Source organism: Lissotriton helveticus, chromosome 5_1 (assembly GCF_964261635.1).
Source record: "Lissotriton helveticus chromosome 5_1, aLisHel1.1, whole genome shotgun sequence".
NCBI classification, from domain to species: domain Eukaryota; kingdom Metazoa; phylum Chordata; class Amphibia; order Caudata; family Salamandridae; genus Lissotriton; species Lissotriton helveticus.
In genome coordinates this window covers 1958738938-1958883116 of record NC_136065.1, presented here as the reverse complement: position 1 = coordinate 1958883116, position 144179 = coordinate 1958738938, and the positions used below count along the sequence as shown (strand labels likewise).

At 45.7% G+C, this 144179-nt stretch overlaps 1 pseudogene; it reads left to right on the top strand.

Moving 5' to 3' along the window:
- The first annotated feature begins 108783 nt into the window (after window positions 1–108783).
- LOC144753909 (ras-related protein Rab-11A pseudogene) lies at window positions 108784–109495 on the top strand (annotated as a pseudogene).
- Window positions 109496–144179: the final 34684 nt, after the last annotated feature.

Here is a 144179-nt window from a genome sequence, read left to right as displayed (position 1 = left end):
AGGCGGTCCACATATCCAACATGAACACAGACGCCAATATGCCTAGATTCCACCGTGAGGGATAGCTCGCTGTAATGTGCACCTGGCTTGCTCTGAGAATACTTGAAACGGATTGCTCCATATTTTTTGTAGTTGCCGTAGCTAAATTTCTTGCCTGGGCATGGTCAATACGCACACGCACTTTAAAGACTAATGTTAATGTATCATGAAATGGTGTTGTTTTAAATTTTCCTATTGCATTGCATGAACTGTCTCTTTTTATAGAAATGATCTGAATTTTAATTGTGTTGTATTTATTGTGTATTATTCGACTGTCATAATGTTTAATATGTGTTTTAGAATTATTTTTAATTATAGTATTTATTGTATTAGGGATAGGAAGGATGCTTTTATGACAAATGTCGAATAAAGCTTTATAAATTGAAAATTGAATTGCTCTCCATCACTATATATGCAAAAGCACTTATGTGCCCCATACTTATCCATTACCGTCACCCTCCATTAAGAAAACATTCAACTGTTTAGACGCCGCATCTCAAAACCATTGACGACCATTGTCGACTTTGGTCCGGCCCAATTTGACCGCTATGCACTCTGCAATGGCCGGTACTGAGGGATGATACCTCTGTTACACCAGGGGCTCACTCCTATTGGCTCAAGTGCACCCCTCCTCTCATCATTGGCCATTCAGTCATCACTTCTTCGCACGGCTGCATGGACTGCACCGGAGAACAATCACTCAATTACCCACACCTTAAAAGACAGGTCTTTTTCTCTGCTCAGTCTTAATCCAGGTGACCAGAGGAGGGTAGATATTTTGCTCTCTCCATGCAGAAACTACGAGAGTATGATTGCTTCTCTTGAAAATTCAGTTTTTCTTTTCACCCTATGGCCATTTGGGTTCTCATGATTTACTGTTTCTTTATGCTGAAAACCATTGCTCTTTCCACAGTTTGCAGCTCAGAGCTACCCTCTGGTTCTGACCTATGGGCATAATTGATTGATCCACAGGGTAAGACCCTTCACTCACACCTGAGGACAACCAATCACTTATTATACGCAGTGTAACACCAACACACTTGACCGTTATTGGGGCTTACTCATTTATGTTCTGTCACTAGGACATATATGCAAGCTCATCTCTTACCTTTTAGTGACTGCTGTTCAGGAAATTGCAAGGTCGCTCTTCTAAACTGGTAGGTCCAATCTCTGTGAATTAATGCATATCCAAGTAATTTACTCTAGTCTTACCTAACTGCCCAGCTCCAAATTGCATATTTCTTTCTCTGAGACCGTATAATGTATCCCCCTTGGTAGTAACAAATAGCCATTCAAATTGTATACAGTGATTAAGTCTGTTCACAATTCCTACTTAACCTGTTCCCCCACACAGCTAAGGCTAAAGTCACTGATAAGTTTCAGGACCTCGTCTTCATACTGGCGAAGCGGTAAATTGCTAGCAAATGGAAGGTGCCGAATGGCACCAGCATACATAGATGGAAGGGAGAGTTGGAGAAATGGGCGGGGTGTGAGGGCAGAATCTTGCTCACTAATGCAAGGAGAGGCCTGGGTAGGTTGGATAGGGCTCAGGCATGGGAGGTACTAGTGGAAGAAGTGAAGGAGCAATGATCAGGCATTTGAATCATCTACCCTATAGGACCATCACGAGAGGGGAGCCCCCTGAGGCAGGGCCAGGAAGGGGGAATAGAGCAGGCACCAGGGAGAGATGGCCTTTAGAGGCCCAAGAACCAAGGATCGGAAGGGAATGCCCAAGCAAAACAAAATTCCATAACACAGGACAGCAGTGCGAGGGAGGGCGGGGGGTAGTTGAGTATACATTTTTTAGGGGGAGGGTATGGGGGGTTGAATATATGAACAAATTTCAACCAGCATTTCAGCACTAGAGATGTCAACTGTACCGACATACATTGTATTTGTATTTGTATCTGGGTTTTATATCGCGACAACTCACCGACAGGTCTCAAAGCGCTTCTGACCGAGTACAGCAACAAGAAACAAGAGGGAGGATGTGAAATATCGGTCAATCTTACGGGGATGTGAATGCGTCCTTGAAGAGTAAGGTCTTCAGGGATTTCCTAAAACGGAGAAGATTGGATTCTCTACGGAGCACCTCCGGCAGCTTGTTCCAGATGGAGGGAGCTTGGACTGAAAAGGATCTGCCACCTTTAGTTGCCAGTTTAAAGCGTGGGCAGGATAGCAGAAAGGAGTCGGAGGATCGCAGGGCGCGTCTAGGTTGCACATGCTCTTAAATTCGACTCTCTGCTTCATAGGGAGCCAATGTAATCTATAAAGCAGGGGGGAGGCATGGGACCGCCTGGGAACTCCGAATATTAGGCGGGCTGCGTCATTTAGGATAACTTGAAGACGATTTATGGAATTTTTTGGGAGACCCAGGTATAACGCGTTTCCATAGTCGATTCTGGACACTATTGTGGCTGAAACAATAGTTCGGAGCATATTCATTGAGAGAAGGGGGACGAGCTTACGTAGCTGCCTGATCAGGTTGGTACAGGAGCCAACCACAGCGGACACTTGGTTGGTCATTGAAAGTTCCTGATCGATTTTCATACCGAGGCTCTTTACACTAGGGCACGGTTTTGGGGTAGGTCCAAGTTCCTGTGGCCAAAACAGATCGTTCCAGGGGGAAGTAGAGGTTGAGACTACGAGGACTTCCGTTTTATCTGGATTGATTTTTAATAAGTTGGACGACATCCAATTTACTGTGAACCGTAGTATATTTTGGGCTATGGACTGAGCCGATGTTGTGTTGTCGATACTCAGCAGCAGCGGAGTATCATCGGCATAGTTAAAAACTTTACAGCCCATGCTTGCCAAGGATTCTATCAATGGCTGTAAGTACAGATTAAATAAAAGTGGAGAGAGCGCGGACCCCTGTGGGACTCCACAAACTAAGGCGCCCACGTCGGAGACCTGATCTGCTAGCTGGATCCTCTGCGTCCTCCCCGATAGAAAGGCCGTTAGCCATTGGAGAGCTAGTTCTCTTATCCCGGACCTGGCTAGTCTGTCCAGAAGCTGTGCATGGCTGACAGTATCAAACGCCGCTGAAAGGTCTAATAATATCAGGGCGCTTGGTTTTTTGCTGTCAGCCATGCATCTGAGCTCATCCAGTACTGATAGCATTACTAGTTCCGTGCTATGGTGGGCACGAAAACCAGCTTGCCGCTCCTGGAGAAGATGGTGAGATTCCAGGAGGGATGACAGTGATTTTAACACATGCTGTTCTAGTACTTTCGATAGAAATGGCAGCTGGGAAATTGGCCTGTAGTTCTTCAGGTTAGTTGGATCTGCCCCAGGTTTTTTTATCAAGGGGTCTGACGCGTGCCTCTTTAAAGGTAGTTGGTAATGATCCAGTAGCTAATTAATTATTTAGGAGGTCTAAGATCTGGTCCTCTAAAATCGGAATTGCTAATCGAAAAATATCAGGAGGGCAGGGATCGGCGGGGGAACCTGATTTGGTAGATGTTACTAGTTGTCTAAGGGTAGTGGAATCAATTTCGGGGAATCTAGTGATGATAGGGGTTGAGGAGTTTAAAGGGAGCAATGGCATAGTGTGTATAGTTGAACTGTCATTCTTAATATCTGACAGTATGGTCGCTACTTTTTCAAGAAAATATCCTTGGAAAGTGTCGCAGTCAATCGATGTACCTGCCTTTTCCTCTTTTTTGCTTAGTTCTTTCAATATTTGGAAGGTTTCTTTCTGGATATTTGTGGCATTATTCATACGTGTTTCATAGTAGTCCTTCTTGGCTGATACGATGAGCTTTTTATACAGTTGAAAAGATAATCTGTATAATTCCCTGTCAGTGTCCTTTTTGGATTTCCTCCAGCATCTTTCAAGATAACGGAGCTTTCTTTTTTGATCTCGCAGGCTTTGGGTGAACCAGGGGGCCCCTTTTTCTACACCCTTTATTTTTTGTGTTTTTTCAGGGGCTATCACATCAATTGTTTGTCTAAGGGTGGTTGTAATAATGTCATAGTTTAGATCTAGTAAAGGAAGAAGTCTTACCAAAGAGTAAGAAGCTGTCCTGAGCACTCTTTAAAGCACGGTCGTGCGTAGTATAAAGTTAATTGTTAGGAAACTGATGAGTTTTTAAAGAAAGGTTTATTCCTTATTGTAAATCCAAATGCAAGTTCATGGTAACCAAAAGACTTATATTTTCATGTTTCATAAATCCATTTTAAAGCAGATCCATTGTAAATTCATGGGATGAAATTAACACATGGTACCATGTGTTAATTTCATCCCATGAATTTACAATGGATCTGCTTTAAAATGGATTTATGAAACATGAAAATATAAGTCTTTTGGTTACCATGAACTTGCATTTGGATTTACAATAAGGAATAAACCTTTCTTTAAATTCATGGGATGAAATTAACACATGGTACCATGTGTTAATTTCATCCCATGAATTTACAATGGATCTGCTTTAAAATGGATTTATGAAACATGAAAATATAAGTCTTTTGGTTACCATGAACTTGCATTTGGATTTACAATAAGGAATAAACCTTTCTTTAAAAACTCATCAGTTTCCTAACAATTAACTTTATACTACGCACGACCGTGCTTTAAAGAGTGCTCAGGACAGCTTCTTACTCTTTGGTAAGACTTCTTCCTTTACTGTTTGTGCAACACCTTATGGAACCGGAAGGTGTTATCCTGAGCACCTAAAAATTATTTTCACCTGGTTTTACCATTGGATAATTGATTCACCTATTGGAGTGCAGCGGTTTGCTCTTCTGTTAATAGTTTAGATCTAGGTCAGTGCCGTCTGATGGAATTATGGCTTTCTGCTTGTATTTAGACAGGACTTTAGTCAAGGTTGACTTTTTTTTCCATTGGCGCACTTTTTTGGTTTTTAGTGGGAGTTTAGCCTGGGAATTGCTTTGTGGTATATTACACAAGATTAGATAGTGGTCCGACCAGATACAAGGTGTGATATTTGTGAGAACCACCTTTGGTATAGAGGACCAGATGAGGTCGAGAATATGCCCTTTTATGTGGGTTGGGGTCTCCACTACTTGTGCCAATCCAAGAGCGGTCATGGAAATCTGCAGTTTCTGGGCTAATAGATCTTTATCTCTTTTATCCCAATGGACATTAAAATCACCGGTCACCACAATATTTTTATAACGTGAGCATAGATCCGATATTATAGGGAAAAAGAGATCATTGAATATTGGAGTACTTTGGGGTGGGCAGTCAACTGTTAAGAGGATAAGACAGGAATTATTCATGGTGATTTTGATGCCCAATAAGTCGACGGCATTTGTAGTCTCGGTTAGGATTTTGGTCACCGTAAATTGTTTTTTAAAAATCGTTGCTACACCGCCGCCTCGGGCCCCATCTGGGCGGTTGTGCCAGATCATATCATACCCGCTAGGGAGGGCGGCTATGATATCCGGGGAGGAGGTGTCACTCAACCAAGTTTCGGTGAGTGTCAGAATGTCGATAGTCTCATCCTGTAAAAGGGTGAAGATTTCCAGCTGATGTTTCTGTAGTGACCTAGTATTGAGGGTAGCTAATTTTAAGGGGAGTAGAAGGCTGCAATTCTTAGGGCTGGGGATACAGAGGATATTATTTTCCTTGAGAGTGGCGCATATGGTGGGAGACAGACTGTGCCTGTCGGAGTTCAGTGCTAGAAGATCATTACTAGTGTAAGTGATGTGTGTGCCAGAGTTCCTGAGCCCTGAGCGCGATCGTGCGCGGACGGGCGCAGACGGGCAGGACTCTGGCACGACTCCGGCGCAGGTCCGGCGCGTCCGCTGTTCGCGTCCGCTGCGCGGGGCCATCACTGTCTGTTTTTATAGCGCTGTCAATCGCGTCACCAGCCCAGCCCGACCCAAGATGGCCGCCAAAACCGGCGCTCTGCAAGCGATATAAGACAAAAAGAGGTACTCCAAAATGGAAAAATGTAATGATGGTTCAAAGCCAATGGTGCTATATCCAAAAGAAAAGAAAATTTGTTTAAAAAAAAAGTGTGTTCATAATTCCAATCCTATCTAAGGTGCCATCACCAGTGTCTCGTGTAGGACATTCTACCTCTCTAAAATCCAGTGTAATTTGTTGGGATCTACGTAAAGTTTGATCGACCATGATTATCCATTCATGGTCCAAACAATGCATGACTGTGTCAAGCCTAAATAGATAGTGTGTTTAAAAGTGAGTCTCAGACCCTACACCCACCACCTATAAATGGTGAGTGGAACTGCATGATGGTCATGTAGTATAGTATTCTTACCAAGTATTTCTTAAAGTAAGGGCCATTGTGTTTTGCACCAAAGGTACTCAAACCATATCAGCTGTAAAAGTATTCACAAAACTGAATCCCAGCTTTCAGATAGTCCGGTGATGACTACATCATTCACCCAAAACCAAGTTATCTCGTGCATCCAATACCTTTTAAAATGAATACATCCACATGTTGCACCAAAATTATTCAAACTAGGACAGCTGTGGAAATGTATACACGGTTAGGTGTCTGTATTATAAAAGTGTGGTGGTGACTGCGTCGCTCACCTAAAACCACTTTCCACTGGTGCCTATGTGCAGTATCTCCATTATGTGACCCGTCAGCTAGCTAGCAACAATCCCGCCACTGTGTAAATCATACAGCCACAACCTTGGTACATTACATGTAGTAACCTACTACAGGTGTTTACAAGGCCAAGCTGTTAACCAAGTGGCCATAAAATATACTTTATGCTCCAGTTTTTTAAATTCCTATGGGAGTGCTCCCTTCTCCTCGCACTGTAATACAGGGTTGATTCTGACGTGCTGAATATAGACGCCATCTTGGTGCATCTATTTATAATCAGACGGTAGGCAGTAAGGCATCCATAATAAGACAACGTATTCATTGGTTGCGAGTCTCAACATGCACCACTTTGGAGTGGTGCTCACAACTTTGTATATATACACTCAAATGAGTAACATTATATACATGACTGAGCCTGAATAACAGCGATCTCATGTATTTTCAGAAACAACAGTGATGCACACATGATGACATGAAGAATATGTTTAATGTCAGAGGAACACTAGACTAGGTTAGCCCTGTTCCTTTCATGACATCTGGACTCGGGTAACAGATTTACACTACTATTCGCATACTGCCAATACTTTGCAAAACTGGGTGGCTAGAAAACTGATATATACTTTGGGCATCCGCATGCAGTTTATACACCGACGACTATCCTACTATAACTGATATTTAACATTATCGACTATGATAGATCACTTCTAACTTTCTTTTGCACTGGGTGACTCAGGTGATGGTTGTCTTACAACACCCTACCTAGGGACTCCTCCCTAAAATTATGCACATTTATAATTGTAGCCCTGAGCAAGTCTTCTGCGACATCTGCAGCGCTTGAAGAAACACGTGTGGGCGAAATTCAATCAATCAAAGGGTGGTAAAGCGCAACTACTCACCCGAAAGGGTCTCAAGGCGCTGAGGGTGGGGGGCACAGCTCCTGGAAGTTCACGGTGATTCATCGAAGAGCTAGGTCTTGAGGTCCTTCATGAACTTGGAGCGTGTTGGTGTCAGCCAGAGGTGGAGAGGGAGGGTAGTCCATGCCTTGGCCACGAGGAAGGAGAAGGAGCGACATCCTGTTCTGGTCTTCTTGATGCGCGGCAGCATTGCAAGGGAGAGCTGGGCTGAGAGGAGGGATCTTTGGGGTATGTTGAACGAGAGGCGGTGGTTCAGGTAGGTCGGTCTGGTGTTGTGGAGGGCTTTGTGGGTCTGGGTGACAAGCTTGATCTGGAGAGATACTGTGAAATTAAAGACTGTTGGTACCACAAACTCAACGTTGACTCATTTTGGAGTGCTCAGGGACTTCATTCTATTTCATTGGAAAATGTGCATTCTGTAAATGATACTATAAATTAAAAAAATTGCCTGACTTGCGTTCCTTAAAGCTAGGCAGATCGCAAAAGTTTGTCATTCTGAAAAGTGGGTTGTGGTTCTAAAAAGTTTAGGAAGCGTTGGCTAAAGTAATATCGAAGAAGTAATATCGAAGATTGTACAATGGCATTTCTGAAAAGGGCCTCGGAGAAGGTGGCTATTGACATAAGTGGTCCTTTCACCTGTCTTGATCACGATTGCAAGAATACCATTATGCTGATGGATTATTCTTATAAATGGTCGGAGGTAGCTTCTTTAAAGGAGATAAAGGATTCTAATGTTGTTTCTTTTGTGAAATGATTTATAGAGGAGAAGAATATCCTGAGGTGATTATTTCTGACCATGGGGCACCATTTGTGCCTGAGAAACTTAAATCCTTCATCAGGAAGAAAATAATTAGACATCACGGACTGCTGTTTAACACATTGATGAGAAATCTTAGTTGAGCAATTCAATTGAGTATTAGGAGAGTGTATCTGATTGGCTATGAGTGGAGGTTCGAGTTGGAAGCAAGAGGTGACAAATATGTTATATAGCTACAGAACCATACCGCTCTTGTTCACAGGTGAGACTGCATTCATTTTATTTAAGACAATGATGGTGCGTACCTCTGTTGACCCTCCTAGGACGGAAAGAACAAAACGAGTTCTTGTGGACAGACATGCCCTGGATGACAGGGTAATGAAATATCAAGGTCAGTCTGCACAAAGGCAAAACGCTTAATTAAAAAGAGATTAAATAAGAAGTGAAAAAGGTGATTGACCTGAAACCACGCATAGGTCCCGACTAACCACAAACAGTTGACTTCTGAATTTCGCAATGCTTTTTTTTGTCCTTTGTGCCATAAATCTTTAAAAAATCATATCTCCATTTCCCCTTATTGGATTTTGTTGTTTGGTGTTATTTTGGTTAATAAATTTGTTTCTAGTGTTATAAAATTGGAGTGGGATTTTTATTGTGTTGTGTATTTGCCTTTTATATGCCATTGGTACTTCTAAATGCTTTACACATTTTCTCTACATTAAGCCTGTCTGCTCTATGCCATATCTACTAGGGGTTGAACTCAAGGTTGAATTACTGAAACCTTTTCTTAGACCAACAGGAAAGTGACTTCATTACTCGTGGTGGACTACCATCTACCCCAGTTATTAAAACACTTTCTTATACTCTGTTTAAATGCTACCAGTTCTCAAATCAATGACTCTGAATGGCTTGTTTGTCTCTCTACAGCCCATATTTATTGAGCCTTTGCTTCACATTTATATCGGGCAAACCGACACAGGGCAACACAAAGGCTTATTTGGATTTGTAAAGCCGCACAAGGCCTAGTGGCCTAGTGTGGCTTTGTACAGTAATGTAACACAACACAGCTGCTTCAGCTCCATTGAATTACATTTCTTAGTTGTAGGCCTTCCCCTACATCTTCCCATGGATTTGAAGCAATTCCAGATTAACTAAGGTTTGTAATCTGGAACTGTGTTAAATTGGTACACCACTCTCAACGAGGCGTACAGAAATAAACTTATTTATCCTCATTACGTCCTCTTTCAATGCGTGATTTATTCTGCATCACGCATAGAAAGAGAAATATGTCTCTTTGGATTGTTTTGTGCAGCAAGGTATCTATTCCTGCACAAAACAATCCTGGTGCACCCTTGCACCACAGTGCAAGAGTGCTTGTGTTAGCACTAGGCAGCTGCAAGTGTACCAGTATAGGGAGAGAGCTAAAGAGTGCCATATGTTAGGAGATATGGTGATTTTCAGCTCTCTCAAACTCTCTCCTGTTCTTGCAACACAGCACAGCAACTTTGCTTGCTGCCCTGTATAAACATTCGAAAAAATTGCTCCCCCAATCTCAAACTGATTTTGCAACTGCTACCGAGATTTCCACCACTACCAACTTTCCCTCCAATTTTTACCGTTTTTAACCTCCACATTAGCTATGTTTTAACCCCACACAGGCATTATATTATTTAACTCCTGCATATCTCTTGGGAAGCTACATCTTAAATTCCCAAATCGTGGGGTCCTTTTTGTTTGCTTGTTTGGCTGAAGTTCAAAGAAATTGTGTTCTCTGTCTTGGATCACTTGTCTACCACGTCTCCACCAACTTTAACCTGTCCTAATTCAGCAGATACACCTCCCGAAGATGACACAGCAGTAGTAGTAGTAGTAAAATACTTTATTGCATTTAATCATTTGATTACAATAATAGAGAATAAGCAAGAATTAAAATAGAATATAAAAATCACATAAGTTCTATCCATGGTATCCTATTAAAAAAGACATACATAGTTTGTGATACCTGTTTTTGCATATATATACATATTCAATAGTAAAAGCCATCTAGTTGTTTAATGTTTTATAGGCATGTTCTAAAAACGGAACGATCCTTCTATTTGCACTTTCCCCTGCGAGCTTAAAACAATAACACATAGCCTCCATAGTTGTTCTTATTTTAGCATTATTATACATGGGGCGTAGATATGTCCTCCGTGTAGGCAACAGCCTCGGGCAAATGCACATTAAATGTTCAGGAGTTTCCTTGCCGATTCCACAGAGCCAACATACCTTTGTATCTTTGAGAGCCTGATTCCAAGTCCCTTCAAACTCCCCTATCGGAATATAAAATTGTCTGAACCTTAGGTATTTCCATTTAATATAACTTACCAGATTCCATCCCAAGTATTCTTGAGCCTGCAAGGTATATGTGTCAATTATTAAGCCTTCATGTTTATATTTCCCGGCGTGTAGAAGATCAAAATTCCACTGTATTAACTTGAATGTTTTACATATTAATTTGTTCCGCACATCCCTGGTCATTCGCCCCATGTCCTGTATATCAGGCAGATCATAGGAGTCTATTTCCATCATTATACTAGATAGTTGGAGATCTCTTACTTTTTTACTCCGGAGTTCCACCATTATTAGATGTTTCAATGTGAATGAATCAGCCTTAGCACAGTCAATAATATAGTTAACACAGCTGTTCTTATGCAGCATTTCCAGAGATTTTAGGCCAAATTCCAACCGTAGCATACAATGTGGAGTAGCCTGTCGTAGATGGAGTAGGTGCGTACACATTTCATAAAACATTTTTCGAGCTCAAAGATGACTTTCCTGTTCATAGCAGTAGATGTATAAAATAAAAACGGAATCATTTACATTTGTAAACCTTTAAGTGATGGAATAATTGCATTCCCTCCAAACATCTTCATAAATCTTGCAATTGATTTTGTAATAGTTGTAGAGTTTACACTTTTACTGACCATATGGTTTAACCATGTTAACTTTTTGTCAAATGTTACGCCAAGGTAGTTATATTGATCCACTACTTCGATTGGATTTTTTCCTAAAGTCCACATTTTTAATTGTGTAGACTGTCCAACCGTCAAAATTTTTGTTTTAGACAAATTAGCTATCAAACCATTCACTTTGTTATATGTATGAAGTTGGTTCAGTTGATGCTGTAATCCATTAGGAGTTAAAGATAAAATTACTAAATGCTCAGCATATGCTAGGTATGGTATTTTTTTTATCACATAATTGGGGTGCCACACCCATATCTGAACTTAACACCAAATCTATATCTGCAATGTACAAAGAGAAAAGCAGTGGAGCGAGGACACAGCCTTGCTTAAGACTGTTTGTGGAGTCAACTTCACCCTGACCCATGTATCCGAATGCAGGCCGATAATAAAATTTAGAAGGTTCAGATCAACCTCCCATGCTGTTAATTTACTCCATAGCCTTTGCTGGTTGACCTTGTCAAATGCAGTGGAATAATCCACAAAGCAGGCGTATAGTGTTATCTTCCGCAGGCTTGCCTTTTTTCCTATCAGGGCCAATGAAGTAATTTTATCATGGGTCGAACACCCTAAGCGAAATCCAGTTTGAGTTTTTGATATTATTGATTTTTCCTCCGCCCATGCCCTTAATTTATTTTGGAGGTGCTTTGCAAACAATTTCCCTTCAAAATCCAGCAATGCTAATAATCTGTAGCTGGACGGATCATCTTTTGGGCCTCGCTTGTAAATCGGATGAACAATCGCTCCTTTCCAGGAAGATGGTATCATTCCACATTTAATTACCTGTGAAAAGAACTATTTTAACATCGCACTCCAAAATGTTATGTTCAACTTTATCAAGCGGATAGGGATACCATTGGGTCCAGCTGCCTTGGATGAGCTGGAACTCTTTATTAATTTGACAATCTCATCTTCCGTTATTTCTGCAAATGCAGCATCCTCATTAGTTGTTATATATTCACATATAACAGCTTTGATATGATTTTCCCACTTATAGCTTGAGGCACAAAAGTCATCTGGCTGTGTATGCGAATTTGTGCCGTGTCCCACCAGGGACCAAAAAGCTCGCTCATTCCTAGCCGATATATGAAATGAAATGAAATGAAATGAAATGAAAAAGAATTTCTAAAGCGCATGGCTGCCCTTGAGCGTCCCAGCGCTACATGTACACACAGACAGACCGCCTCTGAACCGCATACAGAGATGTTAGTCATTCTGGGGGAAAAGGAACGTTTTCAGGGATTTTCGGAATCTGGTCAAGCTAGGTTCTTTCCTCATTGATGTTGGGAGGGAGTTCCATAGCTGACCCGCATTTATTGAAAAGCGGCGACCTCCGGTCCTTGCTCTTTTTGCTCTCGGGATGGCTACCAGGTTTTCCTCGCCAGAGCGGAGCGTTCGTGATGATTTGTAAGGGCGGATCAGATCTCTGAGGATCGGAGGGCCTGTGCCTTGGAGGACTCTGAACACTGTACAGAGCGCTTTGAATTTCACTCTCGCTCTAATGGGCAGCCAATGGAGCGCTTTCAAGGCTGGTTTCGCTGACGTTCTTCTAGATGTATTCGTCAGCAGTCTTGCAGCTGCATTCTGTGCCCTCTGGAGCACGTTCAGGGTGTATTCTGGTGCAGCCAAGAAAAGGGCGTTGTTATAATCAAGTCTTGACAAAACAAGGCCCTGTACCAGCAATTTCCTAGAGTCTAGTGGGAGTAAGGGCATAACTTTCCGTATTGAGCGGAGCAGCCCATAGCAGCACCCTGCAGTTTTTTTCGCCTGAGTGTGCATCGACAGCTCCGGTTCAAGCCAGACGCCGAGACTTTTTATGGATCCCTTCGGGGTCGGAGGATCTCCTAAACAAGCCGGCCACATACAATCATGATATATTTTAGCATAAGCAGTGTCCACACTATCCCGTTTTATCTGTAAATTCCTATTCTTGAATTCTTTCTTTATGTCTTGTATTTTCATATTGCGCTCATTTGAGATTGAAAGTTTTTAAGATATGACGCATCTCCTTACGATAGATTCTCTATAATTCAGTTAATTTCGAAGTCTTTATTACATTAACGTTTAATCGCGGCTCCTGTATACTTGCCACAAGACTGGATAATATATTTTTTTAAATAGATTGCCAAGCATCCGACCAGCTGTCTCCAGACTATAATGTCTTTCTCAATACTGGCTATTATGGTTGCTTCAAGGTTTGATGCCTTCATTTGTAATTGATTGTTCCAGATATGTTTTTTCCAATTTACAGCTATCAATCTGCCACTGTTGGCCGTTGCATGGGTCTCCCAATAATCGTGCTTAATACTGATGACTAACCTTTGGGGATCGTGGTCACTCTCGGCTCTTGGTATAATGGCATACTTTTTACACAAGTAAAAATTGGCATAATGGACAAATGTAAAGTCTATAATTGAAGACCCCATCGGTCCACGGAATGTTAAGGTAGCTGGTTGGACATCTTTTAGTCTTCCGTTGAGAGTTCTATATCCTAGATCAGTCAACATGTCATATGTATATTTAAGAGAAGTACCAATCATTTGTGACTTGTTTTGTAAAGGAAATACTACTTGTGGAATATTGTAAGCCATGCCTGGTTCATCCCCGATTACAGGATTGACCACCAAGGTCAACAGAGTCTGATTAAAATCTCCCATTAATATGACTACATGTGTTCATTCACTGCCATTATCTGTTCCAATTCATTCAATGTTGCCCGATAAAAGCACTTATTTTTCACCAATTGAGGAGGGATACTCTTCCCTCTGAAGAAGGCTGTGCGGCACCATTCACCTCCTCCGTTGACCAAGCTTCATGAATCCACATCTTAAACAATGCCCAGTTCAGTTGGCCTCCACCTCGCTTACAAACAGTTCGCTCAATGCCTGGGTTTTTGTTAGAAAACCAAGATTTTTATGGCTTATCACGCTCACTTGTAGTCCAAGCTACATCCCTTGCATTACAACTCAATCAAACGTATCCTCAAATTCTCCAGGGGAAACCGTCTTGAGCCTCCAAAAAGAAGACTATTCAACCTTTAAAATTGCACTATTGTCCTCCCAATTCTATTCCGTACGATTTAACTTACACAGCTTAGCTGAAGCATATCTTTACCAATTTCTTCAGTCCATTCTTCCTCTTCAAGACAACTATTCATTATCATTCTAACTTTGACATTATCAACAGACCACCATTCATCTTTCCTCTTCCTCATCAGCAACTTTATTCTCCAAATCTCCAAAATGGATTGACAGCCTAGTTGTATATTGAAATGAAAAATGCTAAGCCTGCATAGCCTAGGGCCCTTCCTGACAAATATTTCCTGTACTGTCTTGTGGTCATAACAGACTTCAAATGGTATGCCCCATAAACAACTTTGAACTTACTGACAGCCCAGAAAACAGCCAGAGCCTCCTCTTCTATAGGGATGTCGATATATTTAGCTACCTTTAATGTCCCTGAAGCAAAGGCAATGGTAATTTCACCTCCAATCTGCAACTTGTCTCAAGCATCTGTAATCAATTGCAAGGCATTCCAGATACAAAACTCAGTCAATCTTGAGCAGTATCGAAACATTTTTTTTAATGTTTTCGAATTCACGAAGACACTCATTGCTCCATGCAAAAATAAATCTTTCTTTGAGTAAATGATGAATGGCACACATTTTACTGGCAAAATCTGGAGTAAAACGAGAGGGAAACTTTGCCATTCCCAAACGTGTTTGCACCTCCTCTTTCTTTTCGGTACTGGTCTTATCTAAGTCATCCTTAGATAAGAAGAACTTCGACCATGGTTACATGACTCAGGTAATTTAATTCTGGACAATACATATATATTTCCTGGCCTTCAGTGTCACGCCATTATCTTTCTCTACATCCATTTTTCTCACTCTATTAGTATGCTGCGTTTGAGTGTCACCATAGCGAAACTTTTGAAACATTTTTATACCCGCTAGTTCGCCCAACAAGTTCATCATAAGTCGTTTGAATACTGAAACTACAGAACATAGCCCAAACTGCATGTCTTTAAAACGGAGAACCTCAAAAGATTTAAAGCAGGAGATTACATTTTTCAATTCATCACAAACCTTAACTTGGTGGCAGGCTGCAGTGAGGTCTAAAGTGGTGAACAACCTGGTACTAGACAGTTTCCACACAATTTCAGTTATGCTTGTCAATAGGAACCTATATTCCACAGCTCTCTTGTTCAGTTGCCTTAGTCCAATGCAGAACCAGAATTGCCCATTCCCTTTGCACACTACAATGAGTGGCGCCAACCACCAGCTCTATAATTTTTTCAGAACATAAATGATCCACCTCAGCTTTTACAGCATTCCTGAAACTAAGCGGAGTACTCCTTACTTTACATGGCACAGGAACTGACCCTTCTCGACAACAACTCTCACAACAGCAAGGAACTCTTCAATATCGTCAAAGAATTCACCAACCCTCCCGCAGCATCCAACGACATCACCCCCTCCCAAGACCTCTGCAATGCGCTATCCTCCTTCTTCTACAACAAAATTGCCGACATCCACAACAGCTTCAAGAACACTCCCAATGACCAACTCACCCCACCCCCTTCCGATCCCACCCCTCCAACTAACTACCTCAATTCCTGGAACCCAATCACCATTGAAGACACCATTCGCCTCATGAACTCAATCCACTCTGGCTCACCTTCTGACCCCTGCCCCCACTACATCTTCAACAAAGCTGACTCCATCATCGCTCCCCAACTCCGTGATGTCATCAACTGCTCCTTCAACTCAGCCTCCTTTCCAGAAATATGGAAACACGCCGATCTCAGCGCCCTTCTGAAAAAACCAACAGCAGACCCCTCAGAACTGAAAAACTACCGACCCATCTCCCTCCTCCCTTTCCCGGCCAAAGTCATCGAGAAAGCCGTCAACAGCCAACTCGCAGCCTTCCTTGAATCCAACAACTCCCTGGATCCCTCACAGAACGGCTTTCGAGCCAAACACAGCACCGAGACCGCCCTCATTGCGGCGACCGATGACATCCGTGCACTCTTGGACAACGGTGAAACAGTGGCCCTCATTCTCCTCGACCTCTCCGCCGCCTTCGACACTGTCTGTCACAGCACCCTCATACAACGCCTCAACAACATCGGCATACAAGGAAAAGCCTTAGACTGGATTAGCTCATTCCTAGCCGGGAGAACCCAGAGAGTCCGACTCCCCCCCTTCTACTCAGAGCCCACCGAAGTCATCTGCGGCGTACCTCAAGGCTCCTCACTCAGTCCCACCCTCTTCAACGTCTACATGAATCCCCTCGCCCCCATCGCACGTCGACACAACCTCAACATCATCTCCTACGCAGACGACACCCAGCTGATACTTTCCCTCACCAAAGACCCCAACACCGCCAAGGACAATCTTCACGAAGGCATGAAAGAAGTAGCCGAATGGATGCAACAGAGCCGCTTAAAACTCAACTCAGACAAAACTGAAGTGCTCATCCTTGGATCCTCCCCCTCAGCGTGGGACGACTCTTGGTGGCCTTCCACTCTGGGATCAGCGCCCACTCCCACTGACCATGCACGTAACCTTGGCTTCATTCTAGACTCCTCTCTCTCAATGTCCAGACAAGTCAACGCCGTATCGTCCTCCTGCTTCAACGTCCTTCGCATCCTCAAAAAGATCTTCCGCTGGATCCCCCTCGAAACAAGAAAGACTGTCACCCATGCACTGGTCACAAGTCGACTGGACTATGGCAACACTCTCTACGCCGGAATTACAACAAAATTACAGAAAAAGCTCCAGCGCATCCAAAACGCATCAGCGAGACTCATATTAGACATCCCGCGCCAAGAGCACATCACCGGACACTTAAAAAACCTCCACTGGCTTCCCGTCAACAAGAGAATAACTTTCCGCCTTCTTACCCACGCACACAAGGCCCTCTATAATCTAGGACCAGAATGCCTCAACTCCCGACTGTCCTTCTACTATCCCACCCCCCAACTTAGATCATCCGGTCAAGCCCTTGCCGCAGTCCCGCGCATCCGAAAAACCACCATGGGCGGCAGATCCTTCTCCTTCCTGGCTGCCAAGGCCTGGAACTCACTCCCCACCCACTTCCGCCTCACTCAAAATCACTTCTCCTTCAGAAAAGAATTGAAAACTTGGCTTTTCGATAAACAATGAACCCTTCCCTCTAGCGCCTTGAGACCCTCTGGGTGAGTAGTGCGCTATATAAATGCCTGAACTTGAACTTGAACTTCTTCAGTGTGAATACGAATAACATAACCCTGAACCCATTCAGTCGCAGATAAAAACACGATACTTATCTCAGAGACCATGGCTAGTTAAGGCATGATCCAATTGGTCCAACAAGGAACACACTCCGCTGGTCACACCTTGGATGGGATCTTTTCCCTCAATCCCAGCATCAAAATAGGTGAGGTTATCCCGGTCCCCTGGTCGGTCCACAAAGTCATCAATTTCACCCTAACTATAGACCACGCAAAAATATCCAGGGCCCATCAGGGTAGGCAACTCTCCTACCAGGAACGGGATAAAATTGATCTAGCCAAATTTCACGCGCAGCTCAGCGCGACTGTATCAGGTTTAGACCAGGATAGCAATCTAGCCACAGACCAAGTAAATAACTGGATCAAAACGGCGGTCCTGTCGGTCGCAACCATAAAAAAGAAACACTATAAGAGGAAAAACATCTCTGAGCCTGGTTCTCAGAGAAGCTAAGACTTCAAAAACAGGCATGTAGGCGGGCCGAAAGGAGATGGAGGGTTAACTATGAGGATAAGGAGAAAGAATTCTATTGCAAGTCATTAACCACATACAAGAAACTAATAGCTGAAGAAAAATCGGCCTTTTTCGTAAAGAAAATTAAGGAGGCCAAAAACTCTAGTAAGGAACTCTTTGCCACTGTTAAAAAACTCACTGAGCCAGCTACTAAACAGATAGAAGGCAGTCTAGATCTATGTAACAAAATGGGGCATTTTTTCACTGACAAAGTGAAACTCATTTACGAGTCTATCACTACCCTTAACTGTGACACCCATGTAATAGGAAATGCTCAGCCTAACCCAGAAAAGCAGTCAGAGTCAGTTAACACAGACTTTCAGTTTTCAGCCCCGTCGATAGAACAGATACACCAACTCATACTGACAAGTAAGTCAGGGGGTCCCATGGACCCTTGCCCCCCTAGGGTCTTGCAAATGTTCCCAGAGTTGATCAGCAATCAACTCCAGCTGCTCTTTGCCAAAATAATACAAGCTAACTGTTTCTCGATGGCTTGGAAAGCTGCCTATGTTTTACCACTCCTCAAAAAGCCTAACCTTGACCCTTCGGTCCCAGCCAACTATAGACCAATCTCAAGAATTCCCTTCCCGGACAAAATTCTAGAAAAACATTTGAACTCTCTGGGTTCGTTAGGGCCTCCCAGGTATTAGATACATCACAATACGGGTTCCGGGAAGAACATGGGACTGAAACCGCTCTGATTATGGCGGCGGAGGAGATTAGGAGTATACTGGACACAGGTGGGAACGTTGCCCTAATATTGTTAGACCTTTCGGCAGCCTTCGACACCGTTAACCATGATATACTCCTGACTCGTCTTAAGGATATGGGTCTGCATGCATCAGCCATTACTGGCCTCTTTTCTGGGAGAAAGATCCTTTACGGTACAGCTTGGGGAATTTTCATCAAAATCCTTCAAATCTCCCTGGGGGGTCCCACCGGGCTCGTCATTAAGCCCAACCCTCTTTAATATGTATGCTGCCCCTTTAGCAAACATTGTAAGAAAATGTGTCTTCATACCCATATCCTACCCTGATGACACCCAAATAGTGGTGGCTATATCAAACAACATAACCGAGACAGCTGATAGATTTAGGAACTGCATGGATCAGGTTAGTCACTGGATGCAAGTGAACTGCTGAAAATTAAAATGGCGATAAGTCATAGGTCATGCTGCTGGGGGCTGAACCTAACATTTGGTCACTCAATTGGTGGCCCGACAGTCTAGGCAGTTGCCCGTCACCAGTGGACAACGTAAGGAACTTGGGATTTATGTTTGACTCCAAACTAACTTTTAAAGCTCAAATTAATAAACTCACCTCCTCTGTATGGTACATGCTGAAGCTGATAAGAAAACTGTTGCCATATATCCCATCAGATACCTGCAAAACCCTCGTAACGCTGCTTGACCTTTCCAAAATGGATTATGGGAACGCTCTGTAATCAGGGCTTCAAAAAAATATTACTAAAACTTCAGCGCCTCCAGAACGCAGCAGCCAGGCTGGTTTTGGCCATTCCCAGGGTTGAACCAGTGGCCCTCAGAATGAGAAGTCTCCACTGGCTACCCATAGAGAAAAGAATTCAATTCAAGTCAGCCTGCCTGGCATATAAGGTCTTGTATGGGTCAGGCCCTCACTTTCTGAAAACTAAACTTTTACAGTACGACCCGCCTAGGACACTCAGGTCTAGCAGTGATAAGCTTCTCAAGACTCCCAGATTTAAACAACTAAGATGGGGGGGGAAGGGGGAGGCTTCTTACTGCACACAGCTAAAACCTGGAACAAGTTACCAGTAGAATTAAAAAACAGCCCATCACTGTTATCTTTTCGAAAGAACCTAAAGACATGGCTTTTCTCAGCGTAGCCCTGGCTCTTGTTTCGCACGACTCTTTCCCTCTTCCGCTAGGCATAGTCATTTTTAGCGCCAAGACGCCCTCGGGCATTCGTGCGCTCTACAAATCTGATAATCAAATAAAATCAAATCGGGGTCATTGTTACATACTTTTTCCTGCAAGTAACTCACTGTATTACGAATAGTTGTCGCACTGCACAGCATTGGGATCAATAGATGTCCCCCTCAGCTTTTGCGGAGTCCAGTTCAGCACATTATCCCTTACAACTAGAGCATACTGTTTCCTTCTGATTTGTTGCCTCTAAATTGCATGATTGCATTGAAATAACCTATTGGCTTCCCTCCATAACAAAAGGGGTTGACATGTAGGTCTATCAGATTCATTTTGCTTTTAAAATAAATTATAATCTTTGTCAGTGAGACATACATCATAGCCAATCAACATGGAACCATTAATACTATTCAAGGACGCCACATCAGAGGGACCTTCCCTTTTCTGCTTAGATTCTATATATATAAATATTTATCATCCTTTGCCTGTAAGATTACTTTTCTCAAGTCAGATATGATTTCTAAAATCTTCTAATTGCCCTTAGCGCTCTTACAACATTTTTTATGATGCCCGTTTTTGCCACTAGGCAACATTTAAAGCAGGATAATCTTTATGATTTGCCTTGTGGCCAGGCCTGCCACTCCTAAAACAGACTCCTATGAACTCTTCAGAGACTTTAGCCAAAACTGTACATTTAGCGTCTAAGCTTGTACACTTATAGCAGAGCCTTCATATCTGCGTTCCTTTTTAAAATATTGTAAAGAATGCACCATCTGTTTTGTTGTGCTAATGACTTCACTCAGTTTAACAGTATCCCTCTGCCAAAGTGCCTTTCTAATTTTACCACTTTTACATTCTCAAAATAAATCGGTCTCCTTTCCTCCGTGTTGTCACCAATATTACACATTGATTCCAGCTAACGTAAAACTGATGTATCCTTCATCGTCAACCCTAATACCAAATTAGGTTCAAGAACAGTGAGACCTTAGGCAGCTAAAGTTTAGTAGCTTCTTTTTCTTTTATGGCAATCTCATATTCATTAAGATTGGCCGTTAACATTCTCCTCGTCATCGCTCAGATTCTCAGAAGCCTTTTTTTCCATAGTAATATCAGGTCCACATCTTTAAATGATTTGTAAAAACATTTTTCCATTTTTACCACCTAAGGTTTGGTTTACCTGCAAATGATAAAAAGAAAGGAGGTGGAGTAATGTTTTTCATGTTTATAATGAGAAATTCAGTTCATAACTGAAAGTTAAAATTTAAATCTTTGGGCGAAAAAACACTTAAACGTAAGTAGATCACTGGTAGACGGAGCACCTCCAGCACTGTTACCCTGGTTGATACCAGTAGAACTGGAAAACAATACAGAAAGAAAACCTGAAGTTTCATAAAATGCCACTAGATGGAGGCAGAGTACAAGTGTAAAGTTTCAAGCATACTGCAGTCACTTAGGGCCAGATGTATCAAACGGTTTTTACGAATTCTGTGATTACTATAGTAGGGTGACCACCTGCCTAGCAGGCAAATTCTGGAAAGGACTATAAAAACCTCAGGACAAAGGGCCAAAATTCACGACAATAATTCAGGACAAATGGTCAAAAGTCAGGACAAAAACACAGGACAAAAGGCAATTCTAAGGACAAATCCAAGGAAGCCACACCCCACTACTTTGTAAATAGGTAAGGACCGGGTTTTAGTAGTCAGGAAGTAGTGGCGCTCCAGCGATAATTTGCGTAATAAATCTAATAGGACTGGTTATTGCTGGAAATGGTGCTAGCAGGAAGGGGACACCCTCACAAACCCCTTAATATGTATAGTAAAACCATACAATCATAACAAACAAACGTTCCTGCGCACACATATAAATTACAAATACAATGACTGATTTCTCAGAAACAGGACCTTCCGACAGTAGGTTCTTTGTTCCGATCTGGATTCTTTAATCGTATGCCAGAGATAATAAATACAAACAGCCAGCCGACACGTGTTTCGTTGTGGGAAAACAATCCTCAACTCTTCAAGGCTGGGAAGCAGAGAAGAAATATAAAATCTCAGAAGGAACCATTCCATATTCTTCCACGATTCTTAGTCACTGGAGTTAAACATACTTAAAATCATTTGATTCCCACATTTCTGTGCGCAATGATTTAAAAAAAAACACAATTGGAACAAGCCGTATAGGTATTGCTCAAATATATTGAATTCATTTACAATAAGGGATTTGGATCTATTGTATTAAAGTGTTTATGTGGATCATAATTAGTTAAAATATCATTGAGAGACCTATTCATGGAATGGATACTATAAGATTTATGAGCTGAAAGCACCCCTTTCTTTTTTTTGAGTTATACCATGCACGCTCTACTATTGAGAGTGTGTTCTCTGTTGGGCTCCACGAGTGTTGGGTGTTTTTTTGTGTGTTTTTTAATCATTGCGCACAGAAATGTGGGAATCAAATGATTTTAAGTATGTTTAACTCCAGTGACTAAGATTTGTGGAAGAATATGGAATGGTTCCTTCTGAGATTTTATATTTCTTCTCTGCTTCCCAGCCCTGAAGAGTTGTGGATTACGTTTTCCCACAACGAAACACGTGTCGGCTGGCTGTTTGTATTTATTATCTCTGGCATACGATTAAAGAATCCAGATCGGAACAAAACACCCCACTACTTTACCAGTGCATTTATTTAATATTTTCTACCTAGCACTATTTATTCACTATGGTCTGTATGTATTTATTTATTTATTGAGTTTATAAAGCGCGACATCTACCCAATAAGGGTTTCCCGGCGCTGTAGATGGCACAAAGTGGAAAGCCAAGGAGGTACTCAGTTACTGATTGAAAAGCCAGGTTTTAATGGCCTTACGAAATCGAGCGTAGCAGTTCTCGGAGCGAATGTCTGGGGGGAGGGAATTCCAAAGTTTGGGTCCCAAGTAAGAAAAGGACCTGCCACCCCTCCTAGACAGTCTAATCTTGGGCATAACGAAAACTTTTTGGGAGGAAGACCGCAGAGAACGTGAAGGGGAATAAGTTTTAACAAGTGCTGGCAGGTAATTAGGAGCTTTGCCCATCCTGATTTTATGCATGTAGCTTAGCGCTTTGAACTTCACTCGGCTGTCCACCTTCAGCCAGTGAAGATCCCGGAGTCCTGTTATATGCTCCGTTTTGTGTCTGCCACAGAGCAGACGAGCAGCAGCATTCTGTACTAGCTGCAGGCGTCTGGTAACCGCCCTGGTCGCCCCCAGGTAGAGTATGTTACCGTAATCCAACCGGTAGGTAACCAAGGCATTCACCACAGCTCTCCTGGTGTCATACGGCAGCATCCAAAGAATCTTCCTCAGCCACCGCAAAATGACGAAACAGATGGAGGACACTTTGTTAGCTTGGCATTGCAAAGTCAGACCCTGGTCAATGATCATCCCCAAGTTACGCACATGCTCTGATGGTAATGGGAGCGGACCTAGCTCAGAGGGCCAGTGTATGGAACTCCAGAGATCATGTTTTTGACCAAGGACCAGGACTTATGTCTTCCCTCCATTCAGTTTAAGAAGATTTAAATTCATCCAATTAGCTATCGCCCCTAAGCCAGTCTGAAGGAGGGAAGTAGATGCCTGATCGGATTGAGACAAGGAGAAGACGATTTGCGAGTCGTCAGCATAGGTGAATAGGGTGAGCCCAGCACGTTCGGCAATGTGAGCCAAGGGAGAAACAAAGATTGAAAAGGAGGGGGCTGAGGATAGAGCCCTGGGGTACTCCATGAGGGGATAAATAGGTTTTGGAGGTTGCGGAGTGAGAAAAAATTTGGAACGTACGATCAGTCAGGAATGAGGCCAGCCATTCCAGAGCTGGACCACCGATGCCAATGGCGGCCAGAGATCAGAGAAGAATATTATGGGAGACAGTGTCGAAAGCTGCACTGAGATCAAGTAATATCAGTGCAGCTGTCTCACCTCTATCCAACAAGGAGCAAAGGTTCTCAGTGACGCCAAGAAGCGTGGTTTCAGTGGAGAACCCTGGGCGAAAACCTGACTGAGAAGGATGTAGTAAGTTGTTAACAGAGATAAATTGAGAAAGGTGATGGTGGATATGCCTTTCTAAGATTTTAGAGAAAGCAAATAGCAAGGAAATGGGACGAAAATTTGAGAGAACCTTGGGGTCAGCAGTGGGCTTTTTCAACAATGGCGTGACCATTGCATGCTTCCAGCAGGCAGGGACAGAGGCCAACTTTAGTGAAAGATTAAGCGTTGGACAAATCATAGAGAGCTGTGAGGAGTCCAATAACCAAAGTATTGGAATGAGAAAGGGATCGCTTGGGGAGCCTGATTTGACCTTACACAGAATCTCAAGCAGAGCAGCTGGGTGCAGATCGGGCCATGAAATAAGCGGGGCTTGATTGGTAATAAGGGGATAGGTAATCTCAGCAGGGTTGCAGGTGGGTGCATGGGAGGTGTTGCTGCCCTTGAGGTCAGCAATCTCTTGATAGATTTTGTCAATTTTAGTAATAAAGAACTGTGCAATTTCGTCACACTTACTGCTCGACAAGGTTTTGCTGTAGTGTGAGAGCCAGCGAGATTTTTCACCAGGTCAAATAGTGCTTTAGACTTATTAGTTGCTTCAGTTATAGTTCTTGCGGCATAGGCGGCCCTGGACTGGTACAGCTTCGAAGCATTTTTATAAATGGTACCAGCCACAGGGGAATAATCTTTCCTCCAAGAACGTTCAAGTCTTTTCCAGCGGGACTTTTCCACTTTTAAAACTTCATTAAACCATGGTGCCGGTGTTTTGTGGTTTGCCACCTTCTTATAGGAGAGAGGAAGGCAGCTGTCAATGGCATCCAGGAGCCAGGATTTAGGTATTCCCGCTGCTGCATCTATATCAGTGGACTTAAGCAATTCAGTGGGAGGATGCATCGCTAGGGCTTTATTCAGAGAGACAATATCCAACTTTTTCCAGTCTCTCCTACTAGCGACCAAGGGAACTCTAGAATGAGGTGACGCATTGGTAATGGTGAATGTAAATTTAATAAGATAATGGTCAGACCAGTGAACAGGCGAAGCAGGCAGACAGTGTAAAAGTGGAATGTTGGAAAAAAATAGGGTCCAGAAAGTGGCCACCCTTATGCGTAGGGCCGCTATTCTGCAAAGTAATGTTCATGGCCTCAAGATCGGCGATTAAAATTCTGCTAATTGTATTCTTGAGGTCATCCAGATGTATATTTAGATCCCCTACAATTAAAAAGTTGCTAGAATAAGTCAAGATGGAAGCTATAAAATCTGAGAATTGGGCAGCCCAGATATTTGCGGGACCAGGGGGTCGATAGACCAAAAGGCCTGAGAGGGTGACCTTAGGGTGAAGGGCTAGCTTAAAACACACAGCCTCGCAATTATTTAAGGTAATAGGGTCGAGCTGACATTGAAGATTATTTTTAAATGTGACCGCAATGCCACCACCCATTTTGTTGGTTCTATCACACCTGACAATAGCGTAGTTCAAGGGCAGTGCTTCGGCAATGTCCGGTCCTGAGCTGTCATGGAGCCATGACTCGGTGATAAAGAGGGCGTCGGGTAGCTCATCAACCAAAAGATCAAATAATTCCCGTTTATGTTTGGGTAGGGAACGGCAGTTCAGGCTAAGGAATCTGAAGGAGCGTTCGTGGGCGATAGAGATCCGCGGGGTGCAGCTACGGCACAACTGAGGAACATCTAGGGAAAAAGTGCAACAAGGACAAGACTGAGAAGAGCAACCAGCCATGTCAAAGATAGTACACTCATGCTTAGTTACGGGTCTGTACGTATGCAGCAATTCTGCATTGTAAGTGTGCCTCTTGGGTGGAAATTGGCCTAGGGGGATGGCCCCTGGGCCCGTATGGGCGCGGACAGGCGCAGACGGGCACGCCTTTGGCGCGCCCGCTGCGCGGTCGGGGATTACCTGCCATTTATGCAGGAGAGGGCGGGAGGGCACAAACTAGTCAGCAACCCTGCGCCTCTAAGCAAGATGGCGTCTTACCCCCTCAAATCCCACGAAGCGCCTAATCGGCTGCAGGGATGTCGGTGATGCAGGGTGAGTAAGCAAGGTGGAAATGGCTAAAACAAGTAGCAGCAACCAGCGATTAAAAGAGTTAAGTAAAAAGCTCGTAATAACAGGCCTAATGTCCTGGCTTTCCGCCTCAGGGAAGTAATTTGTGACAAATCGGCGCGCACAGGAAATGCGTGTTTTTATGCAGGAGAGGGCGGGAGGGAACAAACAACTAGTCCGCAACCCTGCGCCTCTAAGCAAGATGGCGTCTTACTCCATGAAATTCTATTAAGCACCTAATCGGCTGCGGGGATGCAGGTGATGCAGGGTGAGTAAGCAAGGTGGAAATGGCTAAAACAAGTAGCAGCAACCAGTGATTAAAAGAGTTAAGTAAAAAGCTCGTAATAACAGGCCTAATGTCCCTGGCTTTCCGCCTCAGGGAAGTAATTTGTGACAAATATGTGATTGCCTCTGGGTATGCTACATTCAGGTGGCACATTATATTCTTGTTCAATAATAAATTACTGTACTTAAGCACAGTGTCAAGGGCATCACCTCTATCCAGAAGATCCCAAACTTTCTTGGAGAGAAAGCAACTACATTTTGATTAGGTTTTTAAAAATTTTAAAACCTATGGCAAATAGTTTGGAAAGCATTAAGATAGGTGACCATCTGCTAGCTTAGACAAGTTGAACAAAATAAACAGGCTCAGCTCAAACGTTAAACCTAAAAAAAACGTAATGAGGCAGAGCGGATGGTGTGGGCGACAGTCTCACACCTAATGTCAGGAAGTGGGGACCACAACTTGTCTGTAATCTCACAGCACTAGAGTGTGCTACCAGGACTCTACATTTAGCTCAGGACTGGAAGCCCAGAGTGCCAGACAAATAGAATTAAAGGGCAAGATGAAATCAAGATCGGATGGGAGATCCACAGCGACTGATAAAAGGGTTGTTGCTAAGAACCAGCTAAATAAGTAAGGGAAGAACAAGGTGGGACAATTCCAAAAATCAGACAAGATGAGCACACCATGAGCATTGGAAAGTATTGTGTACCTGGTGATTTGTTTCAGCAGAGAGAAGAGAAACAGAAGAGGTACTGTCAACTGGTTGAACAAGCAGCACCCAACCTGGCAAACTCGGCTGATACAATGGTCTACTGGCGATGCTTGTCCAGGGTAAGCAGGGTACTGAAACTTTGGAACGTTGTGTTGGCAATTGTCTAATCTTTCCATGTCTTAAAATGGTTCTGTAGTCAAGCCTGGGCCAAACCAGTGATCCGACTCATCCCTAAGTGCCAAAGTACATGCAGAATCTTTAAAATATTTGCGATGTAAATTACACAAGCAAAAGGTAAGAACATCAGAAAGATATTATATTGTAAGATGTGTTTTCTTTAACAAAAAGTGGTATTTTCCCCTTTATGTACAATTATACCGCAGACTAAACTGGTAATCGGTTACCTTTTGATACCAAGGAATTAGTATCTATCATTAATTACCCCATTGATTTGCAGGGTGGAAATCTGGGCAGAGTGACACGGTCCCTCCCAACTCCAGTTTGCTTTTTGGTCTTTTCTTCCACTTTCCGTAATGAGCTACGTGACACTAGTGTCTATTTCTCTGGCATGAAGTGTACACGACGCCTAATACAATAGGGACTGGAGGCAAACTGATAAGATGGGTGTACAGAGCTTTCCTGCAACATGGGGATCGCTATAGGGCTTCTCTATGTACTAACTGGGAGACTGGCATGGCCAAACCATTGCACAGTGCGGACAAGGCTAAAATATTGAAATATCCCCAAAAAGTATCCCACAGCTCCTGTTTTCAGGGTCCTGAATTTAATATTCAATTTAATATTCTGAACTGAGCCTATCATATACCTGCCTGAATTAACAAAAGGTACCCAGGAGTTGCTGCTGCATGTCCTCGCTGCATGTAATTAGATGCCGATTTCCTTCATATGCTTTGGTCTTGCCACACACCTTTTCATACCAGAAGAAAGTTCTCGAGGTGCTGCGACCACGATGGATCGTGTACTAACTAATGCCCCTGAAGTGGTCCTGTTGAGCATATTCTCCCGCCCTAAGTTTGAGAAACCCTCCTCCAAACTCCTCGACCTCATTCTGGGCTCTCCTTCAAGTAACACACAATATTACACTTCTCTGAAAGGATTCAATTCACCTGGATATCGCAAGTTAGAACAAGGTCTGGCATCCTAGTTTTTGATCTGAGAGCACCCGGTTACACTGCAAGGAATGAGCTGGTTGGATAAAACATTTTATTTCACAGGTGTAGGATATTTTAGTGGAGGACCTTGAAGACTCCTCATAATCCAGCCCGACACATGTACTCTTGGTTTCTATGTAGAAGAGGTTTTTGCCAAATCTAGGCTACTGTTTAAGGCAGTGGGTTAAGGGCGCCTGTCTCTGACACATTAATGAGTTTCCCTCTGGAACTCTTTCCTCTAAGCAACACATAATTCATTCCTCAGCTTCCCTACACTGATAGCTAAAGCATTAGAAACTGGGCAGAGATGGGGGTGAGGGGAGACACAGTCTATTATGGGTCAATTTGTTACACAGAAAAATGTAAACATTGTCTGCTAACTCTTCATAAATTGCCCAGGAGTGTTCTTCTGTAATTGTATGATGGAATCTATTGCTACATACCTGGCTACTATCATGCTATGGCGGAGTGAGGTGTGGCACAGCGGCAAGGGAGACTGACTCCAGAGCACAGGGCTCACGGTTCGATTGCTGGCAGAAGCTCTGCTCAGCACCTTGTGACTCTGGCCAGTAGCTCACTCAATCTCCCCGATAGCCACTAGCGTTTTCAGTTCCTTAGAGGCAAATAGTTCACGCTTTACGAATACTGGATTTGAATTTTATAGATTTAGATTTCTATGTAAACTCTTTTGGCATACAACAATAACATCTTTATTAAAATATATGGTAGTGGTTCACTTTAGTGCAATAGATCACAACATTGCATTGACATTTATTTGATGTGAAAGTTTCTAACCATAAACTTTAAAACATTAATTAACCCTCCCTCTATACAATACCAGGACTGAATAAAGTGAACCAATTATCTGGTGTCCCATACATCATTGGCAATAATATTGTTAAAGGATGGTAAAATATTCCAGGCTAATAAAACATAAGGTGATTTTTTTAAACTGAATTACTTGAACATGCTCTCAAATGTCACTATCAAGTGAATTAAACACATGAAGTAAATAGATTTGATGGGGGATTTGGGTATGGGACAATGTTGATGGTTATTGTTCCTATGATTGTTCACTTCAGGAAAAGACTTTGCGATCTGTTATGGTATGGTAAATGATATTTATCAAGCGCACGTTCACCTACGGTATCTTGGCGCTGGGGTGGAAGAGCTGTCTGAACCTGGTCTAAGGAACTCAGTTGTAAGCAGATGAGAAGAGCCAAGTTTTCAAGGATTTTCTAAAATGAACGTGGGAGGGAAGATGGCGCAGTGCAAGGGGAAGGGAATTCCAAAAAAAGGGGGCCTGTGAAGAAAACCGCAATCCTCCATGTTTTTTCCGCCTAAAGGGGAAGGGGGTGAGGAGATTGTGAGTGGATGAACGGAGGTCACGTTGAGGAACATGTCGATGTAAAAGGGAAGAGATAAAGGCAGGTCCCTGAGAGGAGAGAGCTTTGTGAATCAAGCAGCCAAGTTTGAAAAGGCTGCGCTGGGCCACAGGGAGCCAATGGAGGCTCTTTAACAGGGGCTTTGTGTGAGTGGATTTAGGCAGTCCATAGACCAACCTGGCTGCCTGGTTCTGAATAAGTTGGAGACTTTTTACTTGATATGCTGGGATACCCACGAATAGCGAATTCGCATAATCAATTCGCGTGATAACCAATCCCAGGGTGACCTGAACAAGAGCTTCGTGGGAGAGGAATCTGCTGATTTTCCGTATGCGACGCAGATGGTAAAAACAAGTGGAAACCACAGTCTTAATTTGTGCCCTCATTGAAAGGTCTTTGGAGATGGTGACCCCTAAGCTCCTAACAGTGTCAACCGGGGAAGGAGAGGGACCAAGTGAGCGAGGCCAGAAGAGTGAACTCCAAGGATTGTTGTGGGGACCAGCAAGAACTAACTCCGTTTTGTCAGGGTTAAGTTTGAGTTGATTATGATTCATCCAGGAGCTTATAAAGTTCATTACAGAGTGGACATGTTGTATGGAAGACGGAGAGGAGTCAATGCTGAAGATGATCTGAAGATCATCCGCGTAGTTGAAGATGGTGACTGATTTTTCTCGAAGCTCCGAGATGAGAGGGCGGATATAAAGATAAAGATTAAAAAGAAGTGGTGAAAGCGAGGAGCCCTGCGGGACTCCACAGGTAAGATGTTTTTCCCCTGAGGAAAAAGGTGGAAGGGACACTGCTTGAGTGCGATCCTGAAGAAAGGAGGTGATCCACTTCAGTGGTAGTCCCTGGATGCCGGCGTGCTCGACACGTTCAAGTAAGATGGAGTGATCTACCGATCTACCGTGTCGAACGCCGCCGACAAGTCCAGGAGCACCAAGGCCTGAGAGATGTTCTGATTAGCCCCCTTCTTAACTCCTCGTGAACGGCCAAGGCGATAGACTCGGTGGAATGCTGGGGTCTAAAGCCGGCCTGATGGGGGGCGAGGAAGTGAGAGGATTCAATGAAGTCGCTCCAGCAGCTACCCACATAGGCTTCCAAGACTTTCCCCAGATAGGGAAGAAGGGAGATTGGACGAAAATTGGAAGGGGTGTCGGGATCTGATCCAGGTTTTTTCAAGATTGGAGAAACCACCGCTGTTTTAAAGGAAAGGGGGACCACTCCGGAGGAGAGGGAGTTGTTCAAGAGGGCTAAAGGGGGTGTAGGAATGTTGTGATAGATCTCACAACTGATATCAGGAGGGCAACAATCCTGAGGCGAACCGGACTTCACCTTCCCTAGGATATATATATATATATATATATATATATATATATATTGTAGCTCTTGCTTGATCCGAAGTACTAGGAATCACTCGAACTACATCAAAGGCTCCAAGCAACAGCCTTTATTCAAAAGGTATGGAAAACATGCTTCGGCAGGATCCTTTTAGCAGTCACACGCCAGCCTGACGCGTTTCGATAATTCTCCTCAGAGGCTTGTGGCGGATGAAGTGCACTGCCTTACTTCCCGTTTTTCTCCTCTCATGGTGCACACCTGTTTTGGTACTGCGCTGCGGATTATGGGAATTGTAGTGCCGTTTAAATGTGCAATGTTCTGCTGGCTTCGTTTCAAGGCCCTGGATGGGCCCCCGCCTCCGATGTTTTCCTAAATCCTGTGTGATGTAGCTCCGAAAATGGGCTGGCAAGATGACAGTCCACACGGCTCCCAAGTTACCAGGATGGTGCATTCCTGACGGCTCGGCTGCCGTTTTAACATTGTAGCTCTTGCTTGATCCAAAGTACTAGGAATCACTCGAACTACATCAAAGGCTCCAAGCAACAGCCTTTATTCAAAAGGTATGGAAAACATGCTTCGGCAGGATCCTTTTAGCAGTCACACGCCAGCCTGACGCGTTTCGATAATTCTCCTCAGAGGCTTGTGGCGGATGAAGTGCACTGCCTTACTTCCCGTTTTTCTCCTCTCATGGCGCACACCTGTTTTGGTACTGCGCTGCGGATTATGGGAATTGTGGTGCTGTTTAAATGTGCAATGTTCTGCTGGCTTCGTTTCAAGGCCCTGGATGGGCCCCCGCCTCCGATGTTTTCCTAAATCCTGTGTGATGTAGCTCCGAAAATGGGCTGGCAAGATGACAGTCCACACGGCTCCCAAGTTACCAGGATGGTGCATTCCTGACGGCTCGGCTGCCGTTTTAACATTGTAGCTCTTGCTTGATCCGAAGTACTAGGAATCACTCGAACTACATCAAAGGCTCCAAGCAACAGCCTTTATTCAAAAGGTATGGAAAACATGCTTCGGCAGGATCCTTTTAGCAGTCACACGCCAGCCTGACGCGTTTCGATAATTCTCCTCAGAGGCTTGTGGCGGATGAAGTGCACTGCCTTACTTCCCGTTTTTCTCCTCTCATGGCGCACACCTGTTTTGGTACTGCGCTGCGGATTATGGGAATTGTAGTGCCGTTTAAATGTGCAATGTTCTGCTGGCTTCGTTTCAAGGCCCTGGATGGGCCCCCGCCTCCGATGTTTTCCTAAATCCTGTGTGATGTAGCTCCGAAAATCGGCTGGCAAGATGACAGTCCACACGGCTCCCAAGTTACCAGGATGGTGCATTCCTGACGGCTCGGCTGCCGTTTTAACATTGTAGCTCTTGCTTGATCCGAAGTACTAGGAATCACTCGAACTACATCAAAGGCTCCAAGCAACAGCCTTTATTCAAAAGGTATGGAAAACATGCTTCGGCAGGATCCTTTTAGCAGTCACACGCCAGCCTGACGCGTTTCGATAATTCTCCTCAGAGGCTTGTGGCGGATGAAGTGCACTGCCTTACTTCCCGTTTTTCTCCTCTCATGGCGCACACCTGTTTTGGTACTGCGCTGCGGATTATGGGAATTGTAGTGCCGTTTAAATGTGCAATGTTCTGCTGGCTTCGTTTCAAGGCCCTGGATGGGCCCCCGCCTCCGATGTTTTCCTAAATCCTGTGTGATGTAGCTCCGAAAATGGGCTGGCAAGATGACAGTCCACACGGCTCCCAAGTTACCAGGATGGTGCATTCCTGACGGCTCGGCTGCCGTTTTAACATTGTAGCTCTTGCTTGATCCGAAGTACTAGGAATCACTCGAACTACATCAAAGGCTCCAAGCAACAGCCTTTATTCAAAAGGTATGGAAAACATGCTTCGGCAGGATCCTTTTAGCAGTCACACGCCAGCCTGACGCGTTTCGATAATTCTCCTCAGAGGCTTGTGGCGGATGAAGTGCACTGCCTTACTTCCCGTTTTTCTCCTCTCATGGCGCACACCTGTTTTGGTACTGCGCTGCGGATTATGGGAATTGTAGTGCCGTTTAAATGTGCAATGTTCTGCTGGCTTCGTTTCAAGGCCCTGAATGGGCCCCCGCCTCCGATGTTTTCCTAAATCCTGTGTGATGTAGCTCCGAAAATGGGCTGGCAAGATGACAGTCCACACGGCTCCCAAGTTACCAGGATGGTGCATTCCTGACGGCTCGGCTGCCGTTTTAACATTGTAGCTCTTGCTTGATCCGAAGTACTAGGAATCACTCGAACTACATCAAAGGCTCCAAGCAACAGCCTTTATTCAAAAGGTATGGAAAACATGCTTCGGCAGGATCCTTTTAGCAGTCACACGCCAGCCTGACGCGTTTCGATAATTCTCCTCAGAGGCTTGTGGCGGATGAAGTGCACTGCCTTACTTCCCGTTTTTCTCCTCTCATGGCGCACACCTGTTTTGGTACTGCGCTGCGGATTATGGGAATTGTAGTGCCGTTTAAATGTGCAATGTTCTGCTGGCTTCGTTTCAAGGCCCTGGATGGGCCCCCGCCTCCGATGTTTTCCTAAATCCTGTGTGATGTAGCTCCGAAAATGGGCTGGCAAGATGACAGTCCACACGGCTCCCAAGTTACCAGGATGGTGCATTCCTGACGGCTCGGCTGCCGTTTTAACATTGTAGCTCTTGCTTGATCCGAAGTACTAGGAATCACTCGAACTACATCAAAGGCTCCAAGCAACAGCCTTTATTCAAAAGGTATGGAAAACATGCTTCGGCAGGATCCTTTTAGCAGTCACACGCCAGCCTGACGCGTTTCGATAATTCTCCTCAGAGGCTTGTGGCGGATGAAGTGCACTGCCTTACTTCCCGTTTTTCTCCTCTCATGGCGCACACCTGTTTTGGTACTGCGCTGCGGATTATGGGAATTGTAGTGCCGTTTAAATGTGCAATGTTCTGCTGGCTTCGTTTCAAGGCCCTGGATGGGCCCCCGCCTCCGATGTTTTCCTAAATCCTGTGTGATGTAGCTCCGAAAATGGGCTGGCAAGATGACAGTCCACACGGCTCCCAAGTTACCAGGATGGTGCATTCCTGACGGCTCGGCTGCCGTTTTAACATTGTAGCTCTTGCTTGATCCGAAGTACTAGGAATCACTCGAACTACATCAAAGGCTCCAAGCAACAGCCTTTATTCAAAAGGTATGGAAAACATGCTTCGGCAGGATCCTTTTAGCAGTCACACGCCAGCCTGACGCGTTTCGATAATTCTCCTCAGAGGCTTGTGGCGGATGAAGTGCACTGCCTTACTTCCCGTTTTTCTCCTCTCATGGCGCACACCTGTTTTGGTACTGCGCTGCGGATTATGGGAATTGTAGTGCCGTTTAAATGTGCAATGTTCTGCTGGCTTCGTTTCAAGGCCCTGGATGGGCCCCCGCCTCCGATGTTTTCCTAAATCCTGTGTCACACGCCTGTCAGGCTGGCGTGTGACTGCTAAAAGGATCCTGCCGAAGCATGTTTTCCATACCTTTTGAATAAAGGCTGTTGCTTGGAGCCTTTGATGTAGTTCGAGTGATTCCTAGTACTTCGGATCAAGCAAGAGCTACAATGTTAAAACGGCAGCCGAGCCGTCAGGAATGCACCATCCTGGTAACTTGGGAGCCGTGTGGACTGTCATCCTGCCAGCCCATTTTCGGAGCTACATCACACAGGATTTAGGAAAACATCGGAGGCGGGGGCCCATCCAGGGCCTTGAAACGAAGCCAGCAGAACATTGCACATTTAAACGGCACTACAATTCCCATAATCCGCAGCGCAGTACCAAAACAGGTGTGCGCCATGAGAGGAGAAAAACGGGAAGTAAGGCAGTGCACTTCATCCGCCACAAGCCTCTGAGGAGAATTATCGAAACGCGTCAGGCTGGCGTGTGACTGCTAAAAGGATCCTGCCGAAGCATGTTTTCCATACCTTTTGAATAAAGGCTGTTGCTTGGAGCCTTTGATGTAGTTCGAGTGATTCCTAGTACTTCGGATCAAGCAAGAGCTACAATATATATATATATATATAGATAGATATATGTAGATTTATATCTATATAAATCTACATATATATAGGTGTGTTTCCCTTGAACACTACTGTGATCTGCAACCTATATCTTGTAGCAATACATTGTACCCTATTTTGCAACAATGCTGTGCATTTATCAGTGTAATAACATTTTTTCTTGTTGCTTGTACAATTAGTTTGCTAAATAAAAAAACAAAATAAACCATGTTAAACAAAAAAAAAGACAGAAATTGATTTGACAGAGATGACACAATTTAGACATGCAAGAAATCTGGGATTTGAGTCTAGGCTTCCCTGCCACACTTAGTGCACTTAAGCCACTGACTAGATCAATTTATTTTTCTCAATCCCCTTTAAAACCAGAAGGCAGTGGGTTTGTACAATTCTGTAAGATGAATAGTATACTGAGTTAAATAAATACAAATCACAGGTTCATCAAACACAATAGTAAAAAAAGAGAAAAAGATCCATGAAGGTAAGGGAAGGCAGGACACCATGTGCTAATACCACTGACTTTTTAGATGGGCATATTTACAGGTATGTCACAGCACAGCAAGTGTACAACACAAAAGAACACAGGGGGTCTGTATGCCAGCTAATCTGTCTGGGCCACCAAACCGAGCTAACAAAGTCTCAAGGGTGCATAGTAAGCATGGGCGGATTTTGCGAATTGGCAATCCGCGAACTTGCGTATTTACGGATTCGCAATCTCTCGCGAATTCAGTGGATTTTTTTTTTGTTTGTTTCGCAAGTGTTTCTGCCGTTTCGCGAGGGTTTTTTACCAGTTCGCAAACGCAAACGGTCGCGACCATGTTGTTTCTACATCTGGTTCATCACAGCACCCTATTTTTCACCACTGCCACCCTCTGGCTCACCCATGCCACCCTCTGTTTCATCACTGTAGATTATGGGGGGAAAAGCACACCTGGCCTGCCTCAACTGACATGAATGAATTAGGGGCTGATTGATTAATGTGTCACTGAATTTGAACTTCCAGTCTGGCACCTGCTTCCTTATCTGTAATTGCTTTCTGTTGCAGTCTAATATTTTTTTTAGCAGGACTTTGGCATACTTGTAGCTATTATCTGAGCCTGCTGTGAGGGTCAGAGCAGGGTCATAGAATAGTTGCAAGTAGGCAACTGAACTCTGGAGGGGCCCCTCAGGAAGCACTAGAGGGAATTGTTACTAATGTTAAGATTTAACTTTTGCACCTGCTGAGTGCTTTCAGTTTTGTAAAAATCGTTTTTCTGCAATTTCGCGTGATTTTCGGGGCGCAAATTCGTGCGAGATCGATTTCGGAAGCCGCAAATTCGTGCAAATACACGATTTGTTTTTTTGCGGCGTGTTTGTTCGCGTTATTTTTTGCGTGTTCGCAAGCCGCTTGTAGCGCAACGTTTGCGAAGTTACCCTAGCGGTCGTACATGGGCGCGGCCATCTTGTTTGCGTGACGTAATTCCGTTTCCGGGCGCTATGTGTAATCTCGCAAAGTATGCGGCTCGCTAGTACATGTTCGCATGTGATCGCGGGGAAAATCTCGCGCGAACTTACCCACGCGGTCGTCAACGGGCGCGGCCATCTTGTTTTTCATTCATTGCTATGGTTCTGGGCATGCTTTCTGTATCCTCTGTCAATCTTTGCCATCCTTTGCTTGTTTGAAGTTTTTTGTTGTTCTATTTTACTTATTATCTATCCCTCTATTTTTCTAGCTCTATATTTTTGTGTTTTCTGCTACTTTGATTTTAAACTACTTTTTTTAACTCTTTTCTTTTCTTCTTCCCTATTCTATTTCTTCTTTATTATCTACCTTCCTTTCTGCCCAGACCATGGTAAAGGGAGCCCGGAAGCAGCCCGCGAAGGGGAAGGGTCCCGCACACCGTGCCCGGCTTGCGTGCGGGCGTTTGAGGGGGGAGCAAGTTATAGCTCGGGAGATTTTTAGTGCGGAGGAGGTGGCCGCACTAGTCTTTCATGTCCAGCGCCGCCTCCCCAAGACCATCATGGGAGGCGGCAAGATCGCTATCGGCTACGGGAGCGCCGGAAGCGGTGGGAGAAGGTGTACCGGGCCATGTTTGAACACTCTGGGGTCCGGCGCACCTATAACCAGGCCACCCACCGCTGGACGGATCTCATGGACTGGGAACGCGACTTGCTGGACGTGCTCGGCGTCGAGATCCCCGGGCTCGGTGAGTAGTAGTAGCTATTTCTAGCTATTTCATCACTACTCTGTTTTCTCCCGCTCTGTGTGTTATTATATTGCAATTTTTTGTTTTTTACCAAGAGCAATAATGCTGCCGATTACATTGTAGGTAAATTATATTTCAAAATCTTCTGTTCATTTCAGGTGCACTGCTCTCCTTCTCAGTAGCCTTGCTACTATGCTTATTTGTTTTCAATTTTGTGTTCATTTCATTGGCCTGAGAAATTATGTATGAGTGTAGTGTAAAGAACTGCGTAATGCTAGACACTAAGGGTCAGATTTTCAATTACCGGCGCATCCCTGCAAAGTAGCAGGGATGAGCCAGTAATTTGCGTCACGCCACCACCACCCATGGTGCGCCGTATTTACAATGCGGCGCACCCTGGGCCCAAAACGTAACAGAAGCCTTACGCATCTGTGCCGTAAAGGCGGCGCATTGCTGGAGTTGCGTGACAACGATGGCGCAGCTCCAGCAATGCTCTGGGGTGCCCTATCTCCCCAATGCTGCGTCAAGCCGTACGTCTGCTTCAAGCAGGCGCAGGGTTTGAGTCACGCATCATTGTCCTAAAAGTGACTGATTGACATATTGTAGATTTCCCTCAGCCACTTTTAGGATGCGTTCCTGTGCAGGAACGCCCTCCCTTGCGCCGGAACGCCCCCTGATGACGCAGGGCTTTACAACGTGATGCATCTCCCGTATGCGTCATGTTGTTAATATACGCCGCACCATGGCGCCTCTTTTGTTACGCCTCTGCGTCACAAAAGTCACGCAACAATGGAGCAAAAGAGCCGCAAGGGGCGTGTAAATCTGCCCCTACAGACTCCAGTCCAGTCCTTCCTTTGTACACCTGGCAATAAGAAGAAATAGTGGTGGTGGATTGATAGTTTGAGTATTTTAATGACTGGTTAATGTAGTAGGAAACTTTTTAGTGTTGTCGCTGATCTGCAATCACGGTGGAGTTTGTCTGTCACTACGCGTGCTGCGGACTGCTGCCTGCCAGTCCTAGGCGAACCTTTTTAGTAGTTTGTTTAGTGAGTTGCATAACTTTTCAAGTCGACGGTCCGCAAATCAAGCAATACTAATATCGTAGTAGACCACATGAGATAGGTCAATATATCCCGTTCAATAGTAGTCTATTTGCTATTTCGCCAAAAGATTTTGTTATTGTTCTTTTGAAATGTTTGATTTGGTTGACAACAATCATCCATGTTTTTGGGTCTTTCTTTCATGTTGTACATCAGCTCCTCCCAGGGGCAAGAGGACATTGGAGGAGGCTGCTGCTGCTGAACCAGGCCAGGATCGGTCAGGCGAGGGCTCCTTTGCTGGCCCCGGTAAGGTTTAATTTTAATATAGAGTACCTATTTTTTCCTAGCGTTCCTCATTCGATTTTTTCTAAATCGTCTTTGATCTTCTTGTACACTGTATCTAAATTCTTATCCTGCCTCGACTATGACTCCCTGTGGTATTACTAGATTATTCCTATTTGTCTGTCTGTGTAGCTAACTAAGATTGAACATTTGGCAAAAGGTGTAAAACGAAACTCCCATTCTAGTCAGCAATAGCTCTATGCTCGGAGTGCAGTCCTCTGGGATTGTCCATAATGTCTTTTCAAGTCTTCTAAATGCTTATGCTTTGACAATTACCAACAATAAAAAGGTGAATGACCACCAAGAAAGAATAAGATACTACTTTACTTTTGGTTTGGATAGGAGGACAATCCATACTACTACTGTTGCAGGGACAAATCTGTACAAACAGAACAATGGACACTAAAGTGCATTGTTTATCAATTATAATAGGCACAGGTCGACTTTCCACATACCTCAGTGATATCAGACTTTGAAGAAACCCCAATCTCCTTACTGACTAGATAGTGTGGCAGAGGCATTTAGCTCCCGAATTCATCGATGATTGATCCCCAATGATGATTATCCAACGCAGGACAAGAGTACGGAGTCAGAGTCCAGAAGTGTCAGAGGCACGGGCTCATGCATTGCAATTGCAAAACCTTTTGCTCATTCACTCATGACCAAAAACCACAGAGTCTATTTAAGTTTTAAAGCTTTATTAAAAGTAAAAATATTTATTGAAGTCAAGCTTGTCATAAAACAAACGGTTGAGTAAAAATGGAAAAGTGCTTATAGTGATTTATTTCACACATTTATTGTGGGCGAGCCGAGCCCTCACCTGGTTTGAACTTTAATTTTTCTTTTTGGTGCTGAATCGTTGGTCCCTCCGTCCTAGTGATGATGATTTGTTCTTAGAAGTGAAGATTCTGTCTGTTATGAGAGAAATGGTGCATGTTAAAAAGCAAGCATTCATCAGTTGTGCCTTCCCTGGAAAAAGGGACATTTTTACTTTAGAGTAGACAGTCACAAATTATTAGCTTGTTTTCGGTATTCACCTTTCTTCATTCCTAGACAAAATACTAGTGATTGGTGTATGTCTATGACATCTAACATTCTTAAATGTACTTTGTAGGTGGAACATATGGTGCTGGGCTCAGCGCGGAGGAGGGAAGTTCTGGGGAGGAGGCGGTGCAAGTGCCGGACCAAACTGCTGTGTGGGTTGCCACGGTAGTGGCGGGCAGTGGTAAGCTCTTATATTCCTTACTTATTGAGATTGCAGACTGCATAGTGTGCTCCCCGTGAGAAAACGTAAGGTTTGTCCAGATGAGACATGAAGAAGAATGATTGACATATAGTTTGAATGGATGGATGCCTGGATCATGGTACTATCTGTCTCTTAGATAGCATATGTGTATCTCGAGAGAGTAGGCGGTCACTGGATGCACTAAGTGATACTTTGAAGAGCATGTAACCCCACACCCGCACGTCCGTCCCAGTGTAGGAAAGGCAAGAAAAAGAAGTTGTAATTTTGTCCGAATACTACCATGAGTAGTAGCAGTAGTTTGTATTGCAAGCACAGCATATATCCGGCTATTACGATGGCCGCTCACTACATCTGTTAATAAGTTTAGTAGAACTCGGTCATTCTTGTGTGGATGTATCACTGTTCACTCAATAAAAAGCAAAGCACCTAAAGTCATCCCATATGTAAGCAAATACATACCATGTGCAGTGATAGATAATCAGATTATTTAATTTATCTTCTTCATTTTCCTTTTCTAGTATCTATTCATTGGCACTGTAGGTGAAAGTTAAATTAATTAAGCAGTAGCCCTTGTAACAGAGTATTCTCAGTGCCACCCGTAATAGAAAAGTAAGAGCATCAACACCTGCATGTACTGGAATGGTACAGTAACGCAAGTCTGTCTCACTCATCATGGCGGGCGTCTGTTTTTCTCGGGTGCAAGTTGACTGCGCTAGCATTATGCAGGCTTGCAGAAGTTAACGTACCAATTTTGCTAAACAAGAGAGAAGAAGAAGAATAAGACTGGTGTACTGTCATAGTCGACTCTAATGGAGTGAGTCCATAGTGCTCGTAGAATTGATTCTTTAAACTCCCACTAATGTTAGAGCAAGGATGAAGAAGTGGGAGGTTAGATAGATACTGGCCACAATAGTTATGTACTGCGCTTCCAAGTTGCTAGTTCTACTGTGACACAACTTTCTGCTGAATCATTTTGTGTTAATCTTAAAGAGCATTGGTTACAGACTATGTCTTTCTTTCTTCATATAGATGCTCCTTCCAAACCAACAAGGAAGGAGCTGGCTGAAAGGGCCCGGCAACGGAGGCTGGAGGCGACTGTCGCCGAATATCGGCGGCTGGTGGCCCAGGAGGAGGAGGACACGCAGAGTACGTCAATAACATCCACGGCGACACCTGCATCCTCCTCCGCGCTCCCTGGGTCAGCCAGTCAGCGCAGGTCTCCAGCGGTACGGAGCCGGGGTACCGCAGCCACTCGCCACCACCGAGCAGCAAAGAAATCAGCTGCCCCCCACAGCAGTTGCAAAAAAAGGATGCACCGCCTTTCCCTGAGGGTTTCCTACCTCGAGCAGGAGCTCCTCAACACCAAGACCCTGCTCGAGACCCTCCACAAGGAGCATGCTGACCTGGCCCGAAAAGTCAACAGCAGCCAGTAGGAGGAGACTCTCCCTTGCTCCTTTTTTAAAGACTTCTGGGGGGTGGGAATTGGGAGTTGGGTTTTCTACTTTTTTGGACTTCGTTTTCAGGGACATTCGTTGGGGTCCGGGGGGGGAGGGGGATTGGATCTTGCGGGAGATTTATGTTACTGGATATGTAAATATACTTTAAACTTTATCTTAGCATACGTGTTTTTTACTGCTTTTGAGGCTGGTGGGTGGGGGTTTAACAGTCCTCAAACTTAAGTGGCATCTTGATTCAAGTTGTGTAAGTACTAATGGCCCAAATGTTTTCAAAACTAAGTGACTCTCACAGAGTAAGTGAATTCAATAGTCCTGGGACTAGTGTCAGTCTCTCGTCTCTCCTAATACTTCATTATACTACCTCCCCCCAAACGCTTATCTTACCTGTAATTTGTGTTTGGAAATAGGGCTAGGCACAGGGCTGGCTGCACGCGAAATGGCGATTAAGGTTGGCAATCCTGGGCGGATGAAATGTCATCATTGCGGTGGTACTTGTGGTGTTACACAGTGGCAGTTGCAGCATCTGAAAAAAAGAAAATGAAACCTTGTTTGTCCTTACCGTAGCATTAGAACGGTACGATAGAGAATATAGCAGGTGACAGTACACTAGAACAGTGCCACAATGTAGCCTAACAAATGGTAAAGTATTTAAAGTATAACTACTACTTGCGTTGAATTTCTTTGACATTGGCTACTATTACAAGAAATAGTACTGAAGGTGAAGGACACAGCAGCGTAATAATTTCATTTGCCACGTCTAGGAGGAGGATGTTCTTGATGACCAATCAAGTTGATGGCGCACATGAAAATCTGCTTTCATTTGCCAATAGTGACTCGTGTCAAGCCGAGTAAGAATATATCCTCGAATTCCTTCACCATCCTGTTGCTATGACCTTATCCTCCCCAGCAAGTGTGTGGAATTATTGCTGTCATTTAGTCACACATCAATCAAAACCACACAGCCCGGGGGAAGAGGGTGTTAGGGTTTGGAAAATGGATGGGAATGGGGGTTTTTGGGAAAGTTTTGTTGAGAGAAGAAAAAAAAAGCACAGCATGGACAAACAATAATAGAAGATAAACAAATCTTTGGGTACAAAGCTAACCATGAATCTTTTAAGTGACATAAAGGAAGTGCATGCACTACTGCATGCATGGTTACTGAAAAGTAACTAGTACTTTCGACAACCGTGAATGAAAGAATGCGACAGTACAGTGCTGCAGTAATAATTATGCGTTTTCACTTGCCTATCTCTGCACTCAGAGAAACACTTCGTACATTAAATTAGGTTTGAAAAATAGCAGAAGTAAAACCTATCCAATGGCTGTAGGGATGAATTTAGAAGCAGAGATCAAAGAAATGCAGAGTCACACTCATAGAAGTTCACAGCAATAACATTACTTAAAAGATAATTAGAAAAGAACGGATACTGTATCTGTATGTTGTTGTAGTTGTCCTGTTGAATTTGGGAAGTTGTAAGATGCATCCAACCATTCCTCTTATTAGCGGGACTCCTCCATTCCATCTGACGCTCCGTCCATCAATGTTGGTGACCAGAAGACACCCTGTCCACTGCGTGCCTGGCGGATGCTGAATTGCGGCTCGCTAATGACTGACTTCATCCTTTTTTTCCCATTGCACAGGCTGAAACCCGGCCTGTAATTCTTGATGGAAAAACAGGAAGTGATATTAGAACACCACTGACAAATAAATATAAGGTATGTACGCTGTGTAGTGCAAAAAGTCACACTTTGAGTTTCCTAATAGACAGTACAATATTTTTGAAAGTGCCTACTCTGTCTGAGTCTCCTTTTGAAGGATAAATAAGTACGGGCGAATTAATTTAGCGGATCCTTCCCCTCAAGCTAGGTGTACTGTAAACTGTGTTTTAGAACAAAATTAGACCTTCCCAGCAGTGCTCCCAGACCCTTACTAAACCCAGTCGCAAAAATGTAGAAGACCCTAAGAAGACCCCCAATCAGATCTAAAAAAACGAGGCCCAGTAGAAAATGGTGACAAAACGTACTTTGAAAGTAAAGTAGGCCCAAATCCCCCCTTACCCACTGTGGATTGTATTCAAACCACTTGCAAGCAAGCAAAAGTATCCATACCCAGCATCGCTCCAAGACTCGCAACCCCCCCCACAAACAGCCCCCCGCCCAAACACATGCAATACAATACTGCTAACCCTAACGAGCCCTAAGTTAAGAATAGTGGCAAACGATTTCTTTAACTAGGCCAAATCCCCCCTTCCCCACCATGGATTTTCTCCAAACCACTTTTATCCGGTACTAGACCTTCCCAGCAATGGCCCCAGAGCCGTCAACCCAGGCGGAAACAAGTAGAAGACCCCCAAACAGCCAAAAAGCAAAACTATCAAAGTGGGGACTTAGTAATTTTCCTGGCAAATTTCCAACATCACTCCACGCGCGCTCTGCAGCTAGGCCCTAACTCCCCTTTGCCACCACGGATTTTCTTCAAACCACTTGCAATGAAAAGTATCCATACCCAGTGTTGCTCAAAGACCCCAAAACACCACCCACAAACACCAGGAAGCCCCCCAAACAGGCCCCCAAAAACGCTGTAGTGAGCGAAATGTCAGAAAATTCAAAAACGTTTTCCTCATGGATTTTCTCCAAAACACTTTTATCCGGTATTAGACCTTCCCAGCAATGCCCCAAGACCCGCCAACCCACCCGCAAAAAATCACAACACCCCCAAACAGGCAAAAAGCAAAAATGGAAAATCTCATACTTAGAATTATTTTTCGGCCTTCTTTCAATTCTGTCCAAACGCGCTGTGCAGCAAGGTCATAACTCGACTTTTCCACCATGGATGTCCTGGAAAACAAATGCAATCAAAATTAGACTGTGCCAGCGTTGCTCCCAGACCCCAAAACCCACCCACAAACACCAGGAACCCCCCAAACAGGCCACCGAAAACATGATAGTGAGCAAAAAGGCAAAAACTTTTTTTGCTCCGATTTTCTCCAAACCACTTTTATCCGGTACTAGACCTTCCCAGCAATGGCCCCAGAGTCGTCTACTCACCCGCAAAGAAGTAGAACAACCCCACAAGTGCAGAGTCTTTCTTCATTGGGCGTAATCCAGCCATCTTCTTTGAGGGAAATAGGAGTCTGGAGGAGGAGGATAGAGGAGCATGTTCTTGTGAACTTGTGAACCTGAGGAATGCAGACTGCGGCACCTTCAAATCAATAAGCAAATAAGTGAAGACAGTTCTGCTGATGGGCTTGTTTTTTGTGATTAGGTGATTAAAGTTTTTGTTATATAGATTTTGCAAAACAAAGAAAGACACACAGGAATAAAAGTGAATAAGGACGAAACAGAAAGTTAGTGATTCATTGACTCATTTATTTTCAAGGCTCGGTGTCAGGGAAGAAGAGCTCATCCTCAAACTCTGCGAATTCATACAGGAGTAGGTCACTTAACAGAGAAGAACTTCCCTCATCTAAGTTGGTGTCCTCCTCGTCTTCTTCCGGTGTGCATTCTCGTATTTTGTAATCTGGTGGTATGAGGTGCTGATTCATCTTGATCATTGTTAACCTCTCCACATTTTTGGGCAAGAGGCGGGTCCTTTTGGAAGTTACAATGCCACCAGCAGCACTGAAAACACGTTCAGAAGACACGCTTGCAAGTGGGCAAGACAAGTAATTTATAGCCAGGTTGGTGATCTCTGGCCAAGCAACTGTTTTCCCATGCCAATACACCAATGGGTCATGAGAAAGATGGACCTCTGTTGAGTCATTCAGATAGGCCTGCACCATCAACTCAAGGTTCTCCCGGGTTCCTCCACTTTGCTTACTTTTTTCTAGGACCATTTCAGAAGCAAACCCAAGCTCAGTTAGCCAATTCTCTTCATCACCCGATATTACTGTTGTGTCTGGTGCAGATGATACGGTTGCTGGTGTCGTTAGCAGCTGAGAGGGCAAATCACTCACTTCTGCCACAGCCACAAATGCAGAAGGGGATTTTTTGGACTGCGGACGGCCTGCTGATGCTGATGTACTGCCTTTTCCTTCAATTTCCTGCCGTTCTCTTTCAACAATGTTTGTACTTTGTAACATCTGCGTCATCAAAAGAAAAGAATACTCTGCCTGCCACTGCCTTTTAGTACCGTGGATCCAGAATAGTAGCACAAATGTAATGCTGTTCTGTCTTGATCATTTCAAGACGATCATCGCCAAGTAGGCGGTGTAATAACTTCTCCGCCAACTCTAATGCTTCTTCCTTTCCATCTTTTTCAAACTTCGAACACACCGCCTTCAGTCGGTGCTCTAGCATGCTCAACAATGGGATAGCTTTTCCCAAATTACAGTCCTCCCTGCTGACTGCACGCGTGAAGACCTCAAAAGGACAAAGCATGTCTGTCAGGCTTTTAACTAGGTGCCATTGCTCCACCTGTATCCTCATGTCCATCATAGGTGTACCCAGTTTAAAGAAATACTGATCGACTACTGCATACTGCTCATACAGACGCTCAAGCATGTAGAAGGTTGAGTTCCAACGTGTTGCCACCTCCTGGATGAGTGCTTTCACTGGCAATTTACGTTCATATTGCAGGCACCTCAGCTGCTTCCGGGCCTTAAAAGAATGGTTGAAATGTGTGCACATTCTTCGGCAGGGGGTCAGTAACTCGGAGACTGGACTTTCTTCACTCAAGAATTTTTTAACAACCAGGTTTATACAGTGCGCCAGACACGGCACTCTGAAATAGTTACCCATATCCATGGCCTTAACATTACATGGCCTTACATTGGCGCCATTATCCGTGGAAACATAACCAATCATGTGTTTTCTTGGGGACAGCCATTGAAAGACCTTTGTGTTAAACTCATGCAAAATGTTTTCTGCTGTATGACTTTTCTCCATGGCAAATATGGCTATTGTTGCATGTTTCCGAGCAGCTTTATAAACTTTGTCCTCATCAACACCTGCGTTTATCTTGCCTTTAACCCCTGAAAAAGAGACCCAGTGTGCAGTGATGCACATGTAATCAGTGGCTGCACAACTGCTCCACATGTCTGTTGTCAGATGTATAGTGTGAACAGCACTCTTCTGCAAAGCTGCCCCAATCACCTCGAGCACATCTTCATGTAGTGCTGGAATCGCAACTCTGGCAAAATAGAACCGGCTAGGAACCTTCCATTTAGGGCAGAGCGTTGCCACCATTTCAAGAAAACCCACCCTTTCCACAAAAGAAAAAGGGAGAAAGTCCAGAGCTAGCATTTTAGCCAGCTTACTGTTATACAGACGCGCCATTGGGTGGTTGCGTTCATATGGCGCTTCTGAAAACAACATGCTTCTAATGGTGGGCTGGACCAATTTACGGGATAATGATGACTTCTGCGACCCAGTTACGCTCCGTGATGAACTTTTTCGCGTTGGTGTCTCACTCTCTCCCACACTCTTAGTGTGGCTCATAGATCTGCTGCTGACAGGGGTACTAGGTGTAAGTGAAGAAATGTCTGACGCTTCTTCCTCCTCGTCATCAGCAGATGAAACATCAACGGATACTATTTGTTGACTTGCAATTCGGGCATCCTTGATCTCCCTTAGATGCGCCAGCCATTTGACAGTGTGCTGTCTCTCAAGATGACCTCTCTGGCCTCCGGTACCATAGTTCGTACCAAGCTTACCACGACTAACTCGAACCTTACAAATGGTACAAATGGCTATGTTTTCCCTTGTTGGGCTAACACTAAAGAAGTCCCAAACTGCGGACTTCAAAAGTCTGTGGGGAGCGGAGGAGGCGATACTGGGAATGCTGCTAATGCCAGATGAACTGGAGGATGTGTGTTGCCGAAATTTAGTACGTTGTGCACTTACACCTCCACTAATTGAGGACATGGAGGTCGAGGTAGGTCCCTTCCGGCGAGAAAATATGGAAGCTGCAGGTGGTGGTGTTGGTGTACTAGTTAACTGCATTCCTGGTGGTCCCATTCCCACGTCGCCATTATCATCATCACGCTCAGCAGCATTTCAGGCTAGGGTGAAAATGTCTGTGTGCTGCATGCCCGCTGAGGCTGGAGTGACGCCTATGATGACTGCGTCGTCGTGAGAGGCTTCATCAGCAGGAGCAGTATACGCCCCTTCTTGTTCAGCGTCATCATCACACTCCATGACTCAGACTTTCGGGGACCTTCCTTTTACGCTTAGCTACCTTTGTCAGATCATGGTGTGCCTCACTCTCAGACGGCCGTGGTGGTTCCCAAGTTTGATCCATATCATCAGAAGGAAGGGGGCTTGAAGAAGAAGTAGACACCATCCTTGATCTTTTCCTTGCTGGGGATCTGGAAGACAATGAATCATCAGGAGGAGTGGCTTCCTCATGTGATACCTCGGCTTGAATGTCGATTTCCTGATGTGCCCCTACTTCGGGAGGAACAACTATTGTGGGCACCTCCATGCACCTCTGCTTGCTCCTCTACTTGCACCGCCTCTCCTTCCACATGTACTTGGGCTTGTACTTGCACATGTGGTTGTTGTTGCGGCTGTGGTTGTTCAACACTCGTCAGATGAGTTACAACAACCTGTGTTGATTGAGGGATGCTGCTACTTTCTTGCGATGAGCCAACATCACTGGTCGATGGTGATTGAACAACTATACTGGCTGCCTCTGCAGCACTCAAGGGCTTGGACCTAAGTTGACGTGGTGGTGGTGGCACTGAGCCCAATGGAGCGGAGGTGCTGCTCCCAGCTTGGTCCCCAGCAGACCCCGCTGCTGCTGCAGGCGTACTTTTGTTTTATCCCAAAAAATGTGGCGGTCGTCACACCAGTCTCCTTGGTAAGTGGCGCCAGTTGCTTCTTCTGCTCCTTACTGGCAACTTTCTTGCTAGAGGAGCTACGGGCAACTTTTTTTGGGGCCATCTTCTTCAGATTTCAGAACAGCAGGCCGCAGCTGCACAAGTTGCAGAGTTGTCTGTGGCCACACGTGACGTTGTGCTGCAAACACCGCAGCAGGACTTCTTCCTGGCACTAATGAGGAACGATGAGGCTGATGATTCGTCTTTCTGCACCTAAAAGCAAACGAAGCCAGAGGAACATCAGTTAAATAAATGTTGCATATGTAGCCCTTCAATTAATAGTTTGCAAGTAAGCAATTTTATTATACCCACCCCCCAAAATGGTAACACCAATAAAATGCACCACTGACAGAGTACCCCTGGGCATAATGGATGAAAGCATGGCAGACTGGGTGCAGGCCTATGACACAACAAAGCACACTGCCTGCCTTCAAAATGGCCCCTTGCACCCCAAGCACATGGCCAGGGCCTGCCTGTACCAGCACTCAAGATGGCCCCCACCCACATGGCCAGTCCCCTTCAACAGTAAACACCACAAAAAAACGAAAAACACACAAAAATCACCACAATCCAATGCCATCCATGCCCTCCATGATGTTTACATGAAAGAGACCCCACGGAAAGACTCAGTCCATGCACCACTGGGTACCCCTGGGCAAAAGGCCCCAACAGCAGCCAAAAAAATAAAAAAAACACAAAAATCAGCACAATCCCATGCCATCAATGATGTTTAAATTCAAGACACCCCACAGAAAGACTAGGCCCATGCACCACTCACTACGCCTGGGCATAATGGATGGAAGCTAAGCAAAATGGGTGCAGGCCTGACAACATTGGCTGCATTCAAAATGGCCCCTTGCACCAAAAGAACAAGTTACTTACCTTCGGTAACGATATATCTGTAAGAAACAGTAGTTAGTATTAGATTCCTTACCTTAGAATATCCCCAGGCGTCAGTCTGGATCCGGAAACTTTTGCGTAGCAGTACCCCTGCGCGTCGGTAGGCGTCGTCTGCAGGCGTCCCCTGCGGCTCCGCGTCGTCGGCGTCGTGCGCCGTGATGACGTCGCTGGAGTATATAGACGCCGCCTCCGCGCGCTGACGTCAGTTCTTTGCACACAGCTTTTCCGCGCCAGAACACGCAGAGCCATGTGAGAACCAACACTGGTGCCATTTGAAACTAGGGCCCTGAAAGGGATGTCCTTAACCCAGGTATCAGTTCGCAGAACGGGGAGGACGGGCGGGGCGGTAAGGAATCTAATACTAACTACTGTTTCTTACAGATATATCGTTACCGAAGGTAAGTAACTTGTTCATCTGAAAGAAACAGGTTAGTATTAGATTCCTTACCTTAGAATAGATACCCCAGCAATACCAACCCCGGTGGTGGGTCTGCGAACCAATACAACCTACACCAGAAAGTCCTGGAGGACCGAACGGCCAAAGAAGCCATCCCTCCGGACTTGACTGTCCAGGCAGTAGTGCCTCGCAAAGGTGTGCAGCGAGGCCCACGTGGCCGCCTGGCAAATGTCCTGCAAAGGGACTCCCCGGCCCAGGGCAGTAGTAGCCGCCGTGGCCCGAGTGGAATGGGCCCGCAGCCCAACAGGAGGCTCCTTCCGAGCCAAAGAGTAGCATGCTTTGATGCACAGGACGACCCACCGAGAGATGGTCCGTTTCTGTACCGCCCTTCCCTTCTTCTCACCCACGTAGCCAACAAACAGTTGGTCATCCACCCGGAACTGGCGTGTGCGATCCATATAGAATGAAAGCGCACGTTTTGGGTCCAGACGATGGAGCCGCTCTTCATCCTTTGAAGGATGCGGAGGCGGGAAGAAGGAGGGCAAGGTGATGGACTGCCCAATGTGAAAAGCAGAGACTACCTTGGGCAGGAAAGAAGGTCTAGTCCGAAGAACCACCTTATCAGGATGAACAGACAAGAAAGGAGGTTGAATAGAAAGAGCCTGGAGCTCACTCACTCTCCTGGCAGAGGTGATGGCTACCAGGAAGGCCGTCTTTAAGGTGAGAAGACGGAGAGGACAGGAATGAAGGGGCTCAAAGGGAGCGCACATCAGGAAAGTCAAAACCAGGTTCAAGTCCCACTGAGGCATCACGAACGGAGTTGGAGGATACATGTGCGTGATGCCCTTTAAGAATCTTAACACAATAGGGGACTTGAACAAAGATGGCTGATCAGGTAGCCTCAAGAAGGCGGAAAGGGCAGAAAGATAGCCCTTGATAGTGCCCAGAGCAGAGCCCTGCTGGGCAAGGGAAAGGAGGAAGAGGAGAACCTCAGACAGAGGGGCAGAAAGGGGATCCACAGCCTTTGCTGTGCACCATGCCACAAATCTGTTCCACCGGCAGGCGTATACCGACTTTGTGGAGGGACGCCTGGCTGCCAGAATGACATCACAGACTTCAGGAGGCAAGTCAAATGGCCTCAACTGTCGCCGCTCAATCTCCACGCATGGAGGTGGAGACTGGACAGGTTCGGGTGGAGGACCGTCCCCTGCTGCTGCGACAGAAGGTCCTCCTGAAGGGGCAGGCGGATCGAGGGACCGACTGTCATGCTGAGTAGCTCGGGATACCAGTACCTTCGAGCCCAGTCCGGAGCCACAAGGATAACTTGGGCCCGGTCGCGCCTGATCTTCTTCAGCACTCTGGGCAGAAGTGGTATAGGCGGAAAGGCGTACAACAGACCGCAACTCCACTCGCGCCGAAAGGCGTCGCCGAGCGAGTGCCGTCTTGGAAACTCCAACGCGCAGAACTGATGACATTGCGCGTTCTCTTCTGTGGCGAATAGATCTAACCAAGGCTCTCCCCATTGCTGAAAGAGGCCTCTCGCCACATCCGAGTTCAGACGCCATTCGTGATCCACCGAGCACCGACGGCTGAGTTCGTCCGCCCTGGCGTTCAGAGAACCTGCCAGGTGTTGAACCGTCAGAGTCACGCCCTGACGTTCCAGCCATTGCCAGAGGCGCAGAGCCTCTTGGCAAAGGGTCCACGACCCCACACCGCCCTGTTTGTTGCAGTACCACATGGCGGTGGTGTTGTCCGTGAACACCTGCACTACACTCCCGATGACAAAGGGGAGGAATGCCTTCAGTGCCAGGCGAATCGCCCGCAGCTCCAACATGTTGATATGGAGCCGGGACTCCGCCGGAGACCAGAGGCCTCTGATCTCCGCCTCTCCCAAGTGGCCACCCCAGCCTTGGAGGGACGCGTCCGTCACAACCACGTGCTCCGGCTGGGGAAGGGAGAGGGATCTGCCCCTGACCCAATCGCGGTCCGTAAGCCACCACTGCAACTGTCTCGCAGTGCCCTCCGAGATCAGGACATGGTCGGATAGGTTGCCCTGATGCTGGGCCCACTGAAACTTCAGGTCCCACTGCAGAGCCCGCATCCGCCATCTGGCGTGATGCACCAGAAGGATGCAGGAGGCCATCAGCCCCAGAAGCCGCAGCGTCAACCTGACCGAAACCCGGGATAACGGCTGAAAGATGGGAATCAGAGCCTGAATATCCCGGACCCGCCGTTCCGGGGGATAAACCCGAAACTGCGCCGAGTCGAGAACCGCTCCGATGAAAAGGAGCTTTTGAGAGGGACACAGGTGTGATTTCGGCACATTGATGGAAAACCCCAACTCGTGCAGGAGGTCTGCCGTCATCTGAAGGTGGTGGACGACTGTCTGGGGCGAGCCCGCCTTCAACAGCCAGTCGTCGAGGTAGGGGAAGACTGAAACCCCTAACCGGCGCAGATGAGCTGCGACCACCGCCATCACTTTCGTGAACACCCGTGGGGCGCTGGTAAGGCCGAAAGGGAGCACGATAAACTGAAAATGCTCGTGGCCTACCGTGAACCGCAGGTAACGCCGGTGGGCCGGCAGGACGGGGATGTGAAAGTACGCATCCTGCAAGTCCAACGCTACCATCCAGTCTTGTGGGTCTAGAGCAGCCAAGACCTGAGCCAAAGTCAACATCTTGAACTTCTCCTTCCGGAGGAAGCCGTTGACGTTCCGTAGATCCAAGATAGGACGCAGGCCTCCCTTGTCCTTCTTGGGTACCAGAAAGTAGTGGGAGTAGCAACCACACCCTACTTCTGGCCCAGGAACGCGCTCGATGGCCCCCTTGGCCAAGAGGGCCGTAACTTCCTCCTGCAGAAGTGTCAAGTGGTCCCCCGACACACGGTGGTTCTGCGGTGGCATGGCTGGAGGAGTGGACTCGAAGGGGAGGGCATAGCCCCTTCGGACAAGCTGCAGCACCCACCTGTCCGATGTTATCGCGCGCCAGCGGGAGTGGTGATGGCGAACCCTGCCACCCACTGGCGTCACGTGAGCCCGAAAGCTCGGACTAGGAAGGCTTGGATGCCGCAGCGGAGGGAGGCGTGGACTGACCACGACGCTGGCCTCTACCGCCACCACGGCGGAAACCACGGGCGCCACCGCGCTGGGGAGCGCTCTGCGCCGCGTGGCTGGCAGCACGTGTGGGACCTCCTCTCCCTTGGCCACGAAAGGGCCGAAACGAACCCGTCTGCTGGCGCTGGGTCTGGGTCGAGAGACCCAAGGACTTGGCCGTGACCCTGGAGTCCTTGAAGCGCTCCAGCGCGTGGTCCGCTTTGTCACCAAACAGGCGACTGCCATCAAATGGCATGTCCATAAGCGTATTTTGGACGTCTGGTGAGAAGTTGGCAGATCTCAGCCAGGCATGGCGACGAATCGCCACCGTAGTGGACATGGCCCGTCCCAGTGAGTCCGTGGTGTCCAGACCACAACGGATCGAGTACCGCGCCGCATCCCGGCCTTCAACAAAGGCCCGGGTGAGCTTGTCCCGCACTTCCTGGGGGCATTGCGGCAAACACTCCTCGACCGTATCCCACAGGGAGTGGGTGTAGCGGCCCAAGAGGCACGCGGTGTTACAAGACCGCAGCCCAGCACTCAAAGAGGAAAACACTTTCTTTCCAAATTGGTCGTACCTCTTTGATTCCCGGTCGGGCGGAGCCGACGGAAATGCGGACTGCGAAGTGGAGGCCTGGATCACCAGACTCTCCGGGGAGGGATGGGTGGACAGGAAGGCAGGGTCGTCCGCGCAGGGACGGTGACGCCTGGCAACGTTCCGGTCAACCGGCGCACCAGAGGCGGGCCTGGACCAGGTGCCCAGAAGGACATCCGTCAGGGCCTCATTAAACGGCAGCAGAGGCTCCTGGGGGCATGACTGCGGTTTAAAAACTTCCGTCAGGATATTCGGTTTGACCTTCGCGACGGGGAGCTCAAGGTGTAAGGCCTTGGCAGCCCTCATCAGGACCACCGAATAGGCAGCACCCGCCTCGGACGCCACAGGGGACGGAGAGACAAACCCAGGGTTGGGCGACTCGTCCAGGCCACTGGCATCACCCAGATCACCTACCCAGTCCACATCGTACTGGCAGGCACGGGATAGAGGGTCCTCAGACCCCTCCCAACCCTCTCCATACTCCTCCTCGTCATACCCATATTCTGGGTCGACGATATAGACATCGGGGTCAACGGGCCCCATCGGCGTCGGGTCCGGCGTCGGCCGACGCCGGTCCGGCTCCGAGTCCGGAGTCGGGGAGGAAAGGGGGGTGGCGCCGCGCGGCGTCGGTGCCGGGGACCCGACGCCGGCCGGAGCCGACGGCGGAGTCGCTGCACCACGCGGGGGCGGTACCACGGGCTGGCCCACAGGAACCGACGCCGGAGAGGCCGGGAGACCAGCCGGCGACGAACCAGAGGGAACCAGCGGCGCCGGGGCCGGAGCCACCGGCGGCGCCGGGGCAGGAGCACCCGAACCGCTCGGGCCCCCAGACGGAACCGACGGGCCCGCAGGCGCCGAAGGCCCCGCCGGAGAAGACCTCGCCCTCATAGCAATGAGGAAGGCCTCGATCTCCTCACGCGACGCGCCTTCCCCAGGGACCGACAGGTGTGGGGTAGACGGCGTCGGCGACCCATGCGGGACCGCGGGGGTGGGGTCACCCGAGCCCCCGGCCGCAGCACGCGGGCGTCGGGGGGAGTCGGGGGTGCGATGGCGACGCCCCGACTTCTTGTGCTTACCTGACGAGCCGGAGGAATGGTGGCGACTCCCGGAGCGCCCATGGCGGCTCCGCGACCGCTCCCTCGACCGCTCCCTCGACCTCCGACCGGACCGGGACCGCTCTCGACGCGGGGCCGACAACCGGAGTTCGAGAAGCTTGCGGGACCGCTCCCGCCTAGCTTTTCCAGTCAAGGCCCGACAGTCGACGCAGGACTCCACGTCGTGGTCCGCGCCCAGACACCGGAGGCAGAGTCGATGGTGGTCGGTGACCGACATCATGCGGTCGCACTCGTCACAACTCTTGAAACCGGGCATCCTACCGGCACCGTAAAGATCAATCAGTTAACAAAAAACTTGGTCAAAAGACCGGAGTACTGCTCTTCGGATCTGCGCTAACTGGCGCGGAAAAAAGAAGAACTGACGTCAGCGCGCGGAGGCGGCGTCTATATACTCCAGCGACGTCATCACGGCGCACGACGCCGACGACGCGGAGCCGCAGGGGACGCCTGCAGACGACGCCTACCGACGCGCAGGGGTACTGCTACGCAAAAGTTTCCGGATCCAGACTGACGCCTGGGGATATTCTAAGGTAAGGAATCTAATACTAACCTGTTTCTTTCAGATGCACATGGCCAGGGCCTGCCTGTACCAGCACTCAAAATGGCCACCACCCACATGGCCAGTCCCCATCAACAGTACACCCCAAAAAAAATGAAAAACACACAAAAATCAACACAATCCAATGCCATCCATGCCCTCCATGATGTTTACATTAAAGAGACCCCACAGACAGACTCAGTCAATGCACCACTCACTACCCCTGGGCAAAAGGCCTCAACAGCAGCCCCAAAAATCGAAAAACACACAAAAATCAGCACAATCCCAGGCCATCCATGCCCTCAATGATGTTTAAATTCAAGAAGATACCCCACAGAAAGACTAGGCCCATGCACCACTCACTACCGCTGGGCATAATGGATGGAAGTTAGGCAAAATGGGTGCAGGCCTGACAACACTGGCTGCATTCAAAATGGCCCCTTGCACCAAAAGCACATGGCCAGGGCCTGCCTGTACCAGCACTCAAAATGGCCACCACCCACATGGCCAGTCCCCATCAACAGTACACCCCAAAAAAACGAAAAACACACAAAAATCACCACAATCCAATGCCATCCATGCCCTCCATGATGTTTACATTAAAGAGACCCCACAGAAAGAGTCAGTCCATGCACCACTCACTACCCCTGGGCAAAAGGCTCCCACAGCAGCCCCAAAAAATCGAAAAACACACAAAAATCAGCACAATCCCATGCCATCCATTCCCTCAATGATGTTTAAATTCAACAAAATAGTTGTATCATGCACCCATAACTAACCCTGGTCCTACTGGATACTGTGGCTACCCACTATATATTTTATTTAATGTTCTGAAAAAGTTTCAAAATTGTAGTTGCAGCAACTGTAATGCCCCAAACAAACTTACTTGTGAAAGTTGATTTCTGATCCAAAAGTGATCCAAAGAAAGTCAAAAAGGCCTCAAATCCAAATATCCAGCAGCATCCACAAAAAGTAATCCTTCCAGGTCAAGATCCAAATGAAAGTGACCAGCACATGAAGAAAGCACTGGGAGGAGCCTGCTGGACAGGAACAGGAAGTTGCAGACTGTGGGGCACTTCCTTCCTCCCCCCCCCTCAAAAATGGACTCCTTGCAAAAAAAAGTGCAGGCAAATGTCAACCTTAGGAGCTATTCTGATAAAAAAGAATCATTTTTAGAAGGTTTATGCTGCTTGCTGGTGGATTCTTGTGCAAAATTGCAAATTTTGAAATTTCGCGAGTGCCAGATTTTGCTGCTCGCCGCATCTACGTGTTCGCAATTGCGAACTCTCGCGATGCGTGCTGTGCAAGGTGGCAAGCCGCGATGACGTAATCGCGGTCGCCAAACTCCCGCGGGATCCCGCAGCAAGATCCAAAATGGCGCAGCACACGCAAAATATGGAGAAAAAACAAATCTGCAAACGCTGAATGACGGTAAGTGAACGCCGCGCGCCGCAAAATTGTATCACCAAGCAAAAAAATCCGCTGCATGCGAATTTGCGGATTATCGGGAAATTCGCGGGAGTTCGCGGATTGCGGAATTGCTGAAAATCCGCGAGCAGAACGGATTTTGCGCCCATGCTTAGTGCATAGGTCACCAAAGGGCAACCTTTATAACAAGGGTGAACAGCTACCAATATGTAAAGAAAACACCAGACAGTCCAAACCTAAAAATGTGTTCCAAAAATTGGTTAACAAAATCCAAACCATTGACTAGTGTGTTACCATCAAAAAGACCTAATGATCAGTCATATCATCTGGCCATCCTCGGTGTGAGTTGGCTAGTCCCCTGATCATTGGGACAATAAACGCCACACCATTAATTGCTGGTCTTGGATTTGGTCCACCAACAGATGTAAGCCGCCATCAGATAGCTAATCTTTGATGGTCAAAACAAATTTTATAGTGCAACAAAAAACAAACAGTGGTGATTTAAAATAGGATGGTGTGTCCTCCATACATAAACTTTTATTCCGTAGCCGAACAACATCTCCTAATTAAAAAACAGAACAGTGCAAAAGAGACAGCAACAAATATCTGTCTAATAGTGGGCCAACATGTTTCTGCCTAGCGGACAAACTGTCCCATGGCTTTCATCAGGGCCTCTGCTCTATGAATAATTGCACTTGTTAATGAACAAACTGTGATCAAAATCAAGAAGGCGTACCAAACGTTAAATTATAAAGGTTGGGAACGATACAACCTGTACCAACCAGAAACACTACTCCTCCATGTCAATCGAAGAATATGATTCTATGGAGGAAATACATAGTGATGAGTGTCACATAACAATATCTATTGTTCAAAAACATAGCTGTGTCACCCTAAGCATTTTAAATAGAAATAAAACGTATTCGCTCACCCTTCGTGACAGGGGAAAGGACCTCACCTCACATGGACCATGCTCAGGTTCAACGAGGCCCCGCACTGTGGAAAATGAAAGACGTAAAACAGGGGGTAGAGACAAAATAATGCTTAACATAAGCGATTCAGATAATGTCCCCCCAACCCCTCTGTTATATAAATCGACTTTTATCCACTTTTAACAAAAAAGACACCCTAGTCACATAATAAAATGCATATCCAGTCTCAAAATGTACCCTTCAGTCATTTACTTGTCTGCTTAATATCTCAGACGGTTGATGTGTATTACTCCCCTCCTCAAATATACCTTCAACTGCTGGTATTGTCTCTAGGGAAATTCAAGGGAGAGAACATTGTCTTAAAATCCATCGAGTATAATTTGTAAAACTGGCACATAAAGAGGATAACTGCAGAGCTTCCACACAAAGTCTAGATACTCCCAGTACAAAGTCAAAGGCCTTACCTCTCCGTCGGTACCTCAAGCTCAGTCCTGAGTCTTGGGGGAGGTACCGATCGAGAGAGGCCAGGCAATTTATGATGTATGTCCAACAGGAACTAATTACACCATCGAGTGTGTAAATGCGCGCTAGTCGGCGTCTCGCGCATGATCAAAAAACTTAAATCATCTTGCCAAGGCTGCAACGCGCCTGTTACATAAGGGTGATATTAATATAGCAAGTGTGTGCCTACCGTACATATCCTTCGTATGTTTCCACTAACTTCCTCTTCGTTAGTACAAACGCCGGGGGAACTAACGCGAACACTCTCGCGAGACGGACTACAAAGTGACGTAATATCGTCTGCATTTGTAGTTCCGCCGCGGAGTCTGTAGTCCCGTATTATTAATGGAGGACTTTTCAATGTCGGCTCATCGGGATGCTGAAAGCTAAATTATCTAAAATGTTATCGATTTTGCCCCATTTATTCCATCGGCACCCGGAACTATGTTAATGTATAAAACTACAGAATGACGTCATAGCGTCCATCTTTGTAGTTCCACATTCCGTGCCATTTTTTGGGAAACGTTTTTTTTTCAATCAAACAGTTACAGCTTTGGACACTACTGCTGGACAGGATCTTCTGAGCCCAGAGGGGATCTACCAATATTACCCATTTCGCAGCACCATAAGCCCATTTCCTTTCTGCTACCAGGGCCTTACTGTTGCAAAACTACAGAGTGACGTAATGACGTCCATTGTAGGGGTTTCCCATTCAGTGTCATTTCTTTCACAGTTATAAACAGTGTTGCTAACCTGACTCCTCTGGGCCCCAGAGGACGACTGTACATAATGGTATCTCACGCCAAAAGCCAGGGCCTAGTCAATTAGATCAACCACAAATGTAGTTACCAGGATGTTATCAACCTGATGGGTGAAAGAAGAGCCATGCCTGCATAACAATATGCTAAGTCACTACCTTCAGAACCTATAGTAATCAGGTAATACAGATATTCCACATAATAACCTCTATGTGTAAACTTCCTGTGGACCAGTTTCTACAGTGTGGTCCAAGGGATGTCATCGTTTAATCCCTCTCTATCAGTGCGAAGCTTATAAATCCATTTCTGTTCTTTAAGAAACAGATACCTAGAGACGTTACTCATATGCATAGATATTGATGGCTTTTCCAAGACTGTCCACTGAAAATCTGTTTCACAATGGTGTTTCTCTAAGAAGTGTCTAGTGAGCTTCGTCATAGATTTTTTACAACGAAAGGAGCTCTTGTGCTTTAACATTCGTGTACGTACCTTGGGGGTGGTCATCCCCACATTTACTGGAGCAGGGACATGTCAGCAAGTAAATTAAATTATTACTGTTGCAGTTGCTGAAATTTGACTGTAACCAAGGTCTATTGGTACCTATATCTATTTCTGTGGAATGTTTGGTCTGGGGACAAACTGAACAACCACCACAAGGATGGTGTCCCACTACAGGAGGTAGATTCCAAAGGGTGCCCAATGCTCTTTTAGGAGTCTCCTTAGGACGAGTATGCACAAGGCGGCCTCGAAGACTGCTAGCCCTATTAAATGCAAATAAGGGCAAGGCGATCTTATCATCACTATGATTTAGAACCCGCCAGTGCTTTCTGATAATTCTCTGAATGGTATTGCTCCTAGTATTGAAGGTGCTTACAAAAGTTAGCCTTCCAAGAGGAGGTTTGGCAATAGGGGGTTCTAAAAGAGCATCCCGGTTATTAATTGCTCTCTTACGGGACTTCTTTATCAGTGCTCTTGGGTAATGTCTCTCTTGCAATTGTAATGACAAGTTATTGGCATGGACATTAAAATCTTCCTTATTGGAGCAGTTCCTCCGAACCCGTAGGAATTGCCCATACGGTAAATTATTGCGTAAGGACTTAGGGTGATAGAGGAGTAAAGAATTTCTCGCCATTGGTTTTCTATATAGCTCACTCTGCAGTCCTGCAGGTGTAGCATATATAGACAGATCTAAGAAGGTCAATCTTTCTTTATGTGCCTCCACAGTGAACTTTAGGTATTGGTTCCTGCTGTTAAGCCATAGATGGAATTCATTAATAGATTCCATGCTCCCTCTCCACACCACCAACACGTCATCGATGTAACGCTTCCACCATCGAATCGATGCGTAGAATGGGTTGGTGGGGGTAAGTACGTGCTGCTGTTCGAAATGGTGCACAGCAAGTTACATTGCTGCGCTATGCTAAGTGACAGGGAAAGGTCAGGAATGCCCTGTATTTACCATAATATGATGCATTCCTGACTTCTCCCAAGGCTGGCACACGATGTGCTGCGCAGTGCCAGTGCAGGCACTCTTGCGCCATAATGCAAGGGTCCCTGCATTGTTAGGAGGATTGTTTTTGTGCAGTAAGGGGCACCTTCCTGCACAAAAACAATCCCCCAAGGTATTTTCCTCCTATTTGTGCTGCAGATTGCAGCACACATAGAAAGAGGAACAAACAAGGAGAAATAAATATATTTCTCCTCGTTATGCCTCACCTGGGGGAATTTTGGTGCATTCCCAGGTCTACCACTTTTGGTAAAGTTTGGAAGGTGTCAAAATCCATAGGTTTAGTGTGGGAAAACATATGCGCCACCCATGAAACCCTTTTCTAGGGACAGTAACACAATGTAGTGATCTGTGCTGTGTTGTATTACTCTTGATCCATCAAGCCACTCAGAGATACAAAAGGTGCCCTTGCGTGGCTTGATAAATCGCATCTAAAGGGTTGCAGTGCTTTAGCACCTTGCTGCATAGTGTGAAAGCAACACAACCGTGTGAAAGCAACACAACCCCTATGATAAACATGGCCCTAGGTAGCTATTCTAGAGGTGCACAAGCCACTGAAAGCCTGAGTCGGGCTTGAGCTTGAAGCCTGGCTATAGCATAGCTCTGTTTCCGGTTGGAACCTCGAGCCCATAGTGCACCGAGTTTTCATGTGGTTTCTGCCTGCCTTCTTCCCTCTACCCAGAATGTGGCATTAGGGTCAAAGCTGCCTACTTTGGAACTGGGGAACAAGATTCAAGTCTCGACATTGGCTCAACATCCTTCGTTTCTGGGCAAGCCACTTAATCTCCCCATGCCTATAAACAATGAATGTGACCTTGTGTAATATGAATGGTGCTCATGTAAAGTGCCCCAATACCATTGGGCCGAGTTCATGCTAAATAAAAATGGCAGGAAATTGCACATCGGAGAAAGACTTAACATAAGGAAAGACAAATACCCATATCCTGGCTGATCAGTACAAAGCTAAATTGGGAAATTGGAATAAATTGTGGTTTTCCAACTTAAATTGTATGATCTTAGACAAATATTTTACAGCACAAAAACGCTTTCTTTCTACATTAATGCGTATGAAAGCACTTTCAAATAAGTGAGTTCTGAATACTAGTTGTGCAAAAACCTTTTGTATTTGAATTAATATACTTTAATGTGCTTTAATATGCATGTTAATGTCAATGCTTCACATGTTAAAAAAATACACTTCTTTTCAATGTTATCATATTTTACATGATGTTTGTTATGTGATTTACATAACAAACATCAGGGCTTGTCCCGTGCACAGGCTCTAAGATCCGAGTCAGACCCTTGACTCAGCTCTCCTTTGTTAATTTGTTGGCTCACCCACCTCAAATCCATTCAGCGGTCGAAGTTCATGAAAAAAAAAGTATGGAGGGGCGTGGCCAAGATGGCGGAGTGAGCGGACGTGTCCTGCTCGAGCTTTGCTCCCGCTGGGCCTTTAGCACTTCCTAGAGCAACCACGGCGCCCGGATCCCCTACCTGGAGGCGAGGGTCTTTGCAGCGCTTCAGACCGAGAGCAGAAAAGTGCTTGTATACCTGCCTGTGAGGTTGGGCAACCTCAACACTCCTGCGGCCCGCGACACACGGCGTTGAGAAGCTGGGACGGTGACGGGGGCTGGTTGAGCGCTCACAGAGGCTGTGGTGACAAGCAGACTTCATCACCGGGCTCTGGCGGGCCCCTGCAGAGAAACATGCGCCTGGCTTATTCACGGGACGCCAGCTGCACCAGGATCAGCCCCAGGGCCTGTGATGCAGCCTGTGGTGTGATGCAGGGCTGCGGTGGCAGTTCCGCCTGGCTCCCAGTTGTCTGGAGGACTGGTTCTCTTGCTGCGCCTAGGCTGCGGCAAAGCTCTGCCGACGGGCGGGCATTCATCGACTTGGCTTGTGTGGACCCGCCAGACCGGTGGCATGCTCAGTCGGGGCGCGGCACCCCTGCACCGAAGAGAGCGCAAGAGGATCTACGCGAGGGAGGAGCTGAACGACCGTGGAGCTGAGCCTCGCACCACTCTACCAGTGAGCCACGCAGGGAGGTTCCGGCCTGGGAGGCATGGGTCTTGCAGTGGTGTGCTTGCTGCCTCCCGCTGTGCCCTTGTCCTTGCGAAGGAGATGTGTGCAGCCCCCTGATGCCTTGGGGGCCCTTGTGAAGGACCTGGGCAACTGTGCAGCCTATTGTGCAGTGAAGGCAAAGGGATCACTCTCCCCTGGTCGGGCCTTTTGGAGGGGTGCATGCGTGCGAGAGGCCAGTAACTCTCAGCAGTACCTGGAGTCACGAACACTTTGCACCACTCTTGGGTGGCAGAAGCGGAGCGGATCCACTGGGTGTTAGGTTGCTCTGCAGAGTGTGGACCTCAGACACACAGGAACGTGGGCAGTCCCGGGGGGCGGCACATCGGCCATAGACTGCATCTGACTTGTGACGAAAGGGGCCACCGGGGCTTGGCCCTGCTGTAGAACACCGACGGTGCCGCCTGCGGACAGCCTGCCGTCATTAGAGAGCGCCTGAGGGTGCGGGAGTGCATGCTGGTTTGGAGGTCTTCTAGAGACAGTGCATTCCTTCTCCCTGGCATGTCTTCTCTCTGCAGACGAGACAGCTGTAGAGCCGTACAATGTCGATGGCTGAAGGTAAAAAAGGACCAGTCTGTTCGGGATCTTCTCATGAAGTCGTCTGGGGACTCTGAGGGCTGGACAGGTTGCATCTGGAGACTGCTCACAAGGGAATTTCCGGAAGCCTTGTTCGCTTCTCAGAGGGAGGACATCGTAGCCGTCAAAACGGACCTGCAGGCATTACGGAGGGATGTGGACACGGTAGGTGAACAGGTGGCCGCACTGGAGGGCTCGACATGGGCCGGGACGAAGAGATCGCTGTACTTCAACAAGAATTCCTACGGCTGCAGGACCAGCAGCTGGACCTCCAGTCGCACTCCGAGGACTTGGAGAATAGGTATTTGTGCTGTAACAACTGGAGCAAAAGGGAAAGATTTGGAAGGATATGTTCAAGATCTCTTCCAGGCAGTTCTGAACGCACCGGCAGAAACCTCCGTCAAAATTGATCAATGTCATTGAGTGGGCCTCACCCGCTAGCCAAATCGCTCACCTACTGATATCCTGGAGTGCGTGCATGACTTTAAGTTAAAGGAGGAGATCCTCAAGGCGGTTCGCTCCTGTCAACCTCTACGTTTTCGTGAGCATACACCATAGCTCTTCCAGGATCTAGCAGCCAGTACCGTTCAAAAAAGAAGAGACTTTCGCCCCGTGACCATCCACCTCAGATCACGCCGTATATCCTATTCCTGGGGCACCCGTCTCATTTTCCGTCTCAACAGGGAGCTACACCAAGTTCACTCCATGGCCGAGGCCTGTAAGGTGCTTAACACAAACCTCAACGACCTGTCTGCCCAGCCTGATGCTTCCGGGCCTAGATCTCCCGGTCCCTCAAGGTATGATCCCCGGGGTGGCCGGGACCTAGATCGCCTTCACCCTGACCCAGCTTCCATGATCAAAGAGCGTTCAGCAGTTCTCTGAACCCTCGCTGGTACAGAGGGGGACACTCTGGACTCTAATGACTGAGGGTAACGTATGTGTAGGTTCGTTTTCTCCCCTCTGGGGCCGGCGGAGGCGGGTGGGCTTTTCACCTTTGGAATGGGGAGGTGCCTCGCTCTCTTGGCAGTCTCCACTTTTTTCTGACCCTCTGTCGAGATGGACTCTATGTGTTGGCCTGTGTTGCTGGTTTATTGTTTTGGGATTTGTTCACATTGTTTTTGAGTGGGTGGGGGTCCTCTCGCTGGTGAGCTTTTTACTTATTGCCCTAAAGGTCAGGTTCGTCCAATTGCACATGCATGTCTGGTCCCTCCCATGGTCTGTTTTTCTCTAATGGCGTCTTAGCTTTAGTCACATCACCACGGGGTTCTCCGTAACCTAATGGAAGTTAAGGTAGTTAGCTGTAATGTATGAGGTCTTAGCAGTCCTACCAAATGGAGGGCAGTACTCTCCTTACTTGAACACTTGGGGGGATATATATCTTCTTCAAGAAACCCATCTGCTCCACAAGGACACGCATTGTATGTGACACAGGGGGTTCCCCATACAGTTCTGGTCTTCAGGGACATGCAAGAAAGGCGGAGCGGCTATCTTATTTTCCAAATACTTTAGAGGTTCAATAGTGGGTTCAGTTGCAAAGATTAAGGGACGCCTCTTGGCACTGAGGCTTCAAACTGGCTCCTCTCCCCTTACAGTAGCCTCAATCTATTCCCCAAATGATCATCAAGAGAAGTTTTTGACTGGGGCACTGGCTGAGGTTCTCCATACGCCTGATTTATTGGTAGTGGTTGGCGGCGACCTAAATTTAGTTATGCATACAGGGACGGACCGTTCTAGCTAGAGGATGGGTGGTGCAGGAGCTTTGTCGGGGAAGGGTAGGGAATGGTTAGAGGACTTTGGGATCAGGGATGCATGGCGCGGCCTCTACCCCACCGACAGGGATTATACCCCTTACTCTGCAGCTCGTAAGTCCTAAGCCGCCTGGACCACTTTCTTGTCACCCAGGCCGCGTGGCCATGCACTCTGGCATCTACTATCGAAGACGGGTCTCTTTCAGACCAAGCACACAACACTGACTATACGTTTGCCCCTCACTCCTTCTTCCCCCTCACACTGGCTCCTGCGAGACTCTTTACTGCAATCACCACAAGTGATAGAAGACCTTCGGCGCACATTGAAAGATTACTTAGCACTTAACGACGATGGCTCTACGGCTTTAACCTCCGCTTGGGAGGCACTTAAGTTGGTCTCGAGAGGGGCCCTAATTGATAAAGCAGCTCATGACAATAAGACTAGGCAGGCCAAACGAGAGGAACTCAAATCTAAAGTGAAAGAACTTGAGACAATCCTTAAGCGCACGGGCGCCCGAGATTCTGGCGCCAACTGGAGAAGGAGCGGCTCCAGTTGAATGGACTGGACCTGGACAGGGCTGAACATGCAGTGATTTGGTTGAAACATAAATTCTATGTGGGATCTAACAAGGGAGGTTGCATGCTAGCACACTGCCTCCGCAGTAAACGACAGGCACATGCAGTTAAGGCGGTGCGCGGAGAACAGGGTTCCGAGATTACAGGCGACTCAGGCATTGCGGCGGCTTTTTGGATTTTTTACGCGGATCTCTACTCCGCTGAGTCCTCAATCCTAGCGGAATCCCGTGATTATGTTAACAGGGCTATGGTCACCCCGCACCCATCCAACGAGGCTGATAGTCTAGAGGCCACTATAAGGATTGATAAGGTGAAATCGGCTATTGCCCGTCTGAAGGTTCTGAAGGCGCCAGGCCCGGACGGTTTCAGTGTGACGTTCTATAAGACCTTTTGCGCAGAGCTGGCCCCCTAGCTCACTCGTTTGTTTAATTTATTTGCTGATACGGACATCCTCACTGATACCATGTTACAGGCAACAATTTCAGTCATCCCCAAACCTGGGAAAGACCCTGCCCTTTGCAGCTCCTACCGGCCTATTTCCTTGCTAAACATCGATGCAAAGCTTTTCTCTAGCATCCAGACCCATAGGCTGAACCCTCTGATGCCCGGTTTGATTGGCCCGGGTCAGTCGAGTTTCATCACAAAAAGACAATACAGGGACAACACTAAATGGCTCTGTCACCTGGCCTGGCAGAGCGTGCACTCTAGGAGGTGCCTAGTCAAGCGGTATTCAATCGACCACCTTTATGATATGGGAGGCTGGTCAAGTTGGGCGTGGTCACCAATGACGGTCCAGCACATCTCTGTTTGGAGGGCAAGATTCAATCGCTCTCGTGATGGGCCATCAAGAGGAACATTCCTAGTGCCCTCGGCATGCTCAAAACTATTTTTCACCTTGATTGTTTCCCCTTTTTTTAACTGATCTGTAGGACGCTGGTATGAAGGCATAATTCACGTATAAAATCATCTCTTTTCCCCGGAGTACATTTTTGTCAATTTGCGTGCATCCCCGGGATGCATAAAGTTGTATGGTATTTCAAGGGAACGTCCCCTTTAACAAACCCGCGATCAGGTGACCGCATAGGAGCATTGAAAGAGAAGGAGGTTGTGACCTCCACACTCCAGTACTTTATGTCCACTCTCTAGGCACTTGTTGATCCGCCCCGCCGAGAGTAAGGTTAGTGCTGCCTGGTAGTATTTCACCTTAAATCATGAGGTATCTCCAGGAAGGCTATGTTTGCCACCTTAAACTTGGAGCTTTGCCAGTAACTCCCTGTATATTTTATGTTTAGGACTCTGTGATCAATCCTCACAGCACGAGACAGGTTAGTTTTGGACATTTGTGTTTCTTCCTTCAGTGGGTGTAGAATACTCATGCCCATTGTAATGTCTATATTTTTATTGTCTCTGTGTTTAGAAAACGGTGGTCACATTATCAACACTCCCCCACAAAGGTTTTCGATTACATTTCAGAAAAGGTAGGCGTAAGAAAGTCGGTTGGTGAATAATTGTGTCTCTATGAAATACGCATTTTGACCGAATAGGTGTCTCAAACTAGTGTATACGTTTTTGTTTTGTAGAATTGTTTGGTCCTGAGGAGAACCCCGCAATTGGGGGTTCAAAACGCGTCGGCCTGACCTGGCCTTGTGTCAACTGAATAAGAGTACAGGGAATATGCTAGAAAATCACAAAATTGGTTTCTAATTGATTGCTTTTTGTAACATAGGCTCATTGAATCACAATATTGGGTTCATTAACAGAATAACTAAACCTTTCGACAAAAGGCCTCATCTTATAAATCTATGTTATTTATGTTTTTTTGTGTGTCTGTGAACGAGTGTAGTTTGCATGGATTGGTCAAAGTGTTGAGTGTATGAGTTGTAGATATGTAAAGAGAGTATATATTGTTGTATTCAATTGTATATATTATGTGTATGCACAAAAATTGTATTTATGATAAAAAACAAAAATAATCTGACTAGTGTAATAAATATATAAATAAACTAGTGACGTTATAAAAAACAGACCGGTATGTTTTATTTCATATAGGTCAGGGGAAAGTAGAGAAAGTAAAGTTCAGTATTGGCATTTGTTTTGTCCGTTTGAAAAATGGCTTTTTCTGAAAAAAGATGATCGTAAACTTATCCCGGAAATCTACAGGTTTCTCTCTCTGGGCTCGAGTGGGGTTAGGACGACCGGACAAAGGCGCACACTCCATGGGCCACACCAAAACAGCGTTCAAAATTGTATCTTATTGGTACTACACCAAGTCTCGTTTAACTAAATGAAACTCACAGTGCGATGGTGTCTCTAGGCGGGGCTGTGGGAGCCCGGGTACCCTCCTTTACTTCCTGTGGTACTGCCTGAAGCTCACGAGATATTGGGACAAGATCCTCAATGAGATCGATGAAGCTTTTGACACTACCATCCCCAGGTTTCCGGCATACACTATCTTAGGACTGCCTAACGCCCTGACTTTTCCTTTGTGTTCACAAATCGCCCTGGCTTTGAATGCTGCACATCGGGCGCTTTTATCTGGTTGGAAATCAGACATGATTCTGGACCACACACAATGACTTCACCAGCTGTGGTCCCTTTTGGGCATGGAGAGACTCTCTATGGCTACCCTAGGGGACAAATCCAAATACGATAAGATATGGGCTCCCATTATTTCCATCCTCTCTACAGAGTTTTGGGAACGGACATGCCCTGCTTACTTATGAATTTTGAAACCAATTCCGGAAAGGGAGTGGTTAATACCTGATCGCTGCAGATGGGCTCTTGGGGCCAACGGTTGGTAGTAACTTTCATACCGGACCACATCTATGCATGTTAGTGCACTCACTGGCTCATCTGGAGAGGTGGAAGGCTCTTGGGTTTTTGCATTTTAGTTTTGTTAATGTTTCTCCTTTTGTGATTCTTAGTTTACTGACCGGACTTGCTATACTGAGTCTTTGGCCTATTGGGCACCTCTGGGCTCAGCATGCTGCTGACACTTTTCGATGCTCCACCTCCATGGATTCTGGATCACTTAATGTCTCTTCTTATTGAACGCGGCCAGCCCAGGATGGATTGTAGGCGGCATGCTGTGTAATCTGTCTGTATGTCCAGCTTGTAATTCATTGGCTCCTATGGGCTTTCATGTCTTTATGCAGTCGGGCCATTGGGTTGTAGGCACTAATACTTTGTATTGCTATGCTATGAGTTCTGATAATAAAACTGATTTAATAAAAAAAAAAGTATAGATGCTGCCATTGAGATGAAGTCCGTCTGTGCGGAGGTGGAATCAAAGGCGTGGGTAAAAAGAGCAAAATATTCTCTAACTATTTTGCTGATCTGTCACCGTAAGGTAATCCATACTAATATTATAAAAAGAGAGCCCAAACCTTTGAGGCGGGTAACCCAATTCAGCGTTGGAAAGGGCAGTTGCAGCAGAAGGACATAGGCTATGCAGACGGCCACCATATTTTTTATTTTTTTTTGCAGAGTTTTATATAGCGCAAACTTGACCCGAACTGAATCGGGTATCAGAGCGCTTTACATAGCACCAGTTACGTTACATGAGGACACACATTCATTTTTGTTAGGCATGGGGAGATAAAGTGATTTGCCCAGAATCACAGGATGTTTGGTGTCGTTACCAAGACTCGAACCCAGATCCCCAGGTCCGAGGTCGAGCGCCTTAGCCGTTAGACAAAATCCTCTATACATTTAAAAGGTAAAAGATCCGTGCCAGCAAAGTAGTCCCTTGTGGGCATGTCTGCGTTGTGCTGTGGGCGTGGGCTGGGGCGTGACTAACGCTTGGGGCGTGTGTCCGCCATTCATGCCATGTGAGTCGTACATACAAGCGCCAATTACGTTGCTGCGCAGCATCAAGGGGCACGCTGGGGGCGTGAGAAACGCTGGGGGCGTGTGTCCGGCCTTCATGCCATGTGAACGCAATTGCGCCGCATCAAGGGGCACGCTGGGGGCGTGAGAAACGCTGGGGGCGTGTGCTACGTTCCGCCCTTCATGCCATGTGGGTCGTACATTAATCAGAAGATCGTCTGCTGTGGCCATGTGCTGGGGGCGTGACATAAGCGTTCACCTGGAGGCCTGGTAAGTAACGTTACTGCAGCCTCTCCTGCGCGCTGTTAATGAACTCTCTCATTCAACAAAATTACACGCGCCTGCTACCATCAACCAGGGCTCTAGCCGGGCTCAGGTGGCGGATCAGTACACTAATTACACACGCCTGATATCAACCAGGGCTGCAGCTGGGCCTCAAGCGGGGGAACACGCGCCTGCTAACATCAAACAGGCCTGCATCTGGCCCTCAAGCAGGGGAACACGCAAATGAGCGTGTCTGTGGGAGCAATTACTGTAGCCTCTCCTACTCGCTGTCACTCAACTCTCACCTCTCACATTAAACGGATTTACCCGCGGCTGATAACTCTCTCATTCAACGACATTACACGCGCCTGCTAACATCAACCAGGGCTGTAGCCGGGGTCAGGCGGCGGATCACTACACCAATTACACGCGCCTGCTAACATCAACCAGGGCTGCAGCTGGGCCTTCTCGTCCCTATTCTAATGAAACAAAAAATGTTGTCTACCACGAGATTTTAAAATAAATTGCCCTTGCCAAATACACACATTACACACATTCTATTTCATACCCGGACAACGTCGGGACGGGCTGCTAGTTACATATAAAGTAATACATGTCTTAACTGAAAAATAAATAAAAGTTAAACTAATCAGTACAAAAGCACTTTTATATGTTATGAAACCTCTATTGGTTAATGCGATCACTACAGATGTATATGTGTGCAACCAGAGGCCCAATGAATTGAATCCGGTTTGGTGCAGTAGGGAAAAGTGACTTGTGCATTTAGTGCTAGGGGATCACCGGGGGCACGACCAAACCATATGCAAGACGCATCCGGGCGCAAGCCCGCTCGGAAAAGGCGCAGGGGAGTGAGATACGCAGCATGCAGGTAGTAGAGCTGAATCAGTTTAAGTTTGGCAGAGACAGTGACTGTCCTGGGGGCCATGAGAGCATCGCGCCAATCCATTTCATCGAGGGGGCCCACCCATTCCACCCATTGTTCCCTCAACTTATCTAAGGAGGCGAGTGTGTTGTTAACTAAAGTGCGGTAAATACGGGAGATCCCCCCTTACCCAAGTCCCCCATCATTGTCTGGGCCTCAGTGGAGCTGTATTCGGGGAGCCTTGTGTCATCCGGGATGTGTGTATGGAGGGCGTGTCATCTGCAAATATTTATAAAATTGGGACGATTGTAAGGAGTAGCAAGTTTGGAGCTCCTGGAAGGTAAGTACATGGCTTTTAGCTCATACATCCCCAAGTTGTGAGATGCCAATAAGATCCCAAGTTTTAAAACCTTGTAGTCCGCTAACCTCTCGGAGCCGGGTCCAATGCCAAAGGTGTGTACATTGGGTCAGTTTCTGCGTCCATCCGGTTTGACACAACGAGGCCCGCCAGGCCAATAACACAGATCGTGTCACCTCAGGCAATCGGGATGAGATGGGCCCCCGTACATCATGGCCTGGATGTTAGGTAAACCTAGTTCACTCAACACCAGTGAACCATGGCCGGATCAGCCCAGCTCCCATTGAACCAATCGTGGACACCAGGAGCCGTACGGCCAGGAAATAGAGGTATAAGTGTGTCATCCCTATACCCCCATCAAAGGAGGGAATCTGGCATGTAGACAAAGCCAAGCGCGCCCTCCCACTGCTCCAGAGACACTGGGTAGTTAAACTGTCCCGTTGCCGGAACCAAGTCCTGGGAAAGCAGAAGGGGGTATTTTGGAGGACATAAAGAAATCTGGGGAGGATCATCATTTTAAATAAGTCCACCCTCCCCAGGGGTTTCAGTGGTAGCACTTTCCATTTAAGGAGATCTTACTTGGCCTTCTTAACCTAACAGGGTTACATTAAGAGCCCAGCCCAACTCTGGAAGGAGGGTAATCCATATCCCCAAGTATTTAAAGGATTGTCGCCGGAGTGGTATGGTGGCTAGCCACTCAAAGCATTCCCTCGAGAGATGCATGGGGACTAGAACTGTTTTCCCATGGTTTATTGGCAGGCCAGAGGCCTGCTCAAAAGAATGCAGGGTCTGGAGACAATATGGCCCGGAGGAGGCTGGGTTAGCCAAGAAGATCAGGACATCGCCTGCATATAATGCGATCTTGTCAGCATTGTTATTAGGCCACTCCCAGCCACGAATGCGTTCCTCAGCACGTACCAGGGAAGTCAAGGACTCCATCCCTAGAGCGAATAACAACGGGGAGAGGGGGCAACCCTGCCTCGTGCCCCTGGCAATGGGAAAGGCCTCTGATAGCACCCAGTCGACCAGCACTCGTACCCTTGCGTGGGCGTACAGGACACGGACCAGTGATCTAAATTGAGGTCCGAACCCCATCTCGGCAAACACATCCTGCAAATACGACCAGTCAACCGCATCAAGTCCACGGACAAGAGTGCTAAGTATGGGGTAAGCACATGCCAGTGGGCCAAAGCCAGCTGTAGCCTCCGGAGGCAATGGCGGGTTCCCCGCTGACGCATGAACCCACATTGGTCTGGATGGACCAGCAGGGTTAAGTAGGGTTTCAATCGTTGAGCCAGAATGGTGGCAAAAAACTTAATTTCGGTGTTGAGGAGGGAGATGGGAGGATAGTCTGCGCATCTATGAGAGGGGGGCTGGGATTTCAGGAGAACCACAAGGGTAGCGATGTCCGTTTCCTGCGGAAAGGAACCTTTCTCCACGGCTTCAAGTAATACGCTGGTCAAGTAGGGCACCAGCGTGCTTGTTATGCTGCTTAATACTCCTGGGGAAGGCCATCGGGGCCCGGGGTCTGCCCCGAGGAGGTGAGGGTGATCGCTTCATCGATTTCTTTGCGTGAAATGGGGTGATCAAAGTCTTTCTGAGCTGCCATATCTAGCTTAGGGAGATGCATCCCACCCCACACAAGGAGGGCCGAGAGTGACAGCTTGGGGGCCTGCATTGTATATAGTCTCCGGTAGTAAGCAGAAAAGGTGGTAGCCATCGCCAGAGGGACACGCTCCATCTTCGTCAGCCACCTCTGGGATAATACAATTTGCCCTCGGGTATGTAGCCAACCTGTGCAGGATCATGCCATTTTTGTCCCCCCACCCGTAGATTCTCGCTACTGAAGACCTCCAAAGGAGCTTCGCTGTGTCCAGGGATAGCTGTCTAATGTCATCCCGAAGGTGGGCAAGCTGCCGGGCTTGCGCGGCATCCTCTGATGTGGATAGTATCTGTTCCAAGCGGAGCGCCTGCGCTTCTTTGGATGATATCTCCTGTAATTGCCCCTGTCTCTGGATCTTTAGCTGCCCTTAGCGACGCCCCGTATGGTCGCCTTCCCTGCCTCCCATAGGGTACCCGGGGAGGCTACAGAACCCTCATTAGTAGCAAAGTATTGTTTAAGCTCCCTCCCCACCACATTTTAAAGGTTTTATCTTGGAGGAACCAGGCGTTCATCCTCCATGTTTGGCGAGCCAAAGGAGGGGGAGCCCCTGTGCTGAGGAGTATTGGAGAGTGGTCAGAAATGCCTCTGGGCTGAATGCGGACATCTAGAATCGCAGAACAGTCAGGCGTGGGGACAAAGATCGCATCTATGTGTGCTTGTGTGTGGTGGGCCGCAGAGGTATGGGTGAATTGAGTGGTGCGAGGGTGCAATGTGCGCAGTGCATCGCAAAGTCCCAGGGACTCTGACCAGCTCTGCAGCTGTTTCAAACGCGCTGTTCGGTTAGCGAATGGAGGACCCGTTGTGTCAAGGGCCGGCGCCAAAACTGCATTAAAATCACCCGCCACAACCGTGTTGCACATGGGCGTATTGTTTAGCAGGGCCGCCGTGTGCGCAAGTGTGGACGTAAGCATCGGGGGGGCATATACCGACATGAGAGTGAGAGGGGGGCCAGCCAGCAACCCACAAACTGTCACAGACGACCCTTGAGGATCGTGAAACACTTGAGGAAGAACAAAAGGCAGGGTATGGCTCAGGAGTATAGCCACCCCTCGCGAGCCCCTGGAGAAGCCGGAGTGCCATACTCTGTCGTAGCCATAGCGAGCCAAGAAGGGGCAGCAGTTACCCAAGAGGTGCGTCTCCTGAAGCATAAGAATATCTCTGTGGAGACGCTGTGCATATCGGAGAACCGCTGTGGGCTTGTGCCAGTACAGCAGGCCATTGACGTTCCACGACAATACGTGGAGAGACGCCCTCGTCACAGTATTAGCGATCATCCCAAGCAACCTTTACATTTGCAGATTAACCAATTGCACACATTTGCATTTCAGACACCCTGACAAGAAGGCTCATTTCTTTTTAGCTGGCTGCTCCTCCCTCTGGAAAGCAGCACAGGAGACTCCCATCCTTCCACTTTAGCTGGGGAATCTCAATTGTGGGAATTAACTTTTGTTCTTTAGCTGAGAGGCTAAAATTACAGACAAATGACATCCCTTAAGACATCAATCACGGACAAAAGATGTTATGTCTAATTAACGGACAGTCTGTGAAGGGGGGGGCACCATAGTCCATGGGAATATACAGAAACAGCGAACACACATGGTGCTGCTGCGTGTCACACAATTTCAGCTCACTTCACAGGATCACCCAGTGAAGAGCCGAAATCACATGGTGGACACATGGTGGACACCAAAGGGAGCTGGAAACCACTGCACAGAGTGACTTTCCAGCTCCCCTTTGGAGGTTGTAAGCAGCCGATTACTATTAAGATGTGTGAAAACACCCCAGGACATTGGCAGCAGCCCCAGCAACCTTTGTTTTTTTGTTTTTTAGAGAGGGGGAAGAAGGTAGAGGGGAGGGCACGGGGGCAAACAGGCCTCTAAGATAGTTCTCTGCATAATGTCTTGCCCCCTCCAAGGTCACACCCTCTTATTACACTATTTTCAAGTTGGCAGGGAATGCTTTTCTACATATTAGCCCTTAGGGCTACCACTAGTCTGTTATTTACAAATACAGTCCGTAATGTTATCTAATGTCTGCTGTTCGTAATGAAACTTGTAACTGACATCTTATTTCCATAATTTCATTGAGCTGACAGGGAGGGCTAATTGCCTGACCATGATTCTGAGAGATGTGTTCCCACATTTATAATAATATGATTTGTATTATTTGCAGCTGAATATTATTGTGGGTGCAGATCATTTAATGTAAGAAAAGATGGGGATGTTAATGGGAGATTCTGAAATAGGAAAAGATAAACAGCATTGGCATAGCCAATTGGTCTCGGTAATGGGAGTGTCTAATTACAGAGGCTCACTGTGCCACTGGATTCAAACTATCCTGGCTGATGCCCCGAAACCGATCCTAGGATGCTTGTTTCCGGTCCAGGGAAAACCTGGCTTGGCAGTTCGGCTGGACTGCTCCCATGAGGAACAGGATCAAGACTGATTTGCATATGGTCAGGTCTAAACTAGGGTGGCCTGGTGATCAAAAGAATGATGGATTTAACCCAGATCTCTTGACTGGGGGTGAATGTTTTGATTTGTTCTGCATTCCGTCCATCAATTGTGTGTCTTTTACTAATTACAGAGACAATAAGAGGGGCACTGCTTTTGCACAGCAGGTTTTTTATTTCGGACTTCTTAATGAATTGATGTGTGCATGGGTAAGAAATGATTGTGATTTCCAGAGCGAAATGAGCTTTATATTTAAAAGCGGGGCTCTTGTATTTGAAGCACTGATATAGGGAACCTTGCTATATAGTTAACAGCGAAGAGCCCATCCGTGCTGTGATGCTAAGCATGGACATATAATGCTGCTCAGTGGTTAGGGGCGGGGCCATGGTTGCTGAACACACCACTCATGGGGAAACCGCCTTTCGATCACATGCCATTACAACGCGGTCATTACAACTGCTGTGTTGTTACAACGTGAACCATTACATCGCAAGTCATTACAACGACTTGCTGTAGGGGCAGAAGTTGTTAGATTTACAATCCAACACCTTCCCTGCTGTTGAACAAACAGACAAACAGGAGTAGGAATAGTAAATTATACTATTCCTATATCCAGAGCGCCCCCCTACAGCAAGTCATTGAAATGCCTTGCAATGTAATGGTTTGCGTTGTAACAACGTGGTAACGACCGCGTTGCAATCACATGCGATGTAAAGCATGCATGCATACTAAACATATATATTCCACTCATGGGCACAGAGACACTGACTTTTTAATTAATGGATATGCGCATTGTAAATGTCTAAGGTATTAAAATGTAAAGCATACAGACCATACAAATATGGAAATGACACCAAAAATGTGGCCGATACTGCATGCACGTTTGTATTTTGATAAATTGAAAACATTAATGAATATCAGTCTGTGTCTATAATCCTTAGAGGAGATACCCTCAGTACGTTGTCACATTTTGGCCGGAACGCTGTATGACTAATGTCGCAACTCACATATTAATGGTGAAAAAACACGCAATTTTGGGGAAGACTACACTGCCACCCTAATACTGAAGAAAGAGCATTCGGCAATATTAGTTTCTTCTGAATCCATGTTTGGTTCTGCCAATCCTCAGCCTGTGAACGGTTAATGGGTGTCTCTAGTTGGCAAGGGCTTGCACCTCTGTCCAAGTAGGGACAATTCTTCCTAGTCAGGATAAGGGAGTTACACTCCTAAAATAACCCCTGCTCACCCTCTTGGTAGCTTGGTAGGAGCAGTCAGGCTTATCTTAGAGGCAGAGTGTAAAGCATTTGCACATAACCAACAGTAATACAGTGTAAGCACTACAAAAATAAGAATCCACAATACAGTACTTAAAAATCTACAGTTATACGCTTTAAAAACAGTTCCTTGATGTCAATAGCTCCATCTGGGGCTATCACCGCATCGTGAGCAAACAGATACAAACAGTTCAGGCTGGTGCGGGGTCGCAGACCAGCTACGGTGTCGGGAAGACCACCAACAGTACCTGTTAGAGATGCAGGGTGCCGAGGCCCTTGTAGTCACTCACGTTGCAGGTCGAGCTCCTTTCTGTTGGGATCAGGAGCACTGGCGTTGGGTGCTGTAGTGCAGTGGTGTGTGGCGTGCGATGCCCTCAGGTCTTGGTGCGAGCAGTGACTCGGTGGCGGCGTCAGATGGTGTCGTCGGTGAGACCAGGGTCCCGGTGCTGGCAGGTCACGGTACAAGCAGCTGCGTTGTCGTTGTTAAAGCACTGTCGTCGGCTGAAGAACTGGAGTCGATGGTGCCGGCGTAAGTAGGCCAAGACTGTGGTGCAGGATGAGGGCGGTGCATCGTGTAACTTTACAAGCGGTGCCCTCGAACCACGGTGCAAGCAGCGGCGCAATTTCAGGGTGGAGAGTCGTCATCGGGGAGGCCAAGGCGTCGTCGTGAAGCGAGGAGGTGCAGAGTGCGGTGCCCACAGGTAGCCGTGCGAGCAAAGACTCGGTGGCGGCATCAGCAGGCGGCGCCAGTGAGACCAGGGTCAAGTTGTGGCGGTGCTCTCTGCAGTTCCCAGGCTTCGGTGTGAAGTGAGGCGGTGCGGAGTGCGGTGCCCACAGGTCTTGGTGTGAGTAGCGGCTCATGACGGCATCAGCAGGCATCGTTGGTGAGATCAGGCTCGCGGTGCAGCGTTGCGGCGGTGCCTTCCGGACACGCAGTCGGCAGCGGCGTCGTAGATGTTGTCGAGTTTCTTTTCTGCTGTCACAGCACAAAACACAGTTACCAGTGCTGAGGGCAGAAGAGCTGGAAGACTTTGCTGTTCCTTAAACTTCTTGAACAGGGGGCAAGCTCTACCTCAAGCCCTTGGAGAAATTCACAAAAATAGATTGCAGAAAGTTCAGTCCAGTCCTTTCACTGCCCAAGACAGAAGCAGCCACTGTAAACCAACACAGCAAATTGGTAGTCCCTCCTCACAGCTTCTCCAGCTCTTCGTATTAGCAGTCTTCTTGATAAAAAAAGAGTTCTAAAGTTCCCTGGTCTGGGCCCCAGTATTTGCATCCAAAAATCCTTCGATCCTCTAGGCAGAGGGTGTCTGTGCCCAGCCTGAACCAGTTAGGCTTCTCTGGTGTGATTTCCCAGCAGTGGGTGGGGACTGCATTGTCAGAGGCAGACCAGGCCCTATGAGGTGCAAGGAAATCCCCTCCCTCTTCCCCCATTGCAGCCCAGGTCTATTCAGCCCTTTCCTGACCTACCTAGACTATCGGGAGCCACCCTTGCTTCCTAGCCATCATCGTCCAAAACCCAGACAAGCAATCCACATTCCAGCAGAGGCACACGGGATGACTGAGCAAGAAAATACCTACCTCCTAAAATTGGTATTTTCAAACACAGAATGTAAAAATCACCTTTACTAAAAGATACATTGTTAGATCCTAAGTTCAGGCATACTAAATGTTATTTTCCCACCTAGTTCCCAGGGGCAGTTACGTTTATAAGATGTTATAAACAAACTTCTCATTCTGTCCTATGGGGAACAGGTAGCCTTGCAATAGTGAAAAACGAAATAGGCTGTAATTCACTATCAGGACATGCCACACACACCAGGGCATGTCCTACCGTTCACATATACTGCACCCTGCCCAAAAGGGTACTTTGGGCCTACCTTAGGGGTGCCTGACATGTAAGAAAAGGGAAGGTTAGGGACGGGCCAGTGTGTGCACGGGCCAAGTTGACATGACGGTTACAAACTGCACGCAGACTCCGCAATGGCAGGTCTGAGGTACCTTTTCCTGGTTACTCATGTGGGTGGCACAATCCGTGCTGCAGGCCCATGCAGAGCATTTGATTCCCAGGCCCTGGCACACTCAGTGCACTTTACTAGGGGCTGACAAGACAACCAAACAGCCAAGGGAAACACCAATCCATAACTTACTTTACCACAGGAGCACGTGCACTTTACCACTGATCAGCAGTGCGAAACGTGCACAGAAACACTACACCAGCAAAAACAGAGTCAAAACCTGGAGGGCGGAAAGCAAAAACTCATGGGAAACACGCCAAAAGATGCCACGTCAAACTTGAACATTAGGTTTCTGCTTTTTAATATTAACCATTTCCCTAGTCTTAACTTGACGATACAAAACAAATACAGGCCTGAGTCATAAAGATGTCAAAAGCCCATGAAAAGCTCATCAAAGTTTATGAAGAACTGTCAATTAACCGCAACTTCAATTTTAAAAGGGGCATGGAGTCGATCAATCTCATTGCACAGTGCCATTATAGTCCCCCAGGAGGATAACTGTTACGAGGGAGTAACTATAAGCCAAGTTCTACACCAAAATATGGATTGGTCCTGCCTCCCGGGGGCACCCTCCACCAAACGCATGAAGAAGCACGCAATCAACAGCAAAATGGATTATTGGCTGGCCGCAAAGAGAACAAGGTTGAGATCTGTTCATGGAATATTGAGGGACTGTCTGCGCAGATAGACAAGGAGTTCTTAGCCTTCATTAGAAGTTACCACATAGTGCTCTTTCAGGAGAGATGGGCACAAGAAGAAATTGAACTTCCAGCATATTTACGCTATAGTAGCAATTAAAACAAAATCAATGGGGCATGTTGCAGGGGGTTAGGCTTTATATGTATCAGTGGATCTTAATAATTTTAAAATTGAAGATATTAGAATTGGTCACCCGAACATACAAGCGATTAAGGTTTGGCCCAAGCCCCCAGTTAACAGGACCCCCTATTGATAATAAATGCCTACATCCACCCTCTCAGAAGTATAAAAAAAGAATCCATCGAAATCATACTGAGTCTCATATCATGTCAATGTGCAAATAATCCAGTTTCCTTGATTCTCCTTTTCTGAGATTTTTATATGAATCTTTTTCAGGTTACGCTCAGGGACCAAATAATGGACATTATTGTCATATTTGGCATATACCGGCGACCCAAGCACTTGAACAACGATTTGACAGACTGCAAGATGCATTGCGCAACCTGGAGCACTTTGGCCTACGAATACCGAACGGGTGGACATCCCCGGACATTCCGGCACAGCCGTCTCACCACTTGGTAAAATATTACTCCCTAATACCACTTCCTCGTAAACTATTTCAATTTGATAGAGGCTATATCAGAACGTCTGGCATTGGCTTGGTTTGCCATCGGTAATTCTGTGGTGTGGAAGGTCTGTGTGGTATGGTCCTTATGTATTTCTCCACCACCCCCCTCCCACTGTGCGCCGTGGAACACTCGACTGTGACATCATATCGAATGTCCGCATCGAGAGCGTTCCAAGGCGAGCACCCGCAGGAGAGGGTAATGTGATTCTCCCTCGGTCAGCTGTGGCTGAGGTAGTTGTTCATCACGCGACGAGGATGGGATGCGAAAGGAGGACATGACCTCAACACAGAACAAGAAGGAATAATTGACTTAAAGGATAAAAACGGAATTTATCGAGCAGAGTGCCAAAGGCGGTAGAGTTCAAGGTCTGGACATAATACTACTCACGCGAACTGCTGCATAGAATATACACCGGGTGAGCATAAATTTTAAGAAAGACTTGCCTAAGGTGTCACCCTGCCGGAATTGTAAAAGTTGTGGTAGGGAATTGTTAGGTAAAGCGACCCAGTGCAGATTTAAACTACGTAAAGTGACATTTCCTCTTAGAAACATTCCTGGCAACGGGCGCTGTTGTACCCATCTTCTAAGGCTGTCAAAAGTTTAAATGTCTGAGCAGTAATTGAGCGTGGGCGAAAGGAGGAACAATGATGTAGCGCATAACATGAGGAATGGTCGACGGCGTGACTGATAGAGAAGAGTGCGGCGTGGGAAGTGAAAAAGGTTTGAAGAAATTCAGCGTGTAATCTCGCTGACGGAAAGAAAGCAATTTCAAAAAGGGGGTGGTGATGGACAGAGTATCTGAGTTAATCAGAACACTCCTACCCAGTCAACAGATCAGGGCTTGATCCATCACCGTTTTTTAGCTCACTGCACCATCCCAGTTCAGAACCTGGCTATATGCAAATTAGTCTGTCCCTGGCCCAGTGCATCATGGGAACAGGGCAGACCAAACTACCAAGCCAATTCTTCATTGGAAAGGAAACAAGCTTCCGGGGACCGGTTTCTGGCATTACAGCCGTCTTCGGCCCGGCTTGCTTGAATCCTGATGGTGCAGTGAGCAAGGGACTCATGTCTGAGCATACCCTTCCACACTCATGGTGGCCAAAATAATTTCAAAAAGGGGGTGGTGATGGACAGAGTATCTGAGTTAATCAGAACACTCCTACCCAGTCAACAGATCAGGGCTTGATCCATCACCGTTTTTTAGCTCACTGCACCATCCCAGTTCAGAACCTGGCTATATGCAAATTAGTCTGTCCCTGGCCCAGTGCATCATGGGAACAGGGCAGACCAAACTACCAAGCCAATTCTTCACTGGAAAGGAAACAAGCTTCCGGGGACCGGTTTCTGGCATTACAGCCGTCTTCGGCCCGGCTTGCTTGAATCCTGATGGTGCAGTGAGCAAGGGACTCATGTCTGAGCATACCCTTCCACACTCATGGTGGCCAAAATAATTTCAAAAAGGGGGTGGTGATGGACAGAGTATCTGAGTTAATCAGAACACTCCTACCCAGTCAACAGATCAGGGCTTGATCCATCACCGTTTTTTAGCTCACTGCACCATCCCAGTTCAGAACCTGGCTATATGCAAATTAGTCTGTCCCTGGCCCAGTGCATCATGGGAACAGGGCAGACAAACTACCAAGCCAATTCTTCACTGGAAAGGAAACAAGCTTCCGGGGACCGGTTTCTGGCATTACACCCGTCTTCGGCCTGGCTTGCTTGAATCCTGATGGTGCAGTGAGCAAGGGACTCATGTCTGAGCATACCCTTCCACACTCATGGTGGCCAAAATAATTTCAAAAAGGGGGTGGTGATGGACAGAGTATCTGAGTTCATCAGAACACTCCTACCCAGTCAACAGATCAGGGCTTGATCCATCACCGTTTTTTAGCTCACTGCACCATCCCAGTTCAGAACCTGGCTATATGCAAATTAGTCTGTCCCTGGCCCAGTGCATCATGGGAACAGGGCAAACCAAACTACCAAGCCAATTCTTATACTGGGAAGGAAACAAGCTTCCGGGGACCGGTTTCTGCCATTTCAGGTGTCGTCGGCCCGGCTTGCTTGAATCCTGATGGTGCAATGAGCAAGGGACTCACATCTGAGTATACCCTTCCACGCTTATGGTGGACAAAATGATTCAACTAATTTGCATATAGCCAAGTTCTGAGCTGGGATGGTGCAGTGAGCTAAAAAACGGTGATGGATCAAGCCCTGATCTTTGGACTGGGTAAGAGTGGTCTGCTTAATTCAGGCACTCTGTTCATCACCACCCCCTTTTCTGAATCATTTTGTCCACCATAAGCGTGGAAGGGTATACTCAGATGTGAGTCCCTTGCTCATTGCACCATCAGGATTCAAGCAAGCCGGGCCGACGACGCCTGAAATGGCAGAAACCGGTCCCCGGAAGCTTGTTTCCTTCCCAGTATAAGAATTGGCTTGGTAGTTTGGTTTGCCCTGTTCCCATCATGCACTGGGACAGGAACAGACTAATTTGCATATAGCCAAGTTCTGAGCTGGGATGGTGCAGTGAGCTAACAAACGGTGATGGATCAAGCCCTGATCTTTGGACTGGGTAAGAGTGGTCTGCTTAATTCAGGCACTCTGTTCATCACCACCCCCTTTTCTGAATCATTTTGTCCACCATAAGCGTGGAAGGGTATACTCAGATGTGAGTCCCTTGCTCATTGCACCATCAGGATTCAAGCAAGCCGGGCCGACGACACCTGAAATGGCAGAAACCGGTCCCCGGAAGCTTGTTTGCTTCCCAGTATAAGAATTGGCTTGGTAGTTTGGTTTGCCCTGTTCCCATCATGCACTGGGACAGGAACAGACTAATTTGCATATAGCCAAGTTCTGAGCTGGGATGGTGCAGTGAGCTAAAAAACGGTGATGGATCAAGCCCTGATCTTTGGACTGGGTAAGAGTGGTCTGCTTAATTCAGGCACTCTGTTCATCACCACCCCCTTTTCTGAATCATTTTGTCCACCATAAGCGTGGAAGGGTATACTCAGATGTGAGTCCCTTGCTCATTGCACCATCAGGATTCAAGCAAGCCGGGCCGACGACGCCTGAAATGGCAGAAACCGGTCCCCGGAAGCTTGTTTCCTTCCCAGTATAAGAATTGGCTTGGTAGTTTGGTTTGCCCTGTTCCCATCATGCACTGGGACAGGAACAGACTAATTTGCATATAGCCAAGTTCTGAGCTGGGATGGTGCAGTGAGCTAAAAAACGGTGATGGATCAAGCCCTGATCTTTGGACTGGGTAAGAGTGGTCTGCTTAATTCAGGCACTCTGTTCATCACCACCCCCTTTTCTGAATCATCGACGGAAAGAAAGCGGCACATCTGAGCTAGTCTCAACAATACACGGTGACATTTTCGAACATTAATACATCCATATTTCTAGTACTGTGCATTCCCACATTAACATTAACGTTGAGTATTAAGCGAAAAGTAATAAGACAGACCGTGGTGCAGCTAGCGTGCTGGTAGTGTTCGAGCACAAAGAGGACTGCAGCGTGAGAGGAAGCAAATGTGAACTAGCGTGTGAGAGAGTGACGGAGTGAGCAGAAACCTCGAGAAGAACTGGGGGCTCGCATGATATAGTAAAGCCTGTTATCATAATTTTGGAAAAGACTTTGAGGAAAAAAGATATACATACGTGCTCACTGTGGAAAACTTTGGTCTTGGGGTAACTCGAGGAACCTCTTCTTTGCGATGGCATCAAAAGCGTAATGTACTGCAACACACTCCTCATCACTTAGAGCACTGCTGGCCTCAGGATATAACAAGGAATCAAAAATTAGCTAGCATTCGCGCCGAGAATTTTCAATTCTATTAAGGACACGGAGGCGAGTATTATGCTTCTCTTTCTTATATTTGCTACTCACAGCAGCCAATGAAAAACGTTTTGTATGCAAATAAAACTACATTTCCCATGATGCTTGTACATACATCACATCCTGTATAGCCCAATAAGAGCTGCTGTACCCTGTGTCTCCTCCTCTCTTTGCTCGAACTTATATAGTCCATACATTAATAAATCCAGTCCAATCCACGGAATATGAGTCCCAATAAACCTCCTTCAACATGGAAGAACCATCTTCAAACTGGAAAGATTACGTCTTCTAAGCCAGAAGAACACCTGCTCCTTCATCTTTACTCGAAGCTGGAAGAACCCTCTTCAATCTGGAAAGTTTACGTCTTCTAAGTCAGAAGAACACCTGCTCCTTCTTCGTTACTCGAAGCTGAAAGGAATGAGACAGGAAAACCCGTAACTTCTGGTGATACAGAATATCAAGTACATGCGGGAGGGTAATTATTACAATACTGTAATAAACTGGGTGGGATAATCCTCGCCTCCGTGTCCTTAATAGAATTGAAAATTCTTGGCGCGAATGCTAGCTAATTTTTGATTCTATTACAGGACCGGAGGCTTCGGATTATGCTAGTTTAACGCTTATCCACACAACTACAGTCTTAAATCTCCCACCGGTACATAACATACTGTTTAAATATATTCTGAGAAAATCAATCATTAGAATTGAAACTTGTAAACAATGAGAATCATCAAAACACGAATGATAAGCATGGTTCTTGAACAGACTGTCTCACCATTGATTCTGAACACCCATTCCGGCAAAATGCCCTCAACCATCGGCTATAAGAGCCTCGGACCCATATATGAAATGTCAATAATCATCAACAGTAATATGAACAATTATATGCGAAAACCTCAGATAGTAAATCCGAGAATCAACGTTGTAATCCTTAAGGAATGGGAAGAAAACACCCAAAAATGCATTATTTCGAATTCGTGTGACCAGGCACTGTCCACATGCATTCCAGACACTGCTTATAGAGCAAACTTCTTAGAGTAGATACTGTACCTGTAAAACGCGGGCTTGCCTCGCCATAGGAACATCTAAAGCTGTAATGCCTCGTAACACAGCCTGACCATATTTAATGTCCGGTCGACATACTATTACTTGTCTATTAATCAAAAGAAAAATCACCAGAATTATTCCGGGCTGGGATCTTTTCCCCACCAAAAAGGAACTCGAAAAAAGGACCCGACGCAAGTTCAGCAACTTGCCCTGGACCGAGAGAGAACCGTAGAAAAACGGCCAAAAAGGCCGCTATAAGGTGAAAGCTACTGAATTCCCTGTACATAATTGGTAAATAATTCACAAACTAGAGAAAACAGTCCTCACAAGACTGCCACATGGTGTACATACCAACAAAGTGACCCTCTATTGTCTAACCATATTGCGTGAGTGAAAGGACCCAGAAATACGAAAATGGTCGCCCTCAGCGCGTTAGAAAAAAACGTGGAAAGCATTGTAGGTACCGGAAACTTGATCCTAAATAAAAACAAAGCCGGAATATATACCACCTTGGGAAAACTGTACTTACCACATTGCCAAGTGCCAACTCAGACCCGTGCTTACTAAAGGCAACGAGTAACCTGCGAGCCGTAGCTCCCTGGTGAATCCTAAAACCTTTGCCTCGATCTACATGAGTATCGCTGCATTAGAAAAAAGAAAAATTGTAAGGAAAAAGCAGGGGACCGAGCCGGCCGCCGCTGATCCAAGGAGCATTGGAATACAAAATGGAGACCTCCATGCGTGAAAATTGCGACCCCAGTCGCCGGAAATACTCTCAATCGGAGGGAACAAAATCCTTTCCCTCGGCTTTCGTGGGATCAGACCTAAATTCTTTTCAGATGGAACTGACGTCCAACTGTAACGACTAACTGACAAATCAATCCTGCCCCGAAAGGATCTGTGAGGAAGAACTCAAAGGGCTTACAATTACTGACTGTCTCTCGGATGAGATGCCACCCCCAGCCATCTGAAGGTACCCAAGGTACCAGTCCTTTACTGTCCTGTATGTTATAGGAGGTATTCCGCAGTAACCTAAATCTGAGAATTTCGGCCGAATGGCCTGACTCCTGGAACGAGTCCACTAAGAAGGTGCCCTATACCCGCTGAATGTTCCCGCAGTCGAGAAATTGCGCACGCTGATAGTAAGCCTCAAGAGGCCTGCACGATAAAGAACCCGAATACAGAAAGATCGAAACTGTTTGATTAACGGTGCCCAACGCACCGCCACTTTGGCACTCACCCGATGGAACTCTTGCACGGATACCATCGGAAACATATGTCTAGCACTGTAGTTGGGGGTCGTACAACAACTGAGTTGCGTAGGATTGAGATAAACCTGGAAACCTAATCTAACAGTCACAATTGTATGAAGGTTATAACCTGACTAGTCCAGAACCTCATAATCCGATGACTGGAAGTGTGAAGGCTAAGGCCTGTGACTGCGTTAAGATAGACCTATCCCTACGTATATATACCGCTAACTCGAAAAGTCAAATAACTTGGTATTCGGAGGGACCTAGAGAGCTGAGAGCTTGGGATAACATACCCAGCATCAACTATCAAAACCGTCACCGAAACAACCGCCAAGGAAGGGAAGAGGAGACCACTAGACGCTCTCCTGAACGCTACATGGAAGAAACTGCAGAATATGATGGGAACATATGCCAGCAAAAGAAGTCTACCCATTATAGATGCAACTAATAACAAATCTGTCCCAGAGGGATGTGTCACAACGGGCCTACCTGGAACGGATGTCAGGTTGCCCAACCTTGAAGGATTTGCGACTCTGGGGGGAGCTGGCGCGAGAGGCGTCTTACCGACGCCTATTGTCGATCGTGGCTGACTACGACTAGGATATTGACTTGCAGGCTGTCTAGTCTGAAAAATCCCTTTTTTAGTCTAGGTCCCGTCGCACGCCGAAAAGAAAATACAAAATAAAATAAAAATAAAAATAAACATATTCAAAGATTTGTGGTAGAAGAACAATGACGGGCTTCAATCAAGCCCTGTAACCCTGAGTCAGGGAATGTCATACCTGGGGCCCTGTTGACCACACAAGAACTTGGAGAACCTGAGTGTCAACATAATTAGTACAGGAGACTCATGCGCTCCGATCAATTAGATGTCATCCTCCAATATACATCCCACCAATCACCTTCAAGGGATATCCATATTCAATATATAGTAGTGCAAAGCACCGCTCAATGGAGGAGTAGAGGGGGAGCCAACCCTGTGCACATTAAAACAGAGAAATGAATAATGTATCGGCTCCTCAGCAAAGCTGTAGTCATATCAGCCCAGTGTGCGTGTGCGCACTCCGAGGGCCAGCCTATTGTTATCGCCTGGAGGCTACCAGGACATCTGCTCATGTAAAGCACAAGGCAATGTGACCTCGAAACAAACCGGGGACGCATGCGACGTGCGTAGGCCAAATCGCCCAAATGAAGCTCAAGTGAGCTACGCACACGGGAGCGTTATGACTCCATAACCGCTCTTGGCTACTAGGGAAAGCCTTTGGCGGAGAAAGCGCGAGACTGCGCAATGATCAGAACAACCCTAAGGAAGTGACAGGAATAGTGTTAATTGCAATAATAATCATTGAAACACCTAATCTCTGAGCCAAAATCTATACACAAACCACCGTAACTCATATTGTAGCGTTGTAACGCCCGCGCAGTATCGCAGCTCTAGAAGGAGCGTTTGATTCAATGTACGGCCAAGCCAGGCCTTGTCATGACGATCAATTGCGGGGTCAACAGGCATGTCGCAGATATCCTCTGCGTGACACTTCCAATCTCGCAGGAGATCGCATTGTGGACTCTGGTGGATGAAACCAATAGCGCTAGCACGTGCACACAACCATTACAGTACAACAACTGGAAACATTCAACCGATTAATACCACTCATAAGTGTAAATTAATATAATGTCGCCATTGTGAAAAAACACAACCAGAGGAACTTGGAATCGAACCCTGAACCTCTTGGACAATAGTCAAAATCCTTGCCCCTAGGCCACATGGACTCAGTGCAATCCAATAGGCACGTGAGTCTGATGGGGTCTGTGGACTCAGTCAGTGGGGGAAGGTTAGCGAATACAGCGCGGTTGTGAGGACAGCGGGGCACAATTAAGCCTATTAGGCCACCCGCGGCGAATTTACACTGCCGAAAAACCGCCGTTAAGAAAATACATGGCGGCGCGCGCCCCCTAAAGATCTAAACGGGCCATGACAGCAGCGCGGCACTCAGAGGCCGCCGGGAGTGAAGCAAAGCCCGAACGGGCCGTTGGTGAAATCCTGAAACTCTGCTGCGGGAGGAAACACATCTTAATTACGGCGCTCCCAGCGGGAACCCTCTCAATCATCCCTGGGAATAGGGAAGTGAAAACGTGTCGGGGGTTCAGATAACCATATACAATGCATCAGTGGGAGCTTCACCACAAAATCACACCGCTCGGAAGCCGCCAATAGCCTGAAAACAATGGCGCCAGCGAGCGTTGATCAAAAAACATGGCACTTTGCAAAGAAAAAACGTAATGACCCCTAATACATTCAATACACATACCGAACACAAGTATGCAACATAGCGCGATATAAGCGCAAACATAATTGACACATCACCAAGATAATTTAACAATCAATTACGATCATCACATAATGTTCAGAGCACTTAACTGTCTGCGTGAGCAGCAAAGAAAGAGGAGGAGACACAGGGTACAGCAGCTCTTATTGGGCTATACAGGATGTGATGTATGTACAAGCATCATGGGAAATGTAGTTTTATTTGCATACAAAACGTTTTTCATTGGCTGCTGTGAGTAGCAAATATAAGAAAGAGAAGCATAATCCGAAGCCTCCGGTCCTGTAATAGAATTGAACTGGCATAAGCAAGAACTCACAGTGGAAGTTATCGCGGAGTAACAGTGCCACCTTGTGGGCTCCAAAGTTCATTACACCAATTTGGTTTTTGCTTTCTTGTTTATATACATTAGAGTGTTGCTGTAAATGGGAAATTTGTGATTGTTGCTTACTACTATTCAGTTGTCATCCTTTTGTGTCACAATATCACATTTTATTGCCTATTTAGTGTATAACAAAAAATACTGTTGGAGATATGCAGAATGTTCCACCACCCCCAATGTTTCTTTTGAGTCCAGGGGAATCTACCATACAGTGGAAGAAATGGAAAAAAATGTTTATGAATTATGCTGTGGTATGTGGGCCAAACCTGGGGTTGGAAAGAAAAGTGGCTTTATTAGAATATTATTTGGGGGCGGAAGGAGAAGAAGTATTAGAGCACCTCCCAGAGTTAGGCGCACATGAAGCTAGAGGTCTGAATGAATTCGAGATAAGTATAACAAAACTAGACCTACACTATCTCCCAAAAACTAGCACTATAATGGAAAGGTACCACTTTGGGAAAAGAGGGCAGAAGGAAGGAGAATCTATAGAAGACTTTGTGTCCGATTTATGCAAATTAGCTGCCACATGCAAGTTTGGGGGAGCGAGTGAGGAAAGAATAAGAGACCAGTTTGTGTTAACATGCAGAACTGAACGTTTACGTCAGGAGTTATGGTTAAAAGATGACCCACCATTAAGAGAAGTACTTATAGTGGCTAAGCAAGTGGAACCCATGATGCAATGTGTAAGTGAAATAAAGAATGATAGTGAAAGCAAAGCCAGCGATGGTAAGGTCAAAGTGAGCAAAGTAGAGACAGAAAGTGACAGCATATTGGAAGTAAAAGAACAGAAGGTGGGCCAAAAAGAACAGAAAGAGTGCAAAGGAGGTGGGTCTTTCAAGGGCAATTGCTATAGGTGTGGTAAACAAGGGCACCTGGCAAATTATATGGGTTGCCCTGCGCTAAGGTACACATGTAGTAAATGTGGTAGGAAAGGCTATTTTAGACAATACTGCAGAACTGGTCAAAGTTATAAGAGGCAGACTAGGAGCAACACGAATAGGGTGTGTGATGAAATTGTCCTGCAGATTCAGAGTGGTCAGGTCAGCAGTCCCAAAGACACCATTGGAATTGAGGGGACTGACATAGAAGCAATGTTTGACTCGTGTTCCAAAATCACAATTATCAACGCAAAAGAATTTGCAAGGGTGGCAAAAGGTAACATAAGGTTGAGCAAAATGGATGTTAGACCAGGAGGCTATAATGGACAACCTATTAGCATGAAGGGCTACTTCTGGGGCACTGTAAAGTACAAAGACAGACTTACGGCATCTAAAGTGTATGTGTCCTCCTCAGGAGACAACATTCTGGGGTGGCAAGGTCAAAAGGATTTAGGCATATATCTCAACCCAAACAAAACCCCACACATTTTGATACAGGAAGTGAATGGAACAGCATTGAGACAGAATTCAAAGAGGTGTTCAATGGTGAATTAGGATGCCTGAAGAATTACTCACACAGGATAAAACTGAAAGAGCAAGCAGTACCAGTTGTAGCAAAAGTCAGGAACCTTCCGTTAGCAATACAGGAAGCAGTCAGAGAGGAACTGAAGAAATTATGCAACCTGGGCGTCATAGAACCAGTGGAGGCAACGGAATAGCTGGCGCCAATTGTCGCAGCAAGGAAAAAGGATGGATCAGTTAGTCTATGCATCGACCTCAGAGCACTCAATAAGGCGGTAGTAGTCGACAAAGACCCGCTCCCGAACATCACGCAAATGATGAGCATGCTTGATGGAGCAAAAGTGTTCTCCACACTTGATCTCGCTTCTGCATACTTCCAGATAAAACTTCACGAAGAATCGCAGGAACTTACAGCGTTCGTGACACCAATGGGAGCGTTCAAGTTCAAGAGGATGCCCTTCGGACTAGTCTCGGCTGCAGCCGTGTTCCAAAGAATCATGGGCAGCATCCTGAAAGACATCCCTGGTGTCTTATGCTACCAAGACGATGTATTAGTTTTTGGCGTGGACAACGAACAACACGACGCTAGGTTGAGATAAGTGTTAGCAAGATTTAGAACACAAGGACTCACTGTGAAGAGAGAAAAATGCAAGATCGGCTGCAAAGAATTAGATTTTTTGGGACACAAGGTGACAGCGGCAGGCATCCGGCCAAAAGCTGAACTTCAAAACACAATAACCAACCTGATGCCGCCTAAAAACAAAGATGAAATAAAGACGGGAATGCTGGAATTCTACGGCAAATTTGTGCGGAACTTCGCAGGAAGAACATATGCCATACGCCGGTTGTTGAAGAAGGACGTAGGGTTCGTGTGGGATGAAGAGTGCCAGAAAGAATTTGAAGATGTGAAGAAAGCACTCGCAAGCGCACCTAGCCTAAAAGCATTCGTACCTAGAAGAAAGTCAGTAGTAACAACCGACGCGAGTTCGAAAGGGCTTGGAGCTGTATTAACACAAGTGGGGACGCAAGGAGAGGAGACGATAGCTTTCGCATCGAGGTCTCTGAGGAAGTCCGAGATAAACTACTGCGTAATTGAAAAGGAGGCATTGGCGGTACACTGGGCCATGAATAAGTTCAGGGACTTTATCTGGAGAACGCAGTTTGTCTTGCGAACGGATCACAAGCCGTTGGTCGAAATATTCAACAGAAAGGGCCTCGACGCAATCTCGAGCAGAATCAGGCGTTGGGTTGTGAACCTACAAGAGTATACATTCCACGTTGAATATGTGCCAGGGACAAGAAACTTTACGCCAGACTGCCTCTCGCGGTTGGTAGAAGAAAAAGAAGGTGGTGACTAGCGAGGAAAATGCAGAAGACAAGAAGATTTCCAATCAGAGAACGTTTGCGTGATTACGCAAGGAGCCGTTGGAGAGGACCGCTGGAAAGAAGCTGTGAAGGAAGACGTCCTACTCAGAGAAGTCTGCGAGAGAGTCAAAGGAAAGTGGAGACACATTGACAAACAGGACGAAGCCTTGCGCCCATTTTGGATGGTCAGGGACAAACTGGCCGTCATAGACGAAAACCTGTTCCGAGGGACAAGACTTATTCCACCCAAATCTGTGCGGGAACACCTGGTAGATTTGGCACATGGACATCTGGGCATCACCAAGAACAAGCAAAGGATGCGGGAGGACTACTGGTGGCCGTGTATGGACCACATAATAGAAAGGAAGGTAAGAGACTGCATTCCTTGTACGGTTAGCGATAAAGTCTTGAAACAGCATACCCCTCCCATGCTGTGCAGAACTCTCCCTACAGGACCGTGGAAAGAAGTGGCACTAGACATACTAGGCCCGCTTACTGGTGAGATACGCACACCATACATCCTAGTGCTTATGGACCTATACTCAAGGTGGCCAGAAGTAAAAATAGTAACAGAGATCACCACTAGAGCAGTCATCGAGTTTCTACGGGAAATATTCTCCAGGGAAGGATTACCTAACAGCTTGTTGACGGACAACGGGGTGCAATTGTGTTCCAAAGAAATGAAAGATTTCCTCGAGAAACATGGAATAGAACAAAAAAGATGTGCGCTCTACCACCCAGAGACTAATGGGATGGTCGAGCGGTTCAACAAGACGATCAAGGAAAGCATCCAGTTAGCAAAAACAAGTGGAATAAACTGGAGAGAAGAAATAGGGAGGCGAATCGAAGCCTACCGCTTAACGCCACACCAGACGACGGGGGCCACCCCCTTTGAATTGCCAGAGCAAGAAAACCCAATACTAAACTCTCACCGGGGTGGATGGGGTGGCACAAAGGATGGTCCGATCACTCCAAGGAGTCGATAGGGTTAGAAAGACAGTGCAAGGCCATGGTTGAGAGGAAAGAAAGATTTGATAAGTTACACTCCACACAAGAGGCTGGGTTCAAGGTTGGTGATGACATAAAAATAAAAGCGCCCACTGACAGAGCAAGGTGGTCTGAGTTCAGCAAACCCACAAAGATCATTAAACTATTCAGAAACGCGGTGAAAACTCAGGAGGGTAAAATTTGGAACCTGGGAAGAGTAGTGAGATACTATCCTCCCAAGGAAGATGCCGTCCTTGGGGATGGAAGGGTAGATGGACCCCAGATGCGGGATGAATTGCCAGTCAGGGAGCGTTTTGAGGTATTCCATCCTGCAAGCAGAACCAGCCAAAGAGTGACTTGGCGTCCCAAACATTTGGAGCAGTATGTGACCAAGTAATCAGTATCAGCATTTGGGTTTTTCATCCTGTCGTTATTAGACTATGTAATTCAGTATTCGCATTTTGTTGTTTCAACTCTGTTCTTCTATATTGTTGTGTAGGGAAGGGGGGTGTGTGGTATCGTCCTAACGTATTTCTCCACCACCCCTGTCCCACTGTGCGCCGTGGAACACTCGACTGTGACATCACATCGAATGTCAACATCCAGAGCGTTCCAAGGCGAGAGCCCGAAGAAGAGGGTAATGTGATTCTCCCTCGGTCAGCTGTGGCTGAGGTCGTTGTTCATCTTGAAGATAATAAATCATCGTCTGAATCCTGTGAGGCGTCTTTCTTCATTTCACTAGGTGATGCTACAGTCTGCTCATATTGCCATTTCCTTGGATGTCACTGGAGACTTAAGCCTTTATTTCTAGGACTTTTCTTGGCTCTAGGAATAATTGAAGTTCTTCTGGTTCTGAATTCTGTAGTTTTGCTTTCAACTTTGGTGATCATTAAAGGCAGATCTAGCAGGCCATATTTTATTTCCCTATGTCACAGTTTTGGTTTAAGTGCCAGGAGTTTCATATCTTTCAGGTTTATTTCAGAGGAAGTCTTGCGACTTTCAAATGTATACAGTGGAGTTTTTGCTGCTATTGTCTCGTGTTGCTTGCAGATGTTGGAGAAAATAGATCTCAGGCAATCATCCGGTTTCTTCATCTTATATGGTGGAATTCCAAACTGCCGTTCTCCATTGCTTCTGCCATGAAATGAAATATTGTGGCTAGTGTGGAATCCAGCACGTTTTCCTACCCAGATGGCCCTGCAAACTTCAAAGTAAGGGTAAATTAAAAAATTCTCATTTTTGTGACAGAAAACTCTGCCACTTCCAGCTGATGGCCAAAGTCCTATCACCCTGCATTTTCCACACTTCTCCTGCTTGAAACATTGCCTCCCATGTGTGGATGGACCTAATGCACATGTAATGGATGGACAAAAACTGTGTCCATGTGAACCTCATTGACTTCACACAATCCAAGTGTTTGACTGGGTCCTGTTGAGGACGATAGGCTCATCCACAGAAGTGGGGTACTGTTTTTACAGGAAGAAGTGTGGAACACTGAGGAATTTAGTTGATCCCACAAATAGGGGACTAGTTTTTACAACTGTCTGGGATTGGTCGGGTTCTCCGGGGGCTGACGTAGTTACTCACATCACCAGAAGGAGTGCATTTCAAAGGAAATATCTTGCCATTTCCATGTTGCATTTTGGAGCCTTTCCCAATGTAGTCAATAGGCTCACCGATACAAGCGGGGCATTATTTTTCTAGGAAGAAGTGTGGGAATGCCAGGTAGTAGTAATGTTGTTTATCCCCAGAATCCTGCACCTGTTCTCACCGAAATGGAAGGAAAACCTGGTGATTTTAGCAAAATAATTGATGTTTGTAAGGCATTCTTGTTTAGAAAAAATAGGCATAGTGTAATTTATGCAGGTCACACAAATCTAGACTCCCATAGCAATCAGGAACCAGCCAAACCTGGTCTAAATACTGCATTTACCATGTCACGACAATGAGAAAACTTGAAAAATAAATATCTTGATCATTCCATGTTATATTTTGGGCCCTTTCCTTTCGCAGGAGATAGGCTTACTCGCACAAATGCAATACCTTTTTCATCAGGTGGAACACAGGCCAGTAAAACATTTGTTATTAGCAATTGAATTTTTCACCATGTCTGGCTTCCACATGTAAACCAGTATGCAACAAACCACATTAGCTAAATTTCCCCATAACCACATTATTATGGCTAGCCCTAAATTCAGTTATACAAATAACCTTTATTAATAAATTCCTTATCCCGTTTGAATTAATGAATTGTTGGTACATAATGAAAAATCATTCTGCTGCTCAGTTGATTTGTCTTGGTGTTATGAGTTTTTAGACAACCAGCAGACACTATACTTATATATTTCCCTGTGACTATAAGACTCTGATGGATGTAAAAGCATATTATTTTTGTAGGCTGCCAGGCGGGAATATTATTAGAGGAAAATATGGTAATCTTTTTCAATCTCTCCCTACTTACTCTCATTAATTTTGCTGAATTCAGAATGTTGTCTACTCTTCAGAAATGTATAGCTTTCCAGGTTCACACATGGCCCCCCTTCCCCCAAAAAAACTGCATAGGAAGAAACCACAAAAATAGAAAAAATTGACTAACACCTACAAAACTGCAAAAACTGTGGTACCGCTAGTGCTCTAGGCATTGTTGAGTGCTCATGTGTAGCCACGCATGAAGCACGAGGAAAATGCAGGAAGCCTTTGATTGTGTAAGAGATGATAACCCATGTGCAGTAAGATTAACTTTCTTCAAAAGACTGACACTTTCGAAGCTAGATGATCGTCTCTCGATCAAAAGATAAACTTATGGGCAGTACTAGTTGCTCAGGTTGCTAAGTAGTGAATATACTCTACTGGGGTAAAATTGACTTGCAACTCAGTCCGAGAAGGATAGTCATCTGATAGTGGCACTCATCCTCCTGTGGCACTGAGACTTTGGCCAATTAGTCAACCTCATAGGGACAGACTAATATTTTTTGCTTCGCTGGGTACACTGCTACCATTGCCATTTACATAAAAAAAAGTTACCTGAGCCGACATCAGACAATGACAACGTTATATTGGCAGTGATGGTTTCTTAACAGGAACTTGAGGAATTTCCAGTGCTTTATTTCAATCAAAATGTGAAAATATGCATCCTGAAAATCTATGGTGCTATCCAATGCCCTTAGTGTAGAAGACGAAAAATCAGATGAGAAGCTAGCATCTTGAACCTTTATGTGTATTGTTCATATTTTTTCTGTCTTGAGATTAAAAATGGGTCTCAAATCTTTATTGGGTCCCTTTTCCTATTGTTGATCAAGAAAGTAACAGGAATAAGTAAAATATTACTTACCCGGTAAGCATCTGTTAGTGACATGTAGATCTGTAGAGTCACATGCCACCTACCATTTAATTTGGAGCTCTGACATGTACAACATGTTTTTTAGGTCTCGCCTGAGCCAATGCGCTTGCGCATTGCTCCGGCAAGATTATAGTAAGCGGAAAAGAAAAGTCTACCAAAACGGCTGCGGATCACGCACAGTTCATGTGATCTATGCGCGTGCACACCATCGCCAGCCACATAACACACCACCATTTGTCTGTGCCTCGGCATCAGACTTCAAAGGCTGCCGCTCCCCCACCCCACTACCACAGCAATGTTGAGAGCTTGTTTCTGGACGAAAGTGAAAGCCTACCGTGCTTGTTTCCAGTAGCCTTGCTCCTCAAATGCTGTTGCTGTGTTGCCATCTCTCAAGGGACACTCAGCTTGAAAACACTCGACTTGCTAGCTGCAATGCTACATCTGCTATGCTTTGCCTCTAGACACGTTGATCCCTCGCAGACTGTGCTGACTCTGCCCCTCCTGATTCTGAAACTGACCAACGCAGGCACCACTCAGTCTCTTCTCTCTGTCTTATGATGTCTGCCCTGCCACCATTTACTTCGGACCCTCACCCTCACACCTCCTCACTTTCACACCCCCTCACACTCCCTCACCCTCACACACCCTCAACCTCACCCCAGTCACCCTCACCCCGTCACCCTCACCTTCACACCCCCTCACCCCCCCTCACACCCTCACCCACCCTCCCACACCACATCACTCAGGGACACCACCACATCACTCAGGGGCACCGCCACATCACTCAGGGGCACCGCCACATCACTCAGGGAGACCACCACATCACTCAGGGAGACCACCACATCACTCAGGGAGACCACCACATCACTCAGGGACACCACATCACTCAGGGACACCACCACATCACTCGGGGGCACCACCACATCACACCACCACATCACTTGGGGACACCACCACATCACTCGGGGACACCACCACATCACTCGGGGGCACCACCACATCACTCGGGGGCACCACCACATCACTCGGGGGCACCACCACATCACTCAGGGACACAACCACATCACTCAGGGGCACCACCATATCACTCGGGGACACCACCATATCACTCGGGGACACCACCATATCACTCGGGGACACCACCACATCACTCGGGGACACCACCACATCACTCGGGGACACCACCACATCACTCGGGGACACCACCACATCACTCGGGGACACCACCACATCACTCGGGGACACCACCACATCACTCGGGGACACCACCACATCACTCGGGGACACCACCACATCACTCGGGGACACCACCACATCACTCTGGGACACCACCACATCACTCTGGGACACCACCACATCACTCTGGGACACCACCATATCACTCTAATACACCACCACATCACTCAGCCCAACCACATCATCACTCAGCACCACAACAGCACTGTCCTGGCTTGCTACCAACAAGCATTGCCATAGCCAATAGGACTCGCATTAGGAAAGTGTAAGCTATTGGCGTTGTGAATAACAATGCTATTAATTTATATATTTTCAAAGCCATCACATATTAAAAAAAAGTTTCTTCTAGGAAGTCTTTTGAGGCATGAGATATTGTGGCGACTCCTAAAACTGGTATTGCGCATATCATCAGTTCCATTGTTAGATTGCTTTCACACATGGGGGGTGAGGATGGAGAAGGAACAGAAAGTGATAAAAGATGTGTGTATGATGAGCAAAGACAGTAGATACATATATACTTTTGAATATATATATATATATATATATATATATATATATATATTACCTACTTGCGGTCGCCAGTAGGTAGTTATAGTTAGGATCGTTTTCCATAGGAAATCCGCAACATTCTATTGGGAATAACTTTGGCGCCGAATGAGGGATCTGCCTGTAATTTTCCTTAACTTTGCCTCGCTGCGCTCCGCTCCTTCCCTTTCGGGCGGATCCGTCAAGCGGGGGCCGAGATAAAAGGGGGGTCCCAAAACGTGTTTTCCCCATGTTAATTTCCATAGGGCGGTTGGACTCACTTTTAGCCCGAATGGCTGAATGGATTTCCACCAAACTTGGCAAAATTGTAGAGACTGGTACCCCGATGTGCCTTTGCTATGTCTCAAGATATATGCTCCAGTGGTTTGTACGAAAATTAACTTTGAAAAAATATATATTGGGATACATTGGGCTATATATATGTTAGAGCCCAAATGTAGCCCAATGTAGCCCAAAGATGGCCACCAGAGACAGAAAAAAACAAATGTAGCCCAACTATCAGCCAGATGTAGCCCAACTATGTACCAATGACAATGTCCCAGAGTGTTCTAAAGAACAACTAGAGCGCTAACAGTCTTACTTATGACAAAATATGGCACACCTGAAGTCATCTTGATTGGAATAAAGTGTTAACACTTAAAACATTTAATTTGCAAAGGAACAAAATGAGGGGGTTCATTTTGCCATAGAAATTATGATTAGTGCTGAAGAAAGAAAAATTAGGGCACATTTTGAGTAACTTCTCAAATCCTCTAATATTTCATTAAAAAAATTCTGATATGCAGTCTCCCAAGATGGCCACCAGAGACAAAAGAGCCCAAATGTAGCCCAAATATCAGCCAGATGTAGCCCAACTATAGCCCAATGACAGAATGTCCCAGAGTGTTCTAAAGAACAACTAGAACGCTAACAGTCTTACTTATGACAAAAGTATGGCACACCTGAAGTCATCTTGATTGGAATAAATGAGGGGTTTCATTTTGCCATAGAAGTTTTATATATATATATATATATATATATATATATATATATATATATATATATATTCACTGAAAAAAACATAGGTTTCACACCAGTTATAGTTAGCTGGAAGTTTTACTCGCATAAAGCCATTGAAATTCCCACGTTATAGTTAGTTGGACTCACTATAACTTGCGCGTGCAATGCACTACTGATGACGTCACATATTACATCACTCATGACATGGTCAGTGACATCACTCATGACATCACTGATGACACCATCCAGTGAATGTGTGTCTTTCTGAAAAATAAATATTAGTGAGTAATGTTTAAATATTTAAATATATGTATTAATGTTTCACTTTGTGTATAAGTGACTGCATGGGTTGGTGAGTAGCTACATGTGTAGGTATATGGGTTATTAGATGTTTTTTTTTAATATCAATATGAGTGTCTATATGTTTGGTGGGGGTGTTACTCAGCACATAGATGCATGAATGACTGACTCTCTGTTTGTATGTGTTCTGAATACAGCATATGTGCAGGACTGTATGGGTGGATGAGTGTGTATATGTGTATGTTAGTGAGTGAATGATTGTCTCACTAGTGTCGGAAAAGGATACCGCCTCACACCTGACCCGGTCTGTGCATTTAAACTGGCGGTTTTGCCGATGTGAGTCTCCTTTCGGCAGAAGCGTGGTCTTGGGTAGGTTGCAAGAAGGCAGCACCCGCACTCATTTGTAAGTACTTCAAAGATGCAATATCCTGCACTGTGAGCACTCGGCCCAGCACTTCAGATGATTGGCTAATGTGCCTGTATGCTGCTGTCTCTGTGTTTGTTTTTACAGCCCGGTTACTTGCGGGCGCCCATAATTCTGACCACGTAGGATTACTACACGCAGTGCTTGGTGAGCATATTCTTTGAGCACTTATCACTTTACAGTTTGTACGCCCGTTTTAAGTAAACAAACCAGGACAGATTGCTTTGTCGTATGGAGCATATATTTTAAACTTTACTAGGTTGAGGATCACTTAAACTCCTCCCCGCCTTTTTTCAATATTGATGCTATGTAAGGTAGGGGCCAAAACCACATTAAACAAAGCCCCCCCCCCTCTTTTTGACCAGTTACGATCAACCTGTCCTGTGTGCCTTTCTACTTTATTGCTTAAGTGTAATTGATGTACACACATGTGGTACATTTTGCGGCATCAAGTTGTCATCGATGCTGTCTTATTACTTTGTTTTGTTCTTTTTCAATTTCCTAGGCTTCATTCAGGAGTGGCTTCCACCTATTAGCTGTGACCATGATAAGGGTACACAGGTTCTACTCCACCCTGATTGAGATAAGAGGGTAATTTTTATACTCACTAAATCACGTGCACTTTACATATTCTTTATGGTCCTGACGAAGCGCTAACGACCTATGGGCAACGGAAGCGCGAAACATGTTGACCTTGACAATTGACACCTAGGCATAATAGGCCTCTTGGGTCAATAACTTTTAGCAGTATTGACTGCCAAGGGTATACTTTTAAACATATCGCTGCATGTTTACCCTTGTTTTAATTTCAATCTATCACACTGGCACGATTTTTCTTTACCCTCCTCTTGACTCATTACCCGCACACCCACATGCATCATCCGGCATTCCTCTAAAAGATCTCGATAAAGTGACCCTTCGGGGGACCCGTAGGGAATTGCAGCGCCGGCCCTACGAGGAGCAAACGCCCGATGATGAAGCATGACACTCTTCGGGGTGTGTGAGGGCAACAGAGGAAACACAATGTCTTTCCCTCTCATAGCTTTGGGTCTTTTACACCTAGGAATCCCCCTTTCTCTTTTTCCTTTCTTTTTCTTCCAATTTTTTAAGTATGGGTGACTTTTTGCACCACGATGCATGGGTGACTTTTTGCTCCCTGGCATAGGAACTTTGTCCTCCTTGTTGTTTAAACATTGATTTTCGGAGCACGGACACTGGACCTTATAAGCTCCTTGGTCCCCCCCTCTCCTTTTGATACATATCACTAGTGTCTTTATCAGTAACTACATATGTTTTAATCTAGTATATGTGAATATTGATGTATATAAGTGAGTATATGTGAGAGTGAGGGATTGTAAGAGTTCCTGTTTAAATAAGTATGTGTTTCTATAAGTGATTGTTTAAGAGAGTAAGTATGTGCAAGTTTCCTTAGAAGTAAAGTGGTAGTGTGTGTATAGCTGTATTTGTAAATAAATGGATGTTTAATAGTTTATTTGCATGTGTGAATATGTGTGAGAGTATCTTTTGGATGACTGCCGTTGTGTAACAGGATATATAGGTGTATCACTATATATGATGAGTGAGTATATGTATGAGTGACTACATAGAACTGTTGGTGAATGAGTGGATGTGTATATAGATGGTGGAATTACTGAATTGGTTGTTGTAACTAGTATGGGTATCTCCATTTTTAAAAAAATTTAGTTTCTATTTTTGAATATGTGTTTTAAAGTTTACATTACAGTGAAAGGAGGTCTGTCACTTTGTCACAAGGATGGTGTCATCAGTGATGTCATGAGTGATGTCACTGACCATGTCATGAGTGATGTAATATGTGACGTCATCAGCAGTGCATTGCACGCGCAAGTTATAGTGAGTCCAACTAACTATAACGTGGGAATTTCAATGGTTTTATGCGAGTAAAACTTCCAGCTAACTAGAACTGGTGTGGAACCTATGGTTTTTTCAGTGCATTTAATCGGTTTTTTAAATGCTAATTCCTAACTATAAATGGTGTGAAACCTATGGTTTTTTCAGTGAATTTCATAGGTTTTTTAAAATGCTAATTCCTAACTATAACTGGTGTGAAACCTATGGTTTTTTCAGTGAATTTCATCGGTTTTTTAATAGCAAATCTCTATAGGTATAAAAAGTAAAAAATGTTATAATGAATTTTATATTGTATAATTATGTAATTGGTTTTTTTTTTGCCCTGGAGCGCTCACGGGGCGCATACCGGTGAACGCACGGGTAAGCGCAATGTTGTGGCGCGCCCCGGGGCGCGTACCGGTGAGCGTCCCGTTAGCGCTATTCTCACGAACGAAAACAACTTTGTGACGTTTCGCGTAAACGCGTGATGCGTCATATGACGCACTGCGTAAGCGCACCCGGAAGCACGCGAGCGCCTACGATCGCGCAACGCCCTGACGCGCTTACGCTACGCGCCCCCGGGCGCGACTACGGGCGCGTCCCGTAGCGTAAGCGCATCGGGTCATGTGACCTGAAAATAAAACTTTTTATTGGTTCATTTTACTTTCGGTTTCCTAATGATGTAAGGCCAGGTCATGAGACCTAAAAATAACACTTTTCATTGGTTCAGAACAGTTTTCTTTTCTAAATGATGAAAGACCCCACCTTTTTTCCTCATTCTACTTTTGTGCTTTGAGAGAGGTAGACCTGCAGTTATTTCAGTAGAAAATGGCTACATTAGCTGCAGCAGCTTCTGGACCACCACCACCACCACCACAAGGACCACCACAACTTCACAGTGGTGGAGATGAAGAAGAGGAGGAAGATGAGGATGAGAAGGAGGAGGAGAGGAGATTCGTCCGAGAGGACAATATTATATACAAACCTAAAGAGCACATCATCTGGCAGTTTTTTTCAATCCCCAAGGACAAGAAAAAAGTAAATGCGCCTAAGGCAACCTGCTTAATATGTCATCAGGAGCTGTCAAGGGGGAATCCCAACAAAAAATACTCCTTTGGCAACCACACGATGATCAGGCATATGCGACGCAGGCATCCAAATAACTATGCAAGGGCAGAGCTCAGGGAACTGGCCAGAAACCCTGTCCAATCTTCTGCCAGCACCTCCCAAACTAATGTTCCCACCCCATCGGGTCCGGAAGTTAGGGAGATATGCTCCACCATACAACCAAAATTTTCCAATTTTAAAATGGTTTGTATTTTTTGTGGACAAACGATATGCTATGGAGAGCAAAGCATCACACTTATTAACCGTGCTTGGGATAACCACAAGTGCCCAAGAAAACATTATTTTTTCCGCCTTTTTTTTTTTGCTCCTGTTGAGCCCTTTAGAATTCCCTGTTTTTTGTTTCTCCCCTTAAAAAATACAAAAAAAATATAAAACTGTTCAGAAAAGTCAAAAAAGTAAAAAATGTTCAAAAAAACAATAAAAAAATATAAAACAACAAAAAGAATAAAAAAAACTGTTCTTTTTAGAACTACCTCCAATTTATAAAAAAATGCTAAATTTTTTGGAAACTCTGTCATTCTTTTTTCTCCATGGTACGCTCCCCGGTAAGCTCCCCGGTGCGCGTACCGGGCGCTCCCCCCGCGTAAATCGAAAAAAAAAACAATGTTTTGCCCCGCGGGGCCCTTTTATGGCCCCCACATCAAACCTAGGGGGTCAGGGGGGGTCTACCCTGCCCCCTTTTGGTTATTTCCCCCTTTGTTTTTGCCACCTCTTGTGTCTCGATCCTACCGAGACACAAGATGGCGGCCGCTCCGGACTGTTTGGAATGTTTACAGACACCCGAGAGCCAATCAGCTTTCCGTGCGCAAGTCGCGTGGCGCGCCCGGAGCGCTCCCCGGTGCGCGCTTATAGATATATATATTTTTTTTAACCTAAATTACTCAAAATCCTCTGGAGCACATATCTTGAGACATAGCAAAGGCACATCGGGTTACCAGTCACTACAATTTTGCCAAGTTTGGTGAAAATCCATTCAGCCATTCGAGCTAAAAGTGAGTCCGACCGTCCTATGGAACTTAACATGGGGAAAACACGTTTTGGGACCCCCCTTTTATCTCAGCCCCCGCATGACGGATCCCCCCCAAACTTTCAGGGAAGGACCGGAGCGCCGCGAGGCAAAGTTGTCGACAATTTCAGGCAGATTCCTCAACCGGCGCCAAAGTTATTCCCAATAGAATGTTGCGAATTCCCTATGGAAAACAATCCTAAATATAACTACCTACTGGCGACCGCCAGTAGGTAATATATATATATATATATATATATTCACTGAAAAAAACATAGGTTTCACACCAGTTATAGTTAGGAATTAGCATTTTAAAAACCTATTAAATTCACTGAAAAAAACATAGGTTTCACACCAGTTATAGTTAGGTGGAAATTGTACTCGCATAAAACCATTGAAATTCCCACGTTATAGTTAGTTGGACTCACTATAACTTGCGCGTGCAATGCACTGCTGATGACGTCACATATTACATCACTCATGACATGGTCAGTGACATCACTCATGACATCACTGATGACATCATCCAGTGAACGTGTATCTTTCTGAAAAATACATATTTTTTATATATGTATATCTAAAGGTTGATGGAAGAATAAATGGGTAAATAAATGTCTAAATGGATGTTTTTTTGTGTAAAATTGATTGGTTAACTGACTTATTAAATGTATCTTAGTGAATGCATATATTAGCGAGTAATGTTTAAATATTTAAATATCTGTATCTGTGTCTCACTTTGTGTATAAGTGGCTGCATGGGTTGGTGAGTAGCTACATGAGTGTGTATATGGGTTATTAGTTGTTTTTTTGAGTATCAGTATCCGTGTCTGTATGGTTCGGTGGGGGATATTACTTAGAGCACAGATGCATGAATGAGTGACTCACTATTTGTATGTATTTTGAAGACAGCATGTGTGCAAGACTGTATGGGTGGATGATTGTGTGTATGGGTGGGTTAGTGAGTATGTGTTTTTATAATTGATTGTTTAAGAGAGTAAATATGTTTCCGTTTCTGTAGAAGTATGTGTAGTGGTGTGTATATTTATTTATTTATTTTTTTATTTATTTTTAAAATTTCTAGAGCGCACAAATACCTTACGGTGTCTCGGCGCTAGAGTTTGCAGATTACGAGGGTTCCGGTGACATCTTACTGATTAAAGAGCCATGTCTTAAGATGTTTCCGAAATGAGAGTAGCGAAGAATGGTCTTTAATCTGGGAAGGAATCTGGTTCCATAATTTTAATGCATCCACTACAAAACGTCTATCTCCCCATGTTACCTTTTTTGTGCATGGAATTTGGAGCTGTTGGGCCGAAGATGACCGTAGTGTTCGACTGGGTTTATACATTTTGAATGCTTTTTTAAAGAAATCAGGTCCATTGTTGTTCAAGGCCTTGTGAGTAATGCACATGGCTTTGAACTTTATCCGGCTTCTTATAGGTAGCCAGTGGAGCTCACGAATTGTGGGAGAAATAGAAGCGTGCTTCGGTATCCCCATAAGAATCCTTGCAGCAGCATTTTGGACAAGCTGTAATTTGCTCACAACTTGCTTCTGTGCGTTAAGTAGTAGGCCATTGCAATAGTCCACCTTGGATAACACCAAGGAGGACATTAGGGTTTTAGCTGCAGTTGGGGGAAGAAAAGGGAGCATTTTCTTCACCATTCTTAAAGTAAAAAAAGAGGCCGAGACCACAGCATTGGCATGGCTGAGGAACGTGAGCTTATTATCAAAAAGCACGCCCAAGTTTATATAGCAGTATAATCAAGTAAATGGTTTTTTGATAGTTTATTTGCATGTGTGAATTTGTGTGTGAGTAACTATATGGATGAGTATTAATGTGTAACAGGATGTATAGGTGTATGAGTACATATGATGAGTAAGTACATGCATGAGTGACTATATAGAACTGTTGGTGAATGAGTGGATGTGTATGTAGATGTTGGAATTACCTAATAAGTTGTTGTAATTGGTATTGGTTTCTCCTTTTTTAAGAAAATGTTAGTTTCTATTTTTGAATGTGTGTGTCAAAGGTTATTTTATGCTGATAGGAGGTCTGCCACTTTGTCACAAGGATGTTGTCATGAGTGATGTCATGAGTGATGCCTCTGACCATGTCATGAGTGATGTAATATGTGACGTCATCAGCAGTGCATTGCACGCGCAAGTTATAGTGAGTCCAACTAACTATAACGTGGGAATTTCAATGGTTTTATGCGAGTAAAATTTCCACCTAACTATAACTGGTGTGAAACCTATGGTTTTTTCAGTATATATATATATATACACTTCCAACGCCTTCAACTTAGTAACAGGAAACCTCGGCACTACGGAGAGGTTGCAAAATCATTTATTTAGCAGAGTAACGCAACACCAACTCATTTCAGTGCTTCCTAGCACCTTTGTCATGACGTTGATTGATAATCAATGTCGTGAGAAAGGTGCTTGGAAGCCTGCATACTCTGCATCACCGGCGGTCAGGCAGCCGGAAAGAAAATTGTGGGGGGAAAAGAGAGAGAGAGAGAGAGAGAGAGAGAGAGAGAGAGAGAGAGAGAGAGAGAGAGAGAGAGAATGTGTATATATATATATATATATATATGTAACATTTTCTGTTTGTGGCATGTGTAGCTGTAGTTACACATGCCCTGCATAGACTGCGAAGCAGTTGCTCTTTAAGGGATGCCTAGTTAGATGAAGTTGCAGAAGACTGAAAATGGTTATGTAGTACAGCTTTGCCTACCTGGGCTTGTGGACTAGCTCTGACACCCACATAGTAGTGTTTGGTGTGGACCAGGTAGCTGCTTTACAGATGTCAGCTAGTGGGATACTTACCAGAAAGTTTATAGAAAAGGCCTTCTAGTGTGTCGAATGGGGCCTGGGTGGAAGTTGATATTTGGCTTTGGCATATCTAATCTAAATACATCTGACTAGCGAGCGTGCTGCCCCCGGTTTTAAAAATAGCCCTACTTTTGTGTGGTTTAATGTAGACGACAAACAGCTGCTGAGTGGCAAGGAAAACAATTGTCCTATCAACATAGTGTAAAAAGGCTCTCTTAATGTCTAGAGTGTAGAGCTCTCTGCTACCAAATCTGTATGCGGAAAGACAACTGGAAATTCAATGGTTTGGTTAAGGTGGAAAGGGGAGACCACCTTCAACAAAGAATTCAGCTTAGTCCTGAGGACTAAACTATCTGTGTGAACTTTTATATTGGGTTCAATCATGATGAAGGCTTAAATCTCACTAATCAGTCTAAGCAAAGTAATTGTGACAAGAAGTGCTACCCTTGAGATAAAATAAATCCACATTTGACTGCAGTTTATTGGGGAAATGGAGGGCTTAAAAGGAAAAGGGCTGTAAAGCAAGAAACCAACTGAGAATTTTAGGGTTCATGGAAAGCAAATTAGAGAAGAGGAGCATGATCTGTGAGTAAAATAAACAAAAGGTCCCAGGATCTAATACTGTAGGGCCTCCATAGCCCCTTTAATTGCAAGGCATTCTTTCTCAATGGTGGCAAAGTTAAGTTCCCTAGGGTATTAATTACTACCGAGGAACAAAATGGGTCGTAAATCATCATTGTGGTCCTGGTGTGACAAGGCGGCACCCAGACCACAACCAGAGGTGCCAGTCTGTAGTACGAACGTCTTCCTGAAATCAGGGCACATTAGTACAGGGGCTCGACATAATAGTACCTTGATTCTTAAACTTCACCGCAGATCAATGGATTTCTTTCCGTGGGGTTTTCTGTACTAGTAGGTCTGTGAGGGGGCTAGCCACTTCAGAAAATTGGGGAACAAATCTACAGTAGTATCCTACGAGGCCTAAGAAGGAACGCATGTCTTTTCTTGTAGATGGGCGTGGAATATTTGATTAGCCTCTAATTTGTTAATTGAGGGCAAAGAACACCTGCCTGGATATCAAACACCAAATACTCTATGTGGTTGATAACAAAAATGGTCTTTCTAAGATGCAGGGTAAGGCCTTTCTGTTGCAATGCACGTAGAACTTGTTCCGAAAGAAGATGTGTCTCCCAGTCAGAACTGTGGACAACTATATCATCTGATTACAGAGCTGCACACTTTTCATGTGTATAGAAGGAGAGTCATAAGCCTTTGAAAGGTGGTAGGGGCACCGCGAAGGCCAAATAGAAGGAACTTGAACTGATGGAGTCCAGTGGGCATCGAAAAGGCTATATTTTCTTGGGCTTCTGGAGAAAGAGGTATCTGTCAGTATCCATTTGTGAGGTCAACCGTGGACATAATCCTGGCATCTCCTAACCTTTCTTTGAGTTTGTCCACACTGGGTTTGGGATTATTCATCAAACCGGGAGATAGCATTCAACTGACGAAAGTAGATACAAAATCGAAGACTTCTGGCGGATTTGGGGACAAGAACAACTGGAGAGTACCAGGTGCTCCGAGAAGGTTCAATGATATCTGCCTCCTAGCAGCTGGAATGCGATACTATTTTTGACCTCTCAGTAATTCAGTTGTGTTCAACCAAAGAGGTGCAACCAGGGGTACTGGATAGTAAGATAGAAAATTGGCCCAATAGTGTTAATTGTTCTAACTGTTTGTTCCTTGTTTTCACTAGACCCTCTGTATTGTCTACTAGGGGCTGAAGTTGCATATCTAGTCGTCTGCTGACACTGATATGATTTATGTTGGTTATCTTCTATGGAACTTGATGGCGGTTCTTCCCAGGCTTTTAGAAGGTTTACATTCTTCACATGACATATGTTTATTGGGAGAGGTGTGGCGCCGCGGCCAGGGCGACTGACGCTGGAATCTGGGGTTCAGGGTTCGATCCCCGGCTCCGGCGGCAGGTTAGCCCAGCACCATGCGACTCTGGGCAATAGCTTGCTTAATCTTCCCGACGGCCCCCAGCGCCTAGAGACCCTAACGGGTGATTGTGCGCTATACAAAATGTGGATTATTTCCTTTATGCAGGATGGATACCTTATAGGTCACTGGAGAGATTTTATCTAATATTTGATCGGGGCCTTGCCATGTCGCAAGCAATTTCTTTTCAGTACTTGCTAGCTAAATTTAAACGTTGTCTCCCACTGAGATCTCCCTTAATTTGATACCCTCGTGTTACTTTTTGAGGGGTTCGGCCCTTCTCCATGTTTACATGTACTTCTTCCTATAGAGTACTAAGAGTTTCTTTCAGTGCAGTACTATATGAGAGTAGGTGTTTGCTTTCATCTTCTTCCTCTGTCCACTCTTCTGCAGCCATGTCAAGGAGAGTACGTATTTCTTTCCCAAAACAGTAGCTCAAATGGTGAAAACCCTGTTGACCTCTGTTCATGTGTCCGAATGGCGAACAGAACAAAGGACAGCTTCCTATCCATATACCTCCCTGACTTATGAACAGCTTTCCTAAACATGGTTTTAATGGTTCTATTTTACTGTTCAACTAGGTTGTCTGTTTGGGGGTGAAAGACTGCAGTACAGATTTGTTTAATACACAGTGGACTACATATCGGTTTAGCTGGGCGTGACATAAAGGGGGTGCCCTGGTCGTTTAGGATTACGTGGGGAAAACCTACACGAGAAAAGAAAGGAATCCAGGCCTGTGCTACACACATGGTAGTCATGCTTGTCAGGGGAATGGCTTCTGGATACTGTGTTGCGTAGTCCACTAATACTAGGATCTCTTGTTGTCCACGAGCAGACAGGATTAGTGGACCGAGAAGGTCCATACCCACTCGCTGAAAGGGTGCATCAAATATGGGGAGTGGCCGTAGGGGAACACAGGGAAGTAATAGGGCGTTGACTAATTGGCATCTGGTGCAAGAGGTACAAAACGTATCTACCTCCCGATATACCCCAGGCCAATAGAATTTCTCTAGAAGATATTTCAGACTGTGCTCCTGTCCTTTTGGACTATGAGCCAAGTGTAATGCTTGCTCACAGAATGCCACTGGTACTCTTTTGTGTGTCCCTTGTTTAGAGAAATTCTTTACAGCAAGCCCTTTTTTTGCAAAATAATGGTCCTACTTGTCTGGTCTGTCCTCCTACACTTGTTCCCAGGCAAGTGCCTGGTGCTTGATAGTATCAAGGAACTATTGCCCTCTGGGCAGTTTGGAAATTTCGTCCTGTGCTCTGGAATTCATCCGAGGATGTAAAGGCTCAAGTGAGTGTTGAGCCGGAAGACACACAGTATTGAGTCCATTCTCTTCTCTTTTCCTCATGGGATTTGGCTAATTTGCAAGGGGGGCCACTATCTCCTTCCTACAAAAAGGAGCTTTTTTCAACCAGCCCACTACTGTTAGAAGTTGTTAGGACTGACAAGCACTCATGAAATCTATGTATATCTGTACCTAGTAGGAACTTTCAGGAAGAGATGGCACTACTTCTACCTTTCGCAGTTTGGGTTCACCATTGATTTAAATTAAAAACTCTGCAAGGGGTTTAACTTCTCCCGATACAGAGCTTAGAACAGAGGCTGCAGTCATGGGAACCTGAGACGACGAGTATGACTACCTTTTCAAAGTTGTCCTCATTGGAAACTCAGGAGTGGGCATGAGTTTAACCTAGAGAGCAAAAGCACTATTGGGGTGGAGTTTGCCACACGGAGCATCCAGGTGGATGGAAAGACGATAAAAGCCCATATCTGGGATACCGCAGGGCAGGAGCGAAATCGTGCTATAACATCAGCATACTATCGTGGTGCTGTTGGAGCACTGCTTGTATACGATATCGCCAAGCACCTCACTTACAAAAATGTTGCATGGTGGTTGAAGGAACTTCGGGACCATGCAGACAGCAACATCGTCATTATGCTGGTGGGCAACAAAAGTGACCTGCGTCACTTGCGAGCAGTGTCTACTGATGAGGCCAGGGCTTTTGCAGAAAAGAATGGTCTGTCTTTCATAGAGACATCTGCGCTGGATTCCACTAATGTAGAAGCTGCTTTCCAAACGATCGTCACAGAAATTTACCGTATTGTCTCACAGAAGCAGATGGCGGATCGGCGAGAGAATGACATGTCTCCAAGCAACAACGTGGTCCCAAACCACGTGCCACCTACCACGGAGAACAAACCAAAGATGCAGTGTTGTCAAAATATCTAAGAAGCCCCAACCACCCTCTTTGGAGGTGCTGCCTAGTCCTCTTTCAGACGATTTGGAATGCTCTTGCTGAGCCCATTCCTTCCGGGCTGGATGCCTTTGGTTTGTTCTCCCTGTCTTGGGTTTTTACATGTTTCAAATTCTTATGATTTTAAAAAACAAAGTTCTCCACTGGCTTTGTAAGATTTCTAACCACCACTCTCAGGGGAGGGAAGTCTTTAAAGCCTATGGGGCTAATCCGTTATGGCTGAATTCACAATAGTGCAGTACATAATTTTTCTCGCTTAACTGCTATAAGATTATGTAATGTTTGCTACACACTTGAAAATATGCTGCTCTGCAAGCACTGCAATACAGGAAACAAAATACTGTTGCACTGCGATGACTTGGTTGATTGTAGTTTTATAGTGGACGGTGCCACCAATGACTGCCTTATGGTACTGGGGACTGTGAAAAAAAAATAAAAGCAGGTTAAATTGCAGGAAGATGAGAAAAGCCATTGCAAAACAAAACTGATTTCTAGATACTTGGGTCCCTCTCTAGAATGACAATTTTAAGCTGTTCTTAAAAGCAGAATGGTTTTCCATATCCCATAGTCCTAGGTACAGTAGAACCCTCCCTTGAAAGCAGTGCCTGTCCTCCACACCAGTCTGGGGATGGCCACTGAACCAAACCACAAACCCTGATTCTCAGGAGTTTGGAGGATTGTTATTTGCATTTGTTAACAAATAGGCCATACAAACACTTAAAAATACCTGGGGTTCAGTTATGAGGTCAAGATGGACTGCTTCTTTGTACGAGCTCCAGATAGTTTATTCTGAGACCTGTATAGATACCACTTCAACATTTTGCTGATGAAATGGCTATTATACTTCTATTGTCATCCTTATTTTGAATTAAGACTAAAGGATGGGAAATATCCTCACAGTTGAGCTAAATTTGGTATTATGGAAGATTCAAGTCAATGAGCCCCCTACCATGGATTTTCAGTATTACTTTCAACGGCAAATGAAAACATTTTTAAGTGTGTGGAATATTGATCTCAAAGGTCTGTGTGCAGAGATCTGGAAATTGGTTCTTCAAAAGTAAGTTTTCTTAGACTGTGGAATGTACTCATGAGTGATCTTGCTACTCAATATTCATGTTGTCTTGTGCATGCTCATTTAAGAGGGTAGCAAAACTGAATCTCTGTGTAAAGTTACAGGATACGATCACTAACAGGGATTTAACACTGGCAAAAATGCTACTAAGCCGCTACTGAATCTATAAAAGTATGGTTAGCGTTAAATATTTACCCCTCTTTAATTAAGTAATCCCTGTAGCGCCCTAAGTACTACTGCAAGAAAGATGCAGTTGGCATTCCGCTCGCAGTAAACATTTACTTCCTAATTTCACTAAATAGTACTAAACCTTTAAGGATTGCTGCATGCAGTGCCAGGCATATGGTAAGTGGACAAAGTTGCAGTATTAGAAGAGCTTCCACTACAAAAAAAATATTTCTACAACACAAGTGTGAAAATGATGTAGGCTGTGTGTTTTGGCACAGAAGAGACAAAGTGCGATGTGTGCTCACCCAGAAATTCCTCTCTCCTCAAGTACAGTACAAAGGTAGTACCACTCAATGAGGTGTGTGGTGTTAAGGACTGCAGCCATTTGGATGACCCTTTAAATATATATATATATATATATATATATATATATATATATATATATATATATATATATATATATATATATATACACATATATATACACATTATTTAAACCAGTTTTTATTGCTTTATCAAAAATAACTTCAATCACAACCCCCCTGCACCCTTGTACGACGTGCAAGGAACTTTTTCTTTGTAATGTGTCATGTCTCTTCTGTTGATAAAGCGTTATGCTCCCGGTCTGTGCTTGCAATCATCATGTGTGTGAAACTAGATGAGTGCACTGCAGGCCTCTTGTCTTCTGGAATCGAAAGATGAGAATAGAGCTGGGAGTTGGTGATATGACATGGCAGAGGGAATAGTCATTTCACACTAACCAAGCAACATTCATTCTTCTCAATTCCTGGGGAGCAACATTTTTTTTCTTTTCTTCATTTTAAATTGTTTGTGGGAGCTCTTGGGAATTCTTAGATATTTTGTTTATTAGCCATCCTATTTCCACGGGTTCCTTCACTCAGTTCTGCTGCTTTCTCTCCCTCATGATGCTCCATGTACTCCTGGCTGCATATGGAGCTGAAAAGTCCTTTTTTTAGGTCTCGGCTATTATATCCCGCAGGGATTAATAGCTGAGTGTATAGAAGGCGAAACAAACTCTTGAACAAGCACGGATTACGTGCAGTTCATGTGATGCACTTATGTGAGACGCGCGTGCACAAACCCATCAGCCTTGCACCACAATGGAATGCTGCCTCCCAAGCTGCTCCCCCGCCATCAGACTTCATTGCAATGCGCTCCCGCCCCGCCCCCCCACAGCAATGCCAAGAGCTTGTTTTCCATGGTGCCTGGCTCGCACATATGTTTAATATGCAGGGCCGCTTTCCTCGGTGTTGCACGGCCGCTTTCCTTGTGTTGTCACCCCTAACCGCCACCCGCCCCTCACTCCTTGTTTTAATTATAAGCACGACTGTCTGCCGCCGCTCGGAGTTGTGTTTTTTGATGCACATCCTCTCCCTGTTCGCTGGTTTCCCTTTCATGATGCAGCCCCCTCAAGCGCCTCTGCCCGTGGCTGTACCCAGCTCCGCATTACAGGCCCCCAGTCGGCTCTTCCATGTCACTGCCCGCCTGGCCCCTACAGCTGCACAAGTTGCTACTGGACTGCGCGGCCAAGTGCTTGGATGAGAACTGGGTCTTCGAGAGGGTTGAGAAGTGCTTCAGCTGCATCCCGAGCCCGTGTAGCACCACATCGTCTACTGGAGCTTCCCCCGCTCAGAGCACCCATTCACGGAAGATGTTTTATAGACATACACTTCTAACGCAAGCAAGTATGCATGATCAGATAGCGTCTTGCTCTGTATACCATCGTGCACAATATACGGTTTCATAATGGAGGCTTGATGTTAATCCTCTTTCGTTATCTGCACCCGTGTGTGCACGCTATTTCAAGTCTGTGAGTCTACGGTCATTTACCTACATTGCAACAGACGGGGACTTTTCATAGATGTGTGGTGCGTGTGCACCACTGGTTTGCTTTTACTTTCGTGCCACGCGGCCGTGTCACTTTCACGGCCGGGCAGCCATTGTTTTTTTAAAGTTGTGTTGTGGTCGTCCTATCTACTGCGCGTCAAACAAGAGCTGCCTGTTCCGAGGTGGGGTGACGAATGTCACCGCTCTGTTTCGAGGGCAACACGACCAACGCTAACAGCGATTTGCCATTAATTCTTTGAGTTCCTGAACAGAACGCTTTGATGCCTCGCAGGGGTTGTAAGCATTATAAAAATGCAATTGCAATACAATAGTGCTAAGGTAGGCATAGGAGAGCAGAGAAGTCTCTGACTCAGCAGGTGGAATCATGCTGTTGGAATTCAGCCTCTCCTTTCACACCCATTTCTGCTCCCAGCTTCTGAGGTTTTCTTTTTCAAAGCTAGTTTTTAGTTTGCCACCAGTGCCCGGTTAGTTCAGGTAGCCTGTCAGAGTCCTCTCCTGGCGGCCACTGCAGTGAGTGAGTGTGTCGGTAGGTCACAGGTCAGGACTCTGACAATGCCATGCACTGCACTCTCCCTGCCAGGCTCGGCAATATTGAATTGTCCGCGGGCGGCACTGGCCTGTGCTAGCACAAGTCACTCAGCACTGCTCGAGATCACTCCGCACTGCTCGAGACAGCATGGCCTGCTGCGAGCAAAGCCGGGAGCACCATAATGATTGTGGCAGATGATGCCACCCGCAAAATACTGAGCCGCCTGCCTGCCTTCATACTACTGGATACCGTGGCGATACTAGTCTAATAGGAGGCAGGACGTCACACCCCCCCTGCGGCGCCACAGCCAATCTATCCAACAACCGGCCAGTCTCAGAAGTACTAGTTACTACTGGGTATACTACTGGGCCGGCCGTGTCGTCAGGCTGTCTCGGAGCAGTGTTGTCACTCAGAGCTGCACAGGCAGTGCCGGAATAGAATTGAATAAATATAATACAATGTAGCGCTGACTGTGGGCTTGCAAGAGTGAACCGAGCCGCCAATCCTGCTAAGTACCATAGAGCGCCCTAATCTTGCGGGAGCAACGTGCAACCACTGGCGTCGCACTCTCACAGCTGCTACACACAGATTTGTAGCGCCTCGGTTACAGCCAACGTATCATGCAAATATATGAGAATGCATTTCTGTGAAATGATGCGGAGCCCCACACTGAAATGCGTTCGTCTGATGCGTGGTACCTGGCAGGATGGTCTTGGGTCTAGCTCAGGCAGCAGCTGTGCAAACTTCTCCAACAGAAAACAAGTACAGTCTAAAGTGTCAGCAGAAGAGTCCTGAAAAGGTGACCACAAAGGCAACTGCAAGGAACCCTCTGTCGACCAATAAGAGATGCACTTGTAGTGACTCAGGCTCAAGGTGGGGGAACTCAAAGTCAACCCAACGGTGGCCTGGGCTCTATGTGAACAAGCAATAGATAGTGGTGCATGTTTGCTGTGTGTGTGTGTGTGTGTGTGTGTGTGTGTGTGTGTGTACTTGTTCCAGGCAGCACACTACTTCTAGTCAAGGCACACTTTAGATTTAGCATGACTGATCTGTCCTGCTCAGGGCAGCAATCAAACCATCACTTGTTGCTGAAAAGCGGATATGTTATTGATAAAGCACCATTATGCTTATAAGTGTTTCTCGAATGATAAACTCCAAAAGGTTCCCCTAATGGGTCTGGCATGTGCATGTCCTAGAGATGGGTGAGTCACTGAAAGTTCCAGCCAGATGTTGGGCTCCAGATCCGCCAGAGGCCCTCGAGCCCGAATCAAGCCAAGCTTTCATGTGCCTGCACATGACACCTGCGCTCTACCCCCATGTGCCAAGAATAAAAACTGAGCATAGATCTCGGATGTAAAAACGTGAGAAATCAATGATCATCTGGTGGCTGAATTGCACAACGTCAAACCAGAGAAGTGGGATCAATTCTGCCTTGTTTGTTACTAGGTTAATATTGTATTTCCCAAAGTCTTTCTTTTAATTTATTATCAAATGTAAAAGCACTTTCAATGAGTGAAGGATGTGCTATGTATAAAAACCTCATGTATTTGATCTACAGTATATCTACATGTATAATACATGTATAATAAGACCACACAGAGTACATATGACACGTGACGTGCCTCATAGTTTACTAATGGGAATGTTTCTAAGTTCATGTTTAAAAACTTGATTAATTTCCTCTCAATACAGTGATATAATCTGATGTCCTAAGGTGAAATGCTACTGCATGTTAAACAAAAACACGTTCTGATTAATTTTGAAGAGACACTACCATATTAATTTTTTTTTGCATGCTTTACATTTCAACTATTTTCAGGATTGGAATGGGCAGAAGAGGAACACAGGAAGAACAAACATTTGCAATGCAATAGGTCTTGCATTTATATGTTTTGAAAACCTGCAAGCGGTGCGTAAACAAGCACTTTTTACTTATTGCTCTTGCTTATGAGAAGCAAAGCTGGCATTCTTTTACTGACCGCCTTGCTTTCCGTGAGCAAGGACTATACGTACAAAGTGCATGTTTATGCACCGCTTGCAGGATTTAAAAACAAATGAATCAAAGGGATTATCATTTACAATGCCAATAGCTCCAACTCTATCAAATGCGAGACCTATTGCATTGCAAATGCTTGTTTTTCTTTCTTAGCATGGCAGTGGATTTTTCGCCTATCCTGAATATCATTTTCTGTTGCTTCCAACTGATTTGAAGTTTACAGACTGTTTCCGATGCTTTTTCTCTGAGTAGCCTTGCATTCTTGCAGTCAAATATTCTTCTCTGGCATCAAAATTCCTGCCAAGAAAATTGCTTTTTCCAGAACATTTGGATTCTGTTGCATGTTCCACAGTACTCATGTTGAATTATTTTTTTTAACTGCCCCTTTTTGAGCCACTATCTGAATTTCTCTCCACCATTTGCCCCCAACGTCTTGCTAGGTCATCCAGGTATCTTTATTTTGCTATCGCTGTTATTTTGTTGTTAAACTCTTATGTGAAAATATGGAGAGGGTGTTCCTTGAAAAATCTGCCAAAGAGGCCTACTGCGTATTTTTCTGTTGGTTAGATAGGTCCCAAAAACCTATGTGTAGAACATTTGATGATAATTTAATAGTAAAATGCTCACATTTTCCATCATCAATGTTCATAAGAATTGATTGTGTCTTGGTTTCCCCATGGTTGAATTGTTGGTGCCTCTGCCATGATGTACATGTGGACTAGTTGCTCTTGTTAGGTGCACATATTTGTTTAATGGATGTAGATACAGGTTCTTGGGTGTTGGTGTACATTGTTCATAGACTTGCATTTTTCTCATTTGGGAAGGATGAAGATGAGGGCACGCATAGACCGGTGTGTGTCAGTGGAAGGGCGAGGGGAGGTGCTTCTGTGTGTTTTTGGGTTTAAAGGCTTCTTGAAATTAGCATAGTATTCCACTATGTCCATCATCATTAGTGTATGCTTTGTCTGAAATCCTTTGTTTTTTTGTGAGGAAGTTTATGGCATTTTTCCTCTTGGCACTCCAGGGTGTTCTATGGTTTCTGTATGTGTTATGATGGGGAATTCCAAGAGGCCCATATATCTAAGACAGCATTTATTCCAAGATGCCTTTGCATATGTTGCTTGAGATGTTTCCAGAGGTGACATATAATTGTGTTTTCAGATAAACATTAAGAAGTCCATGAGTATCAATCAGTTTTAAAGGCTTTTTCTGGTTATGGTTTGCTTTGAGTGGATATTATTGGACCAAACCCTCTTCTACATGTCTTGTATAGATGCCAAAGTATATCTGCAAATGTCACAGTTGTTTGGCAGTTTAAAGTGAACAACCTTTGCTATAGTTGATCAATAGTAGGCCTGATTTGGTAGCATCCATGAAACATTCCTTTGTGTATAGTAAAGTGTGCAAAATCATAGAGGATAGAAAATGTCTATATATGTACTTATATGTTGGCGCATGTATGCCATTTGAAAAGGACTTCTCGGGCAGAACTCTATTAGTAGGTTGTTCCAGGAACGTAAGTTCAATTTTTCATGAGAGAAACTAAATTATCAAACTCTTAACAGAGCAGTAAACCAAGAAAGCTTTAGGAAAAATTGAAGTGGTAGTCTACCGGTTTGCTCATCCTGTAGGTTATCTGTCTTTTACTTTTCTCTGCTCTCTTTCATGCATTAAACTTCATGCACTGTCCACCCTACAATGCTCCCCTGTACATTTTAGGATGATCCATGCATACAAATCCAATCCACACAGAGCATGAAAAACTGTGGCATTCCCCTCTGCCCTTCTGTCTACACTGCAAGGGATTTTGTGGTGCTGCCATTGCAGCTGGCCAAGAATATATTCATGTATGGCCTTATCCTCTGTCCCTTTGCCCATCCTACTGCCTGGCGGTGCTAATGAAGTGTCGAGGCACACAGAGGGCATTGCGCTTGTCGTTGACTACGTTTCTATGACTATTCCTTTTCTTCATGTTTGTTCTCTTCTGAAGATGCTGGTTGATCTTTGTAAATGACTACTTTGTATTTTATGCATGTGATGTCATTTTGTTATGTTTTTAGATTGATTTTGGTGCATATGGTCACAGTAACTGATGAAAATGATGTCAGGGGCCTAAACAAAAATAAAAAAACTCTGCAAGGGGGGTGGTATATTTTTCTGTCATCATGTACACAAGTGACATATACAAACTCTCTTTCCTGTAGCTGGGTATTGGGTATGAACTCTACTAATCACAGTATGGTGACAGCCTGTGTCCAATAATGCAACTACAGGTTTACTGGTTATCTGGACTTTTTTTCCTGTACCTCTCAAGAACCTCCATGGAAACCAATATACGTCCTCGTGTATAGCCTACCTCCATGGGTTCACTAGGGGGTTTGCGTAATGAACAATGTCTAGCTATATGCCCCCATTCAGAGCAGTGAAAGCATTAGGGTGCCTGTACCTGACAGCTGTCCCCGATACTAGATTTTGGATGACATTTTAGAGAGTTTGGGACTGTACTCTCTGTTGGTGGTGCTGGGCTTCTAGTCAGAGCTTTAGACGCTCCTAAGGGAGGTCGTGGAGGATGTGCCCGGTGATGAGCACAAACAAGGTCCCCCACCAGGGTGACTGTGAGGTTAGGATGTTGTTTTACCTAGGCCCTGGCTTTACTAGGCAGAGCCTCGAGATATCGTTCAAGACAAATATTTCTCTGTCCGTTCATCTATAGAGGTGGTGGAGGGTTGCAGCCACTTGTTCCCCAGGTCTTTTATTCTGAAATACAGAGCTTAAGGACTGTCCCCTACAGTCCATTTCTCTTTCTGGAAATGGTTTCTACAATATTCTTGATCACACCCAAACCTATCCAGGATAGCCTTCTTAATTTCCACTTACGGTGCGAAACATGCAGAATTGGCGGCTTGATAAGCGGCTTGCAATTCTCCAGATAACAATGGTGCAATATACTAACCCTATCTTGGTTGAGGCCAGGTTGCAGTAGAGGTATCCCTTTTGAAATTTGCAAAACAAATAGTCAGGGTCCTTGCCTTCCTGAAATTTCTGTAGAACGGTGCTTGGTACATTAAGGTGTACACTGGCGCTAAATATTGCATCCATTAGCCGCAAGATAGCAGTATCTTGTACTTGTTGACTGGAGGCTAGTAGAGCAGCTTGTTCCTTTAAGGTTGTTTGAAAGGCCTCATGCTCTTTTTGAGCATCCTTAGTCTGTTGTTCAACAACCAATTGCAAGTGGCGCTGTCCTTTGGCCAATTGGGTGACTATGGCCCCCAAGGTAATTGGGTGCGACAACTTGTACTAGACACAGGGTCCCTCTTCTAACACCATTGTAGCATTGTCACCCTTTTAATCTTCCTGCCCTTGAATAATAGTTCCAGTCTTCAGGTAACTCTATTTTCTCTTTATTCTGTGGTTTCTTTTCCTTTCTTTCCTTACGTAACATATCATGTCAGAGTTCAAGTACTATATACTGGATGCAGGTATTTCTACAAACAGAGGTCTGGGCTGATTCTTCTTTTATCCCTGCCTTCCCGTCCTTCCCTCTGGTCTCTTAGACAGGATGTTGAGCGCCCCTCAGGAAATGTCCAACAGGTTCAGTCTTTTATTGAGGAAACTAGTGGTCTAGTGTTAATGTGCCCTTCACCACACCATGGGTTTTACAGGCACCACGCTTCAATGAACAGTCGCCCACTGTTAGCTGTTACAGCACGTGGCGCGCACGCATTCCTTCCCACCACTTTTTAAAGGGAAACAAATTAGCACTAGGAACTTGCCTGAGGCTACGATCCTCCTGGACCACGGTGGTGGGAGATGCAGCATCAGTCTCCTCCCTGGGACAACTGGACCCCGTTGTGTTGCTCCCAGAGCAGTTCTCTCTTCCCATAGCCCAGATGGTGTTGGCGATTTGGGTGTCTTCTCCTGCTTCCCCTCATCTCTGGCGTTCTTTGCCTCATTGACCTTGGCGTTTTCCTCCTCTGTCTGCTTGCTCCAGCTCCCTACTTTGGCATTTTCTATTCCAGCAGAAACTTCCTTCGCGCCATCTTCAATTACTCCTCCCTTTAAATGCTGATCTTCCTGCAACAACTTCCTGAGACCATCCTGGGTGGTAGAGCAGGATAACTATATCCTCTGTGGAAGGTCATGGTGGACATGTTGGATTTCCCGGGATGTGGGTAACATGATGACCTCATAATTCATCTAAACCTGTATTGGTCTAGATGATTGGGTGGTCATAAATTTAGTCGCCATCTTGGAATTATTCTTAAATAGGTCAAACTGACATTTAATCCCAAAATATGGGTAGTTGTGTTTAATTCAAATAATTGAATACAACATTAATTTAAAGATCTAAAAAAACTATAATCTTAAAGTATTTCTTGTCATTTTAACTCCTTGCGCGCTCGTGGCGGAACCATTCCATCACGAGCCATGGTGGGGCTGTGCTGGTGACGGAATGGTTCAGTCACAGCCCGGCCTCCGCGGCGCTAATTTCGCGCCTGCGCGGCGCGCTCAATTGAGCGGGCGGGGCGTGACAGAACCATTCCGTCACAAGCAAAGCGCCACCGCGGCTCGTGACAGAGTGGTTCCGTCATGAGCATGGGGGCGCCGCGCGGCCCCTCTTGCCCCCTAGCGTCGCGGCAGAATTACCGCCGCGGTCAAGGGGTTAAAAAGACGCAAAGACAATAGCATACATAACTAATATAAAATCTAATGAGGTGTAATATTAGTTGATCGCAAATTTAGAAGAGGCAAGGTAGCCTTTTTAGTTCCAAAATGAAATTAATGTGTGTAATCCAACATATTTGGTGCACCAAATTATATCATCAGAATTGCTGGCAAGTGTCATTTTCATACTATTTAGGGGCGATAAAAAAAACAAATCTGGTGTCACGAAAAACATGTAAAAAACAGAAGGTACAAGCGCAAATATCTATTTCAATATAATATATAATTCAGGACAAGAATAAGTAATTTAATGGCCTACATACATCCTACTAGGCCTCATTATCAATATGATAGACAGGTTTTTATCATTGTCATCACAAATTATCCAGATTAAATTTTATTCATCATCCTGCAAGGGGAACACACAACGCAATCACAACAGTTAAGTTTGCCATAAGCAACCAAACAAAAAGGGAGGCGAGGAAGAGCAGATGCATGTTCCGATGTAATCAGTATATTGTTGCATCAGTTCCTATGGTTATACACAACAGATAACTTATATCAAGATCTTGCTTTCCAATCGGTTGTTGTAATTAAGCTTTTCAGATGAGGTCAGGTACCAACCTGTCTTAGCCGTAGCCCGTATTAACATGTATTGTGATTATATTCATAAGTGGTAGTTCATTTCGTCATCTGTATTGTGTTCCATTTCAATGCGTCTAAGGCGTTCATCTGACGCTCGACACACGTATTATTTACGCTCTTTTGGTCCGCCCGGTTTTACGAACACTGGCCGGAACTGTGAAACGCCTAGGAGTTCTGGGTGGATTGACGGCCTTAGTAAGGTAAGAAAGGAGATTTTGTTTGCGGGTTTCCAGAGAAGCCACCTGTGCGCCTACTTAGGATATCTTTGTCCTGGGGACAGATCTGTCGCGGGATCTTATAGTTACTCATATAGCCATTTGTGAGTTGGGACTAAGGTGTAACAAACCTCGCGGGGCGATACCCTCAATATACATTTTGTGTGTGTGTATATTTTTCAATAACGATCGTGCGCTATGTGACCTATATAATTATGATGCAAGCACCCACTAGGTGGGAACATGCATTTTTATATACCTTGGCTTATAAAGGCTCATATGTGATGGAATTAAGGAACTAACATTTCCGCTGGGCGAAACCCTGAATATTTATTCATATAACTTTACTTTTATGATAATTGGGTGGCATGTGACCCACTAAACTAGTATGAGAACAGTATACACAAGGAGGGCATGTGCATTTTTGCACCTTTTTGATCTTTTTATGCGGATATAGTCTAAAAGCGCATATTAATGAGCATCACAAAATAGGTTGAACACAGTGATACATTTGCCCTAATATTGGTTGGGTCGCCACAGGTACGCGAGGCGCTGGGCTTGATATACCCATGCCTTGGAGCATTTTGAGTGATTATCATATCATGTCATCACACCATACAATCAACTATGCCTGACATATGAAAATAATAAGGCTAATATGCAAGGTAGGCGTCCTCTTAATCTTCACACACTAAGTACCAATAGGATTTCGCTAATATGTGTTCTTCCAGGGGATACTCATCAATAGTCATAAGCAGTGAATAATCCCCGCCCATGTTCGGGGATATATATATATATATATATATATATCTAGGTTCCACTCTCCTCGCTACCACTATGTTATGTTACAGGTATTTATCGTGCGCACAGCTGCTCCAGCAAGGGAGCGTCCTGGCGCATGACAAGGTAAAACACAACACCGCTAACAACAGGAGCAAGAGAACAACCCTGGGGCAGAGTTAAAATAAGAAGGTTTTGATAGCCTTACGGAACTGCAGAAGATCCTCCAACAAACGGATCTCAACCGGGAGAGAGTTCCAGATAACCGCAGCTCTCACTCGAAAGGAACGGCCACCGGCACGACAAAGCTTAAACCGGGGAACTACGGCGAGAGCCTGGCCCAGAGATCGGAGAGAGCGAGACGGAACATACAAAGATAAAAGATTGGTCAGGATCTGGGGGGCAGTGCCCTTCAGAATTTTGAAGGCCAAACATAGGACCTTAAACTGGATTCTCATCCTCACCGGCAACCAATGCAGGGAGCGGAGGATGTTAGAAACAGGGCTGAATTTAGGCAAGCCAACTATTGCTCTAGCGGCAGCATTTTGGACGCGCTGCAGGCGAGTAATTTCAGCCTGGTTAGCCCCCACCAGGAGAGAGCTGGCGTAATCAAGCCGGGAGATTACCGTCGCCTGAATCACCAGCTGCCTGGTCGGGGCATCAAAAACTTAAGCCCCGCAGCACACCAAAGCAGCAGGCCACAGTTTTCTTTGTATGGCCGACAAAGTTGAGGCTAGAATCTAGCCAAACTCCCAATTTTTTTAATTCAGAGACCGGAGTCGGAGATGGTCCCAATTCCGAAGGCCACCACCTGTCTCCCCAGAGCTCCACTCGCTTACCGACAATCATGATTTCTGTCTCACTAGCGTTAAGCTGGAGACAATTCGCAGTCATCCAGCTGGCCACCGCCTTCAGTCCATTCTGAAACCTAGGGGCATCCAAATCCGCATCCCCGCTGAGAGTAACCGCCAGCTGAGTGTCGTCAGCATATGAAACCATAGTCAGGCCCCACTGCTTGACGACCTAAGCCAGCGGTCTCACATAGAGGTTGAATAACGTGGGACTCAGCGAGGAGCCCTGCGGAACCCCCATGGCCAGAGGATGGAATTTGGACTGATAAGGTGGGATGGCCACGCAGAAAGAGCGGTTGTCGAGGAAGGAGCGGAACCACTGCAGAGCAGGCCCCCCGATGCCAATCTCCTCCAAACGGTGCAGCAGAATGCGATGAGAAACGGTGTCAAAGGCGGCGCTGAGGTCTAATAATACAAGCGCCGCCATCTGACCCGCATCCAACACCACACGCAAATGCTCCACCATGGCGAGGAGGGCCGTCTCCGTGCTGTGACCAGCACGGAAGCTGTTCTGCGTGGGGTCCAGGACATTGGCCCGAGCAAGGTGGTCTGAAAGGGCCAGATTAACATGGGCCTCCGTAACTTTCGCTGGCCAGGGGAGTAATGAAATAGGGCGGTAGTTCTCGGGTTTCAAAGGATCCAAAGAAGACTTCTTCAGAATCGGCGAAACCACCGCCTGCTTCCATTTGGTTGGTACTATACCAGAGGCCAGCGAAAGATTGACTAGGGAACACACCGTAGAGCGTCCCAAAAAAGACTGGTCTCTGAAAAAAGCAGGTCTCAATGGATCCGAAGGGGAGCCAGATTTAATTTGCTGGGCCAGTTTGTTAAACCCCTCAGGTAGTAATGGGGGGAAGAAGTGCAAGATGGTATGACCTTGAGCACAATCTAGGGCTCCCGAAGCTGGCCCAATACTAGGGAAGGCCTGGTAAATAACCTGGACCTTCTCCAGAAAAAAGGATGCCAGAGCCTCACAGTGGGAGATGGAACCGGTTGGCAGGGAGGAAGTCCTTTTTGCCAGAAGATCTTTCACCACTTTAAAGATGGTTTTTGACGGGTTCGGGCTGTTGCTGAATTCCAGGGCGTAGAACGCCGCGCGGGCTCTACAGATGGCTCGATGGTAGAGCTTAACGGAGGCAACATATGCGGCTTTCTTATCGGCCTCATAGGCCTTCCGCCATGCCCTTTCCGCTCGTCTACAAGTACCCTTCAGAGCGCGTAAGGCACTGTCATACCAGGGACTCGACTCTCTAGAGCTCAGTTTGCTCAAAGTGATGGGAATCAGAGAGTCCAGCGCCCTGGAAATCCACCTGCAGAACTGATCATAGCCCGTTTCCACGTTGTCCAAAGGGCCTAACGGCTCTTCCACCAGGGTACGATGCAGGTCATCCAACCTGAGTTTACTCCAGTGCCGCCTAGGGACCCGTCTGACAGATGGAGTGGAAGGGGTCTCCGGCAAAGGGTACCGAATGGACCCCAAGAAATGATCCGTCCACCCTAATGGAGAGATGGACAGGACACTGGCTCCAGCTAAGTTTGTAAAAAAAGGGTCTAAAATGTGGCCCCCAATATGGGTAGGCTGAGATACCTGTTGGGATAGCTGGAGGGCCTCTAGATCAGCTAAGATACTACTAACCACCGGGATGGTCTGGTTGTCGAAGTGAAGGTTCAGATCGCCCAAGATGGAGAAATTGGCACAGCCCATAGCTAACGCACTAACGGCGTCTGGAAAGGCTTCTCTGAACACTACATCGCTACCCGGAGGTTGGTAGACAACCATCCCAGAAAACGTAAACTGGGGGCTGATCGAGATCTTAAAAGAGGCACTTTCGCAACCAGCGATGTTAAGGCCATTCCAAATACAGGTAAAACAGGACCTAACTATAAGGGCAATGCCACCACCTCTAGTAGGCCGGTTCAAGGTGTAGATAGAGTACTCAGGGGGACAGGCCAAGTTGATAATGGCCACATCAGCCTCCTGAAGCCAGGTTTCCGTGATGGTAAATATATCAGGAGATTCGTCCTTAATAAGGTCATGGATGGCTTGGTGGTGTTTCACCACAGACCTAGCATTCAGATTCAGCACCCGAAGCGTACGCACGGAGCCATTGCTCCGAGGGACAGATATAATATCCCTCTGGCGAATAGGCACAGGGGGGTCGAGCATCCATCTCTTGCAGGCGCAATGGTAAGGGCCACGTAGAGGATGAATCGGTGCAAGGTCACACCTTGGGACGGTCTGCCCAATAGACCAAAGACTCTCTCTAGAGTAGGTGAACATCGCGGTACACAAGAGGAGTTTACCTCAGATGGCCGACTAGCCCGCTGCGCCCCGCGCATCCTTAGCGCGGACGGGCGCAGACGGGCAGGACTCAGGCACGACTCCGGCAACGCGACGGCGCCCCAACTGCGCATCCCCGCTGCGCGGGGAGAGCGACTTTAAGTAGGCGTCCCGCGAAGCTGCCAGAGCGCTACCACGCTCAAAATGGCGCTTCCGATGGTCCGTGCCCTCACCCAAGATGGCGCCCACAACACAACAGCCCCGGGAACCGGATCCGCCCAAATGGCGGTGATATCACAGAATTATGTGCAGTAAGGGGGCTCCTGATAAAAGCAAGGGGTAAGGAGAACAGAAAAATAACACAAATATAAAAACAAGGGAAATTTAAAAACGAGCGCGAGCGCTGCCGCAATTAACGCAGCCGCGTTAAAAACCTTGTCAAGGCAGCCTAATGCCCAGGGACCGCCTTAAGTTGGCGTCCCGCGAAGCTGCCAGAGCGCTACCGCGCTCAAAATGGCGCTTCCGATGGTCCGTGCTCTCACCCAAGATGGCACCCACAACACAACAGCCCCGGGAACCGGATCCGCCCAAATGGCGGTGATATCACAGAATTATGTGCAGTAAGGGGGCTCCTGATAAAAGCAAGGGGTAAGGAGAACAGAAAAATAACAAATATAAAAACAAGGGAAATTTAAAAACGAGCACGAGCGCTGCCGCAATTAACGCAGCCGCGTTAAAAACCTTGTCAAGGCAGCCTAATGCCCAGGGACCGCCTTAAGTAGGCGTCCCGCGAAGCTCCCAGAGCGCTACCACGCTCAAAATGGCGCTTCAGATGGTCCGTGCCCTCACCCAAGATGGCACCCACAACACAACAGCCCCGGGAACCGGATCCGCCCAAATGGCGGTAATATCACAGAATTATGTGCAGTAAGGGGGCTCCTGATAAAAGCAAGGGGTAAGGAGAACAGAAAAATAACACAAATATAAAAACAAGGGAAATTTAAAAACGAGCGCGAGCGCTGCCGCAATTAACGCAGCCGCGTTAAAAAGCTCGCCAGGAAATGAGAGAGACGGACTCTTGCTTTGTAGGGCAGCCGCTGGTATTTTTTATTTTTCAAATCTTTTGTGCATTGCTGTGGCAAAAAACCAAACGCGTTTTGGCGTTCCCTGACGCCTTGCTCGCTGGTATTCTGTGTGTTTGAACCCTCCTCTTTTTAAAAAAAAACATATGAACCTTCGTGATTGGTCATGATTCCCCAGTAAAAATAAACAACATACTACATGCTTTTGTCACTTCAGCAGTAATAAACTGAAAACAGATACAATGTGATTAAGGAGTTGTTCGGTCATTTTCTAAAAGTCAAGTATATACAATGTTGAACTATGTTTCAATATTTAGAAAGACAGAACATATCATTCTAGTGGAAAAACAGTGAAATCATGAATAGAAATACTTTATCCTTTTTCTGTTTTTTTCCCTCCCCTATATAACGGGTTCTCTATATTCACACGGCTTTCCGCCACCTACATTTATATCCTTAATTGTTATGCTGCTCATGGGTTCATGATATTCAACTATTTCAGTGATAAGTACAAAATTAAAAATTAAAAATTAAAATCATTGCTAGTTGAAGTTAGATGTTAACATTTTCCCACCTGGGAATATTGCAACATAAGTTGTATGAATACTTCAACAGTGTAATTTTGATATCAGAGGGGGGGTTTGAGGGAAGGGAGGCAAACGATCCTGTAACATGACACAGAAATTATGACTGTGCAAATACAAAATGCTTCTCAGTTGATAGGCCACATTGATGGGTTATTCATTTCAGTTGTGCCAATATCACATATACGTTACAATCCACAATTCACATTAGAGAATGCCTTTCTCTGCCCAATTCATTCATAGGTTTGTACAGTGACTTTTATAGTCTAATGAGCTTGCGTGACCTAATGATATGTATGGTCCCTTTGTTAAAGTACAAATACTCGGTCCATAACATGGTTAAATCCATCAAATTGGCTACTAGATGTTCTATACATATCAGTTGGTCATCTCAACCTAGTGTGATTTAAAGCCTTTCCCCATCTCTAGCACAGACTTTCTATGTGCATTTTAGGTCATAGTAAATCTATCTATGTAATTGCTCATTTATGAATATAAAAGTCTACAGTGTCTTAAAGTTAACCTACGAAGTGGTGTAGGTCTTCGCAAATGTTAAGGCCTCGTGGACTCTTGGTTTCTAGTTCCACAATGTATCTGGTTTCTAGCCGACGAAGTTGTTTTTCCCTGCCCCCTCCCCTTTTACTGCTAGGGACATGATCTATTACAAAGTAGTTGAGAACATTGAGATTGCCTCCATGTTCAGCTCTTACATGCCTGGCAACAGGGTAGGTTGGGTCTGAATTTACTGTGGCTCTAAGATGTTGTAGGATTCTTGCCCGTACTAGCTTAGTGCTTCCTACATATCTTAATCCGCACTCACATGTTAGAATATACACCGCATACCACTTTTACAGGTATAATGCCCTTTGATTTTAATAGGTCGATCTGAGAATGCATTGGTGTATGTTGTGGTGTTTGAGCCAAATTTACAGGCTCGGCAAGTAAAACATTTGAAAAAGCCATTGCGGGAAGAGAGCCAATTATCTTTATTCACAATCTCCGGACTGGTTTTCACCAAGTCTGATTTCATGGAATGGGCCTTACGAAAAGTGAAATTGGGATTATTAACGTACATATCTTTTAGAATACCATCAGTCATCACAATAGGCCATTCATTGTTAACGATCTTTCTGATGTTCTTAGATTGTCTGCTATAGGTTGATATAAATCTACAAGTTTTAGAACTGTCTTTCTCTTTATTTATATTGGTCGTAGAGACAGTTCCTTCCCTATTTTTGTCTACCCTAGGTTGTAACAGGGTTTCTCTTTTGATCAGAGCAACTTTTCGCATGGTGGTTGTCAGTTTTTTCTCATTATAGCCCCTGTCTAGTAGTCTCTGTTTAGTTAACTCTAGGGCTTCCTCACATGCAAGTTCTGTGCTGCATGCTCTTTTAACCCTGAGAAATTCCCCGTAGGGTAGGCTGGCTATGGTGTGGCTGGGGTGAAAACTGCTGGCATGGAGCAGGGTGTTCCCTGCTGTGGGTTTCTGGAACAAACTTGTTTCTACTTGTCCTGCCCTGATATTGATGGATGTCAAGGAAGCTAATAGCAGTTGCGTCTATTTGGTGTGTAAATTCCAAATTACATGAGTTGTTATTAATGATTCTCATGAATTCAACTGCCTCCGCCTCCGTACCTTTCCAGATAATAAATATGTCGTCTATAAATCTCCATAGACGTATAATATGTTGGTCATATAGGGCTTTGTGTTCCCCCCGAGGACATGCTCCTCCCACCAGCCCACATGTAAACATGCGTAACACCTTGTTTTTGCCTGTAGATTGTGCCATCATATAAGAATCTGTTGTTGTGAAGGCACCAGTATATCATACCTAATAGCATTTTGTTGTGGCCATAATATTCAATATTGCGATGATTCAGAAAGTATTCTACCGCTGTCAGGCCATCAGTATGTTTTATACAAGTATAAAGGGATTTGATGTCTAGAGTAATTAGTAAATACTCCTCTTCCCATTTGACTTTATACAATTTAGCTAGAAAGTCTCTAGAGTCTTGTATGAAAGAGGGTAATGTTCTCACAAAGTCCTGTAAAAAAAAGTCCACGTATTTAGACGTGTTCTCTAAAGTACTGTTTTGTGCGGAGATAATAGGTCTTCCTTGTAGCGGGTTGATTCCCTTGTGAACTTTTGGGATTAGATAGAATGTGGGCAGCTTTGGTTGGTTATTCAATAGAAATTTGAATTCGTCTTTCGTGAGTAGATTTTCTCGTGTCCATTTGTTGAGATCTTTTCTAAATAGTTCATTAGCTTTGTGAACTGCTGCTCCATTGGAAATCTCACAACATTCCGCTTCATTAAGGTGCCTACTTGCTTCCTCTCTGTACATTTTTTTATCCCACAGGACAATATTACTTCCTTTATCTGCCCGATTGATCACTACTGAGTCATTGTTCTTTAATTTGGCCATGAGTTGAAAATATTGTTTGTCTTTGGTTTTGATTCTAGATTTGTTAACGCACGTCCTTTTATAGAGCGCTTTCAATTCATCTACCACCCTATCATGAAAAACCTCAACTGCGTCTCTCGGCATTATCGGGATGAATGTTGATGGAGCTGTGAATAGAGTTTTTTCTCCTCTGTTTCCTGCGATGTTCTCTTCTTCCAGTAGTTCATCGACATTTCATCTGTCTCTTCAGTTCTTAAATTGCGCAGCGTTCGTAACAAGGGGATTTCTTTTACCATGAGGCCCACTTTATCTTGGGATGATAGAGGTGTCTTCCGTTGTTCTTTTGTATCGGGTTTTTTGATGGCAAAATACTTCGTTAGTTTTAACTTTCTGATGAATTTAAAAACATCTATTCTGGTTTTAACAAAGTCAAAGTTGCTTTCCGGGCAGTAGCTGAGACCCAGGGCTAAAAGTCGTTTTTCCTCCTCATTGAGCTCAATGTTAGTTAGATTAACGATTGTTCGGTCCATGTTGGTATTGGTTTTCACTTGTTCCATTTGCTTCTCTTCTGTCGCCAGTTTCCGCGCCCTCTTGTTGCTTTGTCTTCGTTGGCGGCGGTTTCTGTTCCTTTCGATGTTTGAGTGTCTTTTTTCTGTTGGTAACGCGGCCTGAGGGATTGGATTTTCTGCTCTCGAATATATTCCAATTACTCTGCATATGATAAAGGGCCCAGCGATTCAGAGGCTTGTCCTGTACTTCCTCTGTCTGAATCTTCATCACTGGATATCAAATTGCCTTCGGAGCTTGAACTTTCCGCTAGTGCTGTTGATGTGGAGGCTAGATTGGTATTCTCCTTCCTCCCTGGTTGTTTTATTCAATTTTTGTTTTTTTAACTGATCATATTTTCTCGCGAATGTGAAAACTATACCCCTATCGTAATCATTTTTGTCCCTACTGAACTTCCACACTTTCCTTTTCTTGATTGTGTCTTCCAGCTTTAACTTTCTTCCGTGCATTTCCTTAATCAATTTTTCCACGGTGTCCTTGTTGTTCGTGTCTATTAGAGCATCAATTTCCTCTTTCAGTCTTTTTATCTCTTTTGAATTTGAATTTGAATTTTAAAAGCATTTGTACAGCGCTCGTTTACCAGGCGGTTTCATGGCGCTAGTGGGGGACAGTGGGTGGCAGCAACAAGAGGAGGTTAAGTCCGGTAGGCTTGCGCGAAGAGGAAGGTTTTGAGGTTCTTCCGAAATAGAAGGTAGGAAGGAGAAGTGCGCAGGGTAGCAGGGAGGGAGTTCCAGATGGTGGGAGCCAAGACAGCAAAACTCGATCCGCCCGCTTTCTGTTTTTTAAAACGAGGAATGGCAAGGAGGGCCGAGTAAGTGGAGCGAAGTTCTCTGCCAGGATGATAAGACTTGATGGCAGAACAGATGAATTCGGGAGCAGTGCCCGATCTGGCCTGATAAGTGAGGCAGCCAAGTTTAAAGAGGGTGCTTTTTTATTGGGAGCCAGTGTAGTGTTTTGAGCAGTGGGGTGGCCCGATGGTATTTGGGCAGGCCGTGGATCAGGCGAGCCGCCTGGTTCTGCACCAGTTGCAAACGACGGAACGCGTAGGCAGGGGCCCCATTATAGACTATGTTACCGTAGTCTATACGAGACAATACCATGGCCAATACGATTACTTTTAAGGCAGAGGAAGAAAATAAACGGGAAACTTTCCTAATGATTCTAAGGGAGAAAAAACAAGAGGAAACCACGGAACTAACTTGTGAATGGACGGTGAGTTGAGAATTGAGGAAAATCCCCAGGGTTTTTACTTTGGGCACAGGGAGTGGGGGAGCACCAAGGGAAGGGGGCCAAAAGGAAGGGGACCATGGACTGCAACCACCTCCGGTCAGAACCAGCTCGGTCTTGTCCGGGTTGAGTTTGAGGTGGTTGCAGTTCATCCAATCATGAATGAACGTCATTACTGTCTGGACGTTCAGAGCAGACGAAGATGAGTGGGATAGATTGAAGATTAGCTGGAGGTCATCCGCGTAATTAAACACGGTGACCTCCAGCTGCTGTAACATAAAAATGAGGGGGAAGATATAAAGGTTAAACAAAAGGGGGGAAAGGGATGAGCCCTGGGGGACCCCGCACTCTACCTTGCGGGAGGCCGCAGCGTATCCAGCCAAACGGACCGCTTGAGTTCTTCCAGCGAGAAAAGACTCAAGCCATGAAAAGGCCAAGCCTGCTATGCCTGCCGCCCTGACACGGTGGAGAAGGATGGAATGGTCCACCGTGTCAAAAGCGGCGGACAGGTCTAAGAGTATCAGGGCTTGCGGAAGGTTGGTGTCAATGCCTTCACGCAATTTGTCCATTACTGAGATGACCACTTTCTCTGTAGAGTGCATGGGGCGAAAGCCAGCTTGACAAGGGGAGAGGCAATGATTTGCCTCGATATGAGTGGTTAAGGTAGTGGTGATATGGGTTTCGAGGACTTTTGCAAGGTAAGGTAAAAGTGAAATGGGACGGTAACTGGAGGGGGAAGATGAGTCGGCGTCCGTTTTTTTTAGGATTGGTATAACAATCGCCGATTTGTGTAAGCTGGGGACAGACCCGAGTGTGAGTGAGTCATTAAGAAGGGTCAGGGGAGGCGTAGGACATATTGAGTAAATTTCTTTGAGGATACGAGCAGGAGCGAAATCCAGGGGGGAGCCAGATTTGACCCGATGAAGAAGAGGGAGGAGAGTGTCATTAGTTAATAGTGGAAAGTTGGTTAGCTTGACGGTAGTGATGGGTGGGGACGGGATGACAAAAGTGGGGGAAGGCAAGGGGATGTTGAGTTTGATTTTGACCACTTTATCTATAAAGAACTCATTGAGCGAGTTGCAGAGGAGCTGGGAAGGGGGGATGGTGACCGTGGCTCTACTGGATGATGCTAGTTCGTGGACGGTGGAAAAAATTTCCTTTGATTGGGACTCGGCTGTCATTATCCTGTTGGTATAATATTCGTTTTTTGCTTCGAGGATGCCCTTTTTTAGGTTTGTAAGACAGACAAGTAAGTTGCCTTTTGTGCGGGATTGTAAGAGTTTCTCCAAACTCGCTCGGCCCTTCTTGCAGCTAGTTTCATTACCTTAAGGTCCGGTGTAAACCAGCGATTAGCTGCGTGGACCCGTTTGAGTGTGAGCCGCCTTAAGGGAGCGAATTCGTCGCCCGCCGCAGTAAGCCAGTGGTTAAAAGCGGCCAGCTGAGAAGTAGCTGAGAGGCCAGATAGATCAGGGTTGGTTTTGGCCAGGGCTGAGCAGAGAGAGGGCATGTCTGTTTTGCCCCATTTCCGAACCCAGATGTTTTTGGGAAGCGGAGGTTTGACCGTGGGTGCCAGGGCAAGGGAAAGCGTGATAATAAAATGGTCCGACCACGAACATGGAGATATGGTGGGGGGTGTAGATGGAACGTTAAGTGACCAGATTTGGTCAAGTGTATGACCATGTATGTGGGTGGAGCTATGAATCAGTGGCAGAAAGTTTAGACTGTTCATAAGACTGGTAAACTCCTTTGATTGGGGACTTTCGGCGGGGTCATTAGGCCAGAAGTTGAGGTCCCCTAGGACCAATACCGAAGAGTTATTGATTACCAGGGTAGCCAGGAGGGTCTGGATATTGGGAAGAAATGAGGGGGTGGGTTGGGGGGGACGATAGATTAGGACAAAAGTGAGGGGGGCCAGGTGGGAGGTAGAGCGAGCTGCCAGGTGGTCCACATCAGGGATAGGGGGGATGGGAGAACTTGAAAATTGAGGTCAGTACGAGCTATTAGGGCCACTCCTCCGCCCCGCTTGCCTTCTGGGCGATCCGCTCGAATGGCGGAGTATGACGATGGTAAGGCGGCAAGCACGTTGGGCAGGGAGTCGGTCTTGAACCAGGTCTCAGTTAAAAATAAGAGATCTGGTTCATGGGAGTCGAGGTAGTTAAATAGGTCGTATTGATGGTTGACTGCAGACCTAGTGTTCAGGAGGGCAGCCGAAGTGTTAAACAGAGGAACAGGAGGGCCAGGGGGTGGGAGGGGAATAGAAGAGGATGAGAGAGGTAGTGAAGCTAGGTGTGATACAAACCCGGGGGGGGAGTGAGGTGGGGGGATGTATAGGCCAAGACATTGAAGATAGGTCGAAGTGGGAAGGTCAATAGAACCAGGGGCCCAGTGCTGACATAGCTGGGAAGGTGAATACGTGATAAAACCGGCAGCATCTCGTGCCCCTAGCCCCGGTCGGCCGCGGACGGGCGCAGACGGGCTTAACTCAGGCGCAACTCTGGCGCGCCTCCGTCGCGCCCGCTGCGCTCGTCCGCTGCGCTGACGCATAGGGGACGTTTAAATAGGCTGATGACGAGGGTGGGCGGAGTCAGCAGGGCGGGTTGGGAGGTTTTAAAAAAAAAAAAAGTAGCGTCCACCGCTCGTAGTCAGCGGGAGTAAGAAGAAGCTGGGCTGCTTGTCGTCAGCAGAGGAAGCAGGCAAGTTTTAAAATTAAATTCCAAATGCCACCCGCGAGCGAGCACTCTGCCACAGGGCTGCTAGAGTACACTGGAAAAAAGGGGGCGGAGCCTAAATAGGCTGATGACGAGGGTGGGCGGAGTCAGCAGGGCGGGTTGGGAGTTTTTTTTTTTAAAAAGTAGCGTCCACCGCTCGTAGTCAGCGGGACTAAGAAGAAGCTGGGCTGCTTGTCAGCAGAGTTAGCAGGCAAGTTTTAAAATTAAATTCCAAATGCCACCCGCGAGCGAGCCCTCTGCCACAGGGCTTCTTGAGTACACTGGAAAAAAGGGGGCGGAGCCTAAATAGGCTGATGACGAGGGTGGGCGGAGTCAGCAGGGCGGGTTGGGAGGGTTTTTAAAAAAAAAGTAGCGTCCAACGCTCGTAGTCAGCGGGACTAAGAAGAAGCTGGTCTGCTTGTCGTCAGCAGAGGAAGCAGGCAAGTTTTAAAATTAAATTCCAAATGCCACCCGCGAGCGAGCCCTCTGCCACAGGGCTGCTAGAGTACACTGGAAAAAAGGGGGCGGAGCCTAAATAGGCTGATGACGAGGGTGGGCGGAGTCAGCAGGGCGGGTTGGGAGGGTTTTTTAAAAAAAAAGTAGCGTCCACCGCTCGTAGTCAGCGGGACTAAGAAGAAGCTGGGCTGCTTGTCGTCAGCAGAGGAAGCAGGCAAGTTTTAAAATTAAATTCCAAATGCCACCCGCGAGCGAGCCCTCTGCCACAGGGCTGCTCGAGTACACTGGAAAAAAGGGGGCGGAGCCTAAATAGGCTGATGACGAGAGTGGGCGGAGTCAGCAGGGCGGGTTGGGAGGGTTTTTTAAAAAAAAGTAGCGTCCACCGCTCGTAGTCAGCGGGACTAAGAAGAAGCTGGGCTGCTTGTCGTCAGCAGAGGAAGCAGGCAAGTTTTAAAATTAAATTCCAAATGCCACCCGCGAGCGAGCCCTCTGCCACAGGGCTGCTCGAGTACACTGGGAAAAAGGGGGCGGAGCCTAAATAGGCTGATGACGAGGGTGGGCGGAGTCAGCAGGGCATGTTGGGAGGGTTTTTTTAAAAAAAAGTAGCGTCCACCGCTCGTAGTCAGCGGGACTAAGAAGAAGCTGGGCTGCTTGTCGTCAGCAGAGGAAGCAGGCAAGTTTTAAAATTAAATTCCAAATGCCACCCGCGAGCGAGCCCTCTGCCACAGGGCTGCTCGAGTACCTTTGAGGTCTACTTCTCTGTCGATTCGTGCGTATTTAATTAGTAGGCAGACTAAACGCATTGACGCTTCTAGATTAGATTCTGCCCATTCTTTTATAACATCGGTTTGGTTTCTCAAAGCTCGGTGCGAGCATGATGCGAAGTCCACAAGGTATCCGACCTGCCTCGTGATACTTTTCCAATGATTTAGCTTCCCGGTACTTCGTGTATTCGCTCTTATGATGTTTTTCTAGCTGTTTCAATAAACTCCTGATATTAGAATGTTGATCAGCTTTTTCAAGTGGCGCTCCCTGATTTTTTTCGACAATCGATAGGTTCCCAAACAGGTCGTCTGCCTCTTTGTCCCTCTCTCCATCTGAAATTTCCATTATTACCCAGCAATTAGATTTAGCACTTCTTAAATTTCAAACCCCGTTATGTTAGTTATACGGGGATACCGCGGTCTGCTCAAAACCTTCCCTCCTGTTACATACGGAGTCTCTACACGGATTGTTGGATCTGTAACTCACTGTTTGGTGTTGTCAGCACTTCCTCCGCCTTGCCGGGCCGTGATGATTAAACCAAACTCACCGAGTTGCCAGTCCACAATTTCCTCACTCCGAACAGGGGGCTGGGAACGGTGAAAGCTCTCCTGAGCTGCTTCTCCCGGTTGACTTGTTTAAAGTTCCCGCCGCTTCCTGGGAAGGGGTCCGCCAATAGGAGGCCAAGTCATGCCTCACTGATGTGAATCCAGGTTCCACTCTCCTAGCTACCACTATCGCAGCGCTCGCCAGGAAATGAGAGACGGACTCTTGCTTTGTACAGCAGCCGCTGGTATTTTTTATTTTTCAAATCTTTTGTGCATTGCTGTGGCAAAAAACCAAACGCGTTTCTGCGTTCCCTGACGCCTTGCTCGCTGGTATTCTGTGTGTTTGAACCCTCCTCTTTTTAAAAATAAATAAATATATATATATATATATATATATATATATACATATATACACACACACATATACATATATATAAAAACATATATGTACATACATATACAGGTGTATGCTCAGAAATTAAAGTTTGTAAACTTTTAAAACTATACACCTAAATATGTATGAACGTACATATATGTAACTATGCAGCCCAAAGTGAGAACTCTAACCAAAATAGGGACAAACAGCCAGAAAAGAATTCAGCAATACTTGCAGTAATAAAGAAAGTTTAAGACTACTTGTAATAGAGACCATACACGCAAATAGCTTCATACAAGGAACTTTTATTTTCCAGAACAAGGAAAAAAATCAAGTAATTGCAGGTTGTTTGGCCCATAGGCTGCATAGGAATAACTGTCCTGAGACAGAAAAGACAACTGGCACCTTGCCTTTAAGTATCAACAGAAACTAGGCACTTCGCCTTTAAGAACCTCAGAGAGCCCTCTGCTCCCAGCATGCACCACAGGTGACAGTTAGGTAGGGCTGTGGTAGAGGCCTTTCCCCTTGTCGAATGCGCTTTAGGTCTCCCCTGAAGAGATTTATTCGCTAACTGATAAGCCAAGGAAATACAAAAGACTATCCATCTTGAGATGGAACACTTAGAGGCTGCTAAACCAGTATTGATAGGACCATAATTAACAAATAATCGGTCCGTCTTTCTGATATACTTGGTTTTGTCCAAATAAAACTTCAACACTCTCTTAACCGCTTCAGCGCGGCGCAAATTTTTGCGCTGTGCTGAGCGTTCTAATGAGCCAACGGGCTCATGACGGAACGGTTCCGTCAGGAGTACAGGCCAACCGACGCTCATGATGGAAACGTTCCGTCATAAGCATGGAAGGGGTTAAGGTCTAAGGAATGTAAGGCTCTTTCAGGTGGAGTTGAGGGATTAGGGAAGAAAGTGGGTAAAGTGATTCCTTGGTTGATGTGGAAATCAGATACCACTTTCGGCAGAAAAGTAGGATGAGTTCTAAGAACTACCCTGTTTGCATGAAAATCCGTGTAAGGTTCCTTACAGCATAAAGCTTGTAGCTCGCTAACTCTACGAGCTGAAGTACAAGAAGAAGAACATTGTCTTAAATGTTCTTTATTACCACAAGTATTGCTGAATTCTTTTCTGGCCGTTTTTTCCTATTTTGGTTAGAGTTCTCACTTTGGGCTGCATAGTTACATATATGTACGTTCATACATATTTAGGTGTATAGTTTTAAAAGTTTACAAACTTTAATTTCTGAGCATACACCTGTATATGTGTACATATATATATATATGTGTACATATATATATATATATATATATATATATATATATATAGGTATAAGACCCGGGGGTCCCCAAATGTGGGTGGGGATTATTCACTGCTTATGACTTTGATGAGTATACCCCTGGAAGAGAACTAGGATTACAGGTAAGTAACTTATCTTTCTTTGAAATATATCTTAAATGTCCACTTTCTCTTTTGCTTTGCATCCGCTAATTAACTTGATGCCTAAAAGACTCGAAGGAGTACATTACTAAAAGACAAACCTAGGAGCGATACTAAAACCACCTACCTAAATGACAACTTGGAATTCATAAATGGTATGTTTATTTTATTTTCCTCTTTAAGCCTTTGTTGTAACCATATAATAACTGATTTTTCACGTGGCACTATATTTTGGCATTCTTCAATATTAGTTATTCTCATTACATTAGTCTCTTGTTGCGTTTCTCATTTGTATGAAATGTCATGGTTACTAGCGAGGTCAAATATATTTCATATTTATACGTTCTTGGATGTGGTCTTACTGATGGGTTCTTTTGTTAATATGCCAACTAGGTAGATAGTTGTACATTCTGTTTTGGGCTACTCACGGGCGAGCCCATTAGAATATATAAATAAAGGGGTATAGATGCCTTCAAGGGAATTAGAATATAAGCACACATTAAACTTTTACCTTGGGAGTAAAGTTTAATTACGAGCCACCCTTTGGAGCATTGACTGAGAATAGGGCTCCAAGGGATTACCTGACAGATATAAGCAAGTTACAATGTGTACTTGTATGTAATGCTGATCATTTGCACACAGTTATTTACAAGAAGCCAAAAGGTTGCTATGAATTTGTCAGACAGAATGATTTTTTATAAATTGTGTCATTGAGAGTGCTGTTTCTTTTTTCTTGTTGATGTTATTGTGTAAACCCTAATCTGTTTTTTAATATTATGTTAATATCGTGTTTTTGGGTGTATGGTCATGTATGAAATATACCTCCATGCATATATAGAACCAAGGAATTATTCATCCTTTGGTTATATGGAATATGCAAGATATGTGGCTATATATGCGTTCACCTATGATATATGTGTTACGTTAAAATGTGGTATATATATGTTTGTATGTATTATTGTTGTAATATGTGGTGTTTTATATATATTTTAACTTTACAGCCCTGAAGAAGTTCTGTTCACAGAACGAAACGCATCGGCTGTTGTTTTTCTAAAAGAGAGAGAAAATAAAACAATAAAGAAGACATCTGAACCATCTCATGAAAATTAACTGGTTATGATTTAAGTTGACTATATACGAATTGGAAGGTGGTGCAATTTCGATGCAAATTACATATACAACTGACCCTGAGGGATAAGGGTGGTGCCTTGAGACAGAGGGCACTTTTGAAGTTTGCACACAATATTGTTTCTTTGTTAAAAATATTTGGTATACTTTCTTAGTCGGTGCCTATTGTAGGCTAATTGGTCCACTGTCCAGTAGAAGTGTTTTAATGTCCAGGTCCTCACCTCCATTTTCCTCCGCATCCTTGGCACTTTCAGGTCTAAAGCTGCGGTACTTAGCGTCACAGTGCACCTTGGTCTGCCTATGGTCTCTTTAACCCATTGTCCACCTCTGTACACCAACTTTTCTTGTCACAATAGCCGCACCCCCTGCTCAGCCCCAGCATACAACTGACCGGTACAGTGATGCAGCACCTGCATTCACCATGATGGTGAGTGCGCAGACTAGTGCAGGCAGCCAGCTCAACTTGCAACTTAGAGGTTCCTTTGAGTTATGTCACTGGCCTCCATGAGACTGGAGAGGTACCTTTAGACTCAGTCAGGCATGGGACGATCCGCATAAAAGAACCAAGATGCCCTACAGCCACCGTCAGTGCTGGCTCAGCTTGCCAGGCTACCACACAGCAACGCCGGCCCTAGCTCGTCTGTGCATGTACCGTATGCACCAGACGTTGGTCACCCTTCAGTGCACTGACTACAGGTCGCTCACAGGCCCCCTCGTCCCTCTCAGACCCGGGAGGCTCACCGGACAAGAGAGGCATACCCTTTGTTCCTCCTCATTCATAGGTGCTCAGCCTGCCCCATGGTCATAGCTAGGCGCCACCTCAGCCTGCCAGACTCCTCCTCAACAATGTTGGCCTTCCAGCACCAATGACACCTGCCAGTAGGCCACAGTCAATTTTAATCCTGGTCTGGCCCCTCTCTTGTCTTATTCTTGGGGCCGGCTGATCTCGAAAGTGCTTCCCAGTGGAGCAGCACAGCCCAGCTCCAGAGGCAATGTGCTCACCCCAGGCGGGCCACCATCTTGTAGTACGTGATCCGGTGGTCGGTCAAACGAGCCTCAGTTCAAATTTCAGTTTGTGGGTCCCCAGGGCTGTGCAGGCGAGTCCCAGTGGCAGTCAGAGGGATCTGACTGCATTTCATGCTGCATAATCATGCTGTTCTGCTAGGATAGTGCCAAATCTTTTCTCCTGGTCCAAGGGGTCTCACAAGGAAGCAGCCATCTTGGGACCAGGCGATCTAGTGCCTCAATTTTAGTGGTTGTGTTCATTTAAAACAGCATGTTTTAACTGATATTTACACCTTATTGGTTTCAATGACTTTCTAAGGTTTTATTTTAACGCAAAGTAAGATATGACCATACCTAGCAATAACATTACTTTAATCTTAGTTGTTTTCAGTGAATATAGACAGCTATATGACAAACCAGTTCAACTGAATTAGGATTCAGGCTCAATTGTTAAAAATAATTTAAATGAAACAGTTATAATATGCAATGCACACTACACTAAACTCACGTTGTCAGCCACATTTTACTCAGTTCAGTTTAGTTCATAAACTTTATTCGGGTAACTTAGTACCCATAAAAGCACAACATCATAGCAAATTGAATAACAGGCGGAGAGTGGAGAAATATATGGTAATGAATGGATTACAATTATATAAAACATAACATTATAACAAATGAAATAACGAATTAAAAAGAGATTCATTGGTGGTAAATAAATTACTATTGTATAAAATATCAATTCATCCAGCAATTGTACAGAGGAGTTCAGACATAATTAAGACTTAAGAATTAAACAGTTGTAGGAAGGTGGATATCAGACTATGGTTACCCCCAACTTTTTGCCTGGTGTTTAGCTGGTTTTCGACCTAGTTGGCCTGGGGCCCTGCTATTCAGGACCCCAGACTAATTGCTCTCTCTGTAAAATGGACTCCATGTACCTTAGGTACATACCTAATTGGATGCTGGGTCCCCTTCTCAGCCCCTGTACAGTGTGCCTTAGGTACCCAGGGCATAGGTGTACCCAGGGCCTACCAGGGGCTGCAGAATGTATTATGCCACCCCTGGCTGGCCATCTAAACTGACACAACTGCCTGCTAAGACAGCTGGGGCAAGGTGGTGTAATCACCCTTTGCTGTAGATATAGGATACCTATATCTAACCCCAAAATGGACACATAAAGTAAAGTAAAGTCCACATTTGTAAAGCGCACAATCACCCGTAAGGGTCTCTAGGCGCTGGGGGCCGTCGGGAAGATTAAGCGAGCTATTGCCCAGAGTCACATGGTGCTGGGCTAACCTGCCGCCGGAGCCGGGGATCGAACCGTGGTCCCCAGATTCCAGCGTCAGTCGCCCTGGCCGCGGCGCCACACCTCTCCACCATACTCCTATCAGTCACTCCTATGGCAGGCCTTATCAATCCTAAAGGCAGAGTGCTTGGAATTATGTGAGATGGTGCTCTAGCATGAGCTGAGCCTGTCTGCAGCTTTCGGAACCAAGTCCTTTAGCTGTTTCCATGATAACGCTATACCATATATTCTTAAGTGCATTATAAGCCTTGCGGTTATTGCTAACTATGGCATAGCATTATCAAAACATGTCGAGTAAGGTGTCGTACGAATTGGAATACTATCCCCTCGCCAGTTCTGGCAACGGGGGTAGCATTCCACCCTTTCAGAGGGACACGACATGTATGTAACTTTGGACCCCGGTTAAAGTTGAACGGAGCCTCAGCATCACAAAATGGATGCTGCCACCATAGACACAAGTCTGACCTCCTGCTGCTGGGAGTCCTTCCAGCGAGGGAGGCCTGGACAAAGGGTTTCCTGCCTTGGGAGGTGCTAGCACCACCCCAGACAGGGTTTTGTGTATTAGAAAGACAGGCCTGAAAGGAAGGAGACATGCCTAGGGCACACAAGGTGTCCCTGTGCATACCCCGGTTCAAACCAGTTGCTGGGGCACTCCAGCCCCAGCTCTGGCGCGAAACCAGACAAAGGATAGGGGGTGTAACCACCCCCCTTCCTGGTCCCACCCATGGGAGGGACCTAGTCACTAGTGCAGCCCCCTTTGGGAGAATAAAGGTAGGAGCTGGTCCCATTCCAAGTTAGATTATCCTGAACAACTCTACAAAGAAGAAACTCTGGACTTCGACGTTCTGCTCCACAGAAGACTGAAGAATCTCCCTTGTGGGCAAGGAGTGTCCACCCTGCAACTGCAGGCACCATCAAGCGTCCTAGCGGTTCACTTTGTCGTCCTTCCTGTCGGAACCAGTCTTCAGAGCCAGACGAGATCCGGACTCCCAGACCTCTCGGACCTCTGCCCACATCTGCAGCACAGCTAAGACCCGTGGGTGCGACGAGACATGTGGGACCGGCCATCTTGAAGAAACTGCACTTCGCTTCCAGCCTGACTTCAGAGGCATCCTCGAGTAAGTGCTTTGGGGATTGAGAAGCCCTAGCACCGAGCAGCTCCTGCACCGAAGACCAGCCCTCCAGCATCCACGAGATCTGCGTGGGGCCCTTTTGCTTGGTTGCTGCTCGACGCGTTGTCTGGTCACTTGCCGGCTGGCTAGTGGCCTCCTAGACAACGATCCACGAAATTCACACTGCTGGTCTAGTTGCTCCAGACTGGCCCTTGCTCCCTTCCAAAAGAGGAGCACCCCGGACCCTCCTGGTCCGCACCAGACGCCTTTTCCACTCACCGCGTGGGTTGCCTTTGCCAAGGCCTGTTGATGCCGAATCTGGAACAGACACCGCCGACAGCGAGAGCCTTCGTGGGACAGCTCGTGCCTCCATCCTGGTCGTCGAAGACACCTCCTGGTCCACGTGGCTGCAGAGTCAAGCGTCCACTCTGATCGCGACGACAGCATCTGGTTCCCTCCTAGTTCCACACCGGTCACTGGCTAGTGACTTTGAACACTGTCCCCTCTGCTTTCAGGTCTTCATCTTCCTCGATCCACCCGTGGATCGCTCCGGACATCTTCCTCCTGGTCGCCTGCAGCATCTTTCTTCAAGGCTCCATAGACTTCAACACGGAAACCCGACACACTTTGACACCTATGCACCCGCAGCCCGTGGGTGAGGTAACAAGAGCATTTCGGTGCTCAAGGGTAGATTGACTCTCCTAGTGTCCAGGTATCCTGTAGTTTTTGTCGTAACTAGTAGGAACTGTCTTTTACTTACCTTTTCGTAATTTTTTCTGCCCATTGACTTTGTTCCGCATCTCGCGTGTGAGTTCACACACTGCACACGCGTCCCGTGGGCCTCCTGCTACTTACCTAAGGTTAGGGTAGGGTAGCCCTAGTGAACCTACAGCCTCTGGGCATCTTCATTTCCTAAATCGTTCTACTTAACCCATTTACTTAGTATATGGTTTGCCCTGCCCCTAGGGCACCATTGTAATTTGTGCAACTTATTGTGTTTTTTGTATAGAGATTGTTATGTGCTTAGCCCTCTGATCTCATAAAGAGTTCAGAAGTGTTTGTTATTAATAAATATATCGTTTATTTTCATAACAACCTGTGTGGTGTCCTTTAATCTGATATTCAAGGGGTTATATGTGGTAAAAGAGCTGGCTTCACATGCCAAAAGAGTTTAGCCTAAGACTGCTTCGTCCATGCTACCATTAGGATAGCTGGTCTATAAAGTTGACTTAGAACCAATCACCATAGGTTTGTTTTGACTGATACAAGGTGATCACTAGAACTAGTGAGCATCATATATCAGGCCAACTTCTCACAATAGTCTTACGTGCTCAAGTGGCAATTCTCAGAAATGTATTTATGCGGAAAACCAACTCTTCATCAGCCAGAGTGAGTATACACAAATAGGCAGTATCCAGACAAATAGGCCTCTTCTTTTAAAAAAGGGGTATAAAAGACACTTTATATATTTTATGAAATATTTGCAGAAAAATAAAAAATTTAAAATTGATTGGCCACTCACCCAGTCACATGGACATGGTACGTGATCAAGATCGTGGTGGTAACCAAGAGGAATAATAGGCTCCTTTCCCAATGACTCCTAGGTAAGGTGGGATATATAGGTAAAGGATGGTGGTACTGTTCTATAGACATAACTAAGAACAGAAGATTTCTTAGATTCCATACCAATCCTTTCTGTATTATATAGTGAATATAGGGCATCTCTAAGCTTTTTTTTGTGCGCAGTGTCAAATGTGCTAAGATTTTAAAAGATGCATTCTTTGTTAACACTGCTCAGGATTAGGTGCACTCCAGTCAAACAAGGAATATCCATCCCTTTCTCACACTTAACACAGTCAGTAATAATCTCTCTAGTTAGGGAGGCAGCCTGATTCTTCCAAACTGATAACCAAAAAAAGTGCAGGCCGGGCACGTATAAAATCTGATATATTATTAACGTTAAGTTCTCTGTGGCAAATATATTGTGAGCTGGAAATTGTGATGCCCAACAGTTTCCTGCAAAACCGGTTTTCTTCCTGCTGAGTACCGGAACTGTTCACAATACCCCAAATCTCTGCCCATATGTGGCTACTGGGATACATTGCAATTTAAAAAAATGTTTGAATAGCTAAAATAGCGCCAGTGGTCTTTGGACGAGGATGGCTAAGAATTAAGTTGATGACCTTTGAGAACTTGCTCCTTGAGTGAGCGAGTTGCTCAGTCAAGAAGCCGTTCGCACCAAAGACCAACACAAGGTAGGGGAATGTGCGGGTGCTTGTCAGTTTCTGGCTACCCACAGCAATAGAGCTTACCTGGCATTTATCCAGGGCCATAGAACATTAAAAATGATTTTATAAAATTAACACATAGGTCCAAACTATCCATATGCTTGACAAAAGACTGCACTAAAATACGCAGAGAATTCGGTGTGCGGCCTATGAGAACCGCATCATCTGCGTACAACACAGGAATAGTTTTCCCATTAATTATGGGGACATCTTGGGTCAAGGTTTTTAATGATTTATTCAGCCCATTAATATAAATAATAAAAAGGAGGGGGGCCAAGACACAACCCTGTCTGACCCCCCTTCCTAGCTTTATGACTCATGAGACCTCTCCACCCATTCCAATCCTCACCTGAGCCTGGAGATCTTTATGGAAGTACGCTAAAAAATGTACCAGAGGCTCATCCAGCCCATAGGCCAGAAGAATAGTCTAGATCTTTGACCTATTGACTAGATCAAGTGCTGAGGACAAATCCATAAAGGCCAGATAGACTGGGGACTTCAGCGCAATGGTGTATTTCCCAATTACCAAATTGAGGTTTAAGCATTGTTCATTTGTACCAACCTTGCTGCAGAATCCTAGCTGGCAGGGCTCTAAAATGCCATTTTCCTCTGACCAACCAAAAATCTTGTTGTATATAACTCTTCCCAGTATTTTTAGAGTGTTGTCGATCAATGAGA